At 35.8% G+C, this 144,179-nt stretch overlaps 6 protein-coding genes, 1 long non-coding RNA gene and 1 pseudogene across 11 annotated transcripts in view; 1 reads left to right on the forward strand and 7 right to left on the reverse strand.

Moving 5' to 3' along the window:
* Positions 1–4,117, reverse strand: part of LOC131597763 (uncharacterized) — a gene marked incomplete at its 3' end in the record, with an annotated part of 25,211 nt that extends 21,094 nt beyond the window's left edge. The window contains exons 1-3 of the mRNA XM_058870439.1: positions 3,372–4,117; positions 2,953–3,299; positions 71–390 (exon numbers count right to left, since the gene is read on the reverse strand). Coding sequence (XP_058726422.1) covers positions 71–390; positions 2,953–3,299; positions 3,372–4,117 — 1,413 coding nt within the window. The remainder of the gene's footprint in view (positions 1–70; positions 391–2,952; positions 3,300–3,371) is intronic.
* Positions 4,118–47,028: 42,911 nt separating this feature from the next.
* Positions 47,029–48,546, reverse strand: LOC131597764 (uncharacterized). Its single transcript, XM_058870440.1, has one exon. The coding sequence runs from the start codon at positions 48,544–48,546 to the stop codon at positions 47,029–47,031; it is 1,518 nt and encodes a 505-aa protein (XP_058726423.1).
* Positions 48,547–49,756: 1,210 nt separating this feature from the next.
* Positions 49,757–57,693, reverse strand: LOC131597765 (chitinase 2-like; annotated as a pseudogene).
* Positions 53,834–54,271, forward strand: LOC131599602 (uncharacterized). Its single transcript, XR_009282858.1, has 3 exons — positions 53,834–53,903; positions 53,988–54,098; positions 54,190–54,271. It is a non-coding gene; the product is annotated as an uncharacterized LOC131599602 (long non-coding RNA).
* A 10,747-nt stretch (positions 57,694–68,440) lies between the features above and the next one.
* LOC131597766 (chitinase 2-like) lies at positions 68,441–69,334 on the reverse strand. The gene has a single exon (XM_058870441.1). The coding sequence runs from the start codon at positions 69,332–69,334 to the stop codon at positions 68,441–68,443; it is 894 nt and encodes a 297-aa protein (XP_058726424.1).
* An 8,089-nt stretch (positions 69,335–77,423) lies between these two features.
* Positions 77,424–78,385, reverse strand: LOC131599603 (chitinase 2-like). Its single transcript, XM_058871896.1, has one exon. The coding sequence runs from the start codon at positions 78,340–78,342 to the stop codon at positions 77,464–77,466; it is 879 nt and encodes a 292-aa protein (XP_058727879.1). The 5' UTR covers positions 78,343–78,385; the 3' UTR covers positions 77,424–77,463.
* Positions 78,386–100,931: 22,546 nt separating this feature from the next.
* On the reverse strand, positions 100,932–104,798 carry LOC131595124 (mediator of RNA polymerase II transcription subunit 18-like). 5 transcript variants are annotated; one of them, XM_058867404.1, is made up of 6 exons: positions 104,667–104,798; positions 104,171–104,220; positions 102,627–102,726; positions 101,881–101,932; positions 101,427–101,801; positions 100,932–101,319 (listed from the first exon to the last, which is right to left on the reverse strand). In XM_058867404.1, exons 2-6 carry the CDS (start codon positions 104,204–104,206, stop codon positions 101,214–101,216), a joined length of 669 nt encoding a protein of 222 aa, XP_058723387.1. In that variant the 5' UTR covers positions 104,207–104,220; positions 104,667–104,798; the 3' UTR covers positions 100,932–101,213. The 5 variants fall into 5 exon arrangements, with proteins under 5 accessions (XP_058723387.1, XP_058723382.1, XP_058723383.1 ...); XM_058867399.1 differs by having other exon boundaries at positions 101,881–101,938; positions 104,667–104,789; XM_058867400.1 differs by having other exon boundaries at positions 101,881–101,938; positions 104,649–104,785.
* A 27,745-nt stretch (positions 104,799–132,543) lies between these two features.
* LOC131599604 (chitinase 2-like) lies at positions 132,544–133,798 on the reverse strand. Its single transcript, XM_058871898.1, has one exon. The coding sequence runs from the start codon at positions 133,709–133,711 to the stop codon at positions 132,833–132,835; it is 879 nt and encodes a 292-aa protein (XP_058727881.1). The 5' UTR covers positions 133,712–133,798; the 3' UTR covers positions 132,544–132,832.
* Between the last annotated feature and the right edge of the window lie 10,381 nt (positions 133,799–144,179).

Consider the following 144,179-nt stretch of genomic DNA (forward strand, 5'->3'; position numbering starts at 1 on the left):
CCAGACAATTACCAGCAGCAATGTTGGTCACGACCCCTTCAAATTGAGGCACAGTAATGTCTTGAGTTACATGGGCTGAAGCTAGGACCTTCATTAGAGCATCGCGGTGAGCTTCTGAATGCACCAAAAGGGACAAGATAGAAATCTTAGCTTGAGTTTGGTCAAGTTGATCGATCACCTTATAGTCACTTTTCTTAATGATTCTCAGAAGTTGCTCAGCATCTTGTGCAGTACGGGTCTCAGGGGGATCAACAACAACTTGCTTCCCCTTCGCTTGTGCATTGGCATCTTTGTTTGTCTCTTTAGGAAGTGGAGGAGGGGCAGCAAAGACTCGACCACTACGAGTGATGCCACTAGTCCCAGCAATATTAGTGACACTCGAATTACCCACTGGAGGACAGTCATACTTCTTCCCTCGAATATACACAGCATTATAACTCCAAGGAACAGCCTTGGAATTACTCACAGAAGAGGGAACGAGAGATGAGGTTGAAGGGGTCAGAGGGGCATCTGGAACCTGAATGACCAACGAAGTTCTTGGAGCTTGAATAACCGAAGGAGTACTCGGAGCATGAATGACCAAAGGAGTACTTTGAGTCTCTGACACCTCTGCAGAATAGTAAGGGATCTCTAAAGTGGCCACATCTTCACCAGAAACAACCCTTTCCACTCTAAGAATACCTTCATCCATCAGCTTTTGAATCTCCTCCCTCAACCTGGCACATTCCTCTGGATTAGAAGAACATTGTAAACAGAAGTCATGTAGTTCACACAAAATCTCTTGTTGCATGAGGTGTTCTCTGACAGTTGCAAGCGGCATCTTAACCTCATTAACATCAGTTACCAGGATCTGTTCGTCGCACAATTCAATAGCATTGGTCGTTCCTGCATGAGGAGGCATAGGATTATTCTGCACGTTAGGACCAGTAGGAGCGAACGAGATAAGCTTGTCATCAAGAAGATCTTGAACCTTTAATTTGAATGCTCTACACTTTTCAATTGTATGGCCTGGAGCCCCTGAATGAAATTCACAACGGGCATTAACATCATATCCGGGAGGAAGAGGACTAGGTGGAGGACCAAGTTCACGAAGTTGTATCAACTGACCAGCAAGCAACTGAGGGAGAAGCTGAGCATATGACATCGGAACCGGATCTATACGCCTATCTTGGTACCTTGTCCTCTGTGGGCCCCTTTGACCTTGAGGCCTAGGATTCTGCTGACGATTCTGAGGAGCAGCAACTTGTTGTTGTGGGATGAATGGCTGTTGAGGTGCCACCCATGGCTGTGGAAGAGCAGCAGCATATGCTTGAGGGACATATGGGCCAGGAACAGCATAAGGCATTGGGTAATAAGGAGGTGGAACAACAGAGTATACAGGAGCTCGGCCTTGGTCGACAGAGGCGGTGCTAGTCTCACCTTCTTTCTTCTTCACAAATCCGGAGTATGGCTTCTTACTATTACCATTAGAACTGCCAGGATTAGTAACACCTTGAATGGTACCAGCTTTAACACAGTTCTCAACCCGTTCACCAATGATGACCACATCTGAGAAGGAAGGAGAAGTATTACTAACCATGTGCTGAAGATACGGCCCTTTTAGAGTTCCCATAAACAGATCAATCAATTCACGGTCCAAGAGAGGAGGTTGGACTCGAGCAGCAAGTTCACGCCACCTCTGGGCGTACTCCTTGAAAGACTCTTCAGACTTTTGTGACATATTTTGCAGCTGGGCACGGCTAGGAGCCATAGCAGTATTGTAGTGGTATTGTTTCAAGAAGGCATCAACAAGTTCTCCCCAAGTACTGACATTAGACCTCTCGAGTTTCATATACCACTCCAACAGGGCTCCAGTGAGACTGTCTTGGAAGAAATGCATAAGCAGAGGTTCGTTCTCAGCGTGAGCGGCCATCTTACGGCAATAGGAACGAATGTGAGTCTCTGGGCAGGTAACTCCCTTGTACTTATCAAAATCTGGCACCTTGAACTTCAGGGGAATAACAATCCCAAGTACCAAGCACATAGCAGCAGTGTCGAAACTCGAAGTTTTAGCAACCTCAACAGCCTTAAGGCGTTCTTCAAGAGCTTGGTACATCTTAGTAGTCTCGGTCAACTCAGCAGTAAGATCATGTTCAAGATCAATAACCTCGTGATGGTCGTCCACTACTTTAAGTGTCTCATTAATAGGAGTCTCCTTAGTTTTCACTCCTCCCTCAACAGAATTGGTAGGAGCATCCTTGACCAATCCAGCGACGCTCTTTCTGAGCTCCTCTTGTCCTTGGACGACGACATGGAGAGTCTCCATAAGTTGGGTCATTCTTTCCCCCATAACATCCATATCCCTACGGAGGGCAGCTTGATTCTGTTCAAATTGGTCCATGATTCTCTTCTCGTTGTTCCTGGTGCGGTAAGGATGTAAGGAAGTCAGCTTTGTCGTTGAAGCAGAAATCTGTTGCTGAAAGGGACCCCAATTAGTTTCTTGTACAATAACCTGAAAATGCAATGTGATAATGTGAATGCATGAGTGCATGTGTGCGTATGACGTGATGTGCCATTTTCAGAGTATCCAAGATTTAATATTGATCCAGAATAGCTAACAATGTGACAAAAGATAAGTATCAAGAGAAACTAGTTCTTTTTCATTCATAACAGAAATTTAAACTTGGGCAAGCCATTCATCAACAAGATAGTTCAACAAGGGAAATAAAAGACCCCATCCAACAAGCCTGGTGGTGGTCGAGACATACAGACTCAAACATCAATCCATCTGAATATAAAATAGAGGCCCTCCTTGTCTGAAATGCTCGTCGCTCCACTTCTTAGTTTCATCAAACAGTTTCTTGGTTGCTTCTCGATCTCTTCCTTTAAGAAGGCTTTGAATCACCTCATCTTTGCGAAACAAATGCCCATCCAACTTCTTGCAGCACTCCCTAAGTTCGTCACATCCTTTACATCCTGGGAGATAATCCTTCTCAGGTGCATTCTCCATACTTGCCATTTGATCTCTGAGCTTGACATTCTCTTCTGTTAGTCGAGCGGAGCGGAGGTGACTTCCTTTCAGCTGTGTATCAACTCCTATTCTCTGAGTAGTCTCATCTTCCAGTTTCTTTTTCATAGTCCTCAGCTGATATTTAGTCTCTTTTTCTAGTTGGAGCTTGTGGGCTTTCAAGTCTTCTCTGTACTCTTGCTTGAGCTTCTCTTCTGCCTCTTTTATGGCCCTTTTTATGATCTTCTCGTTATCCTCGACAACAATAGTGGTAGCTTTTTCACCCCTTTCAGTTCTAGTCCTCTTTTGAACTCTGGAAGATCCTCCTTTCAACATTTTAACTTCATGTGCTAATTCAGCCCTTTTCTGATTCACCAAGAAGTACTCTATCTTAGCATCTTGCCCCTTCTCACGCAACCGGATGTTTTCCACATGTACTTGGGTATAGTCTTCAGCTGGCACGGTGGCAGTTAAAACTTCAGGTGGTTGCTCATACAATGGTTTAACCTTCGGGAAAGGCAACAGGCGCTCCTTGACTCTATCTTTCACCCAATCAGTGTAGGCTTGTTTAGCAACGGCATTCTTCCCTCCTAAGGAAGTTCGGTCATCTGTATGAATACTATTCCAGGCGCTCCTCACTTTTTCTAGACCCTCTGGATCAGCCCCTTTCTCAAAGCAAACAGATTCAAATATTTCTTTGTCTAATGGCTTGTCCTTTAGCACAAAACCCAACTGGCGCAGCGCTAGCCTCGAATTGTAATTGATAACTCCTTTTGTTCCTATGAGGGGAACGTTGTCAAAACTACCACATCTAGTAATAACCTCCTCTATCCCTTTCCCAAGGTGATACCAAACGATGTCATTCGCCGTAAGCCCCATGATCCTTTGAGGCCATTTCTGTGAGTCCCTTGTTGTGACAAACGGTCCACTTTTAGGCAAGTGTGAAGTGAACCACTCGTATAGCAACGGTAAGAAGCCTCCAACTGCTCCCTTCGTCCCATACCTGGAATGAACAGCATAATAAGTATCCGCCAAAAGAGTAGGCACGGGGTTTTGATCCATAAAGAGGCAAATGGCAGTGAGATCGACGAAATTCGGGATATTCGGGAACAACACCAAACCATAGATCATAACAGCTAAGAGAGCATTGAATTCTTTCCATTTCTTCTCAATAACAAGGGCATTAGCTTTCCTCATCAGAAATTTAACATAGAATCCGTGGGTTCCACCGTTAGGCTTCCAGTTATCTGTAACATCTTTCATGCTCAAATAAAGAGCACCAGCAATTCGATCCATTTTCGGTTTCTCAGGTACACATACAAAAGGGATCCTATGTTGAACCTTAATCTTGAGGATGTCAGCATATTCTTCAAGGGTTGGTGCCAATTGGTAATCAAGAAAGGTGAAACATCGTAACTCAGGATCATAGAACTGAAGAAGCGTGTATAGAGCCCATTCATCAACCCGAGAAGTCAACATGTGTAAGATATGGCCATATGTCTTTCTGAACTCATCCAAGTTATGCCCAGTAACTGAAGTGCTCAAACGAATCAGAGGCGTTATATCCTCACGGAAGAAACTGCAGGTGAAGGTACGCCTAGTAACCTCTTTGGTAGCGGACACGTTGTTAGCCATCCTGGATGAAAAGGTAGTAACCTCAGATACCCTGAAAAAATGGCATGCATATGAGAGATAATAAATTTCTTTTTTCTTTCTCTTTTTTTTTTTACAACATCTTTTCTTTCTTTTCTCTTTTTCCTTTTCTTTTCTTTTTTTTTGGAATTTAAATATGCCATGATGTAAATGATGCAATGGAAATCCCTCCAATGTGGGAAAACTGTATTGTTGTCTCTGAATGAGGTCGGACGACATAAGGTCAGAATTCCGGCATAGGTACCACACAACCACGACGACAATAGTCACCAACAGAACAGAATAGTCACCAACGGTACCTCTCATGTATATCCCTCCCCACTCACAGGTCAATCTAGGTCAGGGTAGGTCAAAAGGTCTCCAGCGTTAACAACTCTCCTGGAACACCATCATCGTTGCAAATACATGCCAACAACGGTATCCCATTTGAGTCTCGACTGGTCGTGGGTCTCATGATCGCAATCAACAGAACCTGACATTCTGTTGGCGTCATGACTATCCACTCTATCCTAGGTATTCTATGTGTCAACTCTGGCCTGGGTATTGGGCCTTTTACCTCATAGAACATCCCACCCAACCTGCAAACAGAGAAAGTATGTGGTCCCCACGGGGACCCATAATATAGTCCAGATGCATGCGGAAAGTAAATATGATATGCAAGCAAGAAATAAACATGATGTGCAAGAATATATACAGGATGAAAACATATAAGCAAACAAATAAACACCCAAAGAAAAGAAACAAACAAAGGCTAGGATCGACTCGCTAAGAATGGACCAGCACAGGTCTAGCAACATCCCCAGCAGAGTCGCCAGCTGTCGCACGCTCGCGAAAAATGAACATAGTCGCCACCAATATATTTATCCCATAAGGGAAAGGAATATCAGAAAACCTAACAAAGGAAGGAACAGGGTCCTGCGACCAGAGAATCCAGGAACGGGAGTCGGTTACGCAAGGGGAAGGTGCTAGCACCCCTCGCGCCCATCGTACTCGATGGTATCCACCTATGTTTGTTTCTATCTAAAGGGTGTGTACTATGTCGATGTCTATATGCGAATGAATGCAAAATGTAGGGAAAAGAAAGAATTGTACTCGCACGGGCCCTATCCCGCTGCCTACGTATCCTTTTCAGGAATCAGAGTTACCGTAGCTCGGCTCACGATTTTCTGTTTGTTTTTGTGTTTTTTAGTTGGGCGGAGTTAACGTTCGCGCTCTTGCATAAGGGATCGACCTACGATGCGTACAAGCAGAAATAACCGTGCCCTTAGGTGCCAACGAGGCAAAAGAAAAAGAAATGATTGGTTTGTGTCTTTTAGGGTAGATGAGTGATGAACAGTTCCCAATACCGGGCCACTCATCACTTTCTCTACTTTGTTTTAGTTTTGAACCATTGTTAGGTGTTTTAAGTGTTTTTGGTTGTGTATTTTTTAAGGGAATTTACTTCGCGATTCGAATCACATAAAATGTATAATGATCGAGAAGCAGATTAGGGAATGAATCCCACTCACTTCCATCCCATTATGTAATGCTCGAGAAACAGATTAGGGAATGAATCCCACTCATTTCTCTCCCATTAATTAATGTTTGAGAAACAGATTAGGGAATGAATCCCACTCATTTCTCTCCCATTAAGTAGTGACCGAGAAACAGATTAGGGAATGAATCCCACTCGTTTCTATGCCACTAAGCGATTGAGAAATAGATTAGGGAATTAATCCCACTCATTTCTCTATCACTTTCTTAATGTGATTCGCATCTTCCTTTTATTAAGTATTTTAAAGGTTGAAAAGGAAAAAGAATGCAAAAGGGAACTAATCCTAAATTCTAGTCTAAGTTGTCTATACAAGTCTAAATCCTAATGTTAACATGGGATAGATTCTAAAAGAAGCAATAAAAGGTACTAACAAAAGTAGGCCTAAAATAAGGCCAAGAATAAGAGCAATAAAATCACACAAGCATCATACAAAAATGACCATGAAATAGTACAAAACGATTCAAGCATTAGTACAAAAATGAAACTAAAAAAACTACTATTTTTATGGGTTTTTATAAAAGAACTCAAATGTCAAAATTAACCTAAAAGATCTACTATTTTTTATGGTTTTTTATGAAGGAAATTGAATTCTAATTAACTAAAAAGAATTAGCCTAAACTAACATTTTTATTGATTATTTTCTATGTCATTTTTATATTACCTAGAAATCAAACAACGATTATGATTCTAAGTATTGTTATTATCTAAAATATTAGAACAAAACTATAATTTTTTACATGCTTTTTATCATCTAAAAATATGGTAAAAAAACTATGTAAGAAGACCTAAAATCTATCAAAATAGTAATGGTTTTATCATGTTATTAATCAATTAAAGGAAAAATTATTTGTGAAGTGAGTCTAAAGTTTAGTCATTGATTTTAAGCATTTTATGTGATTTAAAATTGGAGTTATGAGCTAAAAAAAATAAAAGCAAAACAAAAATAGAGTGAAATTCTAATCTGCACAGGTGGGGGTGTAACAGTAATGTTAATATGGACTAACAAAAGGTTATACGCAAGGCTGGGTCCAGAACAGGGGGTGTGGGAATAGTAAAGGCGTTTGGGCCCAGGTTCCCCAACAGGTGGTGCATTAGTCATCCAGGGGTGTGGTTTGGAAACGTAACAAGGCCCAGGATAGTGAAGCCCAACGTCACAAGCCAATTCCATTCTGTTTCCACTTTTCATTATTTTTATTCAGCATTATTAGCACATGTGATTTATTTCTTTTAATGTGTAACGTAGGATGGCAAATATATCAACTGGTCAAGGTTTTATTTAAGTGACTAAAGACAAAAAAGAAAGCGTGGCCAATCACACGATGACAACACACTCAGCCAATGATTGTAATAAGACGGAAAAGCAAATAATATGGGAAGGAAGCCAGCGCATGGATGCCACGCGTCTGCTATAAGAAAAAATCAAGAAAAACCAGCTGGCGGCCGGAGATGACCTCCGGTCATCTTCTCCGGCGAAAACCCTACCGGAATCAGACCAAAATTTCCAGAAATTTAAAGGACCGGCATCGTTCGACTCAGAATTCGTCACTGAGTTTGGATCTGTACTTCGTTTCATCTAATTCTTCTTCTAATATGCTAATCGAAACGAAACATAGAACCCTAACTTTTAACAAATTCACCATAACAAAATCTGAGCATATCAAAGAGATTAGCAACATTCATAGAACTCTAATATAAGGTTTACACATTCCAATGGCAGTCATCTTAAGCAAGCTGAATTCAAACATCAAGAATACAAAGGCACAAAGATGCAATGCAAACGTGGATACATGTGATGCTGAGAAGTTCATGAGATTTACCTGTTGAGTCTTGAACTGAGAGCTAGCGAAATACTCTACGAGGCGAACTCCTTGATGCTGATGACGGCGCTGCGATGCTACAACCTCAACGTGCGTGGTGATGCTGACCAAGGCGTGATGAAGACCGATGATGGAAGAGAGTTATGGCAGTTGTTGATTGATGAAATCAGAGATGACGATGAAGAATGATGAAGTTTGACGATGGTGGTGGTGGTTCGGAACCGTGGTGGTGATGACTGATGATGAAGTTGAAGGTCGCGTGAAGAGAATGGTGGTTAGAGGCAGTTACGGTGGCCGGAGAAATTTGTTAGAGTTTGTTAGGGTGGCCGGAGTCGGTTACCATGGTGGTTAGGGGTGGCTGGCAAGTGGATGAGGGAGAGGGAAGTGAGACTGATGAGAGTGTGATGGCGTGAAGCTGGGAAAGAAGAGAGAGTTAGAATGTGAGTGTGTGAAGTGAATGAGTGGTGGCAACTTTATATAGAGAGTGTATGAACTTCCTCTTTGATGAATGAGAGAAGTGGGACTTTTTCAAGACTTAGTGAACAAGGGTGGTCGTTTGTAGCATGGTTTCAATGAGCTTTTTTAATCTCAGGTTCTGCATGGGCCTTTGTAGCAATGAATGATAATGACTTGTTAGTAACATCTTCATGCAACACCATCCCAAGACACTATCTTTAATCATGTAAAACTATGGCTATAGCTCACCATCTTACTCAAACTTGGAGCCAATTTAGAGAGACCATTGCATAGTTTAAATTTGAAATTGAAGGTTTCTTGAGATGATGCTTGGAAATGTAGAAAAGTGAGCTGGAACATGGTGGGTTGTTGCTGCATGTGGCTTGTGCGCGTGACCTGGGAGTTTGTACTGATGCCTTTGCCAATACCCACTTTCCAGGAGCATGACTTTGGATGCCTCTTACTAGCTCAATATGTGTCCAAAATTAATGACATTGGATTCAATGGATAGGGAACATGGCAAAGAGCGCTTTAGGGTCAAGCTTGTTCAATATGGAAATTTGTGGAGGAAGAAAAATAGACTTGAATTTGGTCCACCATGTGTTTGATGATATGCACGCGCATGACTTGGTTTTCTGCCTTGCCCGGATGCTGGACTTAGTCAGTGTGAGGGCACAACTTTAAAAGCTTGCAATTCATTCAATATTTGTTCAATTGACTCAACTCTTGGCTTGTTGGAAAGAAGACATGGCAAGGATTAGAATGATACCAAGTTTTCTTCCATGGCATTTTTGTAGAGCTCTGAAATTGACTTGAGATTTGGCATGCCATGTGCTTGACGAAATGCCTGGTCATGACCTGGCTTGTGACTAGGATTATGACTTAGGTTGAATGGATTTTCAGTAACTTCAAACCACTTTATCTCTTCATACAAGCTTCAAATGAAAAAGTGTCCAACTACAAAGTTGTTCTCCTCCATGAGAGGAACAACTTTGATGTTGGAAATTTCTCCAGAAAATTCCATTTGCCACATGTAAATCAGGGCTGAAGTGGACTGCTCATCAAGATTTAAAACCTTCAAAAAATTTCTAAGTGTTGAAACTTTCCTTTTTTGTCATTTTCCTATTTTTGGCAACTTTTTTGTCAAACTCCTGATTTTATCCATTCTTTGACTTTTCTTGACTGATTTTCCACCAAAAGTCAATATTTGAATAATTCTTCTGATTTTGACCCAAAGGTCAACTGTTCTGAATTTTTCTGATTATTGATGAAATTCTGATTAAATCTCCTCCAGTCAAATGAATACACCCACATAGTCAACATGAAAGCTTCTCACTCATAAAATCCATTCCTGATTAAATGTTGACCGGAAAGTCAACTGGTTGACTTTCGTCAAGGAAGCCCTGATTAGGAACAACCAAATGAATTACGAGCTTGTACACTCCCCTAATGCCTTGAGTTGAGAAGAACCCTAATCCAGGAAGACTTCAATGAAAACAAAGCCACATAATCACACCTTAGATCCTCACATTTGGGTAGGACATTCCTTGCCATAAGAGTTCTTTCTTGCTAGTCTTTGATTGACACCAATGATATGCATGCATAAGTATGGATTATGACCTAAGTGATGTATGTACATGAATGCAAAGCCTAAGCCAGTTAGAAGTAAAGGGGTAGGACAAATTTGGGGTATGACAGTTATTGCCCATTATTTGGCATTTTGGAGAGGGCTTATGCCCTGATGGTACCACATGCATAGTAGGGAGTCTGTTGCATTGCATTATCAAGGTTATGATATGATTAATGAATTATTTGTTGTTGGTGATTAATGACATGTCGTTGAATGATGAACGATGCTAATGTTGTATGAAGCGGTGAAATTATGTATGATTTATATCTCTTATGTTATTTATCAATCATGCATTCCTTTATATTGTAAAATATCTCACCCCTTCTGTTTGAATGTTACCCCTATGTTGGTAACGTGCATGTAATAAAGAATGAAGGCTAGTTACCTTCAAGTAGATCGAGTCGGGATTGTCGCTCTGATACGTAACACTCGGGGGGGATAAACGGTATTATTTGTTATTTGTTTCTTGTTAATTTAAGTGCTTATTGAAGTATGTCTACAGCTTGAAGCTGAATTTGTTGGATTAAAATGTCATGACGTTCCTAAGATTGAATATGTGGAATTCTGCCACGTAATTGTGTTATACCCCAAAATTTGCCCGCATCTTTTTTCAAGAAAACTTCAATCTAAAAATTAAGAGTTTCATATAATCTTGGATTTTCATATCCTGATTTATGAATACTTGGTTTTTAGAATTTTTCTTATACGGTATTTTGGCTCGCTGTTGAATTTATTCTTACGCAAACGCCAATTATTGTTTATTACTTCTCACACGCTATTTATTTGATATTTATTTACGGATAAATAGTACTGACGCAATTGGTACAGAGTTAAATCTTTTGCAGGCGCATAGTCCGGGGATTCAGACTGTACTGGTAACAAGTAAATTATTATTAATTTTTTGTTTCCCACTAATTTTTGTACTATATTCCATTATTTTCAAAATCTTTTCCTTTCTTTTCAAATCTCTTCTTTCAAAATCAAATCCTAACTTTATTCTATACATCTCTCTTTTTTCCAACACTATCATACACTTTCTTTCAAATCTCACTTCCACTCAAATTTTCCTTTTGTACGGAATCACTTCATTCCCCAACGTCTCTATCCTTCTTTTCATTCTATAAATACCTCTCATTTTTTCCATAAAATCTCACATCAAATTCTAACTCATCTCTCAAATTTCTACTCCATATTCATTCTCTCTTCTTCCCCCGGCAAAAATGGCGAAGCGGATGGAAACGTGTTTTCTTATGATCATCACCGTCGTGGTGGTAATCATGTCCTTCTTCTGTCTGCATAGCCCTGAAAAATGTGGACCTGGGATGTTGACACTCCCAATCATCTACATGTTATTGTTTGTAGCATGGGTTATTAATCGTCATTCTTAAAGTTTGCCGTATCTCTTATTTCTTAATGTACCGTTTACTCGTCGTACTATTCATTATAGTATGTAATATTTGTACTGTCAGTATTAAATGTCGTACTATTTGTCATATTGTTGCTTAATTATCCAGATAATATTTTGTGTGTTTTCTGCCAGTTAAATATTTATTTTTCTGTGCATTAAATGATTTTCAGGGTCATTATCGGTAATTTTGCTCGCATACAGTATTTATTATTTATTTACTACGTCTGTGTTTTACTAACCACTCATGTAAATAAATCTTCACCATTAACACAAAAACAAAAAAACAAAACAAAAACAAAACAAAAACAAAAAAAATATATTAACTTTGACTGTTGAATTTTCACTCTAAACAGTCAGTTGACAGTCAAACCGCTGACAGTGCAATTCTTCGTGTTTTGTACCATCAATCAAATCAATCTTTTGCATTTCAAAATTCCAAGATTTTTTGTTCTATAAGTCTTCTGAATATCACATGATTAGCAGAGACTCAACACTGCACAAAAATCAGGTACGCTTAACTGTCTCCTACACAAACAGTCCCTGACTAGGGTTTCTTGTTTTTTTCAGGAGAACAAGATTTTGAGACCTCAAATGGATTTCATGGACCTCCATATATCTCAAAGTACCATCATACAAATTTTCAAACTTCAATTCGCTCAGACGCACAGTCAGCAGCTCAAACAGTCAACAGACGACCCGTTTGACCAAAAAAGTCAACAGACAGTCAAAAATGAAATTTTTTGTCAAAGTCCATATTTTGTCAAAGGATTCATCATTTGATCATTGGATGATCATAATTCATCAAGGAAAGATCAAAAATCAACAAAACCCTAAGATTCAAAATTAGGGTTTTCTCCTAAAAAGTCAACTGAACTTTGACTGGTCATAACTCTCTCATCCTTCATCCAAAAAATTCAAACCAAAGCTCATTTTTAAGGAAATTCAATTATCTTTCAAATGCAATTGGTACCATGGTCATTAGATTCACCATTTGAAAAATATGAATCAAGATATAACAGGTCATTTTCAAAGTCAACAAAAAGTCACTTTTTTCAAAAGGACACACAAGGAGAATGGAAAATCATTTTGACATGAGACCAAAGACATTGGTTAGAGGACTCTTTGAGGTTTCCAAAAAGTGCAAGAACTCCTTCATATGACAAAAATTGAGGGATTTACACCTTGTTGAAGTTGACCATTTTTTGGGAAAATGCATGAAATCAACATTGATCAAAAATGTATTTTTTCCAAATGGGGCCTAATTTCCATAATCCAAACATGTCTACCATGATGTAAAGGGCCTCCCACGACCAAGACAAAGCCCACATCATTTTTGTTCCATTTTTGGTTTAATTTTATCATATTTAAGATTAAATTGAAAAAGGAAAATGGAAGGATAATGCATAGCTTTGTTTCTAAGCATGACTCATCAAAGATCATTCAATATGCTGCAGCCAAGGAAGTACAGCAGGAGAAGTGTGGAAAATTCAAGCTATGGTGGCTTGAATTCAAAGCTACATATATATTAAAAAATTCAAAATTCAACAAAGACATAAATGCTTCTTAGCTTAGTTTCTAAGCACTTCTTTGCTTATATAAGAGCTAGCATACTTCAGTAATCAAAGGGAGACAAGTTCAGAACCTAAGCATTACTTGTAACATACTTGTACCAACTTAAATTTTTCAAAGAAATCCAAAATCCGAATTTTAATTTCTAGCTTGTTTCAGTTCAAACTAAACACTCAAACACAACCCTCAAGCATCATTGAATATATCCCAATCAGTTTCAAGCCTTGGAACACTCAGAATCGACCACTAGACCTCACGGTTTGCTCGAACTAAAACTTAAAAAATCTCATCACACATGCATATTTAACAAGATGTAGACTCATATTTAAGTTTAGTTTGAGGTTCTGATCGTTTCTGGATAGTTAATTACAGTTTGGTTGCATATACACGAAGTTACCATTCTAGGGTTTGTGAACTCAATTTTAGGGCTTTTCATTAGAAGCAAAATTAAGTAAAATTAATGGCATATTCGAACTCAGTGAATCAAGCCAAGTCGAATGGACATGTCGCGTCAAATTTCTTTTCATGTTTTCCCCTATTCGCTATTTTGCAGGTTTGGAACTCATCTATTATAGCGCTTTTCTCATAAAAGCGTTGTTAAATGTGCTGGCGAGAGGTTGAAGACGATGAGGTGTCCTCACCTCATTGGACAAGACACGCGCGTGTTTTTTTAAATTACCTACGGATTCAGTGTCTGCAGGTGTGTCACGTGTGGTGGTCCCTCACAATCCAAGCCATCAGATCCATTCACTCATCAATCCAACGCATCAGAATGAGCCCCCATATCATGGACTTTATTTAATAACCACACCTGATCATTTATTTCATATTTTCTATTTTTATTTTAATTTCTTTGCAAATTTAATTTAAATAGTTCTAAAAATCCAAAAAATACACAAAAAATATTTTTATGTTTATAAAATAATATTTTATTTTCTGATATAAAAATATTTTATTTTTCTTCATAATTTAAATATTTTGTATAATTAATTAGTATATATTTGCATATTTGCTTTTTAATTATTTCAGCCAATCAAAAAATCATAAAAAAATTTGTTCTTTATATTAAATATAGTTTATATATTATAAGCTAATTTTGTACATATTTAGAATAATTTTCTCTTTAAGTTTTAATTATTTGTGTAATTATTTGTATAATTATATGATTATTTAACTTAATAATTTCAAAATCAATTTCAAAAATTCCATAAAAATTAGTTTTGTTTTAAAATTAATTAATAAGCATTTTGAACATATTTTAAACTTAATTTTTAGGTTTATATTTTATTTCCATCTTTTTCTCATTTTAATTAAATTAATCATGCATTAATTCTAATTAAAATCAATCATCAAAAAATCCAAAAATATTTCTTTTATTTTCTTGCAATTTAAATTCCTAGATAAATGTATAGGTTGTCAAATTCATGTAAATAGCGTAGTTTACATTTCCCGCACAATCGATGTAATAGCGTAGATTTACTTTCCGCATTTTAAATTCCAGCACATATAAAACCGCGTGTATGTCAAAGATTAAAATTGAATCGTTAGATCACTAACTTCAAAAGATAAAATATCTGAATCAAAACACAATCACACTCGCACCTCTTAGGGTAATCCCTCTTTCACTCTTTTCAAAATCAAAATCAAATTCTACTGTTTCAAATGCAAAATCGAACTTTCGTTTACATCCGGTAAAAGGATAGTTTTTTAAAGGAAATGGGAAAAGACCTTATAACTTATGGTAGACCTCCTAATTTGCTTGCTCAGATCAAAACAAACAAATCTCTCATATATCATTGTTTTTTCAAAATAAAACTTTCAAAAAAGACAATACTTTGTATATATCCAAACAAGGATCATTACGAAGTTAACGTTCGTTTTTCAAAAACATCTTCGAAAGATAAAACACTTTGTATACATCCGCACAAGGATCATTACAAAGTCAATTTACAAAGGTATTTGAAACCACATACAAGCATTTCAAGGCAATAGAAAAGTGATTGAAAACAAGTGAGCTAAGCAAACTAAAGAGCCCATGGATAACCATGGATACAAAGGGTGCTAACACCTTCCCTTTGTATAACCTACCCCCTTACCCAGAATTTCTTAAAGGTCTTTTTCTGTTTCTTTTATAAACCTTTCCTTAGTTGGATAAAATAAAAGTCGGTGGCGACTCTCTGATTTTCAAAAACACAAAAGCAGAAAGAAAAGAGTCAGTTCGCGTATCTCTCCGCGAGAGGTATGGTAAAAAACCGAGGGCGACAGAACTGGCGACTCTACTGGGGACTACTTTCAAAAAACAAAATGTTTTCAAAGGGGTTACCTTTAGAGTATAGATCACTTCGATGTTTTCGATTGCTTGACTTGATTGCTCTATTTTTCAAAGGTTTGTTTGGGTATTTTGCTTGTGTGAAAGATTCTAACCCGAATCTCGAGATACCTTAAGTATGTGACAATAGACCAAGGAAACTATACAGCATGTACCGATACGGTTGATCTGGTAGTCACCGTTAGTGCGATACTTTGGTTTATACTGATGTCCCTTGAAAACGATCAAGGAGTATATTAGGCTTCCGAAATGTCATTAAACACTAATTTGTCTTAGAACCTTTTAGTTGAACTTGACTTGTGGCCTATTAAGTGGCTAGCTTTGAAATTGATCGAAGTTAGTTATCCTCGAGGAATATTTTTGATCGGCCGTCCGAGCGCCGTATTGAGATGTTGTCTCCAAGGATCATAGAACCCAAATACTATTCTAGGACATGTTTTAACCAACTCAACTTCAGTGGGGAGGGTATCACCTATGAACTTCATGCAAGCCTTTGAACCTAAGGCTATTGTTTGATTTGTTTGTGTTTGCCACATGTTTGACATCATAACATCATAAGCATCATAAGCATATCATTTTCTCACTAATCATTTCAAGGATCAAAGAGTTTACCTTTGTTCTGTTATTGCAGGTAATGGCTCCCGCCACCAGAGATTACATCCGAATCAACATCTCAACGGTGCAATCTGAACTAAAAGACTTAGTATCAGAATTTCCCAAAAATGCTCAATTCACCGAAAAGCACGGTCACCTACTCCATTTGGTTACCTCAAAATTTGAAGAAGACATGATACGGGTCTTGTTCCAGTTCTTTGATCCCGAACATCATTGCTTTACCTTTCCTGATTACCAGTTAGTACCCACCTTGGAAGAGTTTTCTGAACTAATTGGATTACCTGTTCGAGATCAATTACCTTTCACTGGTTTAGAAAGGATTCCAAAACCTGAAATCATTGCTGCTGCCTTACATTTGCGAAAGTCAGAAATCGAGTCCAATTGGGAAACAAAGAGCGGAATCCAGGGTTTGCTTGCTAAGTTCTTAATGGAAAAGGCTCGATTACTACTAGAAAACAAAAGTTATCCAGCTTTTGAGAAGGTTATAGCTCTTTTGATCTATGGGTTGGTTTTATTCCCTAATCCCGACCAGTTCATAAGTGTGCACATTATCAACCTTTTCTTAACCCGTAACCCGGTACCGACCTTGCTGGAAGACATTCTACATTCTCTACACACTCGTACCATGAAGAAACGAGGAACTCTTATGTGCTGTATACCACTACTGGCTAGATGGTTTACATTTCATCTTCCCCGATCAGTGTTGAGAAATGAACAAAGAATGCAATGGTCTCGCAGGATTATGTCTTTGTCTCATTCAGATATCCGGTGGAACAACTTCTTTCAAAGAGACATTACTATCATTGACCATTGTGGAGAGTACCCTAATGTGCCACTACTTGGCATCAAGGGAGGCATCACTTACAACCCCTCTCTAGCTTTACGCCAATTCGGATATGCACGGAGAAACGGTCCTCATGACATGATTATCCGTGGCATTGTGTTTGATTACGAGAATGATTCCCACAGACATCGAAGAAGGTTTATACATGCGTGGGGCAGTGTCTATAGAATAGAAAGCAAAACTTTGGGGCAATGGAATTCTATTCCTATGGAACCTTACCTCAGATGGGTGCGTACTCATGCTCAGAAATTCATCACGCCATATCCCGCTATTCTACCTGTGACTATCGAGCCAGAAGTCGAAGGAGACGAACCTCAAGTTATTCTACATCCGGATATGCCAACTGACCTGGAAGAGTTGCAGAAATCTTGGGTTCTACTAAAAGAGGAAAGAGACACCTTCAAAGCACACTGTCAAGACTATGAAAGAAGATTATTGGAGCTCACCGGACAACTCCAAGAAGAACAGCAGATCAACACATTCCTGGGTGCGAAGAGAAAGCGTCCATGGGAGACCTGAGGGATCCTTCATTTTCTTTATTTATTTCTGTTTTGTAAGCCCGAATGAGGCAAAAGAAAAAAGAAAAAAAAAGAGAAAAAAGAAATAAACTGTTTAACTAATAAATGTTTGTTTCTCCTTTGTTTTAACAAATCTAAATTCTAAGATCCTTGAAAACATTGCATATACATTTCATTCATTGCATATGCGTTTCATTCATACACATTGCATAACAGGCTCACATGACGGATTTCTCATCTCCTCGCTGTTTATTTCAGTTAGAAGAGATGGAATCTGAGACAAGCATCAAGAATCTCGAAGCACAGAACGCCCAAGTTCAGGTAGCAATTCTGGAACTAGCAAAGGGGCAACAAGAACTGAAATCCCTGATAACCAAGAAGAAAAAGAAGCCCAAAGGATCTGTAGGCTTGAGTCACCTGAAAAGGAAGATCAAAATCCCAGTCAAAAAGTCCAAAAAGCAACCGATCCCTGAAATAGTCGGTGATGGTGAACAAGGAGACAATCACAGCAACCAGGGTTCTGCCAAACCCTCCCTCTCTTCTAATGAAGAAGATTATCATTCTGGAGATGAACAGGATAATGACAAATACCAGCAGTTGGAAGAACGCATGAAAGCTATGGAGATACAAAAAATACCTGGTTTAGATTTCGATGATCTGGGACTCGTCTCAGATGTTGTTATCCCTCCAAAGTTCAAAGTTCCTGTCTTTGCAAAGTATGATGGAATTTCTTGCCCAAAACTACATCTGAGGTCCTATGTAAGGAAGATACAACCTCATACAGCAGATAACAAATTGTGGATTCACTTCTTCCAAGAAAGCCTGTCGGGTACACAACTCGAGTGGTACTACCAGTTGGAAAGTACAAAAGTTCATACCTGGGAAGATTTAGCTGCTGCTTTTTACAAACAGTATCAATACAATGCTGATCTTGCACCAACCCGTACTCAATTAAGGGGCATGTCCATGGCACCAAAAGAAAGTTTCAAAGGATATGCACAAAAGTGGAGAGATATGGCTGGAAGGGTTCAACCACCCTTATCTGATCGCGAGCTGGTCGACATGTTCATGGGCACTCTAACTGGCCCTTTCTACAGTCATTTGCTGGGAAGCTCATCATCAGGTTTCACTGACCTGATATTGACTGGAGAACATGTCGAAAGCGGCATTCAAAGTGGAAAAATTCAAATAGGCTCTTCCTCTGGTACTACAAAAAGGCCCATCAGTGGGAGGAATGAGGTCACTACAATGCAAAGTCTGAAAGGTTGCAAAAGTGAGCATCACCAATCTGTAGGGGCAGTTCTGATCTCCGCATCTGCGCCTCAAAAAGATCAACCGCCAAAATATACGCGTCGGCCAGATGCACCAAGAAGAAATTTCACCAGAATCAATATGCCAATCTCTCATGCATTACAGCATTTGTTAAAAGCAGATCTGATCACATTAAAAGACCCTCCAAAGAATGTCAACACTTCCTCTCCGAGTTATCGCCCCGATGCAACATGTGCGTATCACTCTAACTGTCTAGGACATGACGCAGATCACTGTTGGGCCCTGAAAAATAAAATACAAGACATGATAGATGCTGGGGAAATTGAGTTCGATCCTCCAGAGACTCCAAATGTCATCACGGCACCTATGCCGAAGCACGACAAGACCGTCAATGCTATCATAGACACTGTTTACATCTATAATGTGACAGAATTGTCGACTCCGCTCCTCGAAGTCAAAAGAAAGCTAATCCAAGCTGGTTACTTTCCAGGTTGTGACCCTGATTGCTTTTATTGCACACACCTACCCAATGGTTGTGAAAATCTGAGAATGGGAATTCAAAAGTGGATGGATCGCCGTATCATTATGTTTGAGAGGCTACCTTCCATGGATGTTTTATGCGAAGTCTTTGCAAACGGGATGAGAATAGAGGACGTCTCAGTGGTTTCCAATATACCATTGAAAATCCCTAACAAAACTCCTTTCAAAATTTCTGCTACACCCAAAGTGGCATCGGTAATCATTACCAGTCCAACTCCATTTCCATACTCCTCAGACAAAGTTGTCCCGTGGAGTTATGACACTAATGTTTATGTCCATGGAGTTAAACAGGATACCTTGACCTAAGAGGCACTGCATTTTACTACTCCAACTGTTGATAACATTGTGGGTACCGGTAAGATTACGAGAAGTGGAAGGATCTTTTCACCAGAATTTTCTCCAAATGTTGCTGCTGGTCCAGTCCAGGTCCCAGTTCCTAATCAAGATATCAGCGCTCGAGGCAAAGAGCCACAAGTTGAATCAGTTCAAATACCGGTGGAAGTCACTGTTGAGGATCCATCAAAGCAAGAAATGGAGGAAATATTGAAAATCATCTGCAAGAGTGATTACAATATTGTCGAACAGCTGGGGCACACTGCTTCAAAAATCTCATTGCTGTCTCTGCTAAAGTATTCAGAAGCTCATGCCAAAGCCCTGATGAAGTTCCTGAAAGCTGCACATGTGCCACAAGAGATTTCAATCGATCAATTTGAAAATTGTGTTGCCAGTCTAACAGTAAATAATGGCCTCGGTTTCTCTGATGTTGATCTAACCCCTGCTGGAAAGAATCACAATAAAGCCCTACACATCTCCATTGAATGTAATGGCACCACTCTATCTCATGTGCTGGTAGATAATGGTTCTTCTTTGAACGTATTACCAAAAAAAGTACTAGAAAAGCTTGACTTCGAAGGAATTGTGTTACAACCAAGCGATGTTGTGGTAAGAGCCTTCGACGGGTCAACAAGAACAGTGTACGGAAAGGTGAATCTCCCAATCAGAGTGGGCTCTCAGATCTTTGATTCTACCTTTTACGTAATGGAAATTCACCCAGCATATTCCTGTTTACTAGGACGCCCTTGGATACATGGGACAAATGCTGTAACTTCTACCCTACATCAGAAGTTGAAGTATCCAGTAAAAGGAAAAATTGTCACAGTTTATGGCGAAGAGGAATATTTGGTTAGTCACCTGAGTAACTCCAAGTATGTTGAGTTAGATGACGAATTCATCAAAACTCCCTGCCAATCTTTTGAGGTGGTCTCTCCAGATGTCTTTACTACCAAGCATATTTCTGCTACTCCAACTACAACTATGGCTTCTCTCAAAGATGCCAAAGCTGTGATCGAAAAAGGTGGTTGCACAATATGGGGACAGCTCCTCGATGTACCTTACAAGTCCGACAAGTTAGGCCTGGGCTATGCTAATGGAAATCAAAAGAACGATCAAAGTCCTTGTTCTGGAGGATTAATGTCACACTTCATCAGCCAAGGAGTAAATGCTATTGAAGACGATGGAGTGTTCTTGAACCATATCATCCAGCCATACCCAAATGAAGTTCCACCCCTTCCCATGGGAGTTTGGGATACTTTGGGAGAACCAAGCGGCGGATATAATTTTCAGTATACTGCACCTCAGAGTTCTTTTATTGCTACAGAAGACATTACCCCAACTGGATGGGGCAATCAATTTGAAAATGGCAAAAGTTTCACAAGTTCCATCAATGAGCAATATCAAAATCCACCTAAAGAAGTTTGGGATACTTTAGGAGAGCCAAGTGGCAAATATGACTTTATGGTGAAATATTCCGCTCCTCCGAGCTCACAAGTCGCCATTGAAGACATTGTCCTAACTGGATGGGATGAACATTACGACGACAATTTCACTCTTGAAGAAGCCAGGGAAACACCAAATAACGAGGGTTATTTTCTGTCACAGTACACTACTCAGCAGAATGCACAAGTCTCCCTCAAAGACATCATCCCGACTGGATGGGACGACCTTATCGAGTATCTCGCTCAGCCAACAAAGGTACCTCAACCTGGATCCTCATATCCAACAGATCATCCTACTTATCCTGAAAGATCACCGACTCATTTCCCCACCAATGAAATCAATGCTGTGGAAGATGAAGAAGACAACTGCAACTGGAATAGCTGGATACTCCCTGCTCACCACAATGGATTGAACAACTGGGAAGCTAAGGATGTGATCTCCTTTGATCAGGAGTAAATGCAATTCCCTGTTTTCGTTGTTTATATTGTGCAAAGATAAAAATGGTTCCTGTACTAACGAACCATGAACTTGAAAGCCGTGTGCCTTGCCCGAAGCACACTGGTCCTTTTATAAGGGTTTGTCATATCATGATCATGTTCATTCAATAAAATCATGGGACGTTTGCATATTCAAATTTTGTGATCCTTTTTCCTTCTTTGCTTTTTCAAATAGCTATGTTTTCTTACACACACCCACATAAATAAATGCAGATTCACATTCACTTTGGATCCAGTTGATAACGATTCTGCTATTGCCCGTCATGACTTTGAAAATCCGATCTACCAAACTGAGGACGAAAGTGAGGAAGATTGTGAGGTACCAAGAGAGCTTGCAAGGCTACTAGAACAAGAAGAAAAGACTATACAGCCGCATGAAGAACCAATTGAGGTCATCAACTTGGGCAGCGACGAAGAAAAGAAAGACGTCAAGATAGGGGCTGATCTAGAAAACAGTGTCAAGCAAAGACTGATTCAAATGTTTCAAGACTACGTCGAGATATTCGCCTGGTCCTATGAAGATATGCCTGGCCTTGACACGGATATTGTGGTTCATCGCCTGCCAATCAAAGAAGGTAGCACTCCAGTCAAGCAGAAATTGCGGAGGAGTAGGCCCGATATGTCAAAAAAGATCAAAGACAAGGTTGAAAAGCAATTCAATGTCGGCTTTCTGAAAGTTGTGAGTTATCCTTCTTGGATAGCTAACATAGTACTTGTGCCTAAAAAAGACGGGAAATTTAGAATGTGTGTAGACTACAGAGATCTGAACCGGGCAAGCCCCAAAGATGATTTCCCTTTACCTCACATCGATGTACTGGTTGACAATACTGCACAATGCAAGGTATTCTCCTTCATGGATGGATTCTCAGGGTACAATCAAATCAAGATGGCACCCGAAGATATGGAAAAAAAACAACTTTCACAACACCCTGGGGAACCTTTTGTTACAAAGTAATGCCCTTTGGTTTAAAGAATGCAGGAGCTACATATCAGCGTGCAATGGTAGCTTTGTTCTATGATATGATTCATCAGGAGATAGAGGTGTATGTCGATGATATGATTGCAAAGTCCAACACCGAAGAAGAACATTTGGGTCATCTACACAAGCTGTTTGACAGACTCAAGAAATACAGGTTGCGACTAAATCCGAACAAGTGTACCTTTGGAGTAAGATCTGGTAAACTTTTAGGTTTCATCGTCAGCAGCAAAGGTATTGAAGTTGATCCTCCCAAGGTCAAAGCCATTCAAGAAATGCCTATACCCCGTACTGAGAAACAAGTCAGAGGATTCTGGGGACGTCTGAATTACATAGCCAGATTTATTGCCCATATGACTACTACTTGTGTGCCGATCTTCAAACTATTGAAGAAAGATCCAGTGGAAAGATGGAATGACAAATGCCAATTAGCTTTTGACAAGATCAAAGAATATCTCCAAAAATCGCCAATCTTGTTACCACCAGTGGAAGGAAGACCTCTGATAATGTACCTAACCGTGCTAGAAGATTCAATGGGGTGTGTACTAGGGCAACATGACGAGTCCGGCCGAAAGGAGCATGCAATCTACTATCTTACCAAAAAGTTTACCGATTGTGAAACAAGATACTCACTACTCGAAAAAACTTGTTGTGCTTTAGCATGGGCGGCTCGCCGACTAAGACAGTATATGCTAAATCACACCACTTTCCTGATCTCCAAAATGGATCCTATCAAGTATGTGTTCCAAAAACCTGCTCTCTCTGGAAGAATAGCACGATGGCAAATGATCTTAACAGAATATGACATCTAGTACACTTCGCAAAAAGCAATTAAAGGAAGTGTGGTAGCTGATCATCTGGCTCATCAAGTAGTAGATGATTATCAAGCATTGAACTTTGACTTCCCAGATGAAGACATTATGCTAGTCAATGACTACAAACAACCAGGACCAGAAGAAGGACCCGAGCCAGGATCCCGATGGACTATGGTTTTTGATGGAGCTTCTAATGCACTTGGCAATGGCATCGGAGCTGTGATCATTTCCCCTGCAGGAAGTTATACACCATTCACTGTCAGATTATGCTTCAACTGCACTAACAATATAGCCGAGTATGAAGCATGTATTCTGGGTCTCAAAGCTGCAATTGATCTAAGAATCAAGTTCCTGGAGGTCTACGGAGACTCGGCGCTTGTGATTTATCAAGTCAAAGAGGAATGGGACACGAAGCACCCGAACCTAATTCCATACAAACAATATGTGCTGAGTTTGATTCCTTACTTTGAAGAGATCACTTTTGAACACATCCCGCGCGAAGAAAATCAACTAGCTGATGCTCTAGCTACCATGTCATCCATGTTCAAGGTCAGGTGGGACAAAGAGGCGCCAATGATCACCATTTACAGACAAGACGAACCAGCCTATTGCAATAAGATCGATGCCGAAGGAACGGAGGACAAACCATGGTTCCATGAAATAAAAAGGTATCTCGAAGCTCAGGAGTACCCTGAAGGAGCATCCATTAACGACAGAAAGTTTCTAAGAAGATTTGCTGCCAAATTCTTCCTAAGTAATGGAACCCTATACAAACGCAACCATGACTCGACTTTACTTCGTTGTGTAAACAAGAAGGAAGCAGAACAGATTATGGAAGACATACACGATGGTGCCTTTGGTACTCATTCAAGTGGACATACAATGGCTAAAAAGATCCTAAGAGCAGGTTATTACTGGTCTACCATGGAGACAGACTGCCATCATCATTCCAGAACCTGTCACAAATGCCAGATATATGCCGACAAAGTACATGTACCTCCAGTCCCGCTAAATGTCCTGACAGCTCCTTGGCCTTTTGCAATGTGGGGTATTGATATGATTGGAGAAATCAAGCCTACTGCCTCCAACGGACATCGCTTTATCCTGGTCGTTATTGATTACTTCACAAAATGGGTAGAAGCAGCTTCATTTGCTTCTGTCACCAAGAATGTTGTGGCCCGTTTTATCAAGCACAATCTCATTTGTCGGTATGGCATCCCTGAAAGGATCATCACAGACAATGGCACAAATCTAAACAACAGAATGATTACTGAACTCTAAACACAGTTCCAGATCAAACATCATAATTCCTCTCCATATCGACCAAAGATGAATGGCGCGGTGGAAGCTGCCAATAAGAACATCAAGAAAATCATACAAAAGATGACAGTAACCTACAAAGACTAGCATGAGATGTTACCTTTTGCTCTTCATGGTTATCGCACATCTGCGCGTACTTCAACAGGGGCAACTCCATTCTCCTTAGTCTACGGTATGGAGGCAGTTCTTCCAATTGAAATTCAGATTCCTTCCCTAAGGATTATGAAAGAAGCAGATCTAGACGAAGACGATTGGATTCAGACTCGATTGGACCAGATAAACTTGATTGATGAGAAGAGACTCGCAGCTATTTGTCATGGTCAGTTGTACCAAAAGCGTATGATCAAAGCCTTCAACAAGAAAGTCAAAAGTCAGGCATACCAAACGGGTGGCTTGGTTGTCAAACGCATCATCCTACCACAAGGTGACCCCAGGGGCAAGTGGACTCCCACTTATGAGGGACCATTCGTAATCAAGAAAATATTCTCCGGCGGAGCCATGTTGCTTACCACCATGGATGGCGAGGATTTCCCACACCCTGTAAATGCAGACATAGTCAAAAAGTACTTCGCTTAAAGAAAAGCTCGCTAAGTTGAAAACCTGAAAGGGCAACTTAGGCAAAAAAAAATGAGCGTCTCGGTGGATTGAAAACCCGAAAGGGCGGTCCAGGCAAAAATTAGAGGCTAAATAAAATTATCCCGGTAGGCTGAAATCCTGAAAGGGCAGCCTAGGCAAAAGTTAGGGAATAAAGCGTACAACTATGTTCCGTTTATTTACCTACTCACCTTCAAGATTCAACACATCAAAGACACCGATCAGTCCAATTACTTTCTTCCAACAAGTGAGGGATGAGATGCTCGAAGACAGATTGGCAATAGCAGAATTGAAACTCGACTGGATTGTTTTCACATAGCTATTTCTCTTTATAAATACTTTTCAAAACTTTATGACAATTTCCTACTACTAGGATTTTTGTCTCCTTGTACTAATCAGCCTATCATGGCTCTTTTTCAAAAATCAATGCATCTTATGCTCAAAATCAACATTTTCACTTTTTCTGTTTTGAATACGTAAACGTCCTAATGATAATTTTGAATGAACATGTGCATTTGAATATGATTGATGTTTACCAGGAAAAACAGGAATAGCATTCAGGTAATGTCCCAATCACTTGGACATCATCCCGAAACCAGCATCAGAAGAAAAATTCCCAACAGAAATGCATTTCTCAGCAAATTCCTCAATGAGATTTTTCTCTCCAACAAAGTGATTCGAGGAATCTTATTCCCCAGCAGGGCTGTCCAGATTAGTATCCCCAGAAGGTGTGATCTCCACACCAGGACTTGGTCAAATAGTGCATCGGAGGATTATGCATCTTCCTCATTCCCACTTTAAAGGGCATCAAAATCAGAACTTTCAAATTACTTTTCATCCCCGAGCGGTAATAAAAAATTCTTCAACAGAGCACCATGGTTCTCAAAAGAAGGTCCCAGCCGAGGGTACTCAAACAAGACGACAAAAATCATCAACAATCACAATGCCTTCATTTCCAGATGGCTAGCAGGGATTTATTTTCCCAATCAGAAGCTTGATACGCTCAATACATCACACCTCATACATCATACATCATACATCATACATCACACATCATACATCATACATATTCATACACAACATAACATGCATATTTCTCCTTTAGTTCGAGAATCTCATACATTACATACATCATAAACATTGCATATCACTAACTTGATTTTTTCAGGCAGACGGATGTCTTCAGCAAAGATGTTCTCAATCACATGCAATGTTCCCCTTGAACTCTATTCAGATAAGCAGTCCTCTCAGATATAATCAAGCTGAAGATTCATTCTGAAGAGATATCTCTTTCCAAATCACTTATCAAGCCCAAAAACAACCAACACAGATCTAAGTCGATACCTCAGACGGTTCCAGAACGATCTACCATCGAAGATCTAAAGATGATACCTCAGACGGTTCCAGAACGATCTACCATCGAAGATCTAAAGCTGATACCTCAGACGGTTCCAGAATGATCTACCATCGAAGATCTAAAGCTGGTACCTCAAACGGTTCCACAACGATCAACTTTCAAAATATAAAGCGGAAAAACTTTGGACAGTTCCGTAACGATCATCCTCCAAGACTTAAAGCGGTAACCTTGGACGGTTCCGAAACAGTCAACGTAGAGGTTTTCAAATCCTTCATCAAGATATAATCAATGGATTCATTCTGGTGAACAAACCATCAAATACATCTCCCAGATGGCATCTGAAAGCCCATCTCAGGTAATGTTTCAATCTGCCAATAACATTTCTCAGACAACATTCAAAGACAAATTCCAGCATCACTTCCGGTCAAGGTAAGTGCAAATTTTCAGGGCATCTATAATATTCAATCATCTTCTACCTTCAGATTTCAAACAATCTCTTCAGGTTTAAGAAGATTGAATAGGGGCAACTGTTATACCCCAAAATTTGCCCGCATCTTTTTTCAAGAAAACTTCAATCTAAAAATTAAGAGTTTCATATAATCTTGGATTTTCATATCCTGATTTATGAATACTTGGTTTTTAGAATTTTTCTTATACGGTATTTTGGCTCGCTGTTGAATTTATTCTTACGCAAATGCCAATTACTGTTTATTACTTCACACACGCTATTTATTTGATATTTATTTACGGATAAATAGTACTGACGCAATTGGTACAGAGTTAAATCTTTTGCAGGCGCATAGTTCGGGGATTCAGACTGTACTGGTAACAAGTAAATTATTATTAATTTTTTGTTTCCCACTAATTTTTGTACTATATTCCATTATTTTCAAAATCTTTTCCTTTCTTTTCAAATCTCTTCTTTCAAAATCAAATCCTAGCTTTATTCTATACATCTCTCTTTTTTCCAACACTATCATACACTTTCTTTCAAATCTCACTTCCACTCAAATTTTCCTTTTGTACGGAATCACTTCATTCCCCAACGTCTCTATCCTTCTTTTCATTCTATAAATACCTCTCATTTTTTCCATAAAATCTCACATCAAATTCTAACTCATCTCTCAAATTTCTACTCCATATTCATTCTCTCTTCTTCCCCCGGCAAAAATGGCGAAGCGGATGGAAACGTGTTTTCTTATGATCATCACCGTCGTGGTGGTAATCAAGTCCTTCTTCTGTCTGCATAGCCCTGAAAAATGTGGACCTGGGATGTTGACACTCCCAATCATCTACATGTTATTGTCTGTAGCATGGGTTATTAATCGTCATTCTTAAAGTTTGCCGTATCTCTTATTTCTTAATGTACCGTTTACTCGTCGTACTGTTCATTATAGTATGTAATATTTGTACTGTCAGTATTAAATGTCGTACTATTTGTCATATTGTTGCTTAATTATCCAGATAATATTTTGTGTGTTTTCTGCCAGTTAAATATTTATTTTTCTATACATTAAATGATTTTCAGGGTCATTATCGGTAATTTTGCTCGCATACAGTATTTATTATTTATTTACTACGTCTGTGTTTTACTAACCACTCATGTAAATAAATTTTCACCATTAACACAAAAACAAAAAAAACAAAACAAAAACAAAACAAAAACAAAAAAAATATATTAACTTTGACTGTTGAATTTTCACTCTAAACAGTCAGTTGACAGTCAAACCGTTGACAGTGCAATTCTCCGTGTTTTGTACCATCAATCAAATCAATCTTTTGCATTTCAAAATTCCAAGATTTTTTGTTCTATAAGTCTTCTGAATATCACATGATTAGCAGAGACTCAGCACTGCACAAAAATCAGGTACGCTTAACTGTCTCCTACACAAACAGTCCCTGACTAGGGTTTCTTGTTTTTTCAGGAGAACAAGTTTTTGAGACCTCAAATGGATTTCATGGACCTCCATATATCTCAAAGTACCATCATACAAATTTTCAAACTTCAATTCGCTCAGACGCACAATCAGCAGCTCAAACAGTCAACAGACGACCCGTTTGACCAAAAAAGTCAACAGACAGTCAAAAATGAAATTTTTTGTCAAAATCCATATTTTGTCAAAGGATTCATCATTTGATCATTGGATGATCATAATTCATCAAGGAAAGATAAAAAATCAACAAAACCCTAAGATTCAAAATTAGGGTTTTCTCCTAAAAAGTCAACTGAACTTTGACTGGTCATAACTCTCTCATCCTTCATCCAAAAAATTCAAATCAAAGCTCATTTTGAAGGAAATTCAATTATCTTTCAAATGCAATTGGTCCCATGGTCATTAGATTCACCATTTGAAAAATATGAATCAAGACATTACAGGTCATTTTTAAAGTCAACAAAAAGTCACTTTTTTCAAAAGGACACACAAGGAGCATGGAAAATCATTTTAACATGAGACCAAAGACATTGGTTAGAGGACTCTTTGAGGTTTCCAAAAAGTGCAAGAACTCCTTCATATGACAAAAATTGAGGGATTTACACCTTGTTGAAGTTGACCATTTTTTGGGAAAATGCATGAAATCAACATTGATCAAAAATGTATTTTTTCCAAATGGGGCCTAATTTCCATAATCCAAACGTGTCTACCATGATGTAAAGGGCCTCCCACGACCAAGACAAAGCCCACATCATTTTTGTTCCATTTTTGGTTTAATTTTATCATATTTAAGATTAGATTGAAAAAGGAAAATGGAAGGATAATGCATAGCTTTGTTTCTAAGCATGACTCATCAAAGATCATTCAATATGCTGCAGCCAAGGAAGTACAGCAGGAGAAGTGTGGAAAATTCAAGCTATGGTGGCTTGAATTCAAAGCTACATATATATTAAAAAATTCAAAATTCAACAAAGACATAAATGCTTCTTAGCTTAGTTTCTAAGCACTTCTTTGCTTATATAAGAGCTAGCATACTTCAGTAATCAAAGGGAGACAAGTTCAGAACCTAAGCATTACTTGTAACATACTTGTACCAACTTAAATTTTTCAAAGAAATCCAAAATTCGAATTTTAATTTCTAGCTTGTTTCAGTTCAAACTAAACACTCAAACACAACCCTCAAGCATCATTGAATATATCCCAATCAGTTTCAAGCCTTGGAACACTCAGAATCGACCACTAGACCTCACGGTTTGCTCGAACTAAAACTTACAAAAATCTCATCACACATGCATATTTAACAAGATGTAGACTCGTATTTAAGTTTAGTTTGAGGTTCTGATCGTTTCTGGATAGTTAATTACAGTTTGGTTGCATATACACGAAGTTACCATTCTAGGGTTTGTGAACTCAATTTTAGGGCTTTTCATTAGAAGCAAAATTAAGTAAAATTAATGGCATATTCGAACTCAGTGAATCAAGCCAAGTCGAATGGACATGTCGCGCCAAATTTCTTTTCATGTTTACCCCTATTCGCTATTTTGCAGGTTTGGAACTCATCTATTATAGCGCTTTTCTCATAAAAGCGCTGTTAAATGTGCTGGCGAGAGGTTGAAGACGATGAGGTGTCCTCACCTCATTGGACAAGACGCGCGCGTGTTTTTTTAAATTACCCTCGGATTCAGTGTCTGCAGGTGTGTCACGTGTGGTGGTCCCTCACAATCCAAGCCATCAGATCCATTCACTCATCAATCCAACGCATCAGAATGAGCCCCCATATCATGGACTTTATTTAATAACCACACCTGATCATTTATTTCATATTTTCAATTTTTATTTTAATTTCTTTGCAAATTTAATTTAAATAGTTCTAAAAATCCAAAAAATACACAAAAAATATTTTTAAGTTTATAAAATAATATTTTATTTTCTGATATAAAAATATTTTATTTTTCTTCATAATTTAAATATTTTGTATAATTAATTAGTATATATTTGCATATTTGCTTTTTAATTATTTCACCCAATCAAAAAATCATAAAAAAAATTTGTTCTTTATATTAAATATAGTTTATATATTATAGGCTAATTTTGTACATATTTAGAATAATTTTCTCTTTAAGTTTTAATTATTTGTGTAATTATTTGTATAATTATATGATTATTTAACTTAATAATTTCAAAATCAATTTCAAAAATTCCAAAAAAATTAGTTTTGTTTTAAAATTAATTAATAAGCATTTTGAACATATTTTAAACTTAATTTTTAGGTTTAAATTTTATTTCCATATTTTTCTCATTTTAATTAAATTAATCATGCATTAATTCTAATTAAAATCAATCATCAAAAAATCCAAAAATATTTCTTTTATTTTCTTGCAATTTAAATTCCTAGATAAATGTATAGGTTGTCAAATTCATGTAAATAACGTAGTTTACATTTCCCTCACAATCGATGTAATAGCGTAGATTTACTTTCCGCATTTTACATTTCCGCATTTTAAATTCCAGCACATATAAAACTGCGTGTATGTCAAAGATTAAAATTGAATTGTTAGATCACTAACTTCAAAAGATAAAATATCTGAATCAAAACACAATCACACTCGCACCTCTTAGGGTAATCCCTCTTTCACTCTTTTCAAAATCAAAATCAAATTCTACTGTTTCAAATGCAAAATCGAACTTTCGTTTACATCCGGTAAAAGGATAGTTTTTTAAAGGAAATGGGAAAAGACCTTATAACTTATGGTAGACCTCCTAATTTGCTTGCTCAGATCAAAACAAACAAATCTCTCATATATCATTGTTTTTTCAAAATAAAACTTTCAAAAAAGACAATACTTTGTATATATCCAAACAAGGATCATTACGAAGTTAACGTTCTTTTTTCAAAAACATCTTCGAAAGATAAAACACTTTGTATACATCCGCACAAGGATCATTACAAAGTCAATTTACAAAGGTATTTGAAACCACATGCAAGCATTTCAAGGCAATAGAAAAGTGATTGAAAACAAGTGAGCTAAGCAAATTAAAGAGCCCATGGATAACCATGGATACAAAGGGTGCTAACACCTTCCCTTTGTATAACCTACCCCCTTACCCAGAATTTCTTAAAGGTCTTTTTCTGTTTCTTTTATAAACCTTTCCTTAGTTGGATAAAATAAAAGTCGGTGGCGACTCTCTGATTTTCAAAAACACAAAAGCAGAAAGAAAAGAGTCAGTTCGCGTATCTCTCCGCGAGAGGTATGGTAAAAAACCGAGGGCGACAAATTGAAAGTTGTTTCATTTTGGAGATAATATTGTTTGAAAAGTTCATCCGTTTATATGTGTTATGTATCTATTATGAGTAAGAGCAATTGTTTTTGTATTATGAAGAATATGTGACACCTTAGTTTCAAAGAATTGTTTTAAATGAAAATTTTATACTCTGATTTCTATTAATATTATGCCGGGTAAATCAGGGTGTTACATGTGCTGTCTTCGAAGCGAGTTCTAGAGGAATACACGTATCTTCTAGATTCAAAATCAATGTCAAACTCTTCTCGTCCATGTTATCTATCCAATGGGCTAATAATAATAACATTTGGTTACAAATTGAATGAGATACAAGGGTTCAAACTTGTGCATTTGGAAAATGTTGTCGGCAAGACACCGATCCGAGAGACAAGTCACACGCACGCAGGACTTTGGCAGTGGTGACACCATGAGTTCATAACCATTTTTCTTACACTTATAAGTGTTTTCTCAAGACACTTTCAACATAAAATTTCCTCAGTTCCATACCCTTTTTAATTTGAGCATAAGTTTGAAACGAATGGTGGCTCATGGAAAGAAATATGGGCATACAAAGTCATCACGGCAAGCATTCAGTTTGGCAAGGTTTACTTGAATTTGCTGCAGCACGCATAGTAATGGCATCAATATGTTTCTCATATTCAGCCATGCAAGAGACTGATACGTACAAAAAGCTTACTTTAAAAGGATAACACTTGATCCCTAAGTTTGGAGAAAAAAATTCACTACATCACAACCACACCATAACTTCCATACACACTCTAGACTCTTCTTTTCTCTCATCTCTTCCATCTTTCTCTCTCCATCATAACAAACTTTCAACCGTTTCTAACTGCCATAACCGCTTCTGTCTTCTTCACCATCAGCAACAATCTTCATCTTCTTCAAACACCATCATCAATCACCACCACATCTCCGAGCTTCAACCTTCATTATCATCAACCATCTCCGCCATCAATCTTCTCCATCATCATCCTCAACGATCTTCATCATCATCTTCACTTTCTCAACAACCTAACAACAAACATAATATCACCACTACGAAGCTGTAACAGAATGAACACCTAATGAGAAATTCTCTATAGCTTCTTCGCTCTCTTCAAGATTCCAAAGCCTGAATAGTGTGTTGGGAATCCTAACGAGCTGGTATAGTGAAGCCGTATGATGCCTTTATTTTGCATCGAGAGTCATTGGATACTCAGTGCTTCATTTCCTTCAAGATCATGGAGACCGCGGTAGAGTTTTCTGAAGGTTGTTGTCCAAGAACGCAACAGGTAAGTCTTCGAATCCTTCTGAGCATGCTTGTTCATATTAATGGCTTACTTGCTTTGATCTTTGAAAATGAATCGCGTGTCTGTACTATATGCTTGGAAACGAGATGATAGGTGATATTGACATGTCTGTAAGTGGTTTTCTTTGAGGTAGGGCTTAGAGTATGCACTTGGCTTAGGAGTTAGGGAGAGATTCAAAAGAATTGGAGCTCGGATTCGTGGTCACCACGAAAATCCGAGTAAGGTGATGTTAGCCTTGAAGGTTTCTGGACGAGTGGAGGGAGCTCCGGTGGCCGTATCAGCTGGAGAAGATGACTAGAAGCGGCCCTCCAGCATCTGTTTTTGTTGTTTTATGCTTTCCTTCTCTCTGCGTGCGTGGCAGGATATGAGTGGCTCATGTTCCCACGTTTTGGTTAATTTTGTCTTATTGCAGTCATTGACTGGTGAGGCTGATTGGCTGGGATTTGTTTTTTTTGTCCCGTCGTAGCTTAAATTTAGTGAACCAATTGATACTGCATTGTTACACTATGGGACGTTATTTTCATATAAAAAAAACATAGCTTAAAAATGTCACATGCTGATTAGAAATAGAAATGAAAGGAAATAAAATTGATGAATATGGATTGTTCCTTTTGCTTTGCTGATGGGCCTCGCCTTTGGGTTGATTAATTGGGCCTAGCATCATTTTGATTTCCACACCTCCAGGAGGTAGGCCCATGCGCCAATTATTGCATTTGAGTTCATTTAAAAAATGTTGATTCACCCCATTTGTACAAATTTTATTTTTTTGTTCAATTTGTTTTCCTATTTTTCTATCAATAAATAAATTTCCTTTTGAATATAAAAATGAAAAAAAAGTTTTCTAACCAATTAGAATTTTAGGAGTCCATAGATAAATTTTTAGGATTTTTTAATTGATTGTTTGCTATTTTTTTTTGGTTTGATTGGTTCACTATTAAAAAAATACTTAGTTTTAGTCTTTTTAATTCATAAAAATAGTCTTAAGCTTGATAAAAATACCATTGCACTTATGATTTTTTCCTTGTTAGTTTAGAATTTATTTCTTTTCATTTTGAGAATATTTTATATACTCTGTAAAATTTCCAAAATATCCCTCGTTGTTATTGTTGACTTTGGTCAACTTAAATGACTTTTTCCCCTCCTTCTACTTAGTCTTTACCCTTAGAGTGTGTTTGGATGAGGTAATTGGAAATTTTAAAGGAATTTGAAATTCAAAGCAATTCAAATGATTCAATTGAAATCCATTCATTTTAAATTATTTTGTTTAGATGGAGTATTAAGGTAATTCATTGTTAGATTTTTGGAATCATTTTTTATAAATAAATTTTTTGAACCAAATTAAAAAAATTGAAAAATAGGGACCAAATTGTAATTTTTAAAAATTCGAAGGACCAAATTGTAAAATTTAAAAATTATTAAGGACCAATTTGTAATTTTTAAAAAAAATTAGGGTCAATTTTGTAATTTTGGAAAATATGAGGACCAATTTGCAAAATTTAAAGAAATAATAGTAACAAATACATCTTATGGAGTATGAAGGAATTTTAAATTCTTTGGTTTTTTCTGTCATTTCAAAATGATTAAATTTAACTTAGATAAAATACTCCATAAATTTCCATCATTTTAACAATTCTTCATTTTTGTATCCAAACAATAAATTTTGTGCAAATCATTTTGAATTCCCTCAAAACATTACATTACCTCATTAAAATGCTTCATCCAAACATACTCTTAGAGTATTAGCTCAATCTTAATTAGAACTTATACTCCCCTTTCTTAATAAAACAACAATCATTAGGTTAGAATATTAGGTTAGTCCCCCCTTTTCATTTATTTTTCTTTTTCAACTTTAAAACACCTAATAAATACCGACGAGGATCATACTACTACTTATTTTATAGTGGGAAAGAAATGATTGGGGTGTAGACCCTGGTGTATTTCTTTCCTATTTAGTGGGAGAGAAATGATTGAGGTGTAGACCTTGGTCTATTTCTTGACTACTACTTAGGGAAATGATTGGGGTGTAGACCCTGGTCTATTTCTCTAAATACTTAAACTTTTTGGTATGATTCAAGTCACAAATAAACTTTCTTTAAAAAACACCCAATCAAAAACACTCAAAACACTTAATAAATGTTCAAATCTAAATAAAGTAAGGAAGTGGTGCGAAGCCTTGTAGTGGATTTTGTTCATCATGGAATTACAATAAAAAAACACAAACCCATGTTCCTTTTCTTCTAAGAATAAGTTAAGTCCATTCCACACTTAGGCGTATAAGTCTCCAAAGGTCAAGCATCGTGGATTGCGACCTTAACCTCTGTTCACTTAAAAAAAACACAAAACAAATGGAAAATGTTGAGCCAAACTACGATAGCTCTGATTTCTGGTAAGGGATACGTAGGCATTAGGCCGCGGGGCCTAAGCGAGCACAATTGTAAATATTCTTTCTTTTCCCCGTGTTTCTTTTGCACGCATTCGCATTAGGCTTTAGACATAGATTACACCCTTTAGATAGAAACAAATATAGGTGGATCCTATGGAGTACCACAGACGTGAGGGGTGCTAGCACCTTCCCTTTGCGTAACCGACTCCCGTACCCATTTTCTTTGGTCGTAAGACTATGTTCTTATTTGAGTTAGGTTTTCTGATATTCCTTTATGAAATTCTGGTATGATAGACTCAGGATGTCACTCACGATGTCAAGACATCTGCTCTGTTATTAACTTAGCAAAGGCAGAACATAAAGATCCCCAAATTTTAATTACCCCTAAGAAAGAGTCCATGATTACTGGGATCATGTATGTTCAGTCAACATAACCAGATTGTAATATTTATTGGTTATGTAAAATGAACAGCTATCAAACCTGAACCTGATGTTATACGCGATGTTACAACATCCAAGACTGAACAGACAATACAATGCAGAAGATAAATAACACAGTGAATTGTTAACCGGGTTCGGTTTAACTACCTACTCTGGGGCTACCAAGCCAGGAAGAAGATTTCACTATCAGTAGTATTATTTTTTGTAAACAACCTCTGGTTTACCTAGTCACTATCCAATGCAATCTTTATCTTAGAACTCCATCTAAGACAAGAGAACCTCTGCTCACTCCCTAGCGATACCTAATTGTTACAACCCTGCAATAGCTATTTAAACAATTAACAAGGAACACTAACTTGATCTTGCTTCAGAGCTTCAATCAAGAACACAATACTCGACTCTTACCTACAAGTTTCGAGTGAGAACAATAACTTCTCTTACCTACAGGTTTCGAGAAGGACATGGCAGTCATCCCACAACCTAGGTGGTCTACCTATAGAAACCCTAATGACTACATCTTTTCTAAATGCGGTTTTCTATATTTTTTCTGTCAAACTAGGTTACAAAGGTTTCTATTTATAACCTATTCCCAGTTGGACTTGGGCTTACAAATCGTAGCACTCCTGGCTATTACAAATCTTTAGATATCTTCTGCTAAAAGAAAGGTCTTCAATCACAAGTTTCCTAATTTATCTCCTAAACTAGAAACTGCTGAATCTTCAATATTCTGATTTGATTCTTTAATATTCTGACCTGATTTTATTGACCTTTAAATCTGCGACACATTGGATTACATAATATTCATAGAATATTCTGTATCTGTTGAGAATCAAACTGAATCTTCATTCTAGTTCTGCAGGCGCGATGTCATGAGTTGATGTCATGACATTCCACATAACATCTTTCTTTTGTACCTGTTTTGTTCTTTTATATTTGCAAGATTTATACATTGTATTATATTTTGCTGCTATTATGTTTTAGCCAAACATAGATGCTAATCAGCCAATAAAAACATCAACAATCTCCCCCTTTGGCATATTTTGGCTAAAACTATACATACATTAAAAATGCAGCAAAACATAAATGCTTCAACTTTCAAGACAACAAGGAAGAACATATTTTTACATTTACATTCTCAGAATTGGGCGCTTCAACATCTTATGTTCTTCAGATTTTGAACTACATCATAACATCTTCAGTCTGCACTGTCTTTACATTACAAAATCGTTTGTTTCTTTTTATAGTAGCAAAATCAAAAGATGATATTTCTCTACCCCTTTTTAGCTATAATATGACAAAGATTGAACCGATGTCATAATATGCAGTGGAATACCTTCATACAACACTAATGTACATGAGGAAGACGATGGGAGAAGACCTTTGTCTTTGAGGACCAATGGTGGCATATGAGATCCCTTTCTCAGTCTTTAACTAGAAACCAAATCCTAGCGTAGAGCCTAAGAGAGAACTTGAGTGAAAATTGTCCACCAGTCCTAGTAACTCAAAACACAAATCACAATTATGTTCATAACTCAGATCACAAATCACAACAAAAATAGTTCCTATACTGAAGGCTGTATATGATGGAACATCTTTGTTGTTATTGCAGAAAAACCCATGGTAGAGACAACCAACATCCCCAGCCCGTGTTTTTCTTTTTCTGGACAGGTTTTAGCAAAGCAACCCATCACAATACCAAACCCAGACACGACTTATTAGGACACATACGAATGACATCTTGAGAGATTTTGATTTCTGTAATCTGTGGAGACACCATTATATAGCCATTTGAGATTATAGGAAATAAATATTTTCTTGCTCTTGTTCAACGGTCAAATGATTGATTAGGAAACAATTACAAAAAGCAATTAATCTTTCCAAAGTAGTTTTTGACTGTTTTTCTGATAGGAGTTATCTTTAAAACCAACGCATGCATAGTCATTGATTGAACTTTACACCGACCATTGATGTGTAGATATTCTTCAAGACAGATTTCCTTGTTTGACTTAGTAGATTCAATGTCTTTAAACAAGTCATGACATCCTGTCAGACATTGTCACTCTTTCACCTCTTAAGCACAAAGCTCAAGATTCTTAAGCAGATTGAGACAAAGCATCTTATGAACCAAGTAATAGACCTCCTACTTACTCTACTGACTCACTTGTCATAGACCTCAGTTGTTTTGAATACCTTGAGACTGTTTAATACAACAGTGAAGAGCCTTCCAACACTTGTTGATACACAGTCACTTTATCAGATGCACATGGTTAGATTCAACCATTCCCAAATAACTGACTGTAATGATACACTTTGTTATATATTTTTTTCACAAGAGCCTCCTTTAACCAAGTTGAATGAGCTTCTTCTGAATTAGTACACATTCTTTATGATGATAGAGTATATCTGACCAAGACAATTTTCTTGAAAAATATATCTTGAACTAAGAAGTCACTCCCCCTATCTGAGATAGTCTGAGCTTCTTCAAGGAAAACTTGTAATGATGAATGGAAAATATAAGACGCATCTTCATATCTTCAAGAGAGCACCCTCGGTTCAACTAGTCTACTGAACACACTCATTTTAGCAATGTTGATCCTTTACAATAGATACTCACACCAGAAAATAGATGTTATAACATTGTGTATGACATTTAAACTTCAGTTTTGCTGTTCAGACTAGAACTATCAGTACATTCCACAAAATCCATTTCTCTTTCTGCAGCAGATTCAAGTCTACCAACTTATCTCCGTCAGAAATGATCAACTGATGACCTCTTGACAATAGATGCACACACAAAGAGGTTGCCACAATCTCAACATAAAGAGTTGCCACTTCTTGTACTTTGTTGAGCATAACCTTACCATGTTTGTATCAGATCAAGGTCTTCTTAAGAAAATTTGAAATCCTTCTTGATGATGTTTCTCAATATCACTCATTTAACATGCTCTTTATTTTGAACCGGAAGGATTCTCCTTATCTTCAGCTGTATTGATCAGATCATAGAACTTTTTTCTTCATAGTCATCTTCACGTAGTGAAGTCTTCATTGTGAAAGTAATTATGTATTGTCAGAACACATTACTAACATTAATATCAGAACCTGCCCATTCTAATCCACATTATGTATGAACTGCCACTTTAGACAATAATGTCGCTTTTTCAAACTTCGCATGCATATTCCTAGACACTCTTCCAGGATAATAGCATATTGTAATGTTGACATCACCCAAGACATAAGTTCATCCGACACCCAAACTCAAACAAACTCTGACTATCCATAGAGATAACACGTCTCTATAGAATGACTTAGAACACAAGAAACAATTTGTGTTCACGACACGAAACAAGACTCTACTCTTTACAAAAACAACTGTAAAGAATGACCTCAGACTTAACAATGTCTGAACACCACCCTTAAACCCTATGATTGTCATAATTTGATAACCATAACCTAGACTCTAGACATTCCTCATATCCAAAGGAAGAACATGAGAGACTCAAACAAGACTCAAAAATATAAAAAGGAAAAGACAATAGAAACCTGAGCAATTTAAACAACATACCTGGACTTTAACAAAAGTCTTGATCAAGAGATGTTATTTTAAGAAGAACTGCAATAGATGGACTTGTGCATTGGTTGGAACATGCACTAAGTCATAACAAGTGCTACACACCATCAATACATGTTTTTAGATGATAATAAAAAGAATAATCCTTGCTGGTCTTTAAGAATAAACATGACTTGAGTTATGTTCTGACATCTTGTGTGACATTGGTTTTCTTGCTTAAAGATTAGTCTTTGAAGGACTTTCCATTTGATTAGAAGAAGAATAACATTGTATTTGCTGATCTTCGTACTTTCTTACTCCCTGTGAAATATACAAATTTAGGACATCTTTGATATTCGTCCTTGAAGCTCCCTTCATTTGGAATTTGCCACAGTTTCCAAGTTTAGAAACCTCAGTTTACTTGCTACACAAGATTCAGATTGCCACACTCTGCAACTTGAAGTAGAAGAAACTATGATTGTATAACCATAAATTGATCTTCAGCATATAAGTCTGAGCTCTTCATACAGACATTGCAAAATATCCAGCTCCCATCAAGATATTTAACAACATTAGTATGCTTCACCAGATACTCTTGCCATACTTCCTTAGCTTGTGAAGATAATAGTGAACACGGACTTTTGGTTCACACTAGTCCTTGAATATATAACTGGAAGGACTTCTCATCTAATAGGTACTAAGTCTCCCGTCAAAGTACTTATTAGTTACTCAGTAAGATTTACTACTCACACTAGTTCATCCTGACTGATTTCTTCTTTTCAGTCTTGCATCCAGGTTCTACACCCAATAAGTACTAAGTCTCCCGTCAAAGTACTTACCAGTTAGTCAGTCAGAATTTGCTACTCACACTAGGTCATTTTGACCGATTACCTATTCACATTTATTTAATTTTCTCTTGGAAAACATAACACAAAGAAACTGAAGATCTTGAGATGACGTTGTAACATTTGATGTGACATCATCCTTCATGGTTCTTGGTTAACATCTCTAACATCTAATTCATAGCACTTGGGGTGGAAACAAAATAGTGTAATTATCAGCAACATCCAGACATATCAAGGAATACAATATCCAACATCTCAATAAGCATTTATTCATACTTTCATTTTGACTTTGAGATGATGGATACCATAGTCTGTACCTATAGAGGAGATTCCCTCATTTAGGTTTCTGGAACAGACTTAGTTATAGCATAACACTGAATTAGTCAGATTCTTCTGAGCCATCTGACTTCCGTGATTCCAAACAACACTACCCTTTCTGGATAACACTTAGGGCAGTAAACATTCTTGACCATATTTCACTGTGGTTGAGACATAATATTCAGCTCCAATAACTGCTTTATGGTTATGAATGAAAATTCACATATCCGGTTCCATTGATCAGAGGAAAACACCAGATGTAAGCTCATCTTGAGTTAAACATGAAGGATCAGAAAGGAATACCTTCATGAGTTTTCTTTGGCACTAAGATTTTACTTCTAACCCCCATAAACTAGGATTTGGAGTAGAAAGACATGTTGATCGTGTCCTGATCAACTTATAATCAGATGTCTCCTCTTCCAGACCAGGAGTAGGTTATAAACCAATATTCTCACACTACACTAGTTTAGCACCATAACATCTGTTCTTCAGCTGGTAGCTGCATACCAGTACTTAATGTCCTAACATCCGGTAGGACATCTGTTCCTCCTTCTAGGAACACTCCAGCCTTGAAATTCTTCAAGGTTCACACTTGTAGATGATTATGAATATCATTGATCAGTTGATATTCAACAGCTCTAATAAACCATGCCATTTTGAGTGGACTTAGAGATTACTCAAGTATCTTTGACACTTTAATTATAGCTGTAAGGTTCTTCCATACATTCTGTTGAATATAAATAATCCTAGAATTTTTCTTGTAAAATAGGGCTTGCACCAGAGGCTATGCAGCGGAAAATAGACATACTTCAATAGAATTCACACAATGCTTACTCCAAATATCAATTGTAAGCATGACATCCAAGGATTGACTGTAACTTAACCCTGCATAATGCTTGCTTCTGCACCAAGCAACAGGCTAGACCTAACCAACTTCCTAACCTGATAAACTCACATAGATACAGAGGTTACCTTATCAATATCTTCACTCCCGCATGAAGGTTTTGATACGTTTCTCCTCTGTACATAGGTACCGGCTGAATTAGTTCAATTCAAATTCTTCACTCCCGCATTAAGTCTTTTGATTTAGTACTTCTTCATTCAAACATTAACAGCTCTAGGTCAGGTTGGTCTAATCCTCCACATATGGGTCCATCCTCCACTCCACGGGACCATACAATATGAACACTCCTTGTTCAAACAATCTTCTACCTTCAGTATAACCAAAAAGTATCCCTCATGGATCTCATCCAAAAACAGACAGGATGCCTGCTCTGATACCAATTGAAATTCTAGTATGAGAGACTCAGGATGTCACTCACGATGTCAAGACATCTGATCTGTTATTAACTTAGCAAAGGCAGAACAGAAAGATCCCCAATTTTTAATTACCCCTAAGAAGGAGTCCATGAGTACTGGGATCATGTATGTTCAGTCAACATAACCAGATCGTAATATTTATTGGTTCTGTAAAAGGAAAAACTATCAAACCTGAACCTGATGTTATACGCGATGTTACAACATCCAAGACTAAACAGACATTACAATGCAGAAGATAAATAACACAGTGAATTGTTAACCCAGTTCGGTTTAACTACCTACTATGGGGGCTACCAAGCAAGGAAGAAGATTTCACTATCAGTAGTACTATTTTATGTAAACAACCTCTGGTTTACAGATAAACAACCTCTGGTTTACCTAGTCACTACCCAATGCAACTTTTATCTTAGAACTCCATCTAAGACAAGAGAACCTCTGCTCACTCCCTAGTGATACCTAATTGTTACAACCCTGCAACAGCTATTTAAACAATTAACAATGACCACTAACTTGATCTTGCTTCACAGCTTCAATCAAGAACACAATAATCGACTCTTACCTACAAGTTTCGAGTGAGAACAATAACTTCTCTTACCTACAGGTTTCGAGAAGGACATGGAAGCCATCCCACAACTTGGGTGGTCTACCTATAGAAACCCTAATGACTACATCTTTTCTAAATGCGGTTTTCTATATTTTTATGTGTCAAACTAGGTTACAAAGGTTTCTATTTATAACCTATTCCCAATTGGACTTGGGCTTACAAATTGCAGCACTCATGGCTGTTACAAATCTTCAGATATCTTCTACTAAAAGAAAGGTCTTCAATCACAAGTTTCCTAATTTATCTCCTAAATTAGAAATTGCTGAATCTTCAATATTCTAATTTTATTCTTTAATATTCTGACTTGATTTTATTGACCTTTAAATCTACGCCACATTGGATTACATAATATTCATAGAATATTCTGTATCTATTGAGAATCAAACTGAATCTTCATTCTAGTTCTGCAAGCGCGATGTCATGAGTTGATGTCATGACATTCCACATAACATATTGCTTTTGTACCTATTTTGTTCTTTTATATTTGCAAGATTTGTACACTGTATTATATTTTGCTGCTATTATGTTTTAGCCAAACATAGATGCCAATCAGCCAATAAAAACATCAACACTTTCCCTTGATGGGATAAATATATTAGTGGCGACTCTGGTTTATTTTTCGCGGTAGCGATAGTTTAGAGAAAATGATGTGGAGATCTTTTAGAAGATATATAAGCCATTGTATTTCACAAGTTGTTGCAGCTAAAACTCTATATTCAGCTTCAACAGAGGAGCGAGATACCATGCTTTGCTTCTTGGTTCTCCATGAAATAAGAGAAGGTCTGACCGGTAAAATAGCAAGTGTACTATTTTTACCGATGTAGTAATAATGGGATTAATCCCCAAGTATCGAACTCACGGACTGCGTAGGAAATATAAGTTATCGTAACGATTCAATTGAACAAAAGAACATGGGGGTTTTGTTGTTTGTTTGGAGATAACGATAAATGATAACAAATTAATAGAAAGCGTAAAAATGACTTTAAAACAATATGAGAAATTATGCTAGGGTCAAGTGTATGAATTGCCTTGCAACAACCTTTAATCCTTATTTACGAAATATCAGTGTACATGAACTATTACCGAATCTCAAGAGTTATCTTCCCTAATTCCTTAGCGGAAAACCTTTTGATACTGTCTTGTATCCTAATTCCTTAGCAATTCAAGAAGTGATCAAGCGCAATATAATTTATCAAGATTATTACGGTTACTACGGAGAATCCTCATTCCTAAGCAATAACAACCGTAATATTATTGTGCAAACAGCGATAAGGTGGTTTGTCCGACCTAACCCTTAACCGTAAATCAAAAATCTATTTGTCCGATAGATAAAGCAATAAGCACTTTGCACAATCAAATAAGTTCACACGCATAACGATTTCATAACATAAAGGAAATTAGGTTCATTACAATAGCAATTCAGGGACACCCCCTAACACGTAAATAGTTTAGCTACTCATGGCAATTGTCAAGATAACAGATATTAAGGATGAAGACATTACAATAAGATGAATAGGAATTGATCTTCAATTGCAGATGCTCTTGAAGATTTCTTCGCTTCAAACCCTAGTGCTTCCAATCCTCTTTTCACGTTCTCCGACCCCAAAAAGTGATTTTCTTCTTTCCAAACAGTGACTAAATACCTCACAGCAAATATTCTCATACGAAAAGTCCATCATACCCTTACTTAAGTGACAGATTTCATAAGTTAAAAATCGGAATTTTTCTGCGCACATGTCTGACACGGCCGTGTCATGGGACACGGGTGGCCGTGTCAGACCCCTGACTTCTTGGTTCCAAGATTTCTCAACTTTTTCTCTTCAGCATGTCTGACACGGCCGTGTCATGGGACACGGGTGGCAGTGTCACAACTCTGTCTTCTTGGTTTTCATATTTTCAAGTTCTTCTCTTCAGCAAGTCTGACACGGCCGTGTCCCATGACACGGGTGGCCGTGTCACAGCTCTGTCTCACCAAAATTCACTTTTTCTTGTCTCGAATCATGCCCTGTATCTGCATAACTTAAAACACTACCAACACAAGATCAAAAGCAATGGAAAAACAACAAAAAATAGAAAAAGTAACACACCAAATTCAAATACAAAGGTAAACAAAACTAATTAAGAACTAGACTAAAACGACTTAAAATACCACCGAATGAAGTGCTTTTCCATTGATTCAAACATAGGAACAAGGTGAAATTGGTGGCCGATCAAGGTCCTATATAGATACAAGAGCCGGAGACGGATTTTCTAGTGTCCATACAGCCTGCCCAGTCAGCATCAGAAAAGCTTGTAATTTGAAGTGAAGAAGAGACCTTGACCTGGAAATTGTTTGAGATACCTCAGAACTCGACAAGCAGCATTATGATGAATCAGTGTAGGTTTGGAAAGGAACTGGCTAAGTTGCTGAGTAATGAAAGTAATGTCAGGTCTAGTTGTGTTGAGGTAGATTAATCTACCAATGAGGCGTGTGTAGGCTGGTATATCATCAAAAATAGGACCAGTGTCATTGTGGAGCTTGATAGATGGATCGGAGGGAGTATTGGCAGGTTAGGAGCCCAAGAAACCAATGTCAGTCAACAAATCGAGGCAATATTTTCTTTGGCATATAGAGATTAATTTGGAGGAATGAGCCACTTCTAAGCCTAGAAAATATTTAAGAATGTCAAGGTCTTTGATTCTAAAAGCATGATGGAGAGTATCTTTGATGTGTTGAAACTCACTGAGTGAATCTCCTGCTAGTATTAGATCATCAACATAGACAAGGATAATGGTGAAGGAAGAGGAAGTTTTCTTGACAAACAAGGAATGATATGCAGTCGTTTGTGTATATCCATGATGAATCAGTAGTGAAGTAAGTTTTTCATATCACTAGCAACTGGCCTACTTCAAACCATATAGGGATTTAATCAATTTGCACACTTGATTAGGTTTGTTAGTGTGGACACCAGGAGGCACAACCATATAGACATCTTCATGTAGTTCTCCTTGCAAAAAGGCATTATTTACATCAAGTTGATGTAAGTGCCAGTTATGAATTGCAGCTAATGCAAAAACAAGTCTAATGGTAGTGAGTTTGGCCACTGGTGAAAAAGTGTCAGAATAATCTAATCCCTTAATTTGATTGTAACCTTTGGATACAAGTCGTGCCTTAAATCTCTTTATGCTGCCATCAGATTTATGTTTGATTTTGTAGACCCAAGTGCCAGTTTTCTCAAGAGCAAGAAGTTCACTTTTCATAGCTTGATTCCAACATTCAAACTTACATGCCTCAGAATATGATTTAGGTTAAGTTTGAGCGGTAATAGAAAGGGTAAACGATATTGAGAGGGAGAGAGAATAGAGTAAGAAATAAATTTGGAAAGAGAATGAGGATTACCTGATGATGATTGGTTTGATGAGTCATTTAATGAGGCACACACATAGTCTTTGAGATGAGATGGTTGGTGCCTTGTTCTGGAAGAAATTCGAATAGGAGGATTATGTGGTTCAGGTGGTGGATTGTTGGTTACAGGAGTAAGGTTATGAGAAGGCAAGTCATCAAAATCACATATTGGAGTAGGAACAGTGGGAATGGCCATGCTTTCAGAAGGAAAACAATCTGAAGGAGGATCTGAAATAGGAGATGAGTCACCTAAAAATTCCCAACTCTGGTTGGTGGAATCAGATGCAGTTTTATAAGGGAGAATATGTTCATGATAGGTGATTTTTCTAGAGATGAACACTTCATGAGTATGATAATCTAATAAGAGAGATCCCTTGTAACCAACAGCATAACCTAAAAAATAGCTTTACTAGCTCTAATATCTAATTTAGTTCTTTGATTGGAAAGAGTAGAAGCATAACATAGGGAGCCAAAGACTTTAACTTGTTGAATGTCTGGCAAAGAATCATAAAGCATTTGATAAGGGGATTTTTGATGAAGAAGATTGGTTGTGACTCGATTAATGATGTAAGCTGCATATGAAACAGCATATGACCAAAAAAATTTAGGCAAATTTGACTGAAAAGTAAGGCTCTCCCTACATTTGGAAGATGTTGATGTTTTCTTTCTACCCTACCATTTTGCTGGGGTAATTCAACACAAGACTTGTGATGGACAATGCCTTTTGAAGCATAGAAATGGGAAAGTGAGAACTCAGGACCCTTATCAGATCTAATAAACTTGGGACATGTTTGAAATTGGTTTTTAATAAGAGTGATGAAATTCTAAACATGAGTAGATACCTCAGCTTTGGATTTTAATAATATGATCCAAACAAATCTACTATAGTCATCAAGAACTGTAAGAAAATATCTATGACCATTAATGGAACTTAAGGAAAGGGGACCCCAAATATCAAAATGTATCAATTCAAATTTGCTGGTAGCTTTAGAATTACTTGGAGTGTAAGGAAGCTTCTTATGTCTAGCAAAATGGAAAATGTCACAAACAGCTTTATTATTATTAACAATTTCAGGATACAAATGAGACATCTTTGAAATTCTATCATGAGATAAGTGACTTAACCTAAAGTGCCATAAGGCTTTAGTAGGAATCACGTTACAATTGTTAATGCTGGTACTAGATACAACAGAATGATATAGGGAAAGTTATGGATTTTGGATTTAAGGGAAAAGTTCTTAGCAAGCCAACCATCATCAATCTTCAGTTTGTATAGCCCTTCAATCTGACTAGCCAAACCAATCATCTTCTGGGATGTCAGGTCTTGAATAACACATTTGTCAGCAAAAAATTGAAAGACACAATGGTTAGAAGCACATAATCTTGACACAGATAACAAATTAAGAGAGAAATAAGAGGTGTTTAGAACATTGTTAATGCATAATTCAGGTGAAATTTTGACGGTACCAGCTTGATTAGCTATAACTATAGAGCCATTAGGTAAAAAAACACTAACTGGCTGGATGTTGTGACAAGGGCTAAACCAATTAATAGAGGAACATACATGATCATTGGCACCAGAATCAATGATCCAGAATTGTGACTTATTTTGAGTAGAACAAGAAGCTATCAAAGAATATGAATTACCTGATAACTCATATGATGTATGACCAGAATGAGTTAGAGAAGTGGAAATATGATTGGAAGTGGAGGTCTTATTGGAACTAGAGGCATGAGGAGTCAAGTTTGTTTGCTGCAACAAGCTAATCAACTGAGAATATTGCTCTTGAGAAATATTTATATTTTGGTTATTGAAGACACCTTTTTCACCATTGTGAGCAATGACTGTGTTATCTCCATTATTGGTAGTAGTAGCATTAGCAGGAACTTGTTTCTTACCAAAATTTGGAGGGAATCCGTGTTTCCTATAGCAAACCTCCACTATATAACCTGTTCTATTGCAAAAGGTGCATAATATGTTGTCTCCCTTAGAACTTTGAGATCCACCATTGTGGCTCGAAGCCTTACTTTGATCAGGATACTTTCTTGAATCATAAGCATTAACTAGAGTGTTCACTTCTTCAAGAGCTAAAGATGGATCATGTTTAGCAAGAAGATAAATAGTGTGGCTTTCTTCTTGAATAACCATAAAATAGATATTGTTGATGGATGGTAGCGGATCCATCAAAAGAACCTGAGTTTTGATAACAGAAAATTTATCATTTAATCCAGTAAGAAATTGAATTACCTGATCTTCAATGCGAAAATCTCTTGCAGATCTCATAGCTTGGCATCTGCACTGATGGATGCATGTACATGCCATGAGTGGTCTATGAGAGTTCAACTTTTCCCACAATCCACGTATTTCTGTGAAGTAATCAAGCACGAATTTCGAACATTGTTTGAGATTATTGATCTCAAGACGAAGATTAGAGACACAAATTCGATCAGTTTTGGCAAAACGTTCTTGAATATCATTCCAAACTTCAAGAGCGTTTTCCAAGAACACGGTCGTTTGAGAAATTGGAGGTGTAACAAAATTCATGATCCATGAATGAACTAAGCAATTGCATCGTTCCCAAGCACTACGATTAAGATCATCTAGGTCGAGTGGAGTAATGGAACCATCGTTGAATGCAAACTTGTTCTTAGCACCAAGAGCAAGTTTCATTGATCTTGACCATGATATGTAATTGGAACCATTGAGAGGAGGTGTGATGATCATAGAGAGGTAGGAGCCAAACGTGATGGCATGTTGAAGATGAAGAAAGGAAGCAACAATGTGTTGAAAGAACAGAGAGAAGCTGAGCGGAAACGAATTACTAATGGAAGAAACAGGTGTGGATCTTATGCGATGATACCATATTATGTTATGAAATTTCACACATCATTATGCAAAGAAGAAGATGAAAGTAGAAGAAGAAGAGAAGATGAAAAGAATCTGCATATATTTCTCTTAAGTATTACAATGGAGATGATGATGTATATATACAAGATTCTCATGACTTGATGTGCAAGTAACAAATCTTAACTACCTAACTAACTCCAACTAACAAGCTGTAACTAATTAATGCAAGGTAGTTAAGACTGACAAACTTCTAGTTGGAATCAGTACTAATCCAACCGAGGTAGATAAGGTCCCACCTCGCGTATTCTTTGATGGTTGTGCTTTCTCTGTGGAATTTTTGTTTGGAAAGCTAATGATTCAGCGAGCAATTTAAACCTTTCTTCATGGAGGAAACTTTACAAATTATCATCACTAAACATATCCCACCTAATAAATAAAACTGTTATCAACTATCTATCTTTAATTTTACAGGTGAGGCTATGTATAACCTATTACACAGCTAGGTTGTTATATACTATGTATAGTCTATCTTACTTATCATAGTTTCTGAAGTTCTTCTAAAACATGATTTCTACACTCCACAAGTCTTATTTACTTGAGAAGTTCTTAAATTCTAAAATTCACCTAACATTGAATTATTGAACGAAAATGAATCAAAGAAACTTCCACACTTCAAGTCTTGAAGTGTTCTATCGTATATACATTATCTTCTAAAACTTATTCGAAACTCGAGTATGAATGGAGAAATATAAAGTGAAAGAAGAGACAATGTTATGTATAGAGGAATGATAACAATAATATTATTTGCTTCTTATTAGTAACTTAGTAAATAGTACAGATAGTTCATGAAACATACAAAAGAAGCAATTCAAATATCACAAGAATGACATAATAATTATAGAAAGAAAACAGCAAGAAAAGTGTGACAAACACATAAAGTAAAAAAAAAGCACACGATCCTATTTATAGCTTGAAACATAAGTTCCGGCTATAAATTTATAGTTTGTAAGATCTGTAAAATAAAAATAAGTAATCACTTTTTAGTAAGGAGTTTTTGAAGGTCTCCCTCCAGTGAATATGTTGGGGCTGATGCATTAGCATTCCAAACAAAAACTCCAGCAAGCGATGCGTTGTTAAGGAGGATTGTGCATCCATCAACAAAGACTTGTTGACTCGTTGGAGATGGAGTACTTGTATCGGTGCTGACTCCTACTAGGAGTTTAAACGCGGTATCAAAATCCGTAACTAGTTGATTAAAGATAGTTACAAACACAATGCCAAATTTGTCTTTTAACAGCACCCCTACGAAAGCGCTTTTAGGAAAAAGCGCTGGTATAGGTTTCGCTAAAAACAAAATAAAAAAACACGCAAAAAAAACGCTCTTATAGGGGGTTACAAAAGCGCTTTCAAAAAGCGCTCTTATAGGCATGGGTACGAAAGCGCTTCTCAAAAGCGCTCTTATAGTGGGGTTATGAAAGCGCTTTCAAAAGTGCTGCTATAGGGGGTGGGGTACAAGAGCGCTTTTACCCTAAAAAGCGCTGGTATAGCCATGGGTACTAAGGCGCTTTTCAAAAGCGCTTTCATAGCTGTTTCATAATTAAAATTTTTAAAATCAAAATTATTCTAATGCGTTTCATAATCCCTAATCCTCTTTCTCTGCCATCGCTGCCCAGAAACTGCAAACTCAACCTCAAAACCTCAAAACTCCATCGCTGAAGAAGACGAAGACGAAGAACTTAACCTCAAAACCTTACCTTATCCTCAAAACTGCAGCACTTAACCTCCATAAAAATACCCTCCACAACCCACGCCCAAAAGACGAAGACGAAGAAGAATTCGAGAACGCTGAAGAAGATACGCTGGAGAAGAATCGCTGAAGAAGAGAAGACGAAGGAGGTACACGATTTAAAGGTTCTTCCATTTTCATGTTGTCTTCATTTACGATTGTATCACTGTGTAACCTGTATGCTCTGATTCTGATTTAATGAAACTTTGGGTTATTTAGGGATTGACTGGGATTAGGGTTTATAGTTCTGTTTTTGACATTTGAAAGATTGAACATTGTTGAGAGAAATCGCGAGTGAGAATCCATGATGAGAGAAAGCAATCGAGAGAGATGGTCTTTGCAAATTGTTGTTATTCATATTGATGTTCATATTGATGTTGAACACTAATTGTTGTTCATATTGATGTTCATATTGATGTTGATGTTCATATTGATGTTCATATCGAGAATCCATGATGAGAGAAAGCAATCAAGAGAAATCGAGTGAGAATCCATTTGAAAATTTTGAAAGATTGAACATTGTAGAATTGCGTTGATATTCATATTGATGTTGAACACTAATTGTGTTTTTGTTTAGCTTACTTAACAATAAAACCATGATTTACTATTGTTGTTGTGGTTGCCCGGATACTAATAGCATGATAAAACCATGAGTTAATTCTTGTTTTGCCCACTTTTGAACTTAATTGGAATATACCATGAACTTGTTGGTTTTTAAGCTATGGAGTATGACCTCATTTTTATGTATACTCACATTAATGCACTACTTATGCTCAATAAATACACATGTAAAAATGTTTGTCTATCCATGTCATTTTATACTCTTCAATTAAGTTTTTTATTTTATATTTTTAAGGAATATCTTTGCTAGATAGGGGTTACTTGTGAAGAGTGAAAGTTTGATCGTTTTCAAGAATCTTACATTGTGTGGGTCTAGAAGTTGCTTACTACTATACAGGTAATTAATTGTTCTCTCTCACCAAAATAATATGTTGCGTTTTATTGCTTCGGATTCATTCCGTGTATCCTTTGCGTTTTGACAGAAACGCATTATACCGTTTTGTTCCTTAATAATTAGTTGTTTTTGTTTAGCTTTATTAAGACATGAGTGATAGATTCTAAACTGTGTTAATGTTTTAATGTATTGAAGTTTTAACATGAGTGATAGATTCTAAACTGTTTTAATATTGTTTTAATAGATAGATATAAGAGAGGTTTATGTTATAATATATTTGTGGTAGACTAGAGAGGTTGCATGTTAAATCTAATAGTTCTGTAACATAATTTTTCCCTACCAGCCTGTGGCTTATTTTCTCTGATTCCAGACTAAAAACAGAACAAAACACTAACAATTGAACTGCCATGTCCCTTTGTGTCATTCTCATTGGTGTAGTGTAATACTCATTATTCCGACATGTGGAATATTCTCTGATTTTTAAGTGATGAACTTACTAACTTTGTAACTTTTAGATCATATTAAGTAATACTCATTATTCCGACATGTGGAATATTCTTGATGTCAATTTCGTTAATCGTTAAGTGATGAACTTACTAACTTTGTGAATTGAATTCGCTATAGGGGTTACTTGTGAAGAGTGAAAGTTTGATCGTTTTTGTTTAGCTTAATTAAGACATGGATAAGACATGGATGAATTCAAACCGATTGTCGAAAGAGTACGAGAAAGGGGTATGGGAATTCGTTAAGTTTGCGGTTGCGCACTCCAAAGACCCGATTCGAATGGCGTGTCCTTGCATGGGTTGCTGTTATGGGGATAAGGTTGACGGGAATCAGTTGGCATCGCATTTACTACGGTTTGGAATTGATAGAAGTTATACAGTTTGGAGTTTGCATGGTGAGAAAAGTAATGGGAATGTTGAGTCGAGGTGTAATACGAAGTATGCTTCAAACGACGATTGCACAGACACATATGATTGTGATCGAGTCGAAGAGATTGCAGAAGCGCTTGAAGAAGATCTTGAGGATTGTCCCAAAATGTTCGAGAGGTTGGTAAGCGAAGCAGAGAAACCGTTGTATGATGGTTGTTCAAAATTCACAATATTGTCTGCGGTGTTAAAGTTGTACAACTCAAAGGCGGACAATGGATGGTCGGATAAAAGTTTCACAGAGTTATTAGCCCTTATGAAAGATATGCTACTAGAGGATAATGTTCTTCCCAATCGAACGTATGAAGCCAAAAAGATGTTGTCCTCTATTGGCATGAGCTATGATAAGATACATGCATGTCCAAACGATTGCATTTTGTTTCGAAACGAGTATGCAGCGTTGAATGAGTGTCCTAAATGCGGTGCCCCTCGATATAAGAAAAAGTTGTCTCCGGCCAAAGTCTTATGGTATTTTCCTATAATTCTGAGATTTAGACGCATGTATCGTAGTGAAACCGATTCAAGACACTTGACTTGGCATGCAGATGAAAGAATTATTGATGGAAAGTTGCGACATCCGGCAGATTCACCACAGTGGATGAAAGTTAATAGTGAATATCCTGAATTTGGAAAAGAAGTAAGAAACCTTCGCTTGTCATTGTCTACTAATGGAATGAACCCGCATGGTATTCAAAGTATCTCGCATAGCACCTGGCCTATGATTCTTATGATTTATAATCTACCTCCGTGGCAATGTATGAAGTGTAAGTACATGTCATTCTGCTCCTTCAAAACCCGCAATTAAGGGTAAAGGGATTTTACAGGAGGAGGAGTCTGTTGCATCACTAAAAGAGGTACATTTAAAGTGTTAATATATAATCTGAATCTAAAACTGCATGATTTTATATTTTACCTAACTTATATGATTTTTAGGCATCTGCTCGGGGGTCACAACAAATGACGCAGCCAGTTTGTAGCGTACCACCCAAGGGTCCTCCGAAGCCAGCGGCAAAAAAAGGTGGTGCTTTTGTGCCTCGATACCGGACGATGCTCGGAACAATTGTTGATATGTCCCATTTGAAGGATGGTGCTTTCCGTGAAATCAATATGGATGAAGGTATCTTTGGTATTGAATTCATGTCAAATATTGCACTAGATGACTTGGAAGAGATTTTTACGCATGAACAACTAGGCGTCGCTAATATGCACTCATACATCCGGTAATATTCACTCATCCGATATATTATTTAATTAGTCGAACAATTTATTTACACATTTCAATGAAAATAATCTAATGTTTATTATGTTTTTATTTAAGGTTGTTGTATGACAGAGTGTTGCGCAGGACTGCATTGTCAAACAGATTCCGTTTCGTGTCTTCCGCCCAATGCAGCGGAATGACAATTGCTACGGAATCGGAATCAGTTAGACAACGCTTAGTCGATAGATTCCTGTCCACCGGCAATACAGAAAGTCTGATTCTTTGGGCGTATAATACCCGACCAGTAGGGTTAGTTTCTCATTCTTGGTTCATCTAATCTTTGTTTCTTTTGCGTAGCAAAATTTTCATATAACCTATTGTTTTAATTTATAGAGCACACTGGTTGTTGCTTGCTATCAACCCTATAAGAGAAGTGGTATATTTTCTGAATTCGGTAGATGGTGAGTGGACCAATTATCCGGCTATGAAGACAATGATTGATACGTAAGTGGGATCGTTCTAAATATTCGTGTATATTTATATATTTAATTATTTGTGAGATTGATCTAAATATATGCTTTTATATTTTTGTTAGATCAATACAAGTGTTCCGAAGTCAACGAGACGCACAGGTATCCCGGACTAAATCAAACAACATTACTTGGAGCAAAGTGCAGGTACATTATTTTTCACAATTTTGCTTATAATATTTATGCTACTTGATAAAACAAGACAACTATAAAATCTTATTTGTTTTTCGATATAGTGTCCGATACAGCGAAACAGTTCAGGTTGTGGATACTATGTTTTGAGGTTTATGAAAGAAATCATTCAGGCGAATCAATTAGAGATTCCAATCACGGTATGAATTTATAACTTAAGATAATTTCTTATAATTTATTACATTTAACTAAATCATTCATATTATGTTTTTGTTCTGTAGTACTTTGACGAATTCCTTGCTGCTTCTTACACGAGACTTAAGTTGGAAGAAATCAAAAAGGATTTGTGTCAATTTTATATTCAACAACTATTCATGTAGGATTTGTATCGATTTAAAGTATAATATTATAGTACTCTAGGATGGTTACTAACTTTGTTCATACTGTTGCCAATATTTGAAGTATAATATTGTTGATGTTACTGATTTAGTTTGTTTGACATGAGTTAGTTACATGTGAAACTTTCTGTATTCATACTTTACATGATTTAGTTTGTTTGACAGGAACTATAATGATGTATATATATATATATAATTTTGGATATTATAATGGTATTATATATATATATATATATATATATATATATATATATATATATATATATATATATATATATATATATATATATATATATATATATATATATATTGTCCTACCTATGGTTGAAAATATATCGTTGAAAATATATTACAGGTCGAAAATATTACAGGTCGAACTGGGAGGCTCAAATTACAGGTTGCACTTTAAAATACCTCATTTAGCAACGACAACGCTTTTAAAAAACGCTCTTAAAGGGCCACCTACTAAAGCGCTTTGTTACTAAAAGCGCTGCCTAAGATTAAAAAAAACATAAAAAATAAAAAAAACGCAACTTACGAAAGCGCTTTTGGAAAAACGCTCTTATAGGGGGGCTACCAGAGCGCTTTTTCCAGAAAAAGAGCTCTTATAGGGGGGACTACCAGAGCGCTTTTCTGGAAAAAGCGCTCTTATAGGGGGGGCTACCAGAGCACCAGAAAAAGCGCTCTTATAGGAGGCTACCAGAGCGCTTTCAAAAGCGCTTTCGTTACCTACGGCAGCGCAAGCTTTAGCAGCGCTTTAAAGCGCTTTAGTAGCCCAAAAAAGCGCTTTTAAAGCCCTTCCGCGTTGTAGTGAAACTTATCCGGCGAGGAAAAATATTGATTATAGAACTTGTAGTTAATCCAATCAATATTTTCATGGTTGTCGGAATACAATTTTATGTAGTGCGGGATGACAACCTCTGTGGGAGAAATGGACACAACCTTCATGGATTTGGAAACATTAGTGTCCTTCTTGAGTCCTTTTATGACTTTCCCTATACAATTTGAAAAGTCATTCTCACCGGCAATGATGTATTCATAATTAATATCAATACCGTCAATTAAGTTATCGTCCGTGGGAGATTGAGTATACTCGTAGTCTTAGATTAGCTCTTTGATTGATGATATGGCTTTCTTAATCCAAACTTCTTTATTCTGAGGGTTGAATGGATATTCAGCACCATTGCCTCCTATGCTTATTACCACTTTCACATTCTTGTGGTCTTTCTTGAGTTTTGCCACTTTTGTTGGGCTAAAGTCATCGAAGTTCCAAGCGCGCTTGAACCATCCTGTACCTTTTCCATCATCATCATCATAAGTTTCTGTGGCAAATCCCAGAATGAAGTGGAATTCTGGGATGTCGTCGTTAATCATGGCACCTGGAAAATCGTCTACATTATCATTCATTCCAATGTACTCTCTGAAAATTGTAGGCCTCACTTCGATATCAGAATGTGACACTGATTTTATTGATTGTTGTTGGAATGGTCAACTTGTGATGCCCTTTTATAGTGAAGGTTTTATTTATTAGTCTTCTTAATGTAATGCCCATTTTATCGCTATGCATTATAAATTAGTAGTATTAAACAACACGACTAGACAATAAAGTAGTATGTGAATAACTCGTGCAATATTATAATGTAACAATGACATATTCTTCTTAGGGTTAAATGACTTTCACCCCATAATAGTAGCGAGATTCGGTTTACCCCTTTTTAAAAAAAATAAAATTGGATTACCCCTGTAATATTTGGACACCCCCTAAACGTGTAAAAATCAGGGGGAAAATCAAAAAGATATATTTTACGAGGGGTAATTTTCCCTCTTAGGGGGCAAAAGACTTATAATTTTAATATTATAGGGGGTAATCCAAAATTTTTTTTTAAAAGAGGGTAAACCGAATCTCGCTACTATTGCAGGGGTGAAAGCCATTTAACCCTTCTTATGTCAAGATTGACATTGTGATTTGATTTTTTTTTTTGTTTTGATGGGAATGGACAACTCTTGTTGCTTTTTTATAAGCCGACATGTCCTTATATTTATTGGTGTAATTCCAGTTTTAATTAAGGTGAGGAAAATATCTTACATTTTGTATATTCTTAGATGTGCTTCCAAATACTTCAAAATAAAGTATGCATACACTTGCCTATTCTTCTAATTCACTTTTTTGTTTGACAAGGTTATTCTAATTAATTAAGTATGCATCCTCATCTTATAAATGACCACGCTATGTCCAGAAATAAATTTTAGCTTTGGTTTAACTCCTTCGTAAGAGTTAGTTGGTCAAGTTCTTTTGTCAATGCCACGAAGAATTTTAACAAACTTTGACTAATGGGTAGGCAAAAAAAAACTCCTATGTCTTTATTTAAAAATCAATCTGAAATTAAAGGTATAGTTAAGAGACCAAAAAGAATAATTAGTAAAAAAATCTAGATTTTGGAAATCAATAGATTTTTTTGGCTAGATTTTGGTTGCTATTTAAGGAGATGATTTTCTTTGTATTAGGACTCGCCTCTTGAAGCTTTTAATACATCGTATTCTATTTTTATTTAGTCTTTGGATTTTTGTTATACTACTCTATTATTGAGTGTCTTTTTTATTTTAGAAGGATAGAGTACTTGATCCGTAATTGTGATTTGAATCATGCGGCATATAATAGTTATCTTGCAAACAATTGGAAGAGTGTTTGAGTGAAAATTAGGGGACTCAGATTAAAGGGGTGCTTGAGTCAAAAAACATGGTTAGTATTTTGAAAAGGAAATTGAATTGGGGAATGTTGTTTAGACTGTCGTGTATTATTGACTACTCATTTAATGAATTTTATTTCATTGGGCTGATTCCCTCCTGACGTAGCCAACGTTGCACCGAATTAGATTAACCATTATCTATGTTATCTATTTTGTTTAGTTGATCTTGTTTACTATATATCGTATTGTCTCACAAATTATCTCAGCATTGTCTGTGACATCTTATCGTTGATCAAAAAAATTTTCAATTGGCATTAGAGAACACACCTTGCTCTAGTTGGGTGAGCTCCATGGTTTTCTATACTTTCTATTTAGGATGGACAACACCAAAGGAAGATGATATGTTAACCGATGATCAATGTATTTTGATGCACACCCTTCTTCTATTGTACATAGGCAACTTTGTAGTTTATTTTATTATTTTTACTGTTTTAGTGTGTTTTTATCTTTGAATTTATTTCTACATTTATTTTATTTTCGAACCTTATTTTCAGCTTGAACTGTTAATAGATACCTTCTCACTATGCAGACCATAACTTGGGCTACAGGATTCAGATTAACGCGTTCTAATATATGTTGGAAATTTCAGAGGATAAGCTACAAGTTTTATGTTGAAGACAAAATTCTTGATTAAGGTGAAGAGTGTTGAAAGTATTTGTGGGTAAATATTTTCTATATATTGTATCCACAAGGATTGGTTTAATATCACTGCCGTTCTATAACAAATTATTTTGAGTGAGTAAAAGTAATTGAGTTTGTTTTATTATTTTAAATATGCTATTAAATCTGAACAAAAGTTAAAACTAAAATGCTGAAACTTGGTGAACAATAAAAGAAATATGTTGAGCGTTAGGGTTCATCAACCTATTCCTATGCAATTTGTTAGTTAAATCATAAGTGAACCCTCATTTGAATTATCATATTTATTTATCCTCAAACTAGATCTCATGTCTGCATATCAAGTTAGATGAATTTCTACTAGTATGAGATTCGATCTTTCAGAATATCAATATCGATAAAAGTAATAGATCACGATAATAATGAAAACTCATTCACAATTCCATCTTTACAAATTATGAATGAATCAATATAGTAACCTAGGGCAAAAGTTTAAAACTTTTCTTTTGATCAAAGATTTAACAATAATTTAACACAAAAACAAGCACTACAAAAAATCGCGTAAATTGTGGGAGTTAAAATGTGAATATTAGGGCGGTTTCAGCGGCCGCAATTTTCAAAAATGGTGTTTTTAAACGGTGTATTATCAATAACTAGATTATAAAAGAGATTTACAAACTCATTCTCTGTGGGAAAAAACTGATTGTAGAACTTGTAGTTAATCCAATCAATATTGTTTGGGTTGTCTTTTTACTGATTCGCCACTTTTGTTGGGCTAAAGTCATTAAAGTTCTAAGCACGCTTGAACAATCCTGTACCTTTTCCATCAACATAAATCTCTGTGGCAAATCCCAGAATGAAGTGAAATTCTGAGATGTCGTCGTCAATGATCCCAAATGGAAAACCATCTATGTTTTTTCCAAAAAAATATTATTTATTCCAATGTACTCTCTGAAAATGGTAGGCTTCACAACGGCTTTGATATCAGTTAGTGACATTGTGACTTTAGTGTAGTTTCCATCATGGTTTTAAATTGTGGTTGCGGATATAGTTGTGGTTGCAGGTGTTGCGATTGCGGCCGTTGCGACATAAATTTAAATTAGGAAATATATGAAATACACCATTAAAAAAATACTTAATGTTAATATTTTAAATTACAAACCACATATAAATTGAATTTATGAGTTCTTAAATATTAAGTTATGATGAAAATATGTGAAGAAACATGGGTGAAGGTGTTTGATGCAAATTCTACTTCTGTTGGACCTGTGATTACAAATCACACAACAATTGCAGTCCGATGCGGATGCGGAGGCTAACGCATCAACAATATTGCGGCTGCAATTGCGAGTGCGGAATGCAATTTAAAACCATGGTTTGCATTGAGATTTGATTGGTTGTGGTTGGAATGACCAACTTCTGATGTTCTTTTATAAGTCTATGAGTCTTATTTTTTATAAGTCTATGAGTCTTATTTTTAATCAAGGTTTTATGTATTAGTCTTCTTAATGTAATGCCCTTTAATTGCTATGCAACATAAACTAGTAGAGTATTAAACAACATGTCTAGACAACAACCAAGTATATGAACAACTCATGTAATATTCTAATAATCACATACGTTTGACAAATTTATTCTAATTAGTTAAGTTGGAAGGAAGCTTCATCAAAATAAAAGAAAATTTCTTTAGCCACCTCCCTATGGGGGTCACCCCCAGCGAAAATCCCAAATTACCCCTGCTTTGGAAATGAACTTCTGAAGCGCTTTTTTTTTTAAAAAAATTCCACAATTCAGAAGTGCATTTCCGAAGTCAAAAAAATTCAAAATCCGTGCATATTTTCGGAAGTTCATTTCCGAAACTGTTGCTGCATATACAAATTTCCCTCCTTCACTATTTCATCATTTTTCTCCAAAACTTCTCAAACCCCTCTCTAAAACCCAATCAATCTCCATCCATTTTTCGCCCTAAAATCAAGTTTCAAACCGTTGATCACGTTAAAGGGAGCATAGAAAGCATCAATTTCAGGTAAACATCACTCATTTCATCCCCTATTTCACTACATTGATTCAACAAATTTATGCTGAAAACTGATATGGTTCGGAAGTTCATTTCCGAAATATATTACCTAACATATTTCGGAAATGAACTTCCGAAAATAGGCCTGGCAGTAAAAAAAAAACAGTTTTGGCCAACTTTTGATAATTTTTTCATTTGTTAGGTATGGTGCATCCGGACAACATTGTGCAAGACGATGGAGGCATAGTTCCGGAAATTGTCAACGTCAATAACGATCCGGTTATTGACGTTACTCCTATGATCGATGCGATCGATGTTCGGCAACATTTTACAAATGATCGGAGCTTCGGTAGTCGCGAACAATTGATTGATTGGGTTCGGAAGGAAGCTCACAAACATGGATTTGGAATTGTTATTTTATGGTCGGACAACGGAAATAGTACGCGGAAAGCTTTCGTTGTTTTGAATTGCTAAAGCGGACGACACAACAAAAATGCACATAAAAGAACAATTGCGAAAGATCGCATTTCCGGAGACCACCGATTTGAATCCGCCATCTCAACCGGTTAAAACGAAAGGTGCACCGAAAAAGTCCAAAATTACACAAGATGACACGTCAACAAAACGATCTCCTTCCTACTTTGAACATGTTGATGCATCGTTCCCGGAAATTCATGAGACACCGAAGTCTAAGTGTAGTGGTAACAAAGGAGCCCGTATTTCGAAGCCACCTCGTACACCGCCGATAAAAAAATCACCAATTGTCTACATTGATGAGATGCCACTTTTTATGCACAAATATATCGATAACATCGTTGATGTTGGAGGCGACGGCAATTGTGGATATCGGGCCGTTGCGGGTTTGCTCGGTAAAGGGGAAAATAATCACACTTTAGTCCGACAGGAACTCATTGCGGAGTTGACTTCGTATCGGGACATCTACGGCCGACTATATGAAAATCAAGAAAAGTTTGCAAAAATTCATGATGCACTTGTTCCATCACTTACCGGTATCGCTCCGGTTTCGAAGTGGATGTCATTCCCCGATATGGGTCATCTAATAGCAAGTGCGTATGATATGGTGTGTATCGATTTGACGAGGTTTGGACTAAGTGAGACTTTCTTTCCAATTCATAGTCGACCGCCGTTGGACGCGTCGGGCCGCATCATATGCATCGGGTATCTACGATCGCGGCACTTCGTTCAAGTGTTTTTGAAATCGGGTTGTCCTATACCGGCTACTTCTTGTCAATGGACGGCACATCGTTCAAATGAGGCGGAGACTTGGCCGGATCCGTTCGTTTCGAGGATGGAGGAGTTTGAAGAAATGATGAGCAAAGAGCGCGAGCAAAATAGAGAGCGGTCGAAGAACGTGCCTATTTTGGACTTAGGATCCACCGATTGGTTCGGTGAATTTTAGTTCGTTCCGGATCGTTTTTGTTTGTAACGATCATTTTTTGTATGTATTGTTGTTTATCATGTAAAATCGGACTGATTCAATACATATATAATATAAGTATGTTTTATGTCATCTTTGTGTAATTTATGCCTATTTTGAATGCTTTTGGTATTGGTAACACAAAACTGAATGCAATGCACAAAATTTGAAATTTGCATCTGTTTCTGCATAATTCGGAAATGAACTTCCGAAATATACATGTCTAGAGCCTATTTTCGGAAGTTCATTTCCGAAATGTCCCCTGATGCAGGATAAGATTTGTTGGGCCATCAATGCTTCAATAAGTCTATAAATAGCACACACTCTTCTTCATCCTCTTCACACCACAAAACACAAATGACACAAACCTACCCCCACCTAGCATTCGTCTACTTTGAAACCGGCTACCCGATGCCGTTCCAATTTCGCTTCTCGCGCGACACGCCGTTTGCGGAGTTGATACCGTCGCTCAACACGCTTTTGCGCTATCCCGAGAATCGAAAGGTTGTCAAGCTCGAGTACCGCTCGCCATCGCTTAACGACGAGGGAGACATTAAGTTCACACCTTTTGAGATCAAGAACGACGAAGATTTAGCGGTTTTGTGGACAACGTTCGACCGATTTTCTTCGAAAGGCCCGATCGAGTTGGACGCGAAACTTCAAAGATCGGCGGACGACGTAATCAAAATGTTGACTCATCCCCACCTACCCGTGTTCAACAATATGTAACTTTAATTTTCAGTAATATTATCGTTGTAATCTTCACCCGATTAAATAAAGCGAATCGTTTTTGTTTTCCATTTTTCTTCTGTCTAGACATAAATTCGGAAGTTCATTTCCGAATTCCTCCAGGGGGGTGCGTTCGGAGATGAACTTCCGAAACACCACATTTTCTAAAAATGTAACTTTATTTCGGAGATGCATCTCCGAAATCAATATTTTATATTAAGAAAAACACGTTTTCGGAGATACATTTCCGAAAACACCTTTTTTTCAAAAAAAAGTTACTTTTCGGAAATGAACTTCCGAAATAAGGGGTAGTGTTGTAAATTCACCAGGGGTGGGCTGGAAGGTTAGAAGGTGGGTGAAGAAATTTTCAAATAAAAACACTATATATGCCACGCTTCCCTTATAAATGTTCACACTATGGTTGTTAGGGATTTAAGAATAAAAACTTAATAGGTACAAGTTTTTAGTTGAGGATTTTTTCATTTTAAAAATAAAATATAGATGTAAAAAACCAATTCCAAGCATATAAGGTTTCTCAAGAATAAAACAAAAACTTTAGAATTCATAAATGTATAGACGAGACACCCGAAAGCTCTACTCCATCTATCTTGTTCCATAATAAGTGACCCATCACATTATTTCACATAGATTAAAGAAAAGTGTATAAAAATAAGAAAGAAAATGTTGTTTTTACTTTATTACTCTGATCATGTGTTATAGGAATGAAAGTGAGATGATTTTTTAATTGTTTGATATAAATGAAAGTGAAAGGAAAAAAAAGTGATAAAAGAAAAATTATATATTTAGTAAATGACATATCTAACATTTATTAAATATTTTAATACATGTAAAATAATATACAAATATAACATGTATAAATGCATTTATTTTTTATATATAAATAAACTATATAATATATACTTTACGTAAATAAAAAAAAGAGTGAAGTCTTTCGTATTTGTTTAAAAATATAGTATAGTAATGAGAAACATTTTTGTCTTTTTGTGAAGCAAAATATAGGGTTATCAATCTCTTTATGAGCAAAATATTTTGTGTTTATCTACTTTCCTTTCAATCTAGCAAGGAAACAACATAGAGGTGGATCCCAGCTGCAATTTGCCATCTTCTTTACTGTTTATAAAGTCCCAAATAATGGAAGGATCTCGAATGTTGGGCTTTCTTTCCTTCTTTATCTTTCTCTTCTACTTCCATCGCAAACAAACATAGTGTAAAGGACTATGAATTATATTACACAAAAAGTACCGATTTGACAACACTGAATCAACATACAATAATATCAAAGCAAACAAAAAAGCATAAAAGATCAGAAAGAAGTTTGAACACTCAAACACAATTAAAAATATCAACAAAACGACCCCCCACCTTCAAGGACACATTGACTAGATCTCAATCCATTTAAACCACTATCAATAAAAACTTGGGTCCCCGTCAAGAAGCATAAAATAAAATATTCCACTACATGAACAAGGTCAAAGTCCTTTCGTAATGCTATCAACTACATAGCTAATAATATTGCATTCCATTTAACACCTTAAATTACTCTTAACCAAAATATTTATTAGACTATGAAATGCTCTTTATTATAATTTGCTAAATCAAATTTTATTTTCAGCAATCAATTTTTACCATTCCTCCAAGTGATACCCTCTTTTTATTTCCCTCTCATTGTTCATTCAAAAAGCTTAACAAGACAACATCCTCCCTTCATTATCTTCATCTTGTCCGATCTATATCTCTTCTCCCTCTTTTCCTCAAAAAGACTAAAATTCTGCCGCCGACAACTACAAGCTTTCACCATGGTTTAGCCGTGAAACAACAAAAAACCTGACATTCATATTCACTCCCACACAACCATTAAACCGAAAAACCGCTTCCACTTTTTCTTCCAAAACCGAATCTATACCATAACGCAAAAGCGGGTCCAAACCGCGAGTTTATCTAAATCTTGTAACAGATCCGCAAGACACTTTCACAACCAGTGCAGACTCTAGGTTTATCAGTTTCGCGAGGCTTTTCTGTTCAGTTTTTGGGTTGCTGGTTTTTGTTAATTTCTGTGCAGGTTATGAGGTCTATTCAACTTTATTCAAGTTTATTCAAGTGTTTTCTTCATTTCAGGTTATTTCTCAACAATTTTGATTTTGATTTTGCAGGCATCTTTTTCTTCTTTTCTATATGAATAGCCTTCATAGAGGTTTGCAAAAATAGCTACGGCAATTTTACCAACTCCTATGAATTTTATCACTGAAACTCACTATATTCACGGGTCACTATCACCACAATACCTTTTTAATCTTTAACTCAATAAAAAATGTTAGAGTTTTAAGTTCTTACCAATTATGTATTTGATAATTTATAAATTTTGTAGCAAATTCTTGTGTACTAGACTTGATGTAACTTTTACTAACTCTTGGGAACTTTTTTTTACCGAAACTCACTATTTTCACGAGTCACTATCACCACAATACCTTTTTTATTTTATTCAAGAAAATATTTGTACGTATTTATAGTTGTTAGTGATATTTGTAATATTTCACTTCCAATGATGATGTTTCATATTAACATTTCTAAATATATTCCTAAGAAGCATTAAGGTATATGTGCTCATGTACACTCATATTTATTGTTAGGGCTGACAATGAATCAAACCAACTCGAAAATAGTTCGGAACTCGGTTCGACAATTAAATCGTTGAACTTGGTTCATGAACCAAATGAGTCGAATATGAACTAAAAACTAAGTTTGTCAACTAGATGAGTCGAACTTGAACTATACATAGTTTGACTCGTTAGGTTTATGAGTCAACTCGATTATATATGAGATGAATTATATTGTCTTTAAGAGTAAGTTTAAATATTTACTCCAAATCTTAACCCTATTTTTTTATCTAACAATTTCAATTGATAATTTATATCCTCAAGAGAGCAAATTATTTTTAAAAAAATTATACAAACAGAATCAACATCGTATAAATTTCAATCTTATAAATTTTATTTCTATATTTTTTATTTTAAAAAATATTAATTTAAAATGTCAATTATATATATAAAAAAATAGAATTTATAAAATCACTTTAAAGTCCGAGAAATAAGCGAGTTGAACCTAATAAGATAAACCTAACGAGTTGAACCGAGATGTTCGTGAACTTCTAATAAATCGAGTTTTAGTTGAAAAAAAAGTACGTGATGAGCTCGAACTCGAACTCGGTCAATTCTTAACAAGTCGAGTTTGAGCTGAAAAAAAAGTTCGTGATGAACTCGAACTTGAACTCGAATTCGAACTCGATTAATTCTTAATGAGTCGAACTGAGCTAAGGCGAGTTCGACTAGACTCGACTCATTTCCAGCCCTATTTATTGTTATTTCAACATCAATCTTTTTAAATAATTTTCACACTTTTATGCAACAAACTAATTGTTTTACTATGACCATTCAAATAGTTGGTCAAATAGCTTTTTTTATAATCTCAAATGCACTATCTATGTATTACATATATTCTTATTATTGTATTTCTATACTTTTTATGATACTATCAAATTCTTGGAGTCATTTTGTTTTAAAGTCATTTTGAAGACAACTTTTTATCATTGTTGTTCTATTTTCTTTTGGTATTTTTATACTAATGCTCTGTAAAACAAATTTACTAAATATTGATATTTTTTTTTTGAATCTTAATTCAATATTATTCATTCTATATTTGTACTATATTATTTACTTTAAAATATGAATTATCCGTGCGGACACACGAGTCTTCTACTAGTTAGTTTAAAAAAAAGATAAAATTCCCCAGATAAGAAGAGAAAGTATATGAGAAGACAACGCACCTAATAAGTTATTTCCAATTCACACAAAAAAAATCTAGTTCTTTTACATTGTTTGAAATTTTTTGATAAAATTGACTTTCTGTGACACCGAAAAATTGTCACTTAAAGCCAATAATCTATAGGTAGATGTGTATAAGACTTTGAGTTACACCCACTCCTGGCATCAACTTTAAGGGGCGTAGTTACAGTTACATTTTTCTCAATAGTCACAACAAATTTCATTATATATTTTATGCGAGTATTACAAATAATAGAAATTATACCTACATATTATTTACATTTATCTGTCGCTGAAGCTTCAATAAATAGAATATTTATTATATTAAAATAGGGTTAAATATGTTTTTGGTCACTCTAAATATGTCAAACTTCATTTTTAGTCCCACTAAAATTTTTCTTCAAAGAATAGTCCTCCTAAAAATTTAAAGTAACTTTTAGTCTCTCCTGCAATTTAGTGACAGGTTTTTTAATTTAGCGACGGTTTTTTATTTACCGACGCAATTAGAGACCATTTTAACTACGATTTTGTCGTAAGGGACTAAATGTTAAATTTTAAAGAGGAACATTCTTTAAATAAATATTTTAGAGGTACTAAAAATGAAGTTTGACATATTTAGAAGGACCAACAATATATTTAACCCATTAAAATATAACAAATTTATAATTTTACTTTTTAATTTAATTTAAATTTAATAGAATAAAATATAGCCGTAGGTAAAAGTAATATGGGTGTAGGTAAAAATAATATATAAATTTATTTTAAAAAATTAATAAAATAAGATATAGCTATAGGTAAAAGTAATATTTAATGAAAAAAATTAAGACATCACTAAATATGGGTGTTACATTTTGTCATTTTTCTTTTAGTGATATTATAAAAATTTCATTTTATTGAAAATTTTAGACGGATAAATAGTATTTTAAATAATATATTTCATGATAAATCTATCACGTTATCTAATTAAAAATCAAGGTCAAATGTCTTTGAGCGCCGTATTTTATTTTTTAAATAAAATATATTTCCTCTGTTTTTTGTTTCAACCTATAGGAATGGTCACTTATTTTATGTTTTAAGCTTCTAATCTCATCTCCTGCAATTTTATGTTTCATTTAAACCCAAAATGAGCCTTTATTTTATTTTTCATTTTAATTAATTTTCAAACGAAAACAAATGTAGCTTATTCAATATAAAATAGATTCTTAGAAAGATTTTGCTACAAATGGTGGTCTCGGGTAAGGTGGCCTATAGTTGTATGTGCTCTGTTTACAATAACGGAGGACGTCCAATAAAAAGGTTGTAGCGTGTATCGCCACGGTTGTTTACAACAATTGTAGTAAAAAGTTTTGACCTGGGGTTTGATACCTAGCGCCTTCAATATATTTTTTTTAATTTCAACATATTTCACTATGGTCCTAGAAACCAACAGTAAAGATATGTTTACTTGAGTTTATTATAAGTTATGTGGAATGTTTATTTTACCAACTACTCACTAAAAATATAACCTTTCCTTCAAATTTAGAATAATATAATTTGAGATATGAAGTTATATAAAAACAAATTACACTAATCAATGTTGTACAAGATTTTTACATTCCATAATTCATATTTCGGTATTTAACGGTTAATTTTTGTTTCAATGCTTCAAGTCAACCACCTATTCATTACCTCTATTTTTTTTTGACAAGTATTATTTATTTTACAAATAAAATTAGAAGTGGAGGAAGGGACGGTTGAAGAACTAAGAGCATTAAAACAAGTTCTAACGGTTAAAGAGCGAAATGTAGATAATGGGCTGAAAAAATCTTGTATAACATTTATAATTGTAATTTGTTTTCTACTCTAATATAGATTAATATCTCATATTATAATTTTCTAATTCAATTCGAAAAATTATATATTCGATAAGAGTTGGAAAAACACTCAAACCACATACCATATAATAAAATCATACTTTATTAACAAATTTAATATACACATAATTTAGGATTTGATTGTCATTTTTAATTTGATAATTATATTAATTTTGATACCAAGAGCAATGATTTCTTGGACTGTAAAAACGATTCGAAATTGGAATATGAATGGTGAAATAAAAAAGTGAGGTATGAGGCTAGAATATAGAGAAATTGAAACCGATAATATTTGCTTCTTATTAATTTGATACCACAATAGTACAGATAGTTCATGATACAAACAAGAGAGTCAATTCATGTCTCAGAAGTCACAACATAACATGATACTAAAAGAAAACTGATAAAAAGTTGCAGTATAGAAACACATAAGAAGTAAAAAGAGCACACGATCAACCATAGGACTTATTTAGAATATATGACATACTATTATTTATAGTATGTATATATGACCTGTGAAATAAACGCGAATTACTAGTAAGTAATCACTCTTTACTAAAGTCTTTAGTAAAGAGATCTTGAAGCTGTCCCTCAAGTGAATACGTGGGTTCCGAGGTATTAGCATCCCAAACAAAAACTCCCGGAAGTGATGCAGTTTGAAGGAGAATTGTGCATCCATTAACAAAGAGATCAGTTTTCATTAGAGATGGATTAATGGTATTGGTGCTGACTCCTGGCAAGAGTTTAAACGGGGTGCCATATTCATAAATTAGTTGTTTAAAGAGCTTTACAAACTCATCCTCTGAAGGAAAATACTGATTGTAGAACTTGTAGTTAATCCAATCAATTTTCTCTTGGTTTTCTCGATACAGTGCGAGGTAGTGGGGTTGGAGATCCTTTGTTGGAGCAATGGACACCACATTCAAGGAGATGGAAACGTCGGGATCATCCTTGAGTTGTGTTATGACCTTCCCTATGCAGTAGGCAAAGTCATCCGCATTGGACTCCATGTATGCATAGTTAATATCAATACCGTCAATCGTGTAAAAGCTGACCGATGGGCCACTAATCTTGTAGTCAAGAATTAGATCTTTGATTGATGATTTGGCATTCACAATCCAGTCTTCTTTATTCTGAGGGTTGAATTTATCTTCACGGCCTTGGCCTCCTATGCTTATTACAACTTTCACATTCGTATGATCTATCTTGAGATTCAACACTTTTTCTGGGCCAAAGGTATTAAAGTTCCAATTGCGGGTGAATGCTCCTGTGCCTGTTCCGTCTTCAAGATACGTATCTTTGGCAAAGCCCAGAATGAAGTGGAATTCAATAATGTCCTTGTTGATTATTCTTGCAGGAAAAGCATCTAAACTACCTGAGATGTACTCTCTGAAAATAGTAGGCTTCACAACGGCGGCGATATCAGCTTCTGATGACATTGTGATTTAATTTCTTTCTGAATGAGGATTTGATTGGTTGTGGTTGTGGTTGTGGTTTGAATCACCAACTTCAGATGCCATTTTATAAGCCTCCAAGTCGTTTTTTAAAATATAATTCGTCTTCTAATATAATGCCCTTTCATCGCTATGCGACATAAACTAGTAGTATTAGACAACACGACCTGACAATAACCAAGTATATTACTAACTCATGAAATACTCTAATAATGACATGTTCTTAGATGTGCATTCCAAATACTTCAAAATAAATTATGCATACACTTGCCTATTCTTCTAATTAACTTTTTTTTTTTATTGTTTGACAAATTATATCTAATAAAAAATACTATATATGTCGTCCTTCCCTTACAAATGTTCACACTGTGGTTGTTAGAGATTCACAAAATAAAAAAACTTTTGATTTTAATAGGTAAAAGTTGTAGTAGAATAATTTTTTCTTTTAAAAAGTAAAATACAATGGATGTAAATAAAAATAATTCCAATCATAACATTGTTCGAAAAATATTGGTTTGTATCATATCCCTAAGATTTTGATGATAACAAAGTATTTAAAGAATGATTTGGTAGACTAATGTGCATTCAAGTGTGCAAGAATAAAGATTAGTATATTGATTAAAAGTCAGTTATAATACTGCACTGGACATTTAAAGAGAAGCTAAAAGTTGTAGACTCTGATGGTTTAGAACCTGAAAATCTCATACTTTGATCAAGTCAACATCTGTAAACTAAGTCAACTTCTCAATACTCAGAGTCTGAAGGATCAAAAGCTAAGACTCATACTATGAATGAATGATTAGAACCAAAAGCTACTCAAAGCTCAAGAACCAAGGAGTTTCTCATAAGTAACTATCAGACTTTGAGCTTAATTTGTCTTCTTCTGTTCACGTGAAGACTTAGCAAAAATTTTCGGAAGTTTGAAGAATTGCAACTGATAGTTCCTTTTCTAGCAAAGGAGTTTCAAATGATATTGCAACGACATTAACCATATAAAAAGGCTTTAACTACTACAGAAAACCCCTTACACAACGGTTGAAAAAGGAGTACCATTCCGCTCTTAAGTATGGTGTGGTTGTAAGTTCATTGTTTCCACCACGGTCTGGAAACCATTATTATAAGGCCGGACGCGCGCCACATATCACAACGGTTACTCTTGTAAACCGTTGTGATATATACATGTATGTATTGGGTTCGAAATGCAACAACAATAACTAATTAAAAACATAAATTACTTTTGATCACAGTTACAATAGATAACCGTTGTTGAAAGTATCCAGAGTTTATTATATAATATGTAGTTTTTTTTTTCAAACACCTCACTAAAAAAATACAAGCATTCAAATGTATTAAGAAGTCTATAATCTAAAAATTTATTATTGAAAACTAATTTAAACAAACCTTTGTTTTCTAATTGCATGCGTCTCATTGTTAATTTCATGCTCTTTTACATATAGACTGTGGTGTATTGGTGTAACTCCTTCGATACATCACTATCTTCGATTATAGTTAAATTTTAATAACAACAAGGCATTGGATTATCTGCCTCGTTATCATCACTTATCATCGTAATTTTTATGATGATAGATCATCAGAAAAAATACGATGATAGGTGTTGATGACGACGCACATTATCCAATTAATTGTTGTTATTGAAATTTAACTATAACTGAAGATAACGATGCATCTAAGGAGCCAGGTCATTATCCCATATTCTATTTGTAAAAGCGCATGAAATGAAAGATAAGACACACATTTTGAAAATTATTGATTGATATAAGTTGGTTTTCAAATACAACTTAATTTGCATATTATAACTATCTATGTCAATTTAAATGAATGTATTTTAAGTGAGGGTTAGTGAAACAAATAATCTACATAGAATATAATAAAATCAATCTAATCTTCTTGCTCTGAGAACATTAATCAACAACAACACCATACAAAAGTAATTATCAACAAAACAACATCATACAATAGAACCAAATATAATAAAATATTTTCAGAGCACACCTTTTATTGAAACTAATGATACGTGGAACATGAATCAATTATGAGGTTCATCTAGGTTGTGAAGCTATGAAAAATAAATATAATGAGTAAGAAGTTTACATAACAACTTCATAATTCTTATATTTGTTCTCATTATTTCTCAAACTAGATGAAGTTTACTGCTGTTGTTTCTTCATTTACTTTTCTTGTGACTTAACAATGTATTGTTCTTGTTTTTAGTCCTACAAACACCATGAAAGTTATAAAGATGTGAAACCGCAAACTTAATTTTCAATAACAAATACATGCAACAAAATAAAAACACTAACAACTTACATCATCAATGAATATACATGAAGTCGTGGAACTATAACAAAATATGAAGTTCATATTGTTTGTGAAACTATGAAGAAAAATTATAAGGTGGATGAAGTTTTCAACATAGCTCCATACTTCTTGTACTTTATTCCTATTAAGGTCGTGAAGACGAATCTAAAAAAAGAGAACATTTAACAAAATGCAACAAAAGAGATAGTCAGGAACTATCTAACAAGAAGATGGAAGAAAAGTAATACCTTATGTATGAAGAATAAGAATCACGGCTAATGACAAAGAAGAAAAGAAAAATGGGTCCCGGGGTTTACCTGCGAAGGATACGACGTTAGTGTCAAAAAGTGAGAGTTAATTTGGCTATATATAGGTATACTATATCAAACGGTTCAAACTATCAACTTTAGCGATATCTCTTTTATTATTTATTTAAAAATAAATAAAAAGAAAATGTGCGTCTTAACATTAAAGGAATAAAATATTTGAGGGCGCTGAGGTTCGAACCCATGAAAGTTTCATTTTATCACCACAATTAAACCATCCACCATTATTATATGCTAATATTTTTTAATTGAAAAATAAACAAAACATCTGTTAGCGTCTCAGTTTAGATATGTCACCACTGTGTATTGATGAATTGTGGTGACTTTGGCATGATCGTATGCGCGTTTTGTAGTAGTGTTTGCAACAAATCAGATTTTACTTCTCACGAAGACTTACTTGTACAAGAAGTTCTCTCTAGCGTCTATTTGATGGTTCTCTATAAATGAAGTTGAAGACTTGGAGAAAATACACAAAATTGCGCCTTGACAAACAAAGAAAAGTTGCTCCATTGAAACAAGAGCAAAATTTTAACTTAGGGTTTCTAACCTCTTATATATTCTAGAAATCGCTAAGTCTTAGATAATGTTTATGTTGTAATATGTCTAAACCTCTGATCGTATAACAAGTGTAATTTATCATATCTCTTAATTGTTTATTATAGAGTCAGAAGTCTCTTGCTTGTGTGCTTAAGTATTTGGAAGTCTTTTGGTTGTGTCACTATGTCAAAGAAAGGCTTAGGCAGCGCTTTATTTTGGATTAGGCAGCGCTGGCTTTAATTAAAAAATATTAGCATATAATAATAGTAGATGGCCTTAATCCATAGGTAAACAATTAAACCATAGGTAAAGGCAGCGCTACCTATATTAGCGCTGCCATAGGTAAAGCCAGCGGTTTTTTAATGTCAAAGCGCTGCTTTATGTCCCCTTTAGGCAGCGCTTCTGTCCTTGGCTCCTTTAGGCAACACTTTTTTCTTAAAAAGCACTTTCTATTGTCCCTCTTTAGGAAGCACTTTTATAGTTCTATTTTAGGTCCCCTTTAGGCAGTGTTTCATTCCAAAAGCACTCTCTATTGATCCCCTTAGGCAGCGCTTTTTGCTTGAAAAGAGCTTTCTATTGTCCCCTTTAGACACCTCTTTTTTTGTTCTATTTTAGTTTTATTTTACATATATTTTAGGAAGCGCTTTTTGTTCTCTACTTTTGGCGTTGTGTGCTTAAGCAATTAGAAGTCTCTTCCATGCGTGCTTAATCAATTAGAAGTCTCTTACTTGTCTGCTTGATCATTGAAGTCACATACTTCTGTGTTTGGGCATTGGAAGTCTCTTACTTGTGTGCTAGACCAATTTGTAAATAAGCTTGGTTATAGTGGAAATCTCTTGGAAATGCAAGGGGACTAGAATACTCTTTATATATGATCGACTTTATTCTGTTGCGAATCATCTGACTCTGACTCAGATTCTATCCTTGTGATTAGAATCTGGTAAGAGATTTATAAGGGAAAAAGGAGAAAAGGTTAACACAACGGTTATCTCTACATCGTTGTTGTTTGATAAAAAACCGTTCCGAAAAGTTAAAGCAACACCTCGGTTTGGCACGGCCTTAAAACCGTTTTCATAGGATTTTGCAACGCTTTTGTTGCATTACCGTAATGTCAAAATGTTGTAGTAGGAATCCTAAAGAGTTTAAAAAAAAATTGACCGCAAGTGGGCTACCAAACGATTTTCCTCTTTTGCGAGATAAACATTGGAAAGTTAAATATTTTAATATGGGAAATGATGTGATGGTGTTTCTACGTAAGGAGAAGTTTTCGTTGGTACTTATAGCAAGGTGCAGCCTATAACGCCATGTATTTAATTAATTATTAATTAAATATTTTTGAATTATTTTCGAATTAATTTTTGAAGTTGTGAATTGTTATGATATGTTGATTTAAGTTGTCATGTTGTTAGTTGATTTAATTGGTTGATTAATATTGGGCATTAATTATGAGAATAGTTGTAACAATTATTATGGGCTTATTCAATGGTTGGTAGTAGTAAAGTTAGGGTGTGAAAATTAAGTCCCATGGAATTATTAAGAATGATAGAATTATTTGTTTAAGGGGAATAAAAAGAAAACTAGATTTTTAGTAAAAGAAAGATAATAAGGGTTTTGGAGAAAGAGCGTAGAGGCTGCCGTGAAGAGGAAAAAGTGGAAGAAGAGGCAAAGCTAGGCTTTCAACCGGAAAGCTATAGAGCGGTCTCCAATCTAAGGAAAGGGTGGAGTTCGGACTCTATAATAGGGTATATGATGAAAAGTATGTGGGATTGGGTTTGTAAAATTGCTTATGTGCCTGCGTTTGATTGTTGTGGTTGATTCTGAAAATTAATTATTGTCGACGAATTAGTTGTTGGACATTGTATATGTTGATGTAGTATAAATAATGTGTTGCTGTGATTGTGATTAATGATTTTTTTGGGAAATTTGTTGCTATCAATAAATTATTGGTGAGAAATTGTTGTATGTTGATTGGGCATAATTTTTATGCTGCTGTAAATTGTTGTTGTGTTTGTTTGGTATGTGATTGAGGGATAATTGAGAATTAGGTGCAGTGTTGTGGGTAGAAGAAAGGAAAAAAAGAGACATAGGGGGGCGCCCACCCCTAGAGGAAGAAGAAGGGGCGCCCACCCCCATGCACAGAAGGGAGCGTGTGCTCCCTATAAAATTAAGGGAGAGGGGCGACCACTTGTTCATATATTAGTAGAAGGGGGGCCACCACTTGTTCATATATTATATATTTTATGTCATTAACTAATTTATTAATTTACTAAGTATCATGCAATGTATTATATTAGTTTAATTAGTACGTAGCACTTTATGGTTAAATGGTAGTAGTATAATATTAACAGAAATAAAGTAGTGGAGAAATAACGTAGTAGTGCAGAGAAGAAAATATTTATCACTGTGTAGCAGATACTAATCGAAGAAATTAATTACCAGAAGAATGATAGCAGGAGTATTTCAACTAGTAGGGTTAATATATACTAATCAGTAGCAGTATAAGCAATAGACTTAATTATTTAGTAGTAATAATCCTTGAAATTCTAATAACAATATGTAGCCAAAAATTAATTAGCAGGTTTTGGAAGATTAATTTTAGTAGCAGTATAAGTAATAGACTTAATTAAATTAACAAAGGCTTAATAAAACACCTTAGTACTAAGTAGAAATAATAGAATTCGTAATTGATAATTAAGTGGCCAGTATAGTTGAAATGTCTGAGTAATTACAAAACGTTTGTTGTATATTTTGGTTGATTCGGTGTGTTGTATGATTGCTGCAAAATGTGAACTTTCAGGTGGAGTTGAATTTTGTTGAAAATTGCCTTTGATGGTTGGCAAATAACAGGTTGTAGGCTTATGGCCAGTGTAGTTGTTATTGTTGTTGCGTTGCCGTTTTTGTTATGCTATTGTTGATTATAGTTGCTAGCGTTGTTATATACTGGTTGTTGATCAGTTGCAGCTGTTGTTGTTTTGCCTCTATTAATTGGCAAAGAAATCAAGTTATAGGCTTATGCCAGAGTTAAATCGTTGTTGTGCCGTTGTTGTTGTATGTTGCCAATTGTTGATTTATTGTCGTTGTTGTTGTTGCACTCATATTGTTGTCGCATAAATAACATATCAAGTTGGAGCTGATGCTCAGTAAGTTGACCTAGATTGGCAAATATTAAGTTGGAGGCGTATGCGTTATTTGAAAGTTGAAGGCTTATGCCTTGTTGACGCCTCTATTAACTGGAAGGTTCTAAGTTAGGAATTCTGCTCATTGGTACCACATGCATGTGCATTGTACAAGTCGCACTTCGTGTCATATATTGAATTGTTGTTATTATAATATAATGACAGTTGTGTTGTTGAATTGTGATGACTGATGATGTTTGAAAGTTGTTGAAGTGGTGATTTTATATAATTTGATCTAATATATTATTTATCATACACTCAATTATATGGTTCGATATCTCACCCCTTCTGTTTGAATGTTACCCCTATGTTGGTAACACGCAGGTAATCCAGAGTGAATGTTGTTTACCTTGAGTTGTTCGAGTCATGTGTTGGTCGCTCTGATACGTAACACTTGGGGGTGAACATTTGTCTTCTATCGTTGTTAATAAATATTTAGTTGATGAATTTTAAGTTGAATTTTGTTAAATACTTTGTTTCCTTGAAGTCGTTTATGTTGGACAAAGATGTTATGTTATTAAGTTGAAGTTTATGAATCCGCTGCTTGGTAATTTAAAAGTTGTTTTATTTTGAAGACATAAAGTTGTTGTTATTTGTTCATCCAAATTTTAATGTGTTATGTATTGTATTACATGCGATTAAATGTCGTTGTTTTACGTAGTTAACGTGGCATCCCTTTTATATGTTGGAATTTTTGTAACTTTGATTTTTATGATATTCACCAGGTAGAAATGGAGTGTTACACAGCCTCATAAGTATGGACCGCGCATTGTGACTCAAAAGATCACTGATAATGCTTATATGGTAGCTCTCCTGAATTTCATGAATATATCCATTACTTTCAATGTTACTGATATTCGTGAATATCAAGTAGATGAGGCTCTTTCTTAAGAAGGGAACATGGGGTCGAGTTCTTCAGAGGGGGAGGAGACTGATTTAGGAAAATTTTTTAAGTCATCCGAGTTTATTTCAGGCCCAAAAATAATTTTTTATTTTTTCTGCAATTTTCTGTTTTATTTTTGTTTTGGATTAAAAAAATCTATTAGGGTTTCCTTTTTGTTTTTTTATTATAAGCCAATTAGGGTTTCTTTTCTTCTATCTTTTTCGGTTTGAGTCAAAGATCATATTTTGATATAATAAAATTTTGTATTTTTTTTATGTCGTAGATTCCAGAGTTTATCTAACAAGTTTTATGCTTGCAATCCTGTATTCTCGTTCTATATTTAGCGTTCGCTAATCCCTAGTATTTTCAACTGTGTCAACTATATATATTCATGAAATCTTGAAATGGTTTTGTGTATACATTTCTTCTAAAATTAATCGAAACTCCAGTATGAAATCTTGAAATGGTTTTGTGTATACATTTCTTCTAAAATTAATCGAAACTCTAGTATGAATGGTCAAATATAATTTGAGGTAAAAGGCAAGTATACAGAGAAAAATGAAAACAATAATATTTGCTTCTTATTAATAAATTGGTAATTAAGTAGTTCAGATAGTTCATGATACATACAAAATAAAAAAACAATTCAAGTCTCACAACAAAGACACAATAATTAAAGAAAGTAAACAGTGAAAAATATGTTATAAACAAACACATAAGCAGTAAAAAGAGCACTTGATCTATCATAGGTCTTATTTAGAATATTGAACATACTATAAAAAGCATGACTGATAAGGCTTCGCTATTGATTATAGTATGTGTGACCCGTGAAATGAAATCCAATTACTAGCTAGGTAAGAACCTAGTAAGTAATCACTCTTTAGTAAGGAGTTCTTGAAGCTGTCTCTCAAGTGAATATGCGGGGGCAGAGGCATTAGCATCCAAAACAAAAACTCCAGCTAGTGATGCACGGCTAAGGAGGTATTTACATCCGTCAACAATTAAACCTTGTGATTCAGATGGAATACCTGTATAGGTGCTGACTCCTGCCAAGAGTTTAAACTCCGTATCATAATCAGTAACTAGTTTCTTAAAAAGACTTACAAATTCATCCCTTGAGGAAAAATACTGATTGTAGAACTTGTAGTCAATCCAGTCAATATTGTCTTTGCTGACTAGATACAGTTTGAGGTAGTGGGGTTGGAGTAACTCTGTTGGAGCAATGGACACTATTTTCATGGATTTGGAAACATCCGGATCTTCCTTGAGTTTTTGTATGACCTGCCCTATGCAGTTTGAAAAGTCGTCGACACTGGAAGTGATGTTTTCATAGTTAATATCAATACCGTCAATTATGTTTTCATCGATAATGACTTCGTTCTCGTAGTCTAGGATGATCTCTTTGATTGATGATACGGCATTCGTAATCCAGTCTTCATTATTCTGAGGGTTGAATTGATATTCATGGCCAATGCCTCCTATGCTTATTACCACTTTCACTTGCCTATGCAGTTTCTTGAGTTTAGCCACATTTTCTGGGCTAAAGTTCTCAATGCTCCAAGTGCGGTTAAATTCTCCTGTGCCTTTTCCATCAACATACAACTCGGTTGCAAAGCCCAGAATGAAGTGGAATTCTTTGATGTTGTCGTTGATCATGTTTGCAGGAAAATCATCTATATTATCTTCCATGCCAATGTACTCTCGGAAAATGGTAGGCTTCACATCGGCATCGATATCAGGATCTGATGACATTGTGATTTAATTTTTTTTTTAATGAGTATTTGATTGGTTGTGGTTGTGGTTGGAATGACTAACTTCTCATGCCATTTTATCACTATGCAATATAAACTATTAAACAAAGCGACTACACAATAACGACGGCAATATGAAAACTAGACAAAAACGAAGGGTGAAGAACGTACCCAGCTATATGAATAACTTATGCAATATTCTCAACATGACAAATTCTTCTTATGTCATCCTTCATACTTAACTATAAACCCTAAGACGTAATTTATATTTTATAGACCAAAGCTTTCAATTTGCTTACCGACAAATTCAGCCCGTCAACACAAAAATAAAAAAATAAAATAGAAAACTAATTGTTGGAAAATTAATGTATTTTAAAGTCCATATTCACAATATTCACAAGTGGAAGTTAGTTCAAAATCAGACCAAAACATTATTCTAGCTTTTTTTTTAAGAACAACTTTCAACCGTGGAAGTTCAGTGCTATATCAGTATAGTTTGTTGTGCTGCCGCCCAAGTTATTAAATTTTGCCGCCTATCATTTATTTTCTTCCTCTACCTTGTTATTCACTAATTTTGTCCTATAAATAGTTGACTTATTTCTCATGAAATAATATACAAGAAAAATTATCTTCTCCTCCTTTTGTTCCTGGGAAATATATATTTGAGATTCTCGCTAGTTCTTAAGTTCCTGGTCATTGCAACCAAAAGGTGTTGTTTATTCCTGGGAGTGTTTAGGATAATACCTGGATAAAACTCTCAAGGACAGTGAATCTAATTCACGACTCAGCTCGGTTACTTTCCTTGATTTATTTTATGGTTTCGTTACAGTTGATCAACTTGTTGTTTTTTTTGCTCTCTGAATCCAACAATCTTGAGAATTTTATCATTTACAATGGAGAGCCCTAACCGCAACAACGCTTAAAATTCTAACAACACATCCGGCGGCGCTAGTTCTATTCCTGTCTCTGCCATTGGTGCTGCTCCAGGCCCTCATTACGCAAAGCCCTTTCCTGATGTCTCGAAAATCAAAGTCTTTGAAGGCTAACATTTCCGCAAATGGCAAGAAAGGATTTCCTCCACTTTAGACATGCACGGAGTTGATTCTGCACTCATTGATCCGCGACCGGATTCCCTTGCTGATCCAAAACAGATTGAGAATTGGACATATTCGAACAAGGTATGTCGTCATGTTGTTCTTAGAACTTTACTTAACGAGCTCTTTGATGTGTTATATTCCTACAAGATAGCAAAGGAAATTTGGGATTCCATGATTCTAAAGTATACGGCTGAAGCTATTAGGAGACAGAAATTTATCATAGCAAATCACAACAGGTGGGAAATGACTAAAGATAAGAAAACCATAACTCTAATCAATGAGTATCACAAACTCATTGCAGACTTGAAAAGCGAAAACATAATTTTGCCAGATGAATATGTTGTTGGACTTCTGATTGAAAAACTACCTCAATCATGGAACGACTACAAACAATAGCTGAAACACACAAGCAAACAACTTTCAATTGGTGACCTAATCACTCATATCATTATTGAGGACACAATTCAGAAGGAGATCATTGGAGCAGGAGCAAAGGCGTTGGCCACTCGTGCTAATCTGATTCAGCAAAAATCAAACAATAAGAGGTACGCAACTAAGAAACCTGATCAAAATATCCATAAATTCACCCATACCTTCAAAAACAGAGGAACTTCCTTTGTTTGTGAAAAGATGGGTCAGATTGCTAAACATTGCAGACACCGCCCGAGAAATGGAAAACCTCCTAAACCAAATGTGAATTTAGTGAAAGGGGATGATGTTATTGCTGCTGTAATTTCTCAGGTGAATATGGTTTCTGGTGTGAGGAGTTGGATAGTAGACTCAGGTGCTACTAAGCATATATGTGGAAATAGAGATGCGTTTACCTCCTACTCTTCTATGGGGGAAGGAGAAGAATAAATGTCACTACTAATGAGAACCCAATTAACAATGGATGGGAAAGATATATATAACAACGAGGGCCCAGGAGTTATTATGCAGAGTGTCATTGAATATATGATACTTACTATCACAGCCTAGTAGCCGTTGTAATAAACTGGAAAGCGCGCGAAAATTTTTACATATCACTACGATGTATATGAATACGTTGTAAACATGGCGTTGTTGTTTGCGTGTTTTGTAGTAGTGTATACCTTGGTGATTCTCTGACTGCTCCAGTCCATGGTAAAGGGAAAGTTCTTCTCAAACTCAAATCTAGAAAGACCCTAGCTTTAAGAGATGTTCTTCATGTCTTGACCATAAGAACAAACTTGATCTCCGTTGATCTTTTAGGCAAAGCTGGGATTAAGGTATCCTTTGAATTTGGAAAGATCATTATAACTGTTAGAACAAGATTTGTTCTGATCAATTATCTTAGTTTTGATGATAACAATAATATGAATTTTGCTTAAGATTATATGGTACTCTAATCCAATGCAATTTCCTTTTCAGGAAATATATAAAGAGTACGCATAATTCAGCGCTCAGAAGCTTTGTCTCAAAAGGTTCAGCATGCAACATCAGAACATGGTCTGGCAAGACATCAGAAGATGGTCGAAGCAGAATCAGAACATGGGTCTATGGAAGCATCAGAAGAACAAGAGAACAGAAGCACTGAAGTTCTGATGGTATCACGCTCAGAAGCACTTCAAGGTCAGAAGATCAGAAGATGCTATGCACCAAGCTGTTTGACTCTGATGATATTCAAACGTTGTATTCACAAACATCAGATCAGAAGGAAGTACAAGTGGCAGGCTACGCTGACTGACAAAAGGAACGTTAAAAGCTATTCTAGGCTACGTCAGTAGACACAGCGTGAACAAGGCTCGAGGTAGTTGACAAAAGCGTATAACATTAAATGCGATGCTGTACGGAACACGCAAAGCATTAAATGCATTCAACGGTCATCTTCTCCAACGCCTATAAATATGAAGTTCTGATGAGAAGCAAGGTTAACGATTCTGCACCAAAACAACTCATATCAAACTTGCTGAAACGCTGTTCAAATCAAAACTCAGAATCTTCATCTTCATCAAAGCTCACTACATTGCTTTTGTAATATATTAGTGAGATTAAGCTTAAACGATTAAGAGAAATATCACAGTTGTGATTATCGCTTTTAAGAAGCATTTGTAATACTCTTAGAATTACATTAAGTTGTAAGGAACTAGAGTGATCGTGTGGATCAGAATACTCTAGGAAGTCTTAGGAGTGAACTAAGCAGATTGTAACTAGAGTGATCGTGTGGATCAGTAGACTCTAGAAAAGTCTTAGAGGGTATCTAAGCAGTGTTCCTGGAGTGATCAGTGTGTGATCAGAAGACTCTGGAAGACTTAGTTGCTGACTAAGTGGAAAACCATTGTAATCCGTGCGATTAGTGGATTAAATCCTCAGTTGAGGTAAATCATCTCTGCGGGGGTGGACTGGAGTAGTTTAGTTAACAACGAACCAGGATAAAAATAACTGTGCAATTTATTTTTATCTGTCAAGTTTTTAAAGCTACACTTATTCAAACCCCCCCTTTCTAAGTGTTTTTCTATCCTTCAATTGGCATCAGAGCGCCGGTTCTAAGGTGCAAGCACTTAACCGTGTTTAGAAAAGATTCAGGAAGAGAAAAACGCTTCAGTAAAAGATGGTTGATGAAAGTGAAAAGTCTACACCTACACCTGCATCTACATCTGGCTCTGCTGAGCAATACAACGGTAACAATGGTTATACTAGACCGCCGGTATTTGATGGTGAAAACTTTGAATACTGGAAAGATAAACTGGAAAGTTACTTTCTTGGTCTAGATGGTGATCTATGGGATCTTCTGATGGATGGTTACAAACATCCAGTAAATGCCAGTGGCGTAAAGCTGACAAGGCAAGAAATGAATGATGATCAGAAAAAGCTTTTCAGGAATCATCATAAATGCAGAACTGTTTTGCTGAATGCTATCTCTCATGCTGAGTATGAGAAGATATCTAACAGGGAAACGGCCTATGACATATATGAGTCCTTGAAAATGACTCATGAAGGAAATGCTCAAGTCAAGGAGACTAAAGCTCTAGCTTTAATCCAGAAGTATGAAGCCTTCAAGATGGAGGATGATGAAGACATTGAAAAGATGTTTTCAAGATTTCAAACTCTTACTGCTGGATTGAGAGTTCTTGACAAGGGATACACCAAGGCTGATCACGTAAAGAAGATCATCAGAAGCTTACCCAGAAGATGGGGTCCTATGGTGACTGCATTCAAGATTGCAAAGAATCTGAATGAAGTTTCTCTGGAAGAGCTTATCAGTGCCTTGAGGAGTCATGAAATAGAGCTGGACGCAAATGAGCCTCAAAAGAAAGGTAAGTCTATTGCATTAAAATCTAATATCAAGAAATGCACTAACGCTTTTCAGGCTAGAGAAGAAGATCCTGAAGAATCAGAATCTGAAGAAGAAGATGAACTGTCCCTGATCTCCAGAAAGCTAAATCAACTCTGGAAGACCAAGCAAAGGAAGTTCAGAGGCTTCAGAAGTTCAAAGAAAAACTGAACGTGGAGAATCTTCTGATGACAGGAGATTTGACAAGAAGAAGGTCATGTGCTATGAATGCAATGAGCCTGGACACTTCAAGAATGAATGTCCAAATCTTCAGAAGGAAAATCCCAAGAAGAAGTTTCATAAGAAGAAAGGTCTTATGGCAACCTGGGATGAGTCAGAAGATGATTCAGACTCTGAAGATGAGCAGGCTAACTGTGTGCTGATGGCGACAGAAGATGACGAATCAGAATCTACATCAGAATCAGATTCTGAAGAGGTATTTTCTGAACTTACTAGAGATGAGTTAGTTTCCGGTCTAACTGAACTTCTGGAACTCAAGTCTCAGATTAGTCTCAAATACAAAAAGCTGAAAAAAGCTATTTGAATTTGAAACAAAGAAGCTTGAGTTGGAGAATTCTGAATTAAAAGAAAAACTTTTAAAATTATCCAATAATGTTGGATCTCCTTCTGATTCAGAAAAATCCACTCCTAGTTTAAACCATATTCTGAAAGAATATGATTTAAGTTTCAGGAAGTTCTTATCTAGAAGTATTGGCAGAAGTCAGCTAGCTTCTATGATATATGCTGTGTCTGGAAACAAAAGAGTTGGCATTGGTTTTGAGGGTGAAACCCCATACAAACTTGAACCTGTTGATGAAATGAAATTCACATACAAGCCATTGTATGATCAGTTCAAGTATGGCCACTCCCATGATATTAGGCACACTTCACATGCTCAAAGTTTTCACATAACACACACCAAAAAGCATGTGACACAACCTAGGAAATATCATGAAACTCACATTAAGAATTATCATGTTGTTCCTCCTATTGCTTACAATGTTAAACCCAAGTTCAATCAGAACTTGAGAAAATCTAACAAGAAAGGACCCAAGAAAATGTGGGTACCTAAGGATAAGATTATTCCTATTGCAGATATCCTTGACTGCAAAAAGGACAAAGCACAACATGTCATGGTACCTGGACTCTGGATGCTCGCGACACATGACAGGAAGAAGGTCTATGTTCCAAGACCTGGTGCTTAAGTCTGGAGGAGAAGTCAAGTTTGGAGGAGATCAGAAGGGCAAGATAATTGGCTCTGGAACAATAAAGTCTGGTAACTCTCCTTCCATTTCTAATGTACTTCTTGTAGAAGGATTAACACATAACCTCTTATCTATCAGTCAATTGAGTGACAATGGTTATGATATAATCTTTAATCAAGAGTCTTGCAAGGCTGTAAATCAGAAGGATGGCTCAATCCTATTTACAGGCAAGAGGAAGAACAACATTTATAAGACAGATCTGCAAGATCTTATGAGTCAGAAGGTGACTTGTCTTATGTCTGTCTCTGAAGAGCAGTGGGTCTGGCACAGAAGATTAGGTCATGCTAGTTTGAGAAAGATTTCTCAGATTAACAAACTGAATCTGGTCAGAGGACTCCCTAATCTGAAATTCAAATCAGATGCTCTTTGTGAAGCATGTCAAAAGGGCAAGTTCTCCAAACCTGCATTCAAGTCCAAGAATGTTGTTTCTACCTCAAGGCCATTAGAACTCTTGCACATTGATCTGTTTGGCCCAGTCAAAACAGCATCTGTCAGAGGGAAGAAATATGGATTAGTCATCGTAGATGATTATAGCCGCTGGACATGGGTAAAATTCTTGAAACACAAGGATGAGACTCATTCAGTGTTCTTTGATTTCTGCATTCAGATTCAATCTGAAAAAGAGTGTAAAATCATAAAGGTCAGAAGTGATCATGGTGGTGAATTTGAGAACAGATCCTTTGAAGAATTCTTCAAAGAAAATGGTATTGCCCATGATTTCTCTTGTCCTAGAACTCCACAGCAAAATGGGGTTGTAGAACGAAAGAATAGGACTCTGCAAGAAATGGCCAGAACCATGATCAATGAAACCAATATGGCTAAGCATTTCTGGGCAGAAGCAATAAACACTGCATGCTATATTCAGAATAGAATCTCTATCAGACCTATTCTAAATAAGACTCCCTATGAATTGTGGAAGAATAGAAAGCCCAACATTTCATATTTCCATCCTTTTGGATGTGTATGCTTTATTCTGAACACTAAAGATCATCTTGGTAAGTTTGATTCCAAAGCACAAAAATGTTTCCTTCTTGGATATTCTGAACGCTCAAAAGGCTACAAAGTATACAATACTGAAACATTGATTGTAGAAGAATCAATCAATATCAGGTTTGATGATAAGCTTGGTTCTGAAAAACCAAAGCAATTTGATAATTTTGCAGATTATGATATTGACATATCAGAAGTTGTTGAGCCAAAAAGCAACGCATCAGAAGCAGAGCTTCTCAGAAGCAAAGAATCTGAAGATCAAGTATCAGCTTCTCTGGAGGATCTAAGCATTTCTGAAGAACCATCTGTCAGAAGATCATCCAGACTCATCTCTGGTCACTCAGAAGATGTCATTCTTGGAAAGAAGGATGATCCAATCAGAACAAGAGCATTCCTTAAGAACAATGCAGATTGTCAATTAGGTCTTGTATCTTTGATCGAGCCAACTTCTGTTGATCATGCTCTAGAAGATCCAGACTGGATAATTGCTATGCAAGAAGAACTGAATCAGTTTACAAGGAATGATGTTTGGGATCTTGTTCCTAGACCAGATGGATTCAATATAATTGGTACAAAATGGGTCTTCAGAAACAAGCTCAGTGAGAAAGGTGAAGTGGTAAGGAACAAAGCCAGACTGGTGGCTCAGGGTTATAGTCAGCAAGAAGGGATTGATTATACAGAAACCTTTGCACCAGTGGCCAGGTTAGAATCTATTCGTCTATTAATTTCATTTGCCACTCAACATAACATCACTCTTTATCAGATGGATGTTAAGAGTGCCTTCTTAAATGGTTATATAGATGAAGAAGTTTATGTCCATCAACCTCCTGGTTTTGAAGACTCTATGTCTCCTAATCATGTTTTTAAACTTAAGAAATCATTGTATGGATTGAAACAGGCTCCCAGAGCTTGGTATGAACGCTTAAGTTCTTTCCTTCTGGATAATGGTTTCACTAGAGGAAAAGTGGACACTACTCTCTTTTGTAAAACCTTTAAAAGGGATATTTTAATTTGTCAAATATATGTAGATGATATTATTTTTGGAACATCTAATGCTACACTTGGAAAGGAGTTTGCTGAGTCTATGCAGGCTGAGTTTGAAATGAGCATGATGGGAGAACTCAAGTATTTCCTTGGAATACAAATAAATCAAACATCAGAAGGAACGTATGTTCATCAAACCAAGTATGTGAAGGAACTTCTGAAGAAGTTTAATCTTCTAGACTGCAAAGAAGCCAAAACTCCTATGCATCCAACATGCATCCTAGGTAAGGATGAGGTAAGTAAGAAGGTAGATCAGAAGTTATACAGAGGTATGATTGGATCTCTTCTATATCTGACTGCTTCTAGACCTGACATTCTGTTCAGTGTTTGTTTGTGTGCTAGATTCCAATCAGATCCTAGAGAATCTCATTTAACTGCTGTTAAGAGAATTCTAAGGTATCTGAAAGGTACTACTAATGTTGGCTTAGTTTACAGAAAATCTAAAGAATACAACTTAGTAGGATTCTGCGATGCTGACTATGCTGGAGACAGAATTGAAAGAAAAAGTACTTCAGGAAGTTGCCAATTTCTTGGAAGTCATTTGATCTCTTGGTACAGCAAGAAGCAAGCAACTATTGCTCTATCAACAACAGAAGCAGAATATGTCGCTGCTGCTGGTTGTAGTACACAGATGCTCTGGATGAAGAGTCAGTTAGAAGATTATCAGATATTTGAGAGTAACATTCCTATATTCTGTGATAATACTTCTGCTATATGTTTATCTAAGAATCCTATTCTTCATTCAAAAGCTAAACATATTGAGATTAAACATCATTTCATAAGGGACTATGTTCAGAAGGGTGTTATATCTTTAAACTTTGTTGATACAGACCATCAATGGGCTGATATCTTTACAAAACCCCTGGCTGAAGATAGGTTTAAGTTCATTCTGAAGAACATCAGTATGGATTTATGCCCAGAATGAGAAGATGAGAAGTTCTTATGTATGAGTATCTTCTGAAATGAAAATGGATTAATTTTTTTTAATCAGAAGTTCTGATTGAAATCTTTTAGAAATTATGATTCGGTTATTACTAACGTTTCATTGTCTAAGTTGATTCAGAACCTCTTTTAAAGCAAAACAGCTGTTACGTTTTTATCTCGGGATGGTAAACCTGTCGTTACTATTCATGGATAAACGTGCGTGCAGTTGAAGGGACGCCGACCATAGGTAACTGTGCTAGTCACCTCATTCGTCTTTATTACCTCTCCTCACGTCACGTAACATTAAATGCTTTTCATCATTCGTTTCATTTTATTTTCTTTTAAATACTCTTCAAACTCTTCTCTTTCCCTCTCATCTCTCTCTATCTTTTGCATTCATATCAAACCCTACCTGTTCATTTTCTGCAAATCCATCATGAACTCCTCATCAAGCCCAGGAAACCATGGAAAAGATCAAAACAACAAAAGAAAAGTTGTTGAAACATCACCTTCCAAACCCAAAAAGATAAAAATCACCTATGATCCTCTCAAGGTGAATCCATTCGAAGCAATGTTGTCTGGAAACTATTCTAGACGTGTGTTTCATCCCCCTGGTGAAAGCCCTCCATCATCTCCATCTTCTTCCTCATCTTGTTTCCTTCTAGACTCAACCTCCTCTTCATCTAACCTTTCCTCTCCCTTAATCCATTCCGAAGAAATCTCTTCATCTTCACCCGCTGAGAATGTTGTCTCTGATAAAGACTGTGGAAGATCTGCATCAGAACCAAGTCTCCCTGACCCCTCGCCTGGAAGCCCAAGAAGCAGTCAATGAGGCGTTTCACTCCTTCATGGCATGCTGGCACAGACTTTGTCTTAGCTAGGGTCTTAGGCTTTGGTCTTTGTAGTTTTCTTTTCCTTGTTGCATCTGCTTGTTAAACATCTTCATGTAATATCTTTTGATTATAAATGAAAAAGTTTCTTTGCTTTTACATTCCAGTGTTTTTGTTTGTCGTTTTATGCATCTGAATTTTTTTTTAAATATTCTTTTTGATGTTATGACAAAAAGGGGGAGAAGATAAATGATAAATGATTTGATTAAATCTATCAGTTGCTGGGTAAAGCTCCCACACATTTACTAACAAGAACTGCAAGTTCTATATGGTTTAAGTGTTTTGCAGGTATAAAGAAGTGAAGAAAATCTTCAAAGCAAACACAGAAGCAAAACCATGAAAACTGAAGCAAGCTGAGTGCTGTCAAGCTTCAGAAATCAGAAGCAAGAAAGAAGAATGAATCAGAAGCACTGATAATAGAATTTGATCCATATTTGTCTATTTGTTCTGACAAAATTCTATTTGCTCTGATACATATAATGTTATGGCTCTGATACATTATTTGCTCTGATACATTATTTTAGCCTATATGGCTCTGATACATATAATGTGTTCGAATATACATTTTATGTTCTGACTCGTTCATGCTGACTTTTGTCGTTTAGTTTTTGTTCTGTAACATTTCAGGATGTAGAGATGCTCAGATGATGCTCTGGTACATTCAACAATGTTCTGATACAAATCTAGCATGAAGTGATGTTGGTAGAAATTCAAAGCTCTGAAGCTATCCGAGGGAAGCAGAAATCAGAAGCTGCGAATGTTCTAAAGATCCAGAAAACTCAAGTTCTGAAGCTGTCCTAAATGGAAGCAGAAATCAGAAGCTGTGAATGTTCAGAAGATCAAAGAAATTCAAGTTCTGAAGCTGTCCTAGATGGAAGGAGGAATCAGAAGCTGTGAGTGTTCTAGGGATCTAAGGAAATTCTAGTTCTGAAGCTGTCCAATGGAAGCAGAAGTCAGAAGCTAGGAATTCTCTGAAGACAAGAAGCTTATATGATCGTCTCTACCGAAATAATCAGGGAAGTCTTTTAATAAAGTTCTTCGAGTATTTATTTCAGGGGGAGATTATTTATCTCAGGGGGAGATTGTTAATCTCAGGGGGAGACATATTCATATGCTTATGCTATAGCTGTGTAATTTGTCTTTTGCCGTCTGTTCTTTCTGATCGCAAATTCATATCATTTATATATGTTTTTGTCATCATCAAAAAGGGGGAGATTGTTAGAACAAGATTTGTTCTGATCAATTATCTTAGTTTTGATGATAACAATAATATGAATTTTGCTTAAGATTATATGGTACTCTAATCCAATGCAATTTCCTTTTCAGGAAATATATAAAGAGTACGCATAATTCAGCGCTCAGAAGCTTTGTCTCAAAAGGTTCAGCATGCAACATCAGAACATGGTCTGGCAAGACATCAGAAGATGGTCGAAGCAGAATCAGAACATGGGTCTATGGAAGCATCAGAAGAACAAGAGAACAGAAGCACTGAAGTTCTGATGGTATCACGCTCAGAAGCACTTCAAGGTCAGAAGATCAGAAGATGCTATGCACCAAGCTGTTTGACTCTGATGATATTCAAACGTTGTATTCACAAACATCAGATCAGAAGGAAGTACAAGTGGCAGGCTACGCTGACTGACAAAAGGAACGTTAAAAGCTATTCTAGGCTACGTCAGTAGACACAGCGTGAACAAGGCTCGAGGTAGTTGACAAAAGCGTATAACATTAAATGCGATGTTGTACGGAACACGCAAAGCATTAAATGCATTCAACGGTCATCTTCTCCAACGCCTATAAATATGAAGTTCTGATGAGAAGCAAGGTTAACGATTCTGCACCAAAACAACTCATATCAAACTTGCTGAAACGCTGTTCAAATCAAAACTCAGATTCTTCATCTTCATCAAAGCTCACTACATTGCTTTTGTAATATATTAGTGAGATTAAGCTTAAACGATTAAGAGAAATATCACAGTTGTGATTATCGCTTTTAAGAAGCATTTGTAATACTCTTAGAATTACATTAAGTTGTAAGGAACTAGAGTGATCGTGTGGATCAGAATACTCTAGGAAGTCTTAGGAGTGAACTAAGCAGATTGTAACTAGAGTGATCGTGTGGATCAGTAGACTCTAGAAAAGTCTTAGAGGGTATCTAAGCAGTGTTCCTGGAGTGATCAGTGTGTGATCAGAAGACTCTGGAAGACTTAGTTGCTGACTAAGTGGAAAACCATTGTAATCCGTGCGATTAGTGGATTAAATCCTCAGCTGAGGTAAATCATCTCTGCGGGGGTGGACTGGAGTAGTTTAGTTAACAACGAACCAGGATAAAAATAACTGTGCAATTTATTTTTATCTGTCAAGTTTTTAAAGCTACACTTATTCAAACCCCCCCCCTTTCTAAGTGTTTTTCTATCCTTCAATAACAAAGGATAACATGTTTGTGGGGAATGGATATTTTGATGAAGGTCTATTTGTACTCAATATGGATGAAATAATAAATGGGAATGCATCTTCTTCTGCTTATATGATTGACTCTTTTGATATGTGGCATGCTAGACTAGGTCATGTTAACTTCTCTTATATTCAGAAAATGTAAAACCTAGGCTTAATTAGTAGTTCTAATAAATCATGTAATGAAAGTTTCTTAAGGGAGAAGGAATTTGTGAAGTGCACAATTGAAGATGGAGTATATGTAAGAAGAAGCAATAGTGAATTTCTTATACTATATCTCTATGTTGATGATTTGTTGATCACAGTAGCTGCAAAAGTGAGATCGAAGACTTCAAAGGTGATCTTAGCAAGGAGTTCAAAATGTATGATTTGGGTGACATTTCATATTTCCTTGGCATCGAATTCTACAAGATTAGTAGAGGCTTGATGATGCATCAGAGAAGATATGCAAGCGAAATTCCCAAAGGATTAGAGATGGAAGAATGAAACTCAACTTCAACACCTGCAGAACCAAGACTACAAATGTCGAAATATTCAGATGAAGATGATGTCTGTAATACGGTGGGAGAACTGACTTTTTAGAAATGTCGCGGTTAAGCAAGAGTCGCCACCAACTTTTATTTTATCCAATTGGAAAGGCTAAAAGAACAGGAAAGACCTTTTTAAAAGACTTGAGTTTAGGGGGTAAGTTATACAAAGGGAAGGTGTAAGCACCCTTTGTATCCATGGTTATCCATGGGCTCTTAATTGCTTAGCTCACTTGTTTTTTGTTTGAAATGTTTGAAAAGAGTGCAGTGTGTGATTAGTAAAAACTTTGTTAAGGACTTTAGCTTGTAAACAAGCGTAGCCTTGTTTGAAAGTATTTGAAAATCAGTGGGAGAAAGATAGTTTTGAATTTTGAAAGGAGCAAGCATTTAAGAGCACCTACCCTAAGTTTGAAAGAAAGATTCTTTTAGCTTTTCAAGGTGAAGGGGCTATCCATACCATAAGAGGGTAGGAAGTCCTTTCATTGGATGTGGAAGGGTCATCGAAGATTATCGTTCGCCATAAAACTGTCCCTACCATGTGGAAGTAGGTAGTCTTTAGGGAAGGATAGAATAGTCATTTAATCTTTTAGGCAACAGGCGAAGATACCTTAGCAATTGGGACAATCATCATGTTTTTCCGAGGCAGCATCGAGGGACTAGATCTCATATGATGATTTCAAAGAATTAGGCAACCTTTACTTTAGGTATCCTCGAACTAGAGGGACTTGACTATTTGATCGTAATTAAAGGCAACAGGCAACAAGGCAACAAGAGAGGTTACCCTAAAGGTGTGTGTGTGGCACATTCAGGTGATTAGATTCAGATATTTATCTTATAATTAGTGATGCTAATTCAATTAACAGGCTTGCACTCCCTAGGATTACTAACCACGCAGTTAAAAAATAAGGCAGAATTTAAAAGTTCCTACGTTATTCCAATAAACACCTGTATGCGGAAAATTAAAGGCGGGAAGATAAACCTAATTACTATTACAATAAAACCCTTAAAGGGTAACAGAAATAAAGGCAAAAAATTTTACAAGGCTTTGGGGCAGATACATAATTTATAAATAATAGCAAGCAATAATAATACAAATAATAAAAATCCAAAATTATAAATGATAAGGCAGGATTAAAATAAAGGCACATGCGACAATCACAGAATAAGGGATGAGAAGAGAAATTGCGCATTTTAGAAATTCAAAGTTTGAAGGCAAATGAGGTGTTCATGGTGATAAATCCTAAATCTTAAAGGTTAGCCTAAAATTAGTTTAAGGCGAAATAAATTATAACAAAAAAAATGAAAACGAGGTTAAAAATTAACAAACCTAAAATTAAATTAATTAGCCTAAAAATTAAATTATTAAATCAAACCTAAATTAAATTAAAAAAAACTTAATTATTTGACCTAATTTAATTAATTATCTAATTGCTTAAACTAAATTAAATTAATTATCCTATAAAACAAACTAATTGATTTAACTGGAAAAAAAAAAGAACTTATTTGTTAAAAAAAGTTTGAAGTTTTTAGAAAAGAAATTAGGTAAAAAAAATAAACTAAAAAAAATAAGAAAAGGAAACATACAGCATAAATATAAATAATAAAAAAACCTGGGCGCAATAATTCAGTGTGATGACCTTCTGGAGGCTTACAGTGGGGCGTCATGCTGGAGCCTTGGATCCGGCATTATATGAGATCTTGTGGTCCAGGCTGAGAGTGCATTGTAGTCGCGTATGAGGGAGCAACACCGAATCCGTAGACAAATTATAACATGCAAGTTATAAAAATAAAGTGTCTTGCGTAGGGTTCGAACTCACGTTCCTAGGGACAGCACACATAGTCAACCACCCAACCATCACTTGCTGTTTGTCAATCTCACACATGCGTTTTGACATATAATAAAACAAAACTGAAATGTTAAAATTTAAAACCAAAGCGAGCGCCCTCAGGATTACGAAAGAACCAATCACGCGCAAGAGTTTGGACACGTCGACGGTCAGACTCTTCAGTGGAAACTTTGACTCACAGGAACCACCGTGGACGGCGGTTGCAGCCGTCTTCTCCGACAACACCTGCGTAAAACATCTTGAACGAAACAAAAGGAACACCTATCTCACGTAAAAAAACGCTCAGGGACTCAAATTTGGACTCAGAATTTTGAATAGAGCCCTGGTTCATGAGATACGCAAGCTTTCCGTGACTCGTCTCCAACAATGGCATTAGTCAATCCTTGCGTTAAAAGTCCATGCTAACCGCCCAGATCCCTTCCATATTCCATTAGAAACTCAAACCAATTGATAGCAATAGTTAAAAAGCAATGATTTATGAAAGACGGAGAACAAAAATATGTATGAATATGTGAGTTATGGAGCACGAGTTCTATGCATATTTACCTACTGAAATTCATTGATACCTACCCTTTAGCACCATGTGAGAAGATTGAGATGGTTGGTTGGTCTTGAATCTTGTTGAAACTCACTTTTCACCCTTGCCCTAGTTTCTTGAAATATCTTGAAGCTTGGTTACGTGTTTTTGAGGCAAGTGTTCGTCCCCTTATTTGCTGAATGTATTGTGTATATATAGGGCTCAGAATTAGGTTAAAAGTTTGGAGAAAAAATCATGCTTTGATTGGAAAAGATTTTACTCAAAATTTGCACAAAATCTTTCTTAATTTTGATTCAAAATCCATCTTTCTCTTTCCAATCTATTTTGTACGAAATTTGTATCTAATATGAAGTATTTGGGTGATTGGATTAGGCTAAAAAATCAAATCTTTGATTAAAAACTAATTACTTCATATTTATGTGATTTATTAATATTTAAATGAATTAAAAATTCAAATAAATAAAATAAATACTATAAAAATAAAATAATTAGTTTAGGAATTCTCACAAATCCCATAGCCATGTTTGGAATCAATATTTTAGGCCCAAGAATTCAAAATACCAAAATTCTTCATTTTGCATTAAGTGCAATCTCTCAAAATTGACCAACTTGTGCAAGCAATAACTCATTCAATTCTTATCATATGGAGATGATCTAGTACTTTTTGGAAAGTTCAAGATGGCCTCTACAAGCCAATTTGGAACATTTTTTCCATTTGAGGACTTTATCTTGAAGATATGGCTTTTTGACAAAAAACAGCTTTTTGCGATCTCCTAGAAGGACCTGTAATGTTTTGGCTCATATCTCCTAGGCGGAAGCATTTCTTGACCTTGTGCCCAACATCAAAGTTGAAGAAAATTGAATTTCCTTGAGAATAAGCTTTGGTTGAGGAATTTCTGATAAAGTATGAGAGAGATATGATCAGTCAAAGTTGGGTTGACTTTCTCCTCGAAACCCTAATTTAGAAACTTGGACTTTTGGTGATTTTAGAGATTTTCTTGATGAATCATGATCAACTCTTGATCAAATGATGAATTTTACTTCAAAATGTTGATGTTGACCAAAAATCAGGAGTTTTGACTGTGATTTGACCATAGTTGACTTTCAGGTCAAACTAGTCGACTGTTGACCATTTGAGCAATTGAGTGAGCAATCTTATGAATCAGGGCTTGAAAATTGGCATGGGGATCCTTTGAAGCATATGAGAGGCCATGAAGTCCACTTGAGGCATCAGAAGTTGATTTCTCTTTGAGAGCAGCAAGACCCTAGTTGTGGATTGATTGCTTAAGAGAGAAATAAGTGTGCTCAATCCTTGCATAGACTTGAGTGACTGAAGATCATGTGAGTCAAAATATATTGAAATATGATGGGCAAATTTTGGGGTATGACAATGTCGACCCAATCTAATACAAAATATATATTAGGTCATTAAGATACCTTTTTCATACAAGGCTTGGCTTAACATACAGTGTAGGTATGGTAAGTAGATTCATACAAAAGCCCAAGCTATCACACCTAGCAGCGACGAAGAGGATACTGAGGTATGTGAAAGGAAATCTCGACTATGGCATTTTGTGTCCTCCAGTTGATAAAGGAAAAGAATGCAAGCTAGTGGGATACACTAATTCGAGTTGGTGAAGTGATGTTGAGGATCAAAAATCCACAATTGGTTATGTGTTTATGCTAGGTAGTGCACTAGTTGCTTGGAGTTCGGGAAAAGAACCAGTAGTGGCATTATCATCATACGAAGCAAAGTACATAGCTGCTATGGTTGTTAGGGATTTTAATTGGTAAAAGTTGTAGTAGAGGGTTTTTTTCCCTTTTAAAAACTAAGTTGAAATGAGTGTAAATAAACTATTCGAAGCATACGGTGTCTCTTTTTGTATAGAACCTGAAATTCAAATACAACTCTTTTTGTATAGAACCTGAAATTTATTTTAATATCACATTTTATTATTTAGACTAATATGAGAATATCATTTCAATGAATATTTTGTACCAATAATAGATTTTTTTTCCTTATAAATTGACTGCATTATACAAAACAACATGAAAAATATTAAAGTTGGTTTTGGTGTAGAAGGGAACATGTGGAACACGATGTTCGATCATGGGTGTTGCAATATCTAGCCTCTGACAACAGACAGATGTTATTGCATATTGGTTCAAAATTATTTTGTCGAAAATTCACTCTACAAAGAGGATATATAGAGAGAGTTAATTTGGATGTTTCTGTGCAATATGTTGAACACGATGTTTTAACATGTGTGTATTGCAACATCTGACCCTAGTCAACAAACCATGATGGATGTTGTTTGGTGTGAAATTTTTTATTGACATATTTAATCATATTTGTTGTAGATTAGTTAGCAATGTTTCTGTGGGTTGTTTGACAGTTGTGAAGATCGAATCATATTTAAATTTGAATTTGAAATATAACAAATAGTATCTTTTGTTGGAGATTTTTATGGAGCATTTCAAATCCAACAGAGTCAGCTATTAGTCTAGATGAATTTAATTCAGATGTCCAAGTAGAAAAAGTTAAGAAGACATTGCTAAATAAGGAGACTCAATTCTCATCTTTAGGTGTGGTTTTTTTGCGCTAGACTAAGTTCTTAGTGCTTAGAGATTATGAGTCTTTTGTTTCTTGTATTCCATGCTAAGGTCATCATGAGGATTAGTGTTGAATCTATTGTACACCATTCTATATTTCAGTAACTTGGAATAGTTGTTAGATTGTCTTAGTTGAGTTGTAAATTCAACAATCATTGTGCTAATGGTTAAGTTGATCACTAGGGGTTAGTGATTGAGAGAAAGTGAGAGGGGTTCTTGTATTTAGGGGAAGTCCTAAATAGAACGTCACTAGGATTAGGAAGAAGGATTGAACATCATGGGAATGGTGTTCTTAAAAGACTAACTGTACTAATTCAAAGTAAGGAATTTTTTTATTGGGTACAGTGCCCTCCAGACGTAGGTGTGGTTTCACCGAACTGGGTCACCAATCTCTTGTACTATTTTATTGCATTCTGTATTGTGTTATTGTTGTTATTATTATACTGTCATACTGGTTTAAAAATTTGGACCAGTTGTTCCATTATCGTGTCCAGCATTTTCCCCCTCAAGAATAAAGTTTTAATTGGCATCAGAGCAGGCACCCTGTTTTAGTAGGGTGTGCTCCATGGAAGATATTTTTTTTTATTAAAATGGACAAAACTAAGAATGGAGGTTCAGTCAACAGGCCAACTATTTTGGATGGCACTAAGTATGACTATTGGAAAGCCAAGATGGTTGCCTTTCTCAAATCCATAGACATCAAAACTTGGAAGGTTATGGTTAACGGTTGGAAATATCATGTGATCACTTCTCAATATGGTTCAACATGCTTAAAGCCTGAAGCTGATTGTTCTAAAGATGACGATGATGAAGCTCTTGGAAACGAAAAAGCCTTGAATGCTATATTCAATGGTGTGGACAAGAACATGTTCAAATTGATCAACACGTGTACCGAAGCTAACGAAGCTTGGGAAAATTCTGAAGACTGCTCATGAAGGAACGACCAAGAATAGGATGTCAAGGCTGCAACTCCTCACAACCAAGTTTGAAAATCTCAGAATGATGTACGATGAATCCATATCTGATGTCAAAAGAAAAGCTCCTTAGAAAGATTCTCAGATATTTGCCTCTGAAGTTTTAATTGAAGTTAACAGTCATTGAAGAAGCTCAAGACTTAAGTAATTTGAAGGTTCATGAACTCATTGACTCTCTTCAAACCTTTGAATTTTCTATAAATTGTAGATTATAAAAGAAGAACAAAATTATTGCTTTTGTATCCAACATTGAAAAAGATGAAGATAAAAATGAAAAGGATACAGAAAAAAATTTCAAATATTATAGCTCTTTTTGGCAAAAAGTTTAACAAAGCTTTGAAGAAGCTAGACAAAAAATGGAGGACAAATCATAACTGAATTCCCTACTTTTCTCAAGAAGCAGAAAAAGGGATTGTCTATTACTTGGTATGAGTTTGATTATGAAAGTGAAACTGGTAATTTATTAATTGCTTTCACTAGAAAAATTGAATCTAAAAGTGTGTACAGTATTGAAGACATGACTGATGGAGAGATGTCTACAACATACAGGCCCTTATACACCAAATGGGAGTATGCTTGCCATGTTGGAGAGAAATAGAAGAAACCCTTAAATGCTCTCCTTCATGAAAAATAGATACTAGTTTCAACCATAACTAGTCTAGAAGAAGTGAGTGTACTAAAGTCCAAGTTTGATAACATGACTAAATATGTGCCTATGTTTAACATTGGTTCATATATGTTATACGGAAATTTTGATGTTGGAAAGATGGTCAGATGTCATAAGGGAATAGGATTTGAAAGGAGCTCCAAGAACAAAGGAGTCAAAGCCCCTCCTAAGAAGTTTATTCCTCCTAAGAAAAAAATTGAGTTTCTAATGGTGGACCTCATGACCCAGCATCGTTTTTAACATGTGCTCCCATATCTCAAAAGCTACAAGAACCTGTCACGGAGATGTCATCACTATGGTAAATATGGGCACATAAGGCCTTATTGTTAAAAATTGTATGGTTATCCTTATTCCTATAGTCAACCAATACTGGAGTGATAAGATGGCAAGAAGGTTCATGCAAAGAAAGAGTTGAAATCCAAAGTAGCTTCCAATAATTTCATAGCACATACATCTGTTATAGTTTCCTCAACGGGAGATCGGTACTTTGATAATGGGTATTTCAGGTGTTTGACTGGAGAAAAGACATATCTTGAGGAGTTGAAATCTTCCGCCTATAGTTATGTCACATTTGGTGCTAGAGCAAAAGGAAGAATAAAGAGCATATGCAAAATGGCTAGTCCTGGTCTTTCTTGTCTTAATGATGTGTTACTGGTAGAAGGTTTAACTGCTAACATGATTAGAATAACTCAATTATATGATCAAGGATTGAATGTAAAATTCAATAAATTTGAATGTATTGTCACCAGCAAGGATCAAGAAGTTCCCATGAAGGTGTTAAGACCCAACCATAAATACTATATGTGGATATCTCAGCTCGCATCCTGCATGTTATCCAAAGTTGATGAGACCAAGCTATGGCACCGAAAACTTTCTCACTCAAATCTCAATGGTCTGAAGAAGGTTATATCTGTTGAAACCATCAAAGGTTTTCCAAATTTGAAGATTCAAGAAGGAAAATTCTGTGGAGAGTGCCAAATAGGTAAGCAGACAAAGATGTCCGACAGGAAGCTCCAACATCCGGCCACCTCAAAAGCTCTTTAGTTACTTCATATTGACCTCATAAGGTTTATGTAAGTGTAAATTCTTTGTGGGAAGAGATATGTGTTTTTATGTATGGATGATTTTTCAAGATATCCATGGGTTAACTTAATTAGAGAAAAATTTGATACTTGTGATGCGTTCAAAGAACCACTCCTTTATATTTAGAAGGAGAATGGGAGTGAAATTGAAAAGATAAGAAGTGACCACGACAAGGAGTTTCCAAACTCCAAATTCTCCGAATTTTACTTTGTTGAAGGGATCAATCATCAATTCTCGATCTTCACAACCTTGTCTTCAGAATCTTCATAACTTGTTCTCCCGAACCTTGTCTTCAGAACTTGGTCTTCATAACTTATGTCAAAATGTAAGAGCTTAAGAATCTTTAGAAGCTCCCTTATCATAGTCAGAGTCAAAAGCTATTTAATGAGCATTTTATTAGAAGCATAGTCAAAGAGCATTCCTGAACTTGACTTGTCTTTGTAAAGCACACGTTGTAACTTTTCATGGTAAAAGTGAGTTGATTCCAAAAATTGATGATGTCACACGCCATACTATCAGAGTCAGAACCTGTAAGCAAAAGCTACACACTAGGCAAAAATCATTAGGGTACAAAATTTTTCTCTAAGAAATAATGTGTTATCATCAAAGCTAAAGGCCAAATGCAAAACCAAATCTTGTTCTTACAAATTGTTTACTAAATGTTTGCTTGTTATATGTGTCTTTACACTGTTTATATTGAATGTTATTTCTCACCCCTTTGCTTTGATGTTGTCCACCATGGACATCTTGCAGATACTCAGAAGTAAAGTGATGTTGTAAGTGGATGTTAGCCCCTGAAGTTACTTCGTTTAGTTTCATCGTTATTTAAAAGTCTTGCTCTTATCCTGTAACATCGGGTTTGGGAATGTTTGTTTGCATATTATGTTTTGTTGGAGGTTAATCGTTTTATTCAGTTTATGTCAAAGTTTTTAAGAGTTGAATATGATAACTCTTTATTTTGAAAAAAAAATTATTATATTTTGAATTTTGAGACTAAAGGTTTAAGTTGCAAATTTTTATTAATTGAAATAAGATCGATACTGCCGCAATGATATCCTAAGTGAAGGTGAGCGTGCAATGACAAGTGTTACATGACGTTAATATTGTCCGACGCGTGTTTGTTAAATGTTTGTATTGTTAAAGGATTATAGTTAGTGACACCTCAAATTGTCGTGTAATGCTTAATATACAAGTTGCAGGGTTTGAGATGTTACATAGTGGTATCAGAGCATGTCGTTATGTTCGACAGGGTTTTCTATATTGTTTATTCCTTTGTACGTGAAATGTGTGCGAAACACTGTCGGTGGTTACTTGTTTTTCTAACTGCTTGCCAGGAGGAGCCAGATTGAAACAAGTGAGGGAGAAGCTTCAGCTTCTCTGAGATGTTTCATGTGTGGAGTGTTGGTTCAACATGCCGATGATTGCAAGAGTTCGAGTGATATCGAGTGATAATCAAGAGGTACTTAAGACTAGGGATGACCACACCGAAGACATGTCGGCGTATTGGGGAGATGGAGAGATCAGACATAGAGGCAAGACTTTTTGAGAATGGCAGTCCCCAATTGACCTTCGTCGAAGCCATGATGGTCGATGCACAAAATGTCTTGCAGTACATGTGGAGAAGGCATAGGGTTAGACATACCCATTAGGCTTTTGTTTGGTTATATTATTTTATATTTTCGAAAGAACTTATATATGGTCGGTACATTTTGATAATTGTATGACTTTTTCATAATTGTGTACCATGTCTTAAGCAATTAATGTATGTGTTTTTCTTCTAATTTATGGCCTAAAAATGATTTAAAATATGTGTGCTTCAAAATATCAAATTTAATGAATAAAAACAAAACAATTGAGTACAGAGGATATTTCGGATATGCATCTTTGAATACACTCAAATAACATACGAAGATGCATCTCTGGATCATATTTTGTTCAGAATATGGTGGTTATCGAAAAGACAAAGATTTGTTTGATTTTTGTTTGATTTTTGATACATTCGAATATGCGTCTCAAAAGGCATCAAAGACAATTTCATGTTTCCAATGGTCTAGGACACACCCCCTTTTCATAAAATCATGCTTAAAAATGACTCCCTATTATAAAAAGAAAAGAAAAAGAAAAAAAAAAAAAGTAAAACAAGTATCTCTAAAAACCTTTGTTCCAAAATCAGACATAACATCAATTCATGTTAACTCATTTGCGTACAAAAGAAACAAGCGAATTAGGGAGGGCCGCTTTCTTACCGTGTCTTTATCATGCGCATAGACCCTAATATCTAACGACTAACATCACAATCTAACTTCCTTTTCAACACTTACGTTAGGTGAATCTCTTTCTCCATTTGGTGAAATGCATTTTGAAAATAAGATTTTAACAAGTGCATTAGAAAGAAATACATTTTGAAAATTATATTTTAACAAGTGTATAAGAAAGGGTCGTTTCTCATATCCTGAAATACAATCACATGCCAAAAGTAACTCTTCCTCTACCTAGCAACTGATTGATCATCAAGTAACTAACATTGTTCTATCATTTTAGTCTTCCTCATAACCATGTTTACTGAAAATTTCATCTTTTCATGAAGAAAAAATTGGTATGACCATGGAACTTTGACATGCATCAAGTGATGTATAATTGTATATATGTTCGTACAACATTATCAGCCTACTGCAAAGGTGTACCCCCACCATCAGACATTAGAGATGCAGCGGCGGCAGCAGCAGTAGGAACAACACCAGTTGAAACTCCCGGTTTAGACAGATGAAGAAGCCTGAGAAATTGACACCAAAGAGTTGCATGTGTAAATGATCAAATTCATTATGAAGGAACAAACCAAAAAGATTAAGTGTCAAGTTGAGAAGAGTAGAAGATACTTACGGGGCAAGGTATTCGCAAAAGGATTGCATACCAGAAGCAACTTCGGTATAGTTTTCAGCAGTAGCAGGTGCTGTTACTTGGACAATCTGTATGCCAGGTGTTATTGGCACGGCCTCGTCAGTCGCATGCAGCTTCATCATTTTATTGACTGACGAAACCGTTACAGTGATTCGTGCTACGATGACATTTGCCACCTTATAATTGAACTGGAAGGAGAACCCCACCCTCAGCAGCTCATTGTCTAACTTGTACCCCAGTGTATAGAACATTCGAAGCACGTTCTTGCTTACTTTGCTTTCCACTACTGTCCTAACTAGAACTGAAATTTGATCAGCACCAGCACCCCTCATTGCACCACCTACATGTCTAACACTCCTGAAAAAGTCGTCAGGCACACGTTATATGGATATGGAAAAACTTCCAACAAATGATCCACTTGAAATTGCATTTTTACCATGAGGGTTCAGTTTGCTCCAGATCACATAAAAGTCGAACCTCTGAGGCAACTGTGCCTAGAAAGTAAAATAATAAAATTATGATCAATTTGACAAAACACCAGAATATGAAAACTTGACATCTAAGTTTTGCTCAAGAAAATTGGAAAATATTACTGACCAATGTAAATGCTTAAATGAAAATATTACTGTACACTCGGAGGCAGGCACTGTATACAATTATATAATATGTGCGCATAAAACATTCAGAAAAGTGTTAGCCACTTTATCTTAGTGGCCTGCTGCCAACTAAGTCTGGTTATCCGGAACTCACTTTCCAGGGATTCCAAAGAATCCTGGTTATTTCCTCATAATTCAAGAAATTTCAAAGATTACATTTGGACACTTGGAAGAGAGTACATTTAGCAAGGTTCTGGGGAGAAGTGCTTTGTGCTCAATTACTGTTTTGGTGGAGTTGTGTTTGAAACAGTGATGGAACATACTTGTTTATCTCTCTTTTCGATATTGTTCCTCTCACGAGCACTCTAAGGGGCTTGCTTTCCTAGTAGAAATGCAAGTAGAATATTTGAAGCCCTTATTTTAATGACTTTTGTTTCTCAAAAATCAAAATGTGAATTACTTGTTTATTTTTTCTAGGAGAATGGTCCTTTTTCAGTCTTCATTTAAAGTCAAATTACGTTCATATAAAACAAATAGAGGAAATGTTATTGGCGACTGCATCTTAGTATCGGAAGTAAGCACTCACCGAGATTTGGACTGTTCTTAAGACAAATTTCATGGATCCTCAATCGTTCTCTTTTAACACCACATAGCCCCTGGAGAAGAATCTCAAGGGCCTCGACATGCTGCAAAAGAAAGAATCTTGTAACACCACATCTTGATAATCTTAAAGCACGGCTTATGGATCTAAAGCAAAAGAAAGATGAATTAATTCTTCATGTTCAAAGACTATTGTAATTTAGAGTCTTCCATCAAACAATCTTTAATTCTAATGAGCACGGAATAAATTAGGGACATGCAAATACGAGCAATGGTGGCCATGAGATGTCATGTGGCGATTCCAAATCCAAACCAAATAGTAGGATATCATACCATCGTCTCCACGTATAACAAAGCTACTAGAAAAAAATACTAGACAATTGTTATAATCTTATAAAACATTAAATAGCTTCTTCAACTTATGAAAAAGGCAAAAGCAAAACAAGAGTTTCATAGCCGATATAGCAGCACTTTAGTGGAGCGGAATTTTGACAGACCATTATTATTGCACGATACTGGACTTAGTAAGTATTGTTAAATAGCAGCTACAGAACAATAACATAACAGAATTTGGATAAACCACTATTTTCCATAATACACAATTGACAGCATTGGAGCACACGGGAAAATATATTTTGAACATCAAAGTGAAATATGACATGAACACCTTTAGAACATATGTTTCTAAAGAGAAACCAAACAAAAAACTTCATACACCTTTGAAGTATTCCTCAATCTACCCGTGATGGACACAGGATACTAAAAATGTGAGAAATGTGGCAGATCTTTAATATTAAAAAAATCAATTGTGCAACGATAAGGATATGAGCAGAAACTTGCATTGATAAATTTTCCTCATGTAGTAGAACAACCATAAACAAAGAGAATATGTATGTGATGTTTAATATATGTTTTACTGGTTCTTTCTTTACAAACAGTTTCTAACACTTCTCTTAATATCCTTTATAAAATGTAACGGATCCACTTCATTGACACGTAAATCAAACTTTGAAGAAGCACATTACAAGTCTGGACATCAGCCATTAAATTACATTTCATGGGATAGAGTTCAAATACTCGGTCTGTCAGTGTTGGCTAATAAAGGACACTAAAACAGAGATTTCAGTTGCCATATGAAGCACGATGGAGGATTGTCTGTTAACTAGAGGTAAATGGAAATTAAGAAAAATTATAGACCAAACAAAAGTAGGCAATGTCGGCGCTATCCCGCTATAGTGAAGCGGAGCGGAGGCCAACTGGTATGGGAAAAGCCTTAGCGGTGCAGAACACTATAGCGGCCTCTATTGGATAAATAGAGGATAGCGGAGCATAGCAGTTTCCGACACGATATCCTTTTCCCCTCTAAAAACCGAAATTACCCATTAAATTTACAATGTTTTAAGGGTAATTTTAGATTTTTCAATCAAAATGGCTAAGCCTGATCAAATTATTCCAAAACATCTTCCACATTCCTAAATAATAGTAATAATACTAAAACAAATTGAAAGCTGAAAGAAAATATAAAATTACCTGAGTCTCAATAATTCCCTGAACCACACATTCCATATCTCTGCTTCCTTCTGCAACAATAGAAAACAGATATTACGCGATTTATTATATCAAACTTCCTAATTCTCATTATGACTCTCACCCATCCTAAATATTAAAACCCTGTTTCCGAAAAAATAAACCGTTTTCTTTTGGTCATGGATGGTTCATCAAGAAAAACCCTAGTAAACTGAATCTCACCGGTTACATCAAATATAAAGCAACCCGAACCAGTTCTATGACTCGGATAACCAGTTCAATTGTGCAACTAAGATGAATTGACTTGTGTTCACGGCAGTGCTGAGAGGAGCGGCCGCTGGCAGTTACAGTGATGCTAGGTGCGTCGGGCATCAATATCGCGGCTGGCAACACGGCGCATGAAGCCGCCGTCGCCGCGGAGTTTCGCGCGGTTACTGTGAAGTTTTTATGAAAAGTAAAATAAAAATATTGATAGAGAAACCTGAATTACAAAACGAACCAGCGGAGTTCTTGAATTACAGTGGCGGCGTTCTTGAATTACAGTGGCGGCGTGTTGGTTAAACGAAATTTTTTGCAAAGGGACTTAATGAGATGAGTTACATACAATATTATTTAGTTAGACGTATTTATATTTATTTAATTTAAGACAATATGGCAATGCATCTCATAGATCTCTAATGCAACACGGGAAGTTTCATTTTTGCCTTATGTTTTCGTAGATACACTTCCTTCTGTTTTCGTAGAATCACTTTCCGGAAGTATAGGGATGTCAATGGGTCGGTTCGGGTGCGGGCTTTGCACTATCCAAACCCGCACCCGAACAACCTTTGGGTTTGGGTTCGGTGTCAATTTTTCTACAATTTTCCACAATATATATATATATATATATATATATATATATATATATATATATATATATATATATAGGAGGGTTATATTTACTCCAAGAGTAAGTTATTATAACTTACTCCACATCTTGACCATTAATTATTTTCAATCTAATGGTTAAAAATAATAAGAAATATATACGAATCAATAGTCTAGATTTGGAGTAAGTTATAATAACTTACGCCTGGAGTAAATATAACCCTCCTCATGTATATATATATATATTTAAATATAACCCTCCTAGAGTAAAAATAAAAAGGTGGAATCTTCCATTTGCTTGATTTGAAGACCAAGGAAGTAAGTCAATTCTCCAACCATACTCATTTCAAACACAGTCTGCATTTGACTAACAAAGTGTTTTACCATTGTATCAGACATTCCTCCAAACACTATGTCATCCACATATATTTGTGCAATCATAATTCTTCCATCTTCATTCTTTACAAATAGGGTTTTATATATTCCGCCTTTCTTATATCCATTAGTGGTCAGAAATTCAATTAACCTCTCATACCAAGCTCTGGGAGCTTGTTTCAAACCATAGAGAGATTTTCTTAGTTTGTAGACATGATCAGGTAGATTTGGATCAGCAAAACCTTTAGGTTGTTCCACATACACTTCTTCATTCAAATATCCATTGAGAAAGGCACTTTTTACATCCATCTGATATAGCATGAACTTCAAGATGCAGGCTACTCCTAGTAGTAGTCTGATTGACTCAAGTCTTGCTACAGGTGAAAAGGTCTCATCAAAGTCTACTCCCTCTACTTGAGTATATCCTTGTGCTACAAGTCTGGCTTTGTTTCTGGTAATGACCCCTGTTAGAACAAGATTTGTTCTGATCAATTATCTTAGTTTTGATGATAACAATAATATGAATTTTGCTTAAGATTATATGGTACTCTAATCCAATGCAATTTCCCTTTCAGGAAATATATAAAGAGTACGCATAATTCAGCGCTCAGAAGCTTTGTCTCAAAGGGTTCAGCATGCAACATCAGAACATGGTCTGGCAAGACATCAGAAGATGGTCGAAGCAGAATCAGAACATGGGTCTATGGAAGCATCAGAAGAACAAGAGAACAGAAGCACTGAAGTTCTGATGGTATCACGCTCAGAAGCACTTCAAGGTCAGAAGATCAGAAGATGCTATGCACCAAGCTGTTTGACTCTGATGATATTCAAACGTTGTATTCACAAACATCAGATCAGAAGGAAGTACAAGTGGCAGGCTACGCTGACTGACAAAAGGAACGTTAAAAGCTACTAAAGGCTACGTCAGTAGACACAGCGTGAACAAGGCTCGAGGTAGTTGACAAAAGCGTATAACATTAAATGCGATGCTGTACGGAACACGCAAAGCATTAAATGCATTCAACGGTCATCTTCTCCAACGCCTATAAATATGAAGTTCTGATGAGAAGCAAGGTCGACGATTTTAACGATCCTGAACGTAAACAACGCACATTAACTTGCTGAAACTCTGTTCAAATCAAAAACTCCGAATCTTCATCTTCATCAAAGCTCACTACATTGCTGTTGTAATATTTTAGTGAGATTAAGCTTAAACGATTAAGAGAAATATCACAGTTGTGATTATCGCTTTTAAGAAGCATTTGTAATACTCTTAGAATTACATTAAGTTGTAAGGAACTAGAGTGATCGTGTGGATCAGAATACTCTAGGAAGTCTTAGGAGTGAACTAAGCAGATTGTAACTAGAGTGATCGTGTGGATCAGTAGACTCTAGAAAAGTCTTAGAGGGTATCTAAGCAGTTGTTCCTGGAGTGATCAGTGTGTGATCAGTAGACTCTGGAAGACTTAGTTGCTGACTAAGTGGAGAACCATTGTAATCCGTGCGATTAGTGGATTAAATCCTCAGTTGAGGTAAATCATCTCTGCGGGGGTGGACTGGAGTAGTTTAGTTAACAACGAACCAGGATAAAAATAACTGTGCAATTTATTTTTTATCTGTCAAGTTTTTAAAGCTACACTTATTCAAACCCCCCCTTTCTAAGTGTTTTTCTATCCTTCAATTGGCATCAGAGCGCCGGTTCTAAGGTGCAAGCACTTAACCGTGTTTAGAAAAGATTCAGGAAGAGAAAAACGCTTCAGTAAAAGATGGTTGATGAAAGTGAAAAGTCTACACCTACACCTTCATCTACATCTGGCTCTGCTGAGCAATACAACGGTAACAATGGTTATACTAGACCGCCGGTATTTGATGGTGAAAACTTTGAATACTGGAAAGATAAACTGGAAAGTTACTTTCTTGGTCTAGATGGTGATCTATGGGATCTTCTGATGGATGGTTACAAACATCCAGTAAATGCCAGTGGCGTAAAGCTGTCAAGGCAAGAAATGAATGATGATCAGAAGAAGCTTTTCAGGAATCATCATAAATGCAGAACTGTTTTGCTGAATGCTATCTCTCATGCTGAGTATGAGAAGATATCTAACAGGGAAACGGCCTATGACATATATGAGTCCTTGAAAATGACTCATGAAGGAAATGCTCAAATCAAGGAGACTAAAGCTCTAGCTTTAATCCAGAAGTATGAAGCCTTCAAAATGGAGGATGGTGAAGACATTGAAAAGATGTTTTCAAGATTTCAAACTCTTACTGCTGGATTGAGAGTTCTTGACAAGGGATACACCAAGGCTGATCATGTAAAGAAGATCATCAGAAGCTTACCCAGAAGATGGGGTCCTATGGTGACTGCATTCAAGATTGCAAAGAATCTGAATGAAGTTTCTCTGGAAGAGCTTATCAGTGCCTTGAGAAGTCATGAAATAGAGCTGGACGCAAATGAGCCTCAAAAGAAAGGTAAGTCTATTGCATTAAAATCCAATATCAAGAAATGCACTAACGCTTTTCAGGCTAGAGAAGAAGATCCTGAAGAATCAGAATCTGAAGAAGAAGATGAACTGTCCCTGATCTCCAGAAGGCTAAATCAACTCTAGAAGACCAAGCAAAGGAAGTTCAGAGGCTTCAGAAGTTCAAAGAAATTTGAACGTGGAGAATCTTCTGATGACAGAAGATTTGACAAGAAGAAGGTCATGTGCTATGAATGCAATGAGCCTGGACACTACAAGAACGAATGTCCAAATCTTCAGAAGGAAAGTCCCAAGAAAAAGTTTCATAAGAAGAAAGGTCTTATGGCAACCTGGGATGAGTCAGAAGATGATTCAGAAGATGAGCAGGCTAACTGTGCGCTCATGGCGACAGAAGATGACGGATCAGAATCTACATCAGAATCAGATTCTGAAGAGGTATTTTCTGAACTTACTAGAGATGAGTTAGTTTCCGGTCTAACTGAACTTCTGGAACTCAAGTCTCAGATTAGTCTCAAATACAAAAAGCTGAAAAAGCTATTTGAATTTGAAACAAAGAAGCTTGAGTTGGAGAATTCTGAATTAAAAGAAAAACTTTTAAATTTATCCAATAATGTTGGATCTCCTTCTGATTCAGAAAAATCCACTCCTAGTCTAAACCATATTCTGAAAGAATATGATTTAAGTTTCAGGAAGTTCTTATCTAGAAGTATTGGCGGAAGTCAGCTAGCTTCTATGATATATGCTGTGTCTGGAAACAAAAGAGTCGGCATTGGTTTTGAGGGTGAAACCCCATACAAACTTGAACCTGTTGATGAAATGAAACTCACATACAAGCCATTGTATGATCAGTTCAAGTATGGCCACTCTCATGATATTAGGCACACTTCACATGCTCAAAGTTTTCACATAACACACACCAAAAAGCATGTGACACAACCTAGGAAATATCATGAAACTCACATTAAGAATTATCATGCTGTTCCTCCTATTGCTTACAATGTTAAACCCAAGTTCAATCAGAACTTGAGAAAATCTAACAAGAAAGGACCCAAGAAAATGTGGGTACCTAAGGATAAGATTATTCCTATTGCAGATATCCTTGACTGCAAAAAGGACAAAGCACAACATGTCATGGTACCTGGACTCTGGATGCTCGCGACACATGACAGGAAGAAGGTCTATGTTCCAAGACCTGGTGCTTAAGTCTGGAGGAGAAGTCAAGTTTGGAGGAGATCAGAAGGGCAAGATAATTGGCTCTGGAACTATAAAGTCTGGTAACTCTCCTTCCATTTCTAATGTACTTCTTGTAGAAGGATTAACACATAACCTCTTATCTATCAGTCAATTGAGTGACAATGGTTATGATATAATCTTTAATCAAGAGTCTTGCAAGGCTGTAAATCAGAAGGATGGCTCAATCCTATTTACAGGCAAGAGGAAGAACAACATTTATAAGACAGATCTGCAAGATCTTATGAGTCAGAAGGTGACTTGTCTTATGTCTGTTTCTGAAGAGCAGTGGGTCTGGCACAGAAGATTAGGTCATGCTAGTTTGAGAAAGATTTCTCAGATTAACAAACTGAATCTGGTCAGAGGACTCCCTAATCTGAAATTCAAATCAGATGCTCTTTGTGAAGCATGTCAGAAGGGCAAGTTCTCCAAACCTGCATTCAAGTCCAAGAATGTTGTTTCTACCTCAAGGCCATTAGAACTCTTGCACATTGATCTGTTTGGCCCAGTCAAAACAGCATCTGTCAGAGGGAAGAAATATGGATTAGTCATCGTAGATGATCATAGCCGCTGGACATGGGTAAAATTCTTAAAACACAAGGATGAGACTCATTCAGTGTTCTTTGATTTCTGCATTCAGATTCAATCTGAAAAAGAGTGTAAAATCATAAAGGTCAGAAGTGATCATGGTGGTGAATTTGAGAACAGATCCTTTGAAGAATTCTTCAAAGAAAATGGTATTGCCCATGATTTCTCTTGTCCTAGAACTCCACAGCAAAATGGGGTTGTAGAACGAAAGAATAGGACTCTGCAAGAAATGGCCAGAACCATGATCAATGAAACCAATATGGCTAAGCATTTCTGGGCAGAAGCAATAAACACTGCATGCTATATTCAAAATAGAATCTCTATCAGACCTATTCTAAATAAGACTCCCTATGAATTGTGGAAGAATAGAAAGCCCAACATTTCATATTTCCATCCTTTTGGATGTGTATGCTTTATTCTGAACACTAAAGATCATCTTGGTAAGTTTGATTCAAAAGCTCAAAAATGTTTCCTTCTTGGATATTCTGAACGCTCAAAAGGCTACAGAGTATACAATACTGAAACATTGGTTGTAGAAGAATCAATCAATATCAGGTTTGATGATAAGCTTGGTTCTGAAAAACCAAAGCAGTTTGATAATTTTGCAGATTGTGATATTGATATATCAGAAGTTGTTGAGCCAAGAAGCAACGCATCAGAAGCAGAGCTTCTCAGAAGCAAAGAATCTGAAGATCAAGTATCAGCTTCTCTGGAGGATCTAAGCATTTCTGAAGAACCATCTGTCAGAAGATCATCCAGACTCATCTCTTGTCATTCAGAAGATGTCATTCTTGGAAAGAAGGATGATCCAATCAGAACAAGAGCATTCCTTAAGAACAATGCAGATTGTCAATTAGGTCTTGTATCTTTGATCGAGCCAACTTCTGTTGATCATGCTCTAGAAGATCCAGACTGGATAATTGCTATGCAAGAAGAACTGAATCAGTTTACAAGGAATGATGTTTGGGATCTTGTTCCTAGACCAGATGGATTCAAAATAATTGGTACAAAATGGGTCTTCAGAAACAAGCTCAGTGAGAAAGGTGAAGTGGTAAGGAACAAAGCCAGACTGGTGGCTCAGGGTTATAGTCAGCAAGAAGGAATTGATTATACAGAAACCTTTGCACCAGTGGCCAGGTTAGAATCTATTCGTCTATTAATTTCATTTGCCACTCAACATAACATCACTCTTTATCAGATGGATGTTAAGAGTGCCTTCTTAAATGGTTATATAGATGAAGAAGTTTATGTCCATCAACCTCCTGGTTTTGAAGACTCTATGTCTCCTAATCATGTTTTTAAACTTAAGAAATCATTGTATGGATTGTAACAGGCTCCCAGAGCTTGGTATGAACGCTTAAGTTCTTTCCTTCTGGATAATGGTTTCACTAGAGGAAAAGTGGACACTACTCTTTTTTGTAAAACCTTTAAAAGGGATATTTTAATTTGTCAAATATATGTAGATGATATTATTTTTGGAACATCTAATGCTACACTTGGAAAGGAGTTTGCTGAGTCTATGCAGGCTGAGTTTGAAATGAGCATGATGGGAGAACTCAAGTATTTCCTTGGAATACAAATAAATCAAACATCAGAAGGAACGTATGTTCACCAAACCAAGTATGTGAAGGAACTTCTGAAGAAGTTTAATCTTCTAGACTGCAAAGAAGCCAAAACTCCTATGCATCCAACATGCATCCTAGGTAAGGATGAGGTAAGTAAGAAGGTAGATCAGAAGTTATACAGAGGTATGATTGGATCTCTTCTATATTTGACTGCCTCTAGACCTGACATTCTGTTCAGTGTTTGTTTGTGTGCTAGATTCCAATCAGATCCTAGAGAATCTCATTTAACTGCTGTTAAGAGAATTCTAAGGTATCTGAAAGGTACTACTAATGTTGGCTTAGTTTACAGAAAATCTAAAGAATACAACTTAGTAGGATTCTGCGATGCTGACTATGCTGGAGACAGAATTGAAAGAAAAAGTACTTCAGGAAGTTGCCAATTTCTTGGAAGTCATTTGATCTCTTGGTATAGCAAGAAGCAAGCAACTATTGCTCTATCAACAACAGAAGCAGAATATGTCGCTGCTGCTGGTTGCAGTACACAGATGCTCTGGATGAAGAGTCAGTTGGAAGATTATCAGATATTTGAGAGTAACATTCCTATATTCTGTGATAATACTTCTGCTATATGTTTATCTAAGAATCCTATTCTTCATTCAAAAGCTAAACATATTGAGATTAAACATCATTTCATAAGGGACTATGTTCAGAAGGGTGTTATATCTTTAAACTTTGTTGATACAGACCATCAATGGGCTGATATCTTTACAAAACCCCTGGCTGAAGATAGGTTTAAGTTCATTCTGAAGAACATCAGTATGGATTTATGCCCAGAATGAGAAGATGAGAAGTTCTTATGTATGAGTATCTTCTGAAATGAAAATGGATTAATTTTTTTTAATCAGAAGTTCTGATTGAAATCTTCTAGAAATTATGATTCTGTTATTACTAACGTTTCATTGTCTAAGTTGATTCAGAACCTCTTTTAAAGCAAAAACAGCTGTAACGTTTTATCTCGGGATGGTAAACCTGTCGTTACTATTCATAGATAAGCGCGCGTGCAGTTGAAGGGACGCCGACCATAGGTAACTGTGCTAGTCACCTCATTAGTCTTTATTATCTCTCCTCACGTCATGTAACATTAAATGATATTCATCATTCGTTTCATTTTATTTTCTTTTAAATACTCTTCAAACACTTCTCCTTCCCTCTCATATTTTCTCTATTCACTCTATCTTTTTGCATTCATATCAAACCCTACCCGTTCATTTTCTGCAAATCCATCATGAACTCCTCATCAAGCCCAGGAAATCATGAAAATGATCAAAACAACAAGAGAAAAGCTGTTGAAACATCACCCTCCAAACCCAAAAAGATAAAGATCACCTATGACCCTCTCAAGGTGAATCCATTCGAGGCTATGCTTTCTGGAAACTATTCTAGACGTGTGTTTCATCCTCCTGGTGAAAGCTCTCCATCATCTCCATCTTCTTCCTCATCCTGTTTCCTTCTAGACTCAACTTCCTCTTCATCTAACCTTTCCTCTCCCTTAACCCATTCCGAAGAAATCTCTTCATCTTCACCTGCTGAGAATGTTGTCTCTGATAAAGATCGTGGAAGATCTGCATCAGAACCAAGTCTCCCTGACCCCTCGCCTGGAAGTCCAAGAAGCAGTCAATGATGCGCTTCACTCCTTCATGGCATGCTGGCACAGACTTTGTCTTAGCTAGGGTCTTAGGATTTAGTCTTAGCAGTTTTCGTTTCCTTGTTGCATCTGTTTGTTAAACATCTTCTTGTAATATCTTTTGATTATCAATGAAAAAGTTTCTTTGCTTTTACATTCCAGTGTTTTTGTTTGTCGTTTTATGCATCTGGATTTTTTTTCTTTTTGATGTTATGACAAAAAGGGGGAGAAGATAAATGATAAATGATTTGATTAAATCTATCAGTTGCTGGGTAAAGCTCCCACACATTTACTAACAAGAACTGCAAGTTCTATATGGTTTAAGTGTTTTGCAGGTATAAAGAAGTGAAGAAAATCTTCAAAGCAAACACAGAAGCAAAACCATGAAAACTGAAGCAAGCTGAGTGCTGTCAAGCTTCAGAGATCAGAAGCAAGAAAGAAGAATGAATCAGAAGCACTGATAATAGAATTTGATCCATATTTGTCTATTTGTTCTGACAAAATTCTATTTGCCCTGATACATATAATGTTATGGCTCTGATACATTATTTGCTCTGATACATTATTTTAGCCTATATGGCTCTGATACATATAATGTGTTCGAATATACATTTTATGTTCTAACTCGTTCATGCTGACTTTTGTCGTTTAGTTTTTGATCTGTAACATTTCAGGATGTAGAGATGCTCAGATGATGCTCTGGTACATTCAACAATGTTCTGATACAAATCTAGCATGAAGTGATGTTGGCAGAAATTCAAAGCTCTGAAGCTATCCGAGGGAAGCAGAAATCAGAAGCTGCGAATGTTCTAAAGATCCAGAAAACTCAAGTTCTGAAGCTGTCCTAAATGGAAGCAGAAATCAGAAGCTGTGAATGTTCAGAAGATCAAAGAAATTCAAGTTCTGAAGCTGTCCTAGATGGAAGCAGAAGTCAGAAGCTGTGAATGTTCAGAAGATCAAAGAAATTCAAGTTCTGAAGCTGTCCTAGATGGAAGCAGGAATCAGAAGCTGTGAGTGTTCTAGGGATCTAAGGAAATTCTAGTTCTGAAGCTGTCCTATGGAAGCAGAAGTCAGAAGCTATGAATTCTCTGAAGACAGAAGCTTATATGATCGTCTCTACCGAAATAATCAGGGAAGTCTTTTATTAAAGTTCTTCGAGTATTTATTTCAGGAGGAGATTATTTATCTCAGGGGGAGATTGTTAATCTCAGGGGCAGACATATTCATATGCTTATGCTATAGCTGTGTAATTTGTCTTTTGCCGTCTGTTCTTTCTGATCGCAAATTCATATCATTTATATATGTTTTTGTCATCATCAAAAAGGGGGAGATTGTTAGAACAAGATTTGTTCTGATCAATTATCTTAGTTTTGATGATAACAATAATATGAATTTTGCTTAAGATTATATGGTACTCTAATCCAATGCAATTTCCCTTTCAGGAAATATATAAAGAGTACGCATAATTCAGCGCTCAGAAGCTTTGTCTCAAAGGGTTCAGCATGCAACATCAGAACATGGTCTGGCAAGACATCAGAAGATGGTCGAAGCAGAATCAGAACATGGGTCTATGGAAGCATCAGAAGAACAAGAGAACAGAAGCACTGAAGTTCTGATGGTATCACGCTCAGAAGCACTTCAAGGTCAGAAGATCAGAAGATGCTATGCACCAAGCTGTTTGACTCTGATGATATTCAAACGTTGTATTCACAAACATCAGATCAGAAGGAAGTACAAGTGGCAGGCTACGCTGACTGACAAAAGGAACGTTAAAAGCTACTAAAGGCTACGTCAGTAGACACAGCGTGAACAAGGCTCGAGGTAGTTGACAAAAGCGTATAACATTAAATGCGATGCTGTACGGAACACGCAAAGCATTAAATGCATTCAACGGTCATCTTCTCCAACGCCTATAAATATGAAGTTCTGATGAGAAGCAAGGTCGACGATTTTAACGATCCTGAACGTAAACAACGCACATTAACTTGCTGAAACTCTGTTCAAATCAAAAACTCAGAATCTTCATCTTCATCAAAGCTCACTACATTGTTGTTGTAATATTTTAGTGAGATTAAGCTTAAACGATTAAGAGAAATATCACAGTTGTGATTATCGCTTTTAAGAAGCATTTGTAATACTCTTAGAATTACATTAAGTTGTAAGGAACTAGAGTGATCGTGTGGATCAGAATACTCTAGGAAGTCTTAGGAGTGAACTAAGCAGATTGTAACTAGAGTGATCGTGTGGATCAGTAGACTCTAGAAAAGTCTTAGAGGGTATCTAAGCAGTTGTTCCTGGAGTGATCAGTGTGTGATCAGTAGACTCTGGAAGACTTAGTTGCTGACTAAGTGGAGAACCATTGTAATCCGTGCGATTAGTGGATTAAATCCTCAGTTGAGGTAAATCATCTCTGCGGGGGTGGACTGGAGTAGTTTAGTTAACAACGAACCAGGATAAAAATAACTGTGCAATTTATTTTTTATCTGTCAAGTTTTTAAAGCTACACTTATTCAAACCCCCCCTTTCTAAGTGTTTTTCTATCCTTCAACCCCTTGTTCATCAGACTTATTCTTGTATATCCACTTGGTACCAATAATATTTGTTCCTTCTGGTCTAGGTACCAGTTCCCATACTTCATTTCTTTTGAACTGTGCAAGTTCATCTTGCATAGCATTGATCCAAAATTCATCTGTCAGAGCTTCCTTCACATTTTTCGGTTCAATTTTGGACACAAAGCAGGAGTTGGCTATGGTTCCTCTTGATCTGGTCATTATTCCACTGTTTAGATCTCCTATGATAAGTTCCTTTGGGTGATCTTTCTGAATTCTGATAGATGGGTCTTTGCTGGCTGCTTCAGGTTCGGGTTCTGAAGTGGTATCATTACTCACTTCAGGTTGGTTTGTCTGTTCAGCATGAATTTCAAGAAATGTTTTGATATTCTCCGTGACATCGAATTCTCCATGTTGATCATCAACAATAACATTGATGGATTCCATCAACACTTGTGTTCTGGTGTTGAATACTCTATAAGCTTTGTTGTTTGTGGAGTATCCCAAGAATATACCTTCATCACTTTTGGAGTCCATTTTCCTTCTTTGGTCACGATCTGTCAATATATAGTACTTGCTACCAAACACATGAAAGTACTTGACAGTTGGTTTCTTACCTCTCCAAAGTTCATAGAGAGTAGAGGAGGTTCCTTTTCTCAATGTTACTCTGTTGTGGACATAGCAGGCTATGTTCATAGCTTCAGCCCAAAAGTACATCGGTAGCTTCTTTGCGTGAATCATTGCTTTGGCTGATTCTTGTATAGTCCTTTTTTCCTTTCTACTACTCCATTTTGTTGAGGTGTAATAGGAGAAAAAAATTCATGACTGATTCCTTCAGTTGAGCAGAATTCAGCAAATTTGGCATTCTCAAATTCCTTTCCATGATCCCTCCTAATTCTGATGACACCACTTTCCTTTTCTCTTTGCAGTCTGGTGTAGAGATCCTTAAACACTTCAAACACATCTGACTTTTCTCTAATAAAGCTTATCCATGTGTATCTGGAGTAATCATCAACCACCACATATGCATACCTTTTCCTACCAAGACTTTCCACTTGCATTGGTCCCATTAGATCCATATGCAATAGTTCCAAAGTTTTGGAAGTAGTGAGTTGATTCATCTTTGGATGAGAAGTCCTAGTTTGCTTGCCAGCCTGACATTCTCCGCACACTTTGCCTTCATCGATCTGTAGTTTTGGAATTCCTCTCACAGCTTCCTTGTTTATGATCTTTTTCATTCCTCTCAGATGTAGATGGCCCAATTTTTGATGCCATAGTCTCACTTCTTTTTCTTTTTTTTCCATGGAGCATATAGATGAATGACTTGCGGTTTTGGGTTCCCACAAGTAACAGTTATCTTTGGATCTAACTCCTTTCATGACCTCTACATTTTCTTCATTTGTGACTACACATTCATCTTTGGTAAATTTGACTCTTAGTCCTTGATCACACTGTCTAGTTGAAGGGCTCCTGGATGTTCTAGTTTTCCTACCCCTTTGATCTCTCCTCTGGCTCCATCACCAAAAGTTACATATCTAGTGGAATGCGGCTTGATCTCTTCCAACAATTTCTTCATTCCTGTCATGTGTTTTGAACATCCACTATCAAAATACCAGTCTTCTTTGGTTGACACCCTCAAGGAAGTGTGAGCAATCAAGGCAGAAGCTTTGGCAACCTATTCTTGTTTCTTGATAGGGTTATGCTGCTTGAGATCGTCCTGAGCTGTTTGATAGGGGTAACCAAACAGTTTGTAGCAGAACGGTTTTAGGTGGCCAAACCTTCCACAGTAGTGGCATCTCCATCTTTGAAATTTCTTTTTTGTTTGGTTTCAGTTTCTCGTTTCCTGATGTGACATCGATGCTGACATTTGGTTGGCATGGTGAGCTTCAGGTTCTGACCTTTTGTATCCTAGATTGGGTTCAGGTTTATTCATAAAACCTAACCCAGACATATTCCCTACTTCATGTCCAAGTTCTAGAATCTTTTCCAGGGAGTCAGTCCCATTGTTTAGCATTCTGATTGATCTTGACATCTAATCTAGTTTGAAGTTGAGTGTGCTGACTTCACCATTGAGATTTGCTATGGTTGCTAGAAGTTCTTTCTTCTCGATTTCCAAATCTTATATAATTTTCTTTTGCTTCTCCCTTATATTACACACTTCGGTACTCTTGACACATAGATCATTGTATGAGGCAGCAAGTTCTTCAAAGGTAGGATCCTCTTTGCCGAATTTGTATTCAAGTGTACACACACTCGTTAGTGCATCACATTCCTCTTCCTTGATTGGGCTTCTCTTCAGCTTTGAATCTTCTGCTAGGATCATAGGTCTTGTTGATGTCATTGGAAGTGTTCTTAACATTGGGTTTGTACTTCTGATCAACCCTTTTAATCAACCTGTTGAATTGTTTTCCAAGCATGGCTATGGCTTATGATAGATTTTCATCACTTCCACCATTGCTTCCTTTTGAATTATCTTCTGTGTTGGAAACAAAAACTATGCTTTTGTTCTTCTTTTCAACAGACACAAATTCTTAACTCAAAGGTTTGTAGAGAACCACTGAGTTCGTCAAACTTCATGTTGCTGATGTCTTGGGCTTCTTCTATGGCAGTCACCATCATATCCAATCTCTTAGGCAGTGATCTGAGGATCTTTCTTACCAGTTTTTATTCATACATTTTTTCTCCTAAGGCTCCTGAGTTATTTGCAATCTCAGGGACATTCATGTAGAATTCATAAATGATTTCATCCTCTTTCATCTTGAGATTTTCAAACTTAGTGGTAAGCATTTGAAGTTTAGACATCTTTACCTTGGATGTGCCTTCATGAGATGTTTTGAGAATATCTCAAACCTCTTTAGCTAGTTCACAGTGTTGTACAAGCCTGAATATGTTCTTGTCAATTCCATTGAACATGGCATTTAGGGCCTTGGAATTGCCCAACACTAGCTCTTCTTCAGTTTTGTTCCATTGTGCTTCAGGAATTAGAACAGTGGTTCCATCTTCCCTAACCTTCTCAGGATGTTTCCATCCACTTTCCACAGCTCTCCAGGCCTTGCTGTCCACATATTTTATGACAGCTATCATACAAGGTTTCCAGTAGTCATAGTTAGAGCCATCCAGGATGGGTGGTCTATTCCCAAACACTAACAATTCTTTCTCCATAGTACTAGAATTTTGTTGTCCCTAGATCTCACCCAGATGTAAACAGGCATGGTGTCTGCTCTGATGCCAATTGAAAATTCTAGTAACTCACGCTTGATGTCGTACTGTATGTTATGACATCCACAATTAAATAACACAATATGTTAAAACAGAAACACATAAAAACAATAAAGAACACACATAATTGTTTACCCAGTTCAGTTCAAACAACATACTCTGGGGGCTACCAAGCCTGGGAGGGAATCCAATATAAGCAGAATTAATTCGGATTTAAACTCCCCCATTTACAACTCCTCACTTAAAACCTACCCAATGAAATTCCAATCTATTCCTAGACATGAGTATCTCCACTCACTCCCCCTCAAACACAACAGTGATTACAAGCAAACATTAAACAAATTCAGAGAGAAGACACACTTCAAAAACACACTTTGATCTGGTTAAAAGCTTCAATCAAGAGACACATACTCGTGTTTAAAAACTTAGAGTGATAATTAACAAACACAACCTATTCCAATACAATCATCAAAAGACAATTACTTGGAGTACAAGAGACAGCTACAGAACTACGGTTCATCACAATTAACAAATGCTCTCTCTATGTCCCAAATTAGGATTGCAGTCTTCTTATATGCAGCTCTTGGGCCTTGAGCTTTTCATGATTCAAATTAGGGTTAACCAAGTTAACCTAATTTACACGCCATCAGGTTGTTACGGAATGTGCTGTCAGCGAAATCTTCTAGACGAAATATTCAGCACACAATAAAAGGTTTCCTAAATTGTAGATTGAGAGAAATCAGGAAACACATTAATAAAATATAACAACCTCTACTGTCAGACAAGGATGTCATGACATCGGTCATGACATTCACTTACAGAACCTGTATTAGCTAAACACAAATGCAACCTTCATAACACAATATAAATCATGTCATGACATTAGTCAAGACATTAAACACCCAAGTATGTTTTACTACAAACTCAACCAACATGAAAACATCTACAATAAGGCCTTATAGCCCACAATCAAAAATAGAAAATGGTCGGAGGTTGGAAGAAAACCCACCAAGGAAAGCCCTACTATAGACTCTAAATAGTTGACCACAAGTTGCATGTAAACCCACTTCAGAACCAATTGTATTAGCCTTAACCTAAAGGGTCATAGGAGGCTGCCAAATAATTGTCACAATATTGTTTATTCTCCTATATTCTGAATGGGGTCTACTTGTGAAGACTCGTCTTCCGAAGACTCGGATTCTCAATCAAGTTATTATCAGACTCTAAATACATTTTGTCTTAGTCTGATTGTCCTCTTCTGATCTCGTGAAGACTTAGCAAAAATATGCATAATACAAAAGAAATGCAACTGATAATTCCTCTTGTAGCAAAGAAGTTTCAAATGGCCTCTCAACGACACTAACTATATCAAAAAGCTTTCCAACATCTCTGATGGTTCTTCTCTCAAAGCCTCATTTGTGCATGAATTCCTCTTTAACGAATCTCTTGTGTTCCTCTATTTAAGGAGGTGGAGATTTGAAGAAAATAACAACACTGCGTATTGACAACTAAACGAGATGTTAATTTGTCAAAACAATTGCACAAGCTTAACATAAGAATTATTAACTCTTGCATATTATAGAAATTCTTAAGTCTTAGAGTCTTTATGTGTTGTATTTCTTTTACACCTATGATTATATATCAAGTGTAATACTCAAATAGTCTTTATTTTTTACGTTAGATTGTAGAAGTCTCTTGCTTGCGTGCTTGAGAAGTTGAAGTCTCTTGCTTGAATGCTTGAGCATCTGAAGTCTCTTGAATGTGTGATTGAGCATTGAAAGTCTTTTACTTGTGTGTTTGAGAAAAGAAAGTCTATTGCTTGTGTACTTGAGAAAATTGTAACTAGTTGTGATTATAGTGAAAATCTCTTATAGTACAAGGAGACTGGACTAGTACTGATTTGTGGGAGGAACCATGATAATTGCTTGTGTCTTTTTTTCTCACTTATTTACCCTTGTATTCAGAATCTGATAAGAGATTTTTAAGAGAAAAAGAAGATAAGTTAACACAATTCAACCCCTTCTTGTGTTTTTCTCACCTTTAATTTTTTATCGAACGATCTAAGGTCTTCAAAAGCTTAATAGGCCAACGATAGACATGGAAATAATAAACTAATATATCCTGGATAATGGATTTAATCAGTTGAACACGACATATAATAGAAAGAACAATAAATAAGAAGTGTAACAGGCCGATTTTATTTTCATATTTAATTATTAGGTGTTTTATTTATTTAATTATTATTTATGTGGTAATTATTTATTTGTTGTATTTTGGTGATTAATTGAATGTGGGTGGTATTTAATTAAGTAAGTGATTATGTGAATACTAGTAGATATCTAATAATGGGCCTAATTAATTAGAAAGAGTAGTTGGGTGGGTCAAGCCCAATATCACAAAATAGAGTTAGTAGAGAATTGTGAGAGAAAACTTAATTACAAGAAGAAGAAAAAGAGAGAAATATAGAAAGAAGAGAAAAGAGGCTAGAGAAGAGTGGAAAAAGAAGAGAAAGAAAAGAGGATTGTGAGATTCTTGAAGATTGGATGAGATTGACTTGAGGTAAGGGTTAGAATCCAAGTTAATATATGTTACATGATTGGGTAATGTGTTGTTTGTGTAATCTCTTCATTTTTCAATTTCATGGATATGGAAAATGTTAGGGTTTGGTAGATTTCATAAGATTTTGTGAATCAAAGCATGTTTGATGATGTTTGTATGTGAACCCATGGTTAGAAACATGTTTAGGAACCTTATGTGTGCTAAATTACTGTCAATTGATGTATAAATTGTATGAGGGTTAGTGATTGTTGTATGAGGTGAATAGGGAAGGAAAATGGTTATTTTTGGGGTTTTACGCAGCATGAGTCGACCTATACAGAAGCTTGGGTCGACCTGAGCTAACCCGCAAAGGCAAAAATTCAGTTTTTAACAGCATGCGTCGACCTAAAGAAACCCAAAAAACCCAGCATGAGTCGACTCATGGTCAACCTGAGCAAATACGAAGGGGACAAACTCAGCTATGCGTTGACCTGAAGAAAGCTTGTGTCGGCTCACAGAATTCAAATTTTGGCAGATTTTGTAAAGACCATAACTTTTGATCCGTAACTCCGTTTTGTGCGTCGTTCGAAGCGTTAGGAAGCTAATGAGATTATCTATATGATATGATAGATTTGGTTGATGTTGAATGGTTTAATTTTGATTTTAATATATGGATAATATGTGATTATTTATGTGTGCATTATGAATTAATGACTTGTGGCTAATATTCATAGATGTGTTAAGTGATGTGATATCCATTAGGGGTGGCAAAGTGGGCGGCCCGCCCCGTTTAGGCTCGCTCCATTTAAGCCCGTCCAAAAGCGGGGTGGGGCGGGGCGGGCCTACTTAGGTGTCCGAGCTCAAAAGTCATGCCCGCCCCGTTTACTAACGAGTTGGCGGATTGGCGGGCCGGCCCGTCAATTTTTATTTATTTATTTATTTTATAATTTGATTTACCACATAATTTACAAAAAAATTAATTATAACCAAAAAGGTTGATAAAATATATTTTTAAAAAACGCACAATAAAACTTCAACATATCTTAAGTCCAAACAGTTCAAAAAATAAAACAAATAAAGATCAATTATAACAAAAAAATAACGAAATAAACTCAACCACAATAAAAAAGCGTATCAAAATAAATAAATAATCCATATCATTTTAATCTTATTTAAAAACTAACTACTAAAAAACTCAATTAAGCATTTACATAAAATAGACAGGGATAACAATTACACCGCATAATACATCACGGTGCATAAAATAGTACTGCATAGAATATCAACACCTAACTTTCTCACTAATTACTTCATATAAACTTTTATATTAACCGATTCCTTAATAGTTAAATCTAAAATTTGTCACACTTATAGACTCATCAAATTCCTCCTTTTCTTAAAATCAACATCTATTTATAACGAAAACATGTGAACTAATGTATTAACAACGTAATAATTATGCATGTTATACAACTTTTCTTTTATTTCAAGTTTTTCCAATCAACACATGTATTAGAAAGTTATAGAAAGAACGTTACAATTATAATTCAATTTGTATGTATAATATTTTAGAATACAATTCAATCAATATAATTCTAAGAGAAGAGTGTTATTTTTATAGTTAAAGTTGTTTTAATTCTAAGTAAAAAATAATCTTTTTAACAAAAAGCCCGCGGGCAAAACCCGCCCCGCCCCGCCTCGGCCCGGTTTTTTAAGCGGGTTAGGCGGGGCGAGCCTACTTAAGGTACCGAGCCGAAAACCTCAGCCCAGCCCGCCCAAAATGGCGGATCAAACGGACCGCCCCGGCGGGCCTGACCCGTTTTGCCACCCCTAATATCCATGATATGTTGGAATGAATATATATATATATATATATATATATATATATATATATACTATTTGAATGTGTCTTGTTTATAATGATCATTTAAATGTGTATGTATCGAGATGTGGATTGGATAATGATAATGCTAGGCTTGAATACATGTGATTGATTGATGTATGTTAAGTAATGCATTGTTTGGAAGTGAAATCATGTTGTGTATATTGTCCAATGTTAGAAAGACATGATTGTGTAGTTTAAGAGATAGAGATTGTCTTAAATGCATGAGTCTTGTTTTGTGGCACACTTACACAAGCATGAATCTTTGAAAGTGGCAATGTCGGGTAATCTCGCGGAGATTATTTGCTTGTCCCAAACCTATCGAGAATGGTTTTTGAAAGCTTAACGCCGAATGAAGCTTTGAGGTGGTTATCTAGTCTGTAGAGAATGACAACCGGCTTGCCAAAAATGATAATGGAGGGATCCACATGCACATTGCATAGAGTCACACTTGAGTCCCACATGTCGGTGTGATTTGTGTTTTGAGTGATTATGTGGTATGATTTGTGCGGATTGAATATTTGATGAGTGATGCATATATATGGAATTTGTGAATTAATAATTTTATACTTGATGATATTTCATTATTGGATTACAATTGTTGAGTGGGTAATTGGATATGATTACTTGTATGATGGAATTTGGTTGGTTGATTCTAAACATGTTAACCTTGATATATAGATATGAAAGCATGTTTCAAGAAGAGGGATGAATTGTGAAATGTGTGCTTGTTCATGTTTTGCATTTCCCATTATTATGTTTTCTATAATAATTTGAATTCTCACCCTTCTGTTTGAATGTTACTCTTTGTTGGGAATGTGCAGGTTCAGACGCGTAATAGCTTGTTTGTGGTTTAGCCGAAAAGCTTCTGAGTTTGTTGTTTGATTAGGTAGCGAGTCATATGCTCTGATCATGTAACACTTGGGGGGTTTCTTTTGACGTATGCTTATGTTTGGATATTGCTATTTTATATGTATTTGTGGATATCTTGGATATGTTGTTTAAAGCCTATGTAGCCTAGATCTTGAATTTCAAATAGTATGTTTGGTGATGTTATTTGAATTGGTAGATGAATATAGTATGAATATATTCAATCAACTTGTTGATAGCAATTCTATTATTCCGCGAGCGTTATGCATATTTTTATGAAAGCATGAGAATTTTGAATTGTGTTAGAAGATGATTAGTGCATATTATGAATGTTGTATGTTTGTTCTAGGTTTTCATTTTTATGAAAATAACATGTGACGCTCTTTTTCCTTTATGCATGTTAATACTCTGAGATTGTATGTTATATCTGGGGTTAGAAAAGGGGTGTTACAAGAAGTTCTTCAGTCACTTGAACACGACCTCATATTCAAACAACAATAAAAAGATAAAGAAGTTCTTCAGTAAGTTGAACAAAGGAGAAAATATTTTCAACCTCGAGGAGAAATATAAAGAATCATATTCCAACGAAGAAGATAACTAATGCTCAAAAGCACCCTACAAGAAAGATATGAGATAGAAATAAAAATCAGAATAACATATTTATTTATTTTTTGTAGGCAATACAGTCTAGAACCCTAAATAAAGATCATTTAAAGAAGAAAGCTAAAGTATACATCTTAAGTCTTTGATCCTAGAAAGTGAATGATGATGACAAATGTCAATGATGATGATTAAAACAACACTATTTGATAATTCCTCAATTTATAATTTATGATTATCAATAAAATAAATAAATATGTGATGGACTTATTTACCTATTTGTTCATCAACTCTCGCATCCGTTGTAATAGACCTAAAGGTCCCAGGTTTAATTCTCAACAACGATATTTTGCAGTTTATATTATTATGGCGTTTAATATACAACCACTGTAAGTTTTTATAACCGCTGCTTTTAAAAAATTTCCCATCTTTAAGCATGTATTTATTTTAACCATATCATAGAATTAAAAGCAATATGTATTACACTCATTTGTGAACTGGATATCAAAACTTGTATTGCATCAATGACACAATTCCATCAGAAACAAAAAAAACCTACAATGTACACATCATTACATCAAATTATGCATAAGAAGGGGTGGAAAGAATATCAAAGAATGGAAAATGAAATTTGAAAAGACAAAGAGATGTAATTATTCAACAGCTCATGGTACCTAGTCATCCAGAAGATTTTTCCAACTTCCAAGAGAAGAAAACGTGAATAATTAAAGAAAGAATAATTGGAAGGAAACTTGACATGCGTGAAATCGTTTGGCTTTTAGACTTTGAAATATCATAGAAGAGGAAGAATTAGCATAACCAATATAAAAGTTGAAAACCTTTTTTAAACAAAACATAAAAAGAATTTCATCTAAAGAAATCAGAGAAGAGGAAGAATCATAATGAGTACTTCTGCTGAAACTTCATCCAAAGAAATCAGAGAAAATGAGGAACCAAAATACAAAATGAGTATTTCATTCAATGTTGAGAGAACATAAGTTGTTGTGGTTGTAGAGGTCCAAGTCATTGAAAGAGGCCATGCTACCGAACCTTTGACACCTAGGAGGACTCTCAAGAAGAGGAGATCAAGAAGAAGAAGAAGGGTTAAAAGGTGAGTCATCATCGATTCTGATGATGATGATGATGATGATGATGATAATGATGAAGTAGATTATACTTGGTCAAACTTTCTCCCATCCAAAGGATTTAGATATGATTAATAAAAAAATGACCTTTTTGTAAATTTATTTAATGAAAATTTTATTCTATGGTTTCTTATTTCTTAGCTTAAGGTTACATCTAATCTAGGACTTTCTTATATAATTAAAAGGTTTCTTTTATGATTAATCTATGAGCTTTCATCCTATGCTACTAAACCTGAATAAAATCAAAACACAGTTACAATTTAATAGTTGTCATTAAGGTTCCTTTAACAGTTGTCTCTTGGTGTCTGTTGCCATTTACTTCCTTTAACAACACCAAAATCAAACAACCTAATAATGAGTTTGTAACTACACACAGTTATTGTCACAAAATCTGAATAAGAACAACCCAATACACATCACAATGTCATTATGTTAAAAAAGAAACCCTAGCGAAGAATTTTCAAAAAGCAGTACCATTACCACAGCGAGAGAGAACAAGAAATAAACAACAAACACATAATGGTAACGTACAATAAGTCGAAGAGGATAAATATTTTATTGTCGTCGTCTCGTTTGCTAGGGAGTCCTTTCGTGTTATGAACGAAAAAAATTGTATGTTATGTTTTTATTAAGTGAAAAGTATTTCACAACGGTTGCAAGAAACAACTGTAGTGAAGGGTTAAGATAAAAAAGAAAAGTCGCGCATTTACGTTGAAGGAATAAAATTTTTTAGAGCTCTGAGGTTCGAACCTATAAAACCTTGATTGTATCACCACAGTGCGATCATCAACCGTTATTATATCCTAACAATTTTTAATTAAAAAATAAAAAATATTAGCGTCTGAGTTTAGAGATGTCACCACGGTGTTTGGAGGAACCGTGATGACTTGGGCGTTGTTGTATGTGCATTTTGTAGTAGTGTTAGCTATCAACTATCAACTATCAGTCATTGACTACCAGCTATCAGCGCTGATAGCTAGCTATCAGTTAATTTTTCCAAATAGAATCATAATTCCGCTTTGATTATTCTTATGGGCCGCAACTATACTAGTGCAAGTTCGTTGATGAAGCAAGTCACCATTCATGGCGACTCCTTTTTTCATATTATTTAGTTTATTAAAGTGTCTTCAAAAAGTGAGCCATCCTCGAAAATTCATAGAAATTTTTCAATCAAAACTTGAAACTAGGATTTCAATAATAAATATGAAAAGAACACTAAGAACTATTTTAAAAAAATTAAAATAAAGGATAATATTTTTTATTTGATTGATAATAAATATTTCAGTGAGATTATATTATATAATTTTTTAATAGATAATAAACTAAAAGACTCAAATACTAATAAAAATTCATTGAATAATAATCCATAAAAATTAATAGTGTAAGTTCTAAATTAACTTAAATTAAATAATATAATTCTATCAAAATTATTAAGATTTTATTTCCCTTCCTTCCACTACTTTATGATTGTGTATTTAAATATTTAACTTCTTCCTCTATGACTCCTTGTTTCAGATGTTTTAAAACAATAATCATGTCACACACAGATATAATATCATAGAATAGTTATTAAAGGAGAATCTGAAATTGTTCAACAAGCACTTTAAAGAGATGTATATGGTTTAATCCACTTGGTCTATTTATAATAAAATGATGAGAGAAGAAATAATAACAACTGTGAGAAATATATTGCTGCAAGAAAGGTGTTTGATTAAATGGCAAAAAAAAGTTTGGTTTTGTAAAAGATTTAGAGACCAATAAAATTGATTAATTAAAAATGTTATTTCACTTGACATATAGGTCGGCTTTCACATTAGTGCTACATAGATTAACTCATTGTATTCGACTAATAGATTAGACCAAAAAAAAAAAAGGATAAACGTAATATGTCTTAAATAGTTTAGGATCCAAATAGTTTGTTTTAAAATTATGTTACCAAAATGAGTAACATGATTCGTACGTTTTACTTGAGATTCTTGTAATCGAGAAAATTCTTAAGTTAACATTGTCATACCCCAAATTTGTCCTACCTTTAATTATCTGGTTTACATTCATGTTTCATATAGGTCATTCAACTCATGCATTCATATCATGGTTACCAATCGAAGACTGGAAAGAAAGAGCCTTTATGGCAAAGAACTCCTGATTAAATATGAGGATCTGAGGTCTGGTCTCGTGGCACTATCCTTCTGAGGGCACTCTTGAATCAGCGGTTTTCCCACCTACAAGTCAAGGCATTGGTTGGGAAGTACAAGCTTGATGCTCATCTGATTATTCTGAATTAGGGTTTCTTTGACCAAAGTCAACCAGTTGACTTTCTGGTCAACATTTAATCAAGAACGAATCTTATGAGTGAGAAGCTTTCATATTGACCATGTAGGACACATTCGTTTGACTGGATCTGACTGGAGAAAATTTAATCGGGAATTTCATCAATAATCAGAGAAAATCAGAACAGTTGACTTTTGGGTCAAAATCAGAAGAATTATTCAAATATTGACTTTTGGTGGAAAACCGGTCAAATAAAGTCAAGGAAATGAGAAAAATCAAGAAATAATCAAAACTGCCAAATTTGGAAAGTTAGTTGAAATGGGAACTTGCCAAAAGAGGAAAGTTCTACACTTAAAGAATTTTTGAGTGAATTTCCAATTGGCTGGGCAGCTGACTTCAGGTTCGATTATCATGTTGAAAACGACAGAATTTTAAGACAAGCTCAATATCAAAAGTGTTCAAATCATAGCCCTCTACAATTCTCTAGTTGGGAGTTTTTCCATTTGAAGCTTGATTCAAGAGTTATGTTGGTTTGAAGTTAGAAGGAACACATTTGTTCAAGTCATACAGCTAGGCAAGAAATGCTGGGCAGCGCAGTCATTTTGACAAACACGTGGCGTGTCATATTTGAAGTTTATTCAAGAGCAATACAAGAGTCCATTGATCACAAACTTGACAACCATCAATTCTCCTCCATGCTCTTTACACAATAAGACAAGAATCAATCCATTTGGGGAAGTATTGAATCAATTGTGAAGCTCGAAAGTGATGACCTTGCCAAGGCAAGCATTGCCAAGAACTTGGGGCCAGAGACAAGGGCAGAGGCGAGGCATATGATCGAACACATAGTGGGCCAGTTTCAAATCCAATGCTAGAGAGATACGAGCATTGTATGGAGGCAAGTCTAGCACGAATCTCTTTAGCTCCACGCCCTCTTCACATTGATCACAAGATTGAGGCAAATGGTACGTTGTGACTCGATATAGAGATGCTTAAAGATGACACCCCATACTAGTGATAGATACGCATGGGATTAGCCAGTCCATGGTTGTTCTTGCAAGAGAGCATCACCCAAAGGCTGCAACTTGCAGGGAGTCCCACGCTTTGCCTTGTTTAGCCATGCACATGCTGCGTTTGAAAAAGGCACGTGAGAATCTACCACAAACATGTACACTTGCTTACTAATTTGAAGAGAAAATGCTAACCTACAGCAACACACCATAAGAACCGTGCACCTCATACACCATATATAAACTAAAACTCTTCACAACTCACAGTAGACACTTGATTTCTCTTTCTCCACTCTCCTCTCAATCTTTCCTTCTCTCTCTCGGTTCTCTCTTCCCACCCTACTTCAAAGTTTGTTGCTAAATTGTAACAAACTTCAACCACCATAACCACCCTCAACCACCATGAACAACCTCTAACAAACTCCGATCAGCACCTCCATTCTCTTTCAGCCACCACCTCTATCTCCATCACCTATCTCCTTCGATCACCATAGTCACCTCAACGCAAACGTAATAATGCTCATCATCACAATGCTACGATTCGGAGTTTAACAATCATCATCTCAGTCACTTCTTTCGCGAGAGCTCGAGCATTGAAGGCTGAGTTTATTTCTCGGTGGTGTGAAGTATTCCATGCGCATTCAGATCTACAACGCGGAGAGCTGAAGGTTTCAGAAGATCGTGATCCAAGATTCGTAGCAAGTAAGTTTCTGAACCTGTTCGCATCGTAGATGATATGCCATAGGTTCATACACATGAGTATTAAACTTTGAATTCTTGATGTTTGATTTCTGTTTGTGATGAAACGATTGGTGTTTGATAGCTTAAACTGCATATTCAAGTTCTAGATGACATGAGAGTCGTTTTGGTGCAAGACTTGTGCGTTTTAATGAAGTTTCAACATGTTAGGGCTTTATAATATGCCTCGGTCTAGAGAATAAGGATAGAATTAGAAGAATCTAAGGGTAGATCCATGATCGGCATGAGATTCTGATTCGAAAGGTGCCTGCTTTTTTTGTTTCTGGAAAATTACTTACAGCTCCGCCGCTGCTGTCATCGGAGAAGATGACCGGAGCTTGGCTCCGGCGTCTGCTTGTTTGCTTTGAGTTTCCCCTGGAGCTTACGTGTCATCACGTTAATGGCTAAGGCTCCCATTTTATTTCATTTCCATCTTTTATTCAATGATTGACGAGTGTGTTGTTCAATTCTGATTGGTCCATGAATGCATTTTGTCTTATGTGACTTAAACTCCACCTTGACCAGTTGATGCATGTGTGTATATTTGTTCACGTTATGTTTTAATCACTAAATAACAAAGTGCAATAATAAATAAAAATGAATGGAATGCTGATGTTAGTGATTGGGCCACGTTTTGCTTCAAGATCATTGGGCCTGAGTTCTTTTCAGCATCACACACCCTTTTCACCAACACACCACCTGCTATTGGACTGGGCTTTAGCGCGCCCATGCTCTTGCCACCCCCTGTTTCTGGCCCTGTTCTACCTTTACATAATTTTAATTCATTCGAAAATGCTAATGCACCCCCTGGTAGCTTAGTTCTAGTTTCCATTTAATTTTTTTGTTTTCTTTTATTTTTGCTTCTTAAGCCTTTTTTAAACCAAATAAAAAAATGCATAAAATCAATGTTAGATTTTAGGTTCACTTCACAATAGTTTTTTCCTTTTTACTTTCTAGTTGATAAAAACATGATAAGACCTTTAATAATTTTGTTAGATTTTTAGGTGATCATTGACATCAAAAGACTCATAAAAATAGTAGTATTTTAGATTAATTTTTGAATAGTTTCCTTTATCCTTTTATCTCATTTACATGTCAATTTTGGTGTAATTCTTATGTGACTTTGTTACTTGTTTTGGCCATATTTTTGGCCTACTTTGTTAATACCACTTGTATGCTTCTTTTAGAATCTATCCCATGTTAACATTAGGATTTAGACTCGTATAGACAACTTAGACTAGAATTTAAGATTAGTTCCCTGTTTCATTCTTTTTCTTTTCAACATTTAAAACTTAATAAAAGGAAGATGCGAATCACATTAAGAAAGTGATAGAGAAATGAGTGGGATTCATTCCCTAATCTGTTTCTCAATCACTTAGTGGCATAGAAACGAGTGGGATTTATTCCCTAATCTGTTTCTCGGTCACTACCTAATGGGAGAGAAATGAGTGGGATTCATTCCCTAATCTGCTTCTCGATCATTATACATTTTTATGTGATTCGAATCGCAAACAAATTCCCCTTAAAAAATACACAACCAAAAACACTTAAAACACCTAACAATGGTTCAGACTAAAGCAAAGTAGAGAAAGTGGTGAGTGGCCCGGTATTGGGAACTGTTCACCACTCATCTACCCTAAAAGACACCAACCAATCATTTCTTTTTCTTTTGCCTCGTTGGCATTTAAGGGCACCGTTATCTCCGCTCCATTGCATCCTAGGCTGTCCCCTTATGCAAGAGCGCGAGCGTTAACTCCGCCCAACTAAAAAACACAAAAACAAACAAAAAATCTTTAGCCGAGCTACGGTAACTCTGAATCCTGAAAAGGATACGTAGGCAGCGGGGTAGGGCCCGTGCGAGTACAATTCTTTATTTTCCCTACATTTTGCATTCATCCAAATTTTAATGTGTTATGTATTGTATTTCATGCGATTAAATGTCGTTGTTTTACGTAGTTAACGTGGCATCCCTTTTATATGTTGGAATTTTTGTAACTCTGATTTTTATAATATTCACCAGGTAGAAATGGGGTGTTACACAACCTCATAAGTATGAACCGCGCATTGTGACTCAAAAGATCACTGATAATGCTTATATGGTAGCTCTCCCGAATTTCATGAATATATCCATTACTTTCAATGTTACTGATATTCGTGAATATCAAGTAGATGAGGCTCTTTCTTAAGAAGGGAACATGGGGTCGAGTTCTTCAGAGGGGGAAGAGACTGATTTAGGAAGATTTTTTAAGTCATCCGAGTTTATTTCAGGCCCAAAAACAATATTTTAATATTTTTTGCAATTTTTTATTTTATTTTTGTTTTGGATTAAAAAAATCTATTAGAGTTTCTTTTTTGTTTTTTTATTATAAGCCAATTAGGGTTTCTTTTCTTCTATCTTTTTCGGTTTGAGTCAAAGATCATAATTTGATATAATAAAATTTTGTATTTTTTTATCTCGTGGATTCTAGAGTTTATCTAACAAGTTTTATGCTTGCAATCCTGTATTCTCGTTCTATATTTAGCGTTCGCTAATCCCTAATATTTTCAACTGTGTCAATTATATATATTCATGAAATCTTGAAATGGTTTTGTGTATACATTTCTTCTAAAATTAATCGAAACTCCAGTATGAAATCTTGAAATGGTTTTGTGTATACATTTCTTCTAAAATTAATCGAAACTCTAGTATGAATGGTCAAATATAATTTGAGGTAAGAGGCAAGTATACAGAGAAAAATGAAAACAATAATATTTGCTTCTTATTAATAAATTGGTAATTAAGTAGTTCAGATAGTTCATGATACATACAAAATAAAAAAACAATTCAAGTCTCACAACAAAGACACAATAATTAAAGAAAGAAAACAGTGAAAAATATGTTATAAACAAACACATAAGCAGTAAAAAGAGCACTTGACCTATCATAGGTCTTATTTAGAATATTGAACATACTATAAAAAGCACGACTGATAAGGCTTCGCTATTGATTATAGTATGTGTGACCCGTGAAATGAAATCAAATTACTAGCTAGGTAAGAACCTAGTAAGTAATCACTCTTTAGTAAGGAGTTCTTGAAGCTGTCTCTCAAGTGAATATGCGGGGGCAGAGGCATTAGCATCCAAAACAAAAACTCCAGCTAGTGATGCACGGCTAAGGAGGTATTTACATCCGTCAACAATTAAACCTTGTGATTCAGATGGAATACCTGTATAGGTGCTGACTCCTGCCAAGAGTTTAAACTCCGTATCATAATCAGTAACTAGTTTCTTAAAAAGACTTACAAACTCATCCCTTGAGGAAAAATACTGATTGTAGAACTTGTAGTCAATCCAGTCAATATTGTCTTTGTTGACTAGATACAGTTTGAGGTAGTGGGGTTGGAGTAACTCTGTTGGAGCAATGGACACTATTTTCATGGATTTGGAAACATCCGGATCTTCCTTGAGTTTTTGTATGACCTGCCCTATGCAGTTTGAAAAGTCGTCGACACTGGAAGTGATGTTTTCATAGTTAATATCAATACCGTCAATTATGTTATCATCGTCCATGACTTCGTTCTCGTAGTCTAGGATGATCTCTTTGATTGATGATACAGCATTCGTAATCCAGTCTTCATTATTCTGAGGGTTGAATTGATATTCATGGCCATTGCCTCCTATGCTTATTACCACTTTCACTTGCCTATGCAGTTGCTTGAGTTTAGCCACATTTTCTGGGCTAAAGTTCTCAATGCTCCAAGTGCGGTTAAATTCTCCTGTGCCTTTTCCATAAACATACAACTCGGTTGCAAAGCCCAGAATGAAGTGGAATTCTTTGATGTTGTCGTTGATCATGTTTGCAGGAAAATCATCTATATTATCTTCCATGCCAATGTACTCTCGGAAAATGGTAGGCTTCACATCAGCATCGATATCAGAATCTGATGACATTGTGATTTAATTTCTTTTTGAATGAGTATTTGGTTGGTTGTAGTTGGAATGACCAACTTCTCATGCCATATTATACGCCTGCGAGTCTTTTTTTAATAAGGCTTCTATTAATAAGTCTTCTTGATGTCATGCCATTTTATCACTATGCAATATAAACTATTAAACAAAGCGACTACACAATAACGACGGCAATATGAAAGTTGAAAACTATATTAGCAACATACATGACTAGACAAAAACGAAGGGTGAAGAACGTTCCCAGCTATATGAATAACTTATGCAATATTCTCAACATGACAAATTCTTCTTATGTCATCCTTCATACTTTACTATAAACCCTAAGACGTAATTAATATTTTATAGACCAAAGCTTTCAATTTGCTTACGGACAAATTCAGCCCGTCACCACAAAAATAAAAAATAAAATAGAAAACTAATTATTGGAAAATTAATGTATTTTAAAGTCCATATTCACAATATTCACAAGTGGAAGTTAGGTCAAAATCAGACCAAAACATTATTCTAGCTTTTTAGCTTTTTTTAAGAACAACTTTCAACAGCGGAAGTTCAGTGCTACATCAGTATAGTTTGTTGTGCTGCTGTCCAAGTTATTAAACTTTGCCGCCCATTATTTATTTTCTTCCTCTACTTTGTTATTCACTAATTTTGTCCTATAAATAGTTGACTTATTTCTCATGAAATAATATATCAGAAAAATTATCTTCTTCTCCTCCTTTCTTTGTTCCTGGGCAATATATATTTGAGATTCTCGCTAGTTCTTAAGTTCCTGGTTATTGCAACCAAAAGGTGTTGTTTATTCCTGGGAGTGTTTAGGATAATACCTGGATAAAACTCTTAAGGACAGTGAATCTAATTCACGACTTAGCTCGGTTACTTTCCTTAATTTATTTTATGGTTTCGTTACTGTTGAACTTGTTTTTTTTGCTCTCTGAATCCAACAATCTTGAGAATTTTATCATTTCCAATGGAGAGCCCTAACCGCAACAACGCTTAAAATTCTAACAACACATTCGGCAGCACTGGTTCTATTCCTGTCTCTGCCATCGGTGCTGCTCCAGGCCCTCATTACGCAAAGCCCTTCCCTGATGTCTCGAAAATCGAAGTCTTTGAAGGCTAACATTTTCGCAAATGGCAAGAAAGGATTTCCTCCACTTTAGACATGCACGGAGTTGATTCCGCACTCATTGATCCGCGGCCGGATTCCCTTGCTGATCCAAAACAGATTTAAAATTGGACATATTTGAACAAGGTATGGCGTCATGTTGTTCTTAGCACTTTACTTAACGAGCTCTTTGATGTGTTATGTTCCTACAAGTTAGCAAAGGAAATTTGGGATTCCATGATTCTAAAGTATACTTCTGAAGCTATTAGGAGACGTAAATTTATCATAGGAAATCACAACAGGTGGAAAATGACTAAAGATAAGAAAATCATAACTCTAATCAATGAGTATCACAAACTCATTGCAGACTTGAAAAGCGAAAACATAATTTTGCCAGATTAATATGTTGTTGGACTTCTGATTGAAAAACTACCTCAATCAAGGAACGACTACAAACAATAGCTGAAACACAGAAGCAAAGAACTCTCACTTGATGACCTAATCACTCATATCATTATTGAGGACACAAGTCAGAAGGAGATCGCTGGAGCAAGAGCAAAGGCGTTGGCCACTCGTGCTAATCTGATTCAGCAAAAATCAGACAATAAGAGGTACGCAACTAAGAAACCTGATCAAAATATCCATAAATTCACCCCTACCTTCAAAAACAGAGGAACTTCCTTTGTTTATGAAAAGATGGGTCATATTGCTAAATATTGCAGACACCGCCCGAGAAATGGAAAACCTCTTAAACCAAATGTGAATTTGGCAAAAGGGGATGATGTTATTGTTTCTGTAATTTCTCAGGTGAATATGGTTTCTGGTGTGAGGAGTTGGATAGTAGACTCAGGTGCTACTAAGCATATCTCTGGAAATAGAGATGCGTTTACCTCCTACTCTTTTATGGGAGAAGGAGAAGAATAGATATCACTACTAATGAGAACCCAATTAATAATGGTTGGGAAAGATATATAACAACGAGGGCCCAGGAGTTATTATGCAGAGTGTCATCGAATATATGATACTTACTATCACGGCCTAGTAACCGTTGTAATAAACTGGAAAGCGCGCGAAAATTTTAACATATCATTACGATGTATATGAATATGTTGTAAACATGGCGTTGTTGTTTGCGCGTTTTGTAGTAGTGTATACCTTGGTGATTCTCGGACTGCTCCAGTCCATGGTAAAGGGAAAGTTATTCTCAAACTCAAATCTGGAAAGACCCTAGCTTTAAGAGATGTTCTTCATGTCTTGACCATAAGAACAAACTTGATCTCCATTGACCTTTTAGGCAAAGCTGTGATTAAAGTATCCTTTGAATTTGGAAAGATCATTATAACAAAGGATAACATGTTTGTGGGGAATGGATATTTTGATGAAGGTCTATTTGTACTCAATATTGATGAAATCATAAATGGGAATGCATCTTCTTCTGCTTATATGATTGACTCTTTTGATATGTGGCATGCTAGACTAGGTCATGTTAACTTCTCTTATATTCAGAAAATGCAAAACCTAGGCTTAATTAGTAGTTCTAATAAATCATGTAATGACGGTTTCTTAAGGGAGAAGAAATTTGTGAAGTGCACAATTGAAGATGGAGTATATGTAAGAATAAGCAATAGTGAATTTCTTATACTATATCTCTATGTCGATGATTTGTTGATCACAGGTAGCTGCAAAAGTGAGATCGAAGATTTCAAAGGTGATCTTAGCAAGGAGTTTGAAATGTATGATTTGGGTGACATTTCATATTTCCTTGGCATCGAATTCTACAAGATTAGTAGAGGCTTGATGATGCATCAGAGAAGATATGCAAGCGAAATTCCCAAAGGATTAGAGATGGAAGAATGAAACTCAACTTCGACACCTGCAGAACCAAGACTACAAATGTCGAAAGATTCAGATGAAGATGATGTCGACCCAATCCAATACAAAATATATATTAGGTCATTAAGATACCTTTTTCATACAAGGCATGACTTAGCATACAGTGTAGGTATGATAAGTAGATTCATACAAAAGCCCAAGCTATCACACCTAGCAGTGACGAATAGGATACTGAGGTATGTGAAAGGAACTCTCGACTATGGCATTTTGTGTCCTCCAGTTGATAAAGGAAAAGAATGCAAGCTAGTGGGATACACTAATTCGAGTTGGTGAAGTGATGTTAAGGATCAAAAATCCACAGTTGGTTATGTGTTTATGTTAGGTAGTGCACTAGTTGCTTGGAGTTCGGGAAAAGAACCAGTAATGGCATTATCATCATACGAAGCAAAGTACATAGCTGCTTCTGTGTGTGCATGTCAAGCAACACGGATGGTGAACTTGGCCGAAGAGATAACAGGTAAATATCATGGAGCAATTACCAAGAAAATTGACAGCATGTCAGCTATCAACCTGGCAAAGAATCCGATAGCACATGGTCGAAGAAAGCACATCGAAATGAGGTTCCATTATCTTCGAGAGCGGGTAGCTAAAGGGTTGATGAACTTGAAACACTGCAGAATTGAGAATCAGATTGCAGGCATCATGACGAAGGGAGTGCATGTCGAAGTATTCAGAAGACTAAGAGCTATGATGAATATAGATAGCTTAAATACAATGAATTAGGTGGTGTGTTGAAAGTGTAATTCTTTGTGTCGAAGCAGGTTGCTCGACAGATACAAGGAGGTGTCGAAATACCTAGGCAGTTTGCTAGATTAGATTTCAAATTAGGCTTATCTTAGAATTAGGTTAAATTATATTTTGAGCTTTTGTAGTTTTGGACTTTATTTGGATTAGGGAGAAAGATAACCTAAAACTATAAATAGGGGGTAACCTTTATTATTTGATAACAATTCATTAACAGTATTTTGCAGTTGTAAAGTGAATAAAAGAAGTTTTCATAGTTTGTGGGCAGAGAGTTACTCTGCAAAAACTCTAATCTCTTCTTTAAATTTCTTTTTTTTTTCATCCTTATTGTGATAGAAATTCATCATAGATTTTGGTGGATTTCCAAAATTCTTCTGCCTTTAAGCACTTTTGGTGTGAGTCAAAGATCGTCTTTTAATATAATAAAATTTGGTATTTTTTTTTATTTGGAGGATTTTAGAGTTTATCTGACAGGTTTTGCGCTTGCAATCTTGTGTTCTCATTCTAAAAATATGACATTTGAGAAAAGGTTTTTACATCAGGTATAAAAATATATGATGTAAAAAATATTTGTCAAAAGATTTTACATCAGACATTTATTTCCAATGATAGAAAAAATATTGATTTAGAGAAAAATATAACACGGTGGCAGTTTGGTAAATAAAAAAAATTGTTATAAAAGACCATTACATCGGGCCAATTTCGCAGTCGATGTAAAAAGTCCAATGATTAAAAAATAAAAACACGGTGGCAGTTTGGTAAATAAAAGGGTTTTTGTTATAAAAAGCCATTATATCGGTCCAATTTTTCAACCGATGTAAAAAGCATTATTCACTCGAATAGAAAAAAACAAAACAACCATACCCTTAACCCAAAACAGGAACCCTAGCCCCCATTTCATTGCTGCTAAGAATCGAAAGCAAATCTCACGAATCTCCTCCAGCCAATGACGTTCTCCCACCGGCCAACCTCTTCCGACGAACTTTCATGTTAGAGATACTGATATTCCTCATCCACCTAACCCTCCTCCAGCCGACGGCATTTTCCCACCGGCCAACCTCTTCCGACGAACTTTCGCGTTAGACATACTCCTTCTGTCCCTGGCGACGGTGGAGTTCAGGTGTTTTTTTATTCTCTGGGAACATAGAATTACCTTGTGATTGGAGGTTATATTTATTGTTCGTGTTTTGAATCTGAATCTGATTAGGAATAGTTATCATTGAAATTTTCTCTTTCCTTACATTGTGTTTTGAATCTGTATTTACTTGTGAAGAACCTAACCAAGAAGATAAGGTTAAGGCCACTTGGTTTTGAAACTAACCCTTTGATTTTAATATCAGAAGATTTCCACCAATTCCATGTCAATCAACTCTCATAGTTTCTCATTTGACTCCATTCCTCACGTGCACGGTTTATTTGTTGCATCTTTATTCTGATTCCATTGCTTTTACTTTATTCATGGGTTGTTTAATGTTGTATAATGTTGTTTTTCGATTTACAGCTAGATGTTTTTGAGCTTGTTGGCGTGCCTCCAGTAGATAATTGTTTGACAGGGTTCAATAGTTCTGTTTTCACTTATGGCCAGGTTTATTTCCATTTTTTCATGAAGTTGTTTGTTGCTTTTTGTTATTCTTGATTCTTGATAATTTTTATATAATTGTTGTCAATAAATCAATAAATAGTACTAGTACATACTCCATTCATTCCAAATGAGTGCATTTCATATAAATTAAATAGATGATGGTTTGACATTTTTTTATTGTTTTTATATAAAAAGGAATTTTTAAAGCAGTGAAAATTAATCATATATGATGTTCATATATAATTCTTGTAGTGCTGAAAATTTAATGACATTCATGTTACAACATCAGTAGCTAAGCCATGATGTTTATATATAGTTAGTTTAAATTGTTAGTGGGTAATAGTTAAAACTGTTAGTTGTTTAAAACAATTAGTAAGTTTAGTTAAAATAGTTAGTTTAAATTGTTAGTTGTTTAAAAGAGTTTAATTGAGAAGGGCAATTAGTTGAGAATTTCTATGTTTCAAGTTGAATCAACCATTATCTAGATAGTTTAATTTTATTTCACGCCACTTCCAATATTTTTTTATAAAAAATCTAAGTTTTCTAGCTGTTAGAACATGAAAATTATCGTTTATGGATCTTTGTCCTTAGAAAATTCTTAAGATTTTTGTGTACAACTTACAAGTAGAAAAAAATTCTTAAGAAAATTCTTTCGATTATATTTTGGTGTCATGAGTTTAAGTTTCAGATGCTGCGATTGCTCCAGCTAGCTCGTCTCGCTCCTTTATTAATTTTAAAGGTAAATTTTCTTGCTGTTTTATTTTTATCAACTTAAGTATCTCTTTCTATGTGATTATGGAGAATGTGTTAGAGATACAGATCATGTTTTAGTTTTATGATCTATTTGTTTTTCAATTACAATGAAATAGTTGTTAATTCAATTATCTGTTGTTCTTGTTGCTCGAATATTACTAAGCACTTGCAGGAGTGTTGCCCAAGTATTTCAATTCAGAGTGGTCAGTTGCTCGATTTCACTTACACGAGGGCACTCAGTACATAGTTGCATTTGGTGTCGAAAAGAATACAGTCATAATTCTTGGCATGGATGGAAGGTATGAAATGAGGAAGTGACAAATAATATATCTTGTCTAAGTTTTAGATGATAGATTATATATATATAGTTGATAATGTTATTCCTTTCAACTATTACTGAGTTGAGAATTTGAAGAAAGACATATTTGTTATGTTTGCTACTGTGTCATACTTTCTAATTTTAAAATTAAGTGTAATATGTAAAAAGTTGAACAAAAAAGTTCTCATGAATGTTTTTTTTGAATTAGTGCTTTTGGGGTTCATCAAATGACAAATGGTAATAGAAAAAAAGGCTACATCTACATGGCTTCAGCTTAATGTAAGCGTGATATAAATTATAATTGTATATTTAATTTTATGATAAGTATTAACTAATTATGTCATTCATTTGTAGACAAAGCAACAACGTAACTCTAATGATGGTGGGTACTATGTGATGAAAAATATGTTGGATATTGTCTCTGCCAATATAGCCGATTCTTGGATGAAGGTAATAAAAACAACTTTACTTTGTTATTTACTTTGCGTTTTGCAACTTAATGTGAATTTTCAAAGAATAACTCTATTATTATTTACGTATTTGATGATCCAACAGAATTAACACAAGATGATTTGTATGACTTGCGACTCTGTTGGCCAAAATATATATATATATATATATATATATATATATATATATATATATATATATATATATATATATATATATATATATATATATATAATTTGAGTTTCATGACTTTGCTGTTGTCTGCTGATATTAATTAGTGTTATTGTTTATTGTCAGCAAATGTGATTTTGGTGTTGTCTACCGAAGCTACAACTCATCTTCTTGTGAATTGCATGTTGGTATTTTAAGTGTGGGAAAAGACTTATAAATGGTTGGATGTTTTTGTATGGTTTCACTTGTTTTATTATTGTTGTAGTAGTCCACCATGTGTAAACTTCTTTATAATTTTGTACACTTGTGTATCTTAGATTGATACTTTTGTAAATCAATTGTTCATTTTGAAGATTATATATATGCATCCTGATTGATACTTTTATAAATCAATTGTTCATTTTGAAGAATATATATATGCATCCTAACTATTTGGTGCAATGAAATTATCCTTCATTGGTTAGAAAAATATGAAAATAATGACCTAAATGTGGTCTGTGTGATGTGAGAAAAGTATGAAAAATAGCGACCTAACTTTGGTCTATGTGGTATTTGAAATTTATATGGAAAATTTGGTAAAATAAATTTCAGTTTAAAATAGGAAAAACAGATATTACATCGGGCAAAATGGAAAACCGATGTAAAAACTTATCTATTACATCGGGCAAAATGGAAAACCGAAGTAAAAACAATCTATTACATCGGGCGGATAGGACAATCGATGTAAAATATGACAATATATTTTTTTATAAAAAATTGCAATATTTTTCACATCAGACATCTAAATTCAACCGAAGTGGTATGTTAATTTTTCACATCGGGTCTTGGCCCGATGTAAAATGTCTCTGACTTATTACTTCGTCTGGCTTTACATCGGGCCCAGGCCCGATGTAAAAAGTACTTTTCGCCTGATGTAAAAAGTACTTTCTACACTAGTGATTAAACGCTTATTAATTTCTAGTTCTCACTGAGTCATATGTTCATGAAATCTTGAAATGGTTTTGTGTATACATTTCTTCCAAAATTAATCCAAACTCCAGTATGAATGGTGAAATAATTCGAGGTAAGAGGCGAGTATATAGAGAGAGAGAAATGAAAACAATAAAACCATGTGATGCAGATGGAATACCTGGATAAGTGCTGACTCCTGCCAATAGTTTAAACACCGTATCATATTCAATAACTAGTTTCTTAAAAAAACTTACAAAGTCATCCCTTGAGGAAAAATACTGATTGTAGAATTTGTAGTCAATCCAATCAATATAGTCTTCATAGTGCGATACACTTTCAGGTAGAAGCGTTGGAGAAACTCTGTTGGAGCAATTGACACAACTTTCATGGATTTGGAAACATCTGGATCTACCTTGAATTGGGGTATAACCTGCCCTATGGAGTTGGAAAAGACATCCACACTGGAATTGATGCTTTCATAGTGTTAATATCAATTCCGTCAATTATGTTATCATCGTCAATGACTTCGTTCTCGTAGTCTAGGATGATCCCTTTGATTGATGATATGGCTGTCTCCATCCACTCATCATTATATATTCTGAGGGTTGAAATGATATTCAGGACCATTGCCTCCTATGCTTATTACCACTTCCACGTTCTTGTGGTTTTTCTTGAGTCTCGCCACATTTTTGGGGCTAAAGCTCTTAAAGTTCCCAATGCGGTCGAATACTCCTGTGCCTTTTCCTTCAACATACGTCTCTGTGGCGTAGCCGAGAATGAAGTGGAATTCTTTCATGTTGTCGTTGATCATTTCTGCTGGAAAATCATCTATATTATCTTCCATGCCAATGTACTCTCCGAAAATGATAGACTTCACAACGGCATCGATATCATATTGTGACATTGTGATTTACTTTCTTTCAGAATGAGTATTTGATTGGCTGTGGCTGAAATGGCCAACTTTTGATGCCTTTTTATAAGCATATGAGTCGCTATGCAATATAAACTAGTAGAATTAAACAACACGACTAGACAATAAACAAGTATATGAATAACTCATGCAATATTCTAGTAATGACATGTTCTTAGATGTGCATTCCAAATACTTCAAAATAAAGTATGCATACACTTGCCTATTCTTTTAATTTATCTTTTTTATTGTTTTACAAATTTAATCTAATTAGTTAAGTCAGAAGGAAGATTCATAAAAAATTTAAAAAAAAATACTACATATGCCATCCATCCCTAATAAATGTTCACATTCCTATCAAGTCCGGACTGAGACACGGACACGAGACACGACACAGATACAGACACGAGGACCCCGCTAATATAAAAAACATAGGACACGGACACGGTTATATATATATTTTTTTATATATTAATATAATAATGCAATGTATGAGCACAATTTATAGAGTTTAAAAACAGAATCAAAATTTATATATATTTAAACTTAGTACTTTCAATTTAAAAAAAAAAAAACATAAATCCACCAAAACCAAATAATATAAATCATATTATAGTCACTCCATATTGATAAAACCAACCTCTAAACCGTGGAATAAGAAAAAAATAAGAACTCTTAATTGTGTTATTTTTAATGTAAAGAAGTAAAATATGAAAGGTAAAAAAACGGTATTATTTTTATAAATAAAAATCAGATAATTATTGATTGGGCCTTTTTTTTAATAGGGTGTGTCATTTATTTTAAACAAGGTGTCATATCCGTATCTGCTGCAATTAAATTATTTTTGTTCGTTGGACACATCAAAAACGTATCAGATACGTGTTGTACGTGTGTCGTACGAGTATCCGTGTCCGAGACGGCGACACACTTTTTAAATGGCGTGTCGGCGCTTCATATATTCACACTGTGATTGATAGGGATTTTAATTGGTAAAAGTTGTAATAAAGGATTTTTTTTCCCTTTTAAAAACTAAGTTGAAATGGGTGTAAAGAAACTATTCCAAGCATAGGGTGTCTCGAGTATAAAAATTAATCTTTAGAATTCACAAATTTAGAGATGATGTACCCCAAAACTACTACAAACCAAATGATTGAGATCGAGTCAGTATATTATAATTTGATAAAACCTAAACAACCAAGTGCATTTTCATATCATTTTCTTATTTGTAAATTGTAAATATAAGAAGGGTAGAAATTTGTCCATCAATCTAAAGATAGAGCACAAGAAGTACCTATCTGATAACCCTGAAACAACAAATAGTAACATCAAAGCAAGCAAAAAGTATAGAACCTGCAAAAGAAAAGAAAGAGAGAGAGAAATTCAAATACAACTCTTTTTGTATAGAACCTGAAATTTATTTTAATTTCAAATTTTATTATTTAGACTAATTATGAGAATATCGTTTCAAAGAATATTTTGTACCAATTATAGATTTTTTTTTTCTTTTTGAATTGACTGCATTATACAAAACAACATGAAAAATGTTAAAGTTGGTTCTGGTGTAGAATGAAA

This window comes from Vicia villosa, linkage group LG4 (genome assembly GCF_029867415.1).
Source record: "Vicia villosa cultivar HV-30 ecotype Madison, WI linkage group LG4, Vvil1.0, whole genome shotgun sequence".
NCBI classification, from domain to species: Eukaryota; Viridiplantae; Streptophyta; class Magnoliopsida; order Fabales; family Fabaceae; genus Vicia; species Vicia villosa.

What these genes read in the sequence shown, in the direction of transcription:
- LOC131597764 (XM_058870440.1), bottom strand. Translation starts at nt 48,546, where the DNA reads ATGAAACTTGCTCTTGGTGCTAAGAACAAGTTTGCATTCAACGATGGT.
- LOC131597766 (XM_058870441.1), bottom strand. Translation starts at nt 69,334, where the DNA reads ATGTCATCAGAAGCTGATATCGCCGCCGTTGTGAAGCCTACTATTTTC.
- LOC131599603 (XM_058871896.1), bottom strand. Translation starts at nt 78,342, where the DNA reads ATGTCATCAGATCCTGATATCGATGCCGATGTGAAGCCTACCATTTTC.
- LOC131595124 (XM_058867399.1), bottom strand. Translation starts at nt 104,206, where the DNA reads ATGGAATGTGTGGTTCAGGGAATTATTGAGACTCAG. An exon ending in AGGGAATTATTGAGACTCAG is followed by an intron (nt 102,727 to 104,170) that starts GTAATTTTATAT and finishes TTTCTTTTGCAG; the next exon opens with CATGTCGAGGCCCTTGAGAT. An exon ending in TAAGAACAGTCCAAATCTCG is followed by an intron (nt 101,939 to 102,626) that starts GTGAGTGCTTAC and finishes TTTACTTTCTAG; the next exon opens with GCACAGTTGCCTCAGAGGTT.
- LOC131599604 (XM_058871898.1), bottom strand. Translation starts at nt 133,711, where the DNA reads ATGTCATCAGATTCTGATATCGATGCTGATGTGAAGCCTACCATTTTC.